We start from the raw sequence: 144,179 nt of genomic DNA, 5'->3' as shown, positions 1-144,179 counted from the left end.
TGTTGGTGTTGTTTGTGTTGGCTTGACCTTGATTGGTATTCGGTGTGTATGTGTTAGTGTCTGGGTTAGCACCTTTGGGGTTCTTTGTAGCTTGAGGATTACCTGATAATGTGAGCACGGACTGCTTATATTTTGGATCATTTGATTCATTGCCTCCTTCATTTCCATTGTTTTTATTTCTGGTCTAGAATCTGGATTTGTCTAAGTTGTTGTTGTTTTGGTTATTGTAATTTGATGAACATGTTCCTTCTTTGAAGAATTTTAGCGTTCCTTTCTTCACACATGCTTCTTCTACTTGAATGTCATTTTCAATCAGTTTAGCGAAAGATGGTATGCATTAGAGCTTGAGCCTATAACTCATCTCACTATTCAAGTTATCGATGAAAATTTCCATTTTCTCCTTCTTAGGAATATCCCGAGGATATCGTGAAACCATACACCGCCAACGTTGAAGGAATACCATGAATGTTTCATTGTTTTTTTGTTTCATATTACAGACATCTAGCATGGTAATAGCATGTTGAATGTTATAAGAATATTGAGTTATGAATTTGTTGACTAGTTCATCAAATGATCTGATAGGAGGTGTGATTTTGGATAACCATTCCATTGTTTGTTCTCCCAAACTTCTTGGGAATAACCTCATCAGATAGGTGTCATCGTGAGCAAATTCAAGACTCATGGTGCAGAATTCTCAGACATGATCACGAGGATCGCTTTTCCCATCGTATTTGTCAAATTTTGGAACGTCTGAGTTTGGAGGAAAAGGGACCACGTGCAATCTTCTGTCAAAAGGATAAGGACAAATTTCATTTAGTGAATACCGTACTGTTGTCCCTTGTTTCATGTCTTGCATTTGTCTTTGTAAAATTTGCATTTGTTGAGTAAGGGCAATCAAAGGCGCATTATTTTGCCGAGGGAAGACTTCTTCCCTTGCATTAATCCTAGGTTGAAATGGTGTATGGAACGGTATGTTTTGCTCGGGGATGTGTTGCTCGGGGATTTTTTTCCCTAGTGTATTTTGTTCCAGTATATTTTGTTCAAGAATATCTTGCTCAGGGTTGCGTGCTTCCCCTTCTCATTGTCGTTCTTGATATTCGTAATGTTGAGATCTTGTTCTAAAAATGTCTGTGTCAAAGTCTTCAGGAAGTTTAACCCCTTTGCTTGTAAGCATGAGTAGGTATTTTTCTTGTCATTTTCCATGAGTCTTTCCACAAGTTTTTGAAATAAAGCACACTCTTGACATTCTTGAAGAAGTTCCTCAGAAATTTTGGTGTCCTCTAGATTCGGATGCTCGAAAGGATTTGATAATCTCCGATTCATGTTGGATTTTGATTGCATTTCGCTTTGTTTGTTTTGTTGAGAGCGAGTAACAACAGGCATCTAGTAGAAGCTTTATGTGATAAAGGGGATAAAATCCTCTTTGATGTGTTGCTCAGGGGTTGGTGGTTCAAATCGGGGTATGTTGTAAGTGATGCACTCGTCGGGAAAGAATGCAGGATTGATCTTTCCTCCACGGTTTATAATTTGACTGAATGCAGATTTTTGACAATATGCCCTAGTATTCAAAGGTTCTTTGTCAAATTCATTGGATTTGTTCTCGATATAGAGCCATACATGATGAAGAAATGTTCGATGAGATTTGAAGAGTTGGCGATTGATGTATAAAAATTTATTTCTTTTGGCAAATTTCAAAAAACTTGGTTGTTGTTTCTTCAACTTAGTATTGCGATAAATATTCTTTCTTCTTAGAATATGAGGATTAGTCATGCATAAGTGATTAATGGTTTCCTTTGAGTTGTTTTGGATTCAGTTTATCTTGTTTTGAAGACTCAAGTTTTACTTTATCAAAGTGAAGGTTTAGATGCCCCCTCACGACAAAGTGTGCCAACTGATATGGATAAGGTTTCCCGATATGGAAACTTGTTTTGACAACCAGAATTTTTTGAACAAGTGTTTTTGGGATAAAATCCATGAGATAAGAAAGGACCTATTTGTCACTTGTGATGATGTTTCCCAATTTAGATAGGATAGATATGTTTATCATGCAACCAGTTTTGGATGTTTGGACAACTTTTGTTTGACTAGAAATTTTCTCTAGAAATAGTTGTCAATACTCTGTTTTTGATATTTTGTTTTGACGAAAATGAAGCTGATGAAAGGAGGCTTCCAAAAATATTTTCAAAATTTTCTAAATTTATCACTGTTTTGCCCCCTATTTTTCTAGTTTTGATCACATGCTAAAACAGAGACCCTATGCGTTACAAAAGTTTCTCAAAGCGTTAAGGAAAATACCCCACGTGCTAAGTTGCCCCAGTCTATGCGCTAGCTAGTTAAGACTATTTAATTTTGCTTTCTGTTTTGCTCAAAAGATCATGCGCTAGTATGGGCCTTCCACATGCTAACTGATAAACCCTATGCGTTAGTGTTTAACTCCTACGCTCTAAGTTGATGCTTCAACGCGCTAGGTTGTTTTCCGGACGTGCTAATTGTTTCTGACTGTTTCTAAATTTTTGTGAAGTGCTACTGTGAATACTTGACGCACTAAGGATAAATTGTGATGCACTAAGGTATGATTGATACGTGCTAAGATGTTTCTCTTAAGCGCTAAACTGCCCTAGTTGGATTTTTCTGTGATTTTGGGTATTTTGTCTTAAGTTTTTAATGTTGATGGATGATTTTATGAAGTAATAAATGCAAACACAGCACAAAATACATAACCATTTTGCCTAATCTAAACAATAAGTGTATATTCTGTGAGGATGTGTTCAAATCCCCAATGTTTCAACAGGTTTGGTTACAAAGAATATACTTCAAAAAGACTCTTTATTCAAGGGTCATAAGTAATACCATAGCCCACTAGTCTCGACACTCCATTAGCTCAAACAGTCGTGTCACCCCCTAGAGGGCGCCCATTTTTTTGCCTTTTGCCAGAAATTAACTCAAAGTGAAATACTTCACAATTGAGTAGTTATCTTGGGAGATTTATGGTGAATAATCTTGGGGGCAGATTCTTCCCCACTCTTGCACTATGATATTTACAAATGTTTGGTTACTGACTTGGCTCAAGGTTTCTATTTCTAAGGTTCATAATCAGGCTTCCTGTTTGGCCGTCAGTGATAAACTCCCTCGGGAGGCTTCCCAACTTTTAGAACAAAGGTTTTACTTATCTCAAGGATACTAAGGGAAGGCTAATCGTTGCGCGCAACCGTTGAAAAGGACTTTCATCACTTTCCACTTTTGATTATAGTGGGTTGGAACACTTGTCGTCAAAGTCATTTCCCACTTAGGTCATTCCCTTCACACCGACCATGAATGGCTTTAAGAGTTTTTCAACCCCTTGGGAAGGCAGGCCTGCTAAAGGATGTAAATGCTTAAATGACTGAAAGCGTAAGAGTAGTCTGGTTTTTTTATCACCTAGTTAAAGGAAGAGCATATACCTTCTAATTTTGAGACAAGGCAAACAAAGTTCTTTTTACCTTTCAAGTCATTGATTTTCTAAGATCTATATGGAGATCTTGCTCCATGAAAACATGGTTTTCCTTTTATTTCCTAAAATCAATGATTATCTAATCTAAGAAAAGAACATGGTCAATAAAGCAAAACTTCGATGTGGTGGTCAACAAAATAAATTGGCAAAAGGGTAAGAACTTCTCTCTTTACTTGAAAAACAAGAATTTTGACAAATGAGGTTTCTTTTACTTTGCAAAAAAATCTAAAATTGATCCTTTTCAACACCAAAGGATGGCAAGGTTATTTTTAAATCTTTTTGCAAAATAAAATAAAAATTTGTCTTGTTCTTTTTAATAACCCAAAAGAAAAATTTTGCTCCTATGAAAGCAAGAAAGATTTTGATTGTAGTTCTTTTTAGGTACCCAAATGAGATGTGAATTCAGTTTTAAGAAAAATTAACAGAAGTCTAAATTTTAACTAACTTATCTAAGTTAGTAAAAACTCTACACTACCTTAATGGTCATAAAATTGAGCTCCTATCTGCAAGAAAATTGTTAGAACCCTGCACAATAACAAGCAAAAGGTTAGACAAATTGTGGACTTCAACAAGTCTAATTCTGCACTCGGTTACAGATTTTAGTTTTGTTTGGTTTTCTGTCTATGATGCGCTACAGAACCAACTATAAGCGCTATAGGATGAGCGAGATGCGCTACTCTGTTTCACGGATGCGCTATTCTATGTCTCCGATGAGCTATTCTGTGTTTCGGAGGTGCTTCTCTGTGTTTCTTCCACGCCAAGAACTAGAAGAAAAAGTTAGCAAACATGGTGCGCTAAATTAAGGACTTGACGCGCTTTAGTATACACCCCACGTGCTAAACAGAATACAGGATGCGCTATAATGTTAGCAAGATGCACTAAAGAATATTCTCCACATGTTGATCCTTGTTTCCTGCGTACCTACAAAAGTGGTTAGATCCAAAAACCGATTTGATATATGGGGTCGGGCCCCACGGTGGGTGCCAGAAATGTATGCGAGAAAAGCGGGTCAATAGAACTTAAAATGTGAAAAATGAAGCTCCAAGAGGCTTACCTACACACCCATAGGACTTCTTGGTGTAAGTTAAGGAGTCATGAAGGATGACTCAGCTTCCCAAGGTTGGTTCTATGGTTCTCTATCTCATAAGGTCCCTCGAACCAATGCCTCTGCTCTCATATCACTGAGCAAAGTGGTTTAGGGATGACAAATGTAAGAACGAGGGATGCTTTGATTGATTTTAACATGAAAATGCAACCTATCTATGCATGATCCTACAAATTAAATGAACTAGATTATAAGATGACAAGATTAGTAGCGATACTATCCTAACATGATATACTAGTTATATAGCTAAGCTATTGATAAAAGAAGCAATCTAAAATGATTATTAGATTAATTCCTATTTGCAAAGAGAGAGACCAAATGTGATAAAATTTGAGCATAAGTATGATACTAAGAGCTTGCATATCTGAAATGGAGGAATGAGAGCTCTATTTATAGCAAAAATAGGGCAATGGATGGCCAAGATTGAAAGAGATAATCAAGGGTTGACTTTGAAAGTTGCTCAATTCATGTTCACAATTTTCACCAATGAAATGGTCACAATCGGAAACATAGAGTTGGTTGAGAGGACATGTAAGAAGCATTAAATGCTTGAGAAGACCTCATGGTTACCTTAGGGGGTAAGGGTTAAGGTTAGGTTAGGATTACCCATTGGATAAAGCTTTTACCCAAAGGATAAACTCTTGTGCAAAGGATTAAGGAATAACCATGGTCAAAGCAATAAATTCTTGATGACACCCTTGGGTTACATGGAGGTTGAGTTTAGAGAAAGTCTTTAATCATGTTGGAGGGTTGAGTTAACCATTAATGGTTTGGAAGACTTTCAAAGTTAAGTTGTTGAAGCCTTTAATGGTTTTCAAAGACTTTGAAGGTTTGAGAAGTGACTTCCCCTTGCTTAGGGATGTGACAATATTTAGGAGATGGGTTAGGCTGATTTAGAAGTGATTAGAAGAGTCTAGAAGGGGGTTAGGGATAGGGTTTAGGAGGCAAGTGAGAGATGTAGGATTTTGCAAGTGGATGGAGAGATAATAGGATTTAATTGAAATAAAGTTAATTTAATTCAATTTGGTTGCAATTTGGGAAATTAAATAAATTAGATTTATTCAATTTAGGGTAAGCTATTTAATTAAATTTGAATTTAATTAAAAAGTGGATAGAAGGGATTTAATTGAATAAATTGATTTATCCCATTAAATGGTAAAAGAGGTTTAGTGAATTTAATTTAAATAAATTGAGTAATTTACTTAATGTAAATAGAGGAATGTGGGTGATTTAATTAAATTGGATTTAATTAAATAGAGGAATGAACATAAAATATTCATTTAGGAATATGGTCATTTTTATATGTCTACAGTAGGTCTATGGAAAACATGGTTATGCGAGGATCTTTTGAGGGACTTCAACCTTCTTCAGGTGATCTTATCTGTTCTCACCAATAGTTTGTGGATGATATCATTGTCATGGAGGAATCAAATATCTCAGAAGCTAGAACCTTGAAGGACACTCTTTGTAAGTTTGCCTCTGCATCTGGTCAGCTCATTAATTGGGTCAAAAGCAAAGTTTTTTTCATCAATACTCCAGAGAGAAGACAACATACAATCAGTAGAATCCTGGAATGTTAGATTGCAGATCTTCCTACCACTTATCTTGGCCTCCCCTTGGGCATTGCACCTCCTGACTCTTTTTGGAGCTCTCTAGTGGACAAGTTTCATTAAAAGCTAGCTGGTTGGAAAGAAGCCCTTTTAAGTCAGGTTGGAAAGCTTCAACTTCTTAAAGCTTCTCTTCAAAGCATACCTATCTATGCCCTAAGCCTTTTTAGAATTCCAGTCAAGTATATTGATGCAATTGAGAAAATTCAAAGAAAATTTCTATGGTCGGGGGTTGAGGATAAGAAAAGATTGTCTCTTGTGGCTTGGGATCAGGTATGTAGACCGAAAAGTAAAGGTGGTCTAGCCTTGAGAAGAATATGGATCTTAAATGAAGCTCTCCTATCTAAACAGGTTTGGAGAATATTCCACTCAGAGAGTGAATGGTGTAAAATCTGACGAAGTAAGTACTCTCTTCTGTCCTCCTCTCTTTCCTCTTTTATCAATTCTGAAATCAGCATTAATGGGTCCCATATCTGGAATCATGCTTCTAAGTGCAGAGATAGCATTGCTAAAGGGGTTCCTTGGAAAGTAGGCAATGGTAGGAAAGTTAATTTTTGGGAAGATCCCTGGCTTTTTGATAAACCTTTGACTGATTTCCTAGAATGGGCCCCTTATGCCTCCTCATGTATTAGAACTTTTGGTCCTTTAGTTGAAGGGTATTGGACTGGTAATAAATGGCAGAACATAGAAAGTATTCACCCAAGGCTTATCAAGCTCAAAAATAATCTATCTTCGGCCTGGTTGAATAAAGAGGAAGACTCCCTCATTTGGAAATATGAACCCAAAGGTAATATCATTGTCTCTTCAATGTATGGTGTTCTCTCCCTCACCGCTTCTAATAATCATTTCTGGTCTAAAGCTTGGTTAAAGGTTCTGGTCCCCAAAATCAACTTTTTCTATTAGACTATTCTTCAAAACAAAATCTTGACCTTAGATAACCTCAAGGGTAGAGGATTTGCCTTTCCTAATAGATGTGCTCTGTGTCTTAAGGAGGAAGAATCAGTGGACCATCTAGCTATCCATTGTTCCTATTATGCTTCTATTTGGGAAAGATTTCTTAAGAGTTTTTGCATTGATTGGGTGTTTACTAACACTATCAGTGAGTTGTTCTACTCCTGGAATTACCATTGGTCTAACTCCTTTTTGAGATCTTTGTGGTAGCTATCTCTCCCTCACATTCTGTGGGGATTATGGAAAGAAAGAAACAATCGTATTTTTAGGGACACTTCTCTTACTCAGGATATTGTGTTCTAGAAAATACAATGGACGATTGTGGAGAACATTGGGATCATTGGGGGTCCCTGCTTTTCAACCAACCCATTAGAATCTCACATTTTAAGTTCCTAGAATTTGAAGTATGCTAGTAGTTCTGACCCCAAGCAAAACAAAAGATTAGAAGCAAGATGGCAAACTCCCCCTCATGGTTGGTTCAAAGTCAATTTTGATGGTGCTGTAAAAGGTAATCTGAGCCCTGTGGGATGTGAAGCTATTCTTAGAGATGACAAAGGTATATGTAAGGAAATGGTTGTTGTTCCAATAGGAAGCCAAACAAACCACAAGGCAAAAGCAATGGCAGCCCTCCAAGGTATTCTCCTCGCAAAAAGATTGAATTACCCCTACATATGGATTGAAGGGGACTCTAACAACATCATCAAATTCCTTAAGGGGACCTCTAATCCCTCATGGTCTATTAATAACATTATAAAGGCCACTAGAGACCTCATTAACACGTTTGAGAAAAGTTACATATCTCACATCTACCGTGAAGCGAATGGTTATGCTGACTGGGCAGCCAATGCGGTGGTCAATTAAGATGAAATGATTACTTGGAAGGGAGAACAAGCCCTCCTAGAGGATGTCAGATTAATCATTTTTAAGGACTGGTACAATAGCACCCCAAAGATCATTAATGTACAAAACAATAATGAAACATATTAAAAGGATTACCTCGATCAATTATAATATTGTCAGCACCATTTATTATAACACTCAATCTATCACTTCCCTCGCTTTCTGGGTAAATTTGGTAGCTCGGAGAAACTCTTTGTCTAAAGCTCTCTACAAGTTTCGACATTCAACTCTGTATAGTGAAAATATGGGCGGAAATAGGCGCCGCTAAGAACCTAGCAGCTATAAGGAATGGAAGGAAAAGGAGGTGGTCTAAAACATTCTGAAGAAGGGAGGGTTTTCAAAATTTATGGAGAGGCTCCATGGATGGGATGCCACAGTCACCAATTTCTTTTGTAAAAACTGGAGAAAGGGCACTTTGAAGATGGGACACCAGTCTGTTTCCGTAGATGAAGAACTTATTGCCCAGGCCATGGGACTCCAAAGGGAAGGAAGCAACTACTACAGAAATAGAAAAGTGAGCAAGGAGGCCATTGAAAGATATTGTGAAACGGAAAAGTAGAAAAAATGCTTGGTGAAGCTAAGTAAAACTTACTATCCCCCTAGGGCTTTTGTTAAACCATGGAGGGAGGTCCTTTTTATTATAATGCGCTATATTACTTTGGATGGTAGATTCACTAAAGTATATGGCTACCATTTTGTTTTGATGAATCATTTTAGGCATGATGATAAGGTTAACATTCCATATTTTTTGTTATGTTCTATGACTGCCACCATTAAAGTCTATAAAGAGAACCCTACGGGTGACACTGCCATGCATCAAGGCTTAATGGTTCTTATTTATGACCACCTCAAGGCTAACCAAATAGCCCGCCCGCAGCCCTTTATTTATGAGTTTGAGGAAGATGGGTCGAACTCTGTTTTTCTTTGGATGAGGGTTCTGACAACGATCCAACAAGCGATTCTGAGGAGAGTATGGATGACTCGGAAGTTCAAGTAGGCAAGAAGAGGAAACATTTGAAAACCAGACCTTCCTCCTCAAAGGGAAAGAAATCTAAAGGCAAAATTCTCCAGATAAGCTCCTCCTCAGAGGAGGAAGTCTATGAAAATTTAGAGAAGGAGAAACCCCAGGGTTCTCTGAAAAAAGAAAACCAAAGCCTATACTCAGACTAGAAATAAACAAAAGAGAAAGGATGAGAATGTGAAGGAGCTGGAGGAACATAAACAGAAAAAGATTTTGGACGTTGATCAGAACTTGGAGGAGGTGACCACTGGAGAAGTTCATAGGGCTAAAAATAAAGCTACTATTGGTGACACCCGAAATAAGGAACATGACAACTCTAGTAAGATAGATCCCCTCTCAAACCCTCCTCTTGAGGGTTTGAAAGGTTTTATGGACACCATGGAATGGTTAATCACCAGTTACAAGAAAGTTGTGGATGACAACAAGAAGCTCAGTCATAGAATCCAGATTCTGGAAACTATCAACACTGGTGAAGGGAAGACTATAGCAGATTATATGGAGGATTTGACAAATACAATTGCTAAAGCTGAAAATATAAGAGACTCCTTCAACCCTAGATTTGAGCAAATTGAGAAAGACTTGCTGGAGAGGAAAGTGAATGCTAATGTTATGGATCAAACTATGTCGGGAGCTATCAGTAAAGTCAGTAAAATTGAGGAATGTCTCAAAATTATCGCAAAGCAAAGCTTAAACATTCTAAAGTTCTCTGCTGGTAATACCAAAACTCTCATCAGCAAATTGGATGAGGAGGACATCCTAGAAATTGACCATGACACTGAAGGTACAAGAGATGTTCAAGGACCCAGAACAAGAACCAGAGGTAAAAAGAAGGAGGAGAAGCCTAATAAGGACCTGGATGAACTCAAAGTTGTTGTGGCCACCTATGACCAGTTGGTGATTAAGGCGGAGGAACTTCTGAAGACTCTTTATCTGTGTAGTGTTTTCTTGGTTTCTATTGTTTTGTTGTTTCTATCTTTTGTTGTTCTTTCTGATTACTGGCCTTTTTGCTAGTTGTTTTGTAAGCAATTTTTTATGGTCTAGATGCTATATGATGATACTTCTTAATCTCCTATGTTAAAGGTTTCGGGTCCTGAAAACCTTTTTTCTTATTAATCAAAACTCAACCTATTGATCTTCTCTAGTATGGAGTTTGGGATATCCAGATGTCTTGAGTAAGTTTTGGTATAAGTTTGTCAGTAATATTGTATAGTTTTGCTGAAAATTTCTCATTTTCAAAGATGTGTTTTTGGTTTCAGTGATTAGAGTTAATTTGATTGAGTATGAGGAGCAGATTATCACGCAAGCCTATCCTCCGGTGTTTCTTAAGCATGTTAGAAGGTTCGATATCCAGTAGAGTAGTAAAACAAGGTTGTCTTCATTATTGGTGGTGTATCGTGTGGACCAGATTCTTTGAGGTGATTCTGGTGGTTATTGGTAAGATCGAGGTAATTGGACTAACTTATGGGAAGCATGTGAACATATGTTTTGGATTCAGAATATGGTTTTCTGAAGATTTGGGCTGACATGAAGCTACACGTTTGATATTTTGAGAAGATGACTTGTGGGAGACCAATTATGTTAGTGCAAATATATAAGAACGAATTGGATAATGTCTTTGAGTGATGATATGATATGTGAGATGATTTTGGGAGCGATTGAGCGCAGTTTCACATGCGCACCTTAAGTTTTGTTGATCCGATAATCAGTAGCAGAGTAGAACAAAGCAGTTATCAGAACAGCACAGCAGATCACTTTGTGCCTAATCGAAACTATCATTTGGCATAGTTAGATGCTTCTCTTTAGTTCATTACTCATTGTAAACTATTTGTATTATCATGTAAGGTAGTGAGCCTTCCTCTGAGTTGTAGCCCTTTTTTAATTAAGCAGTGAGCTTTAGGCAATGTGCCTGAATGCATGTGCATTCCCCTCATGTAATATTGTTCTACTACGGGTTATAGTATAATAATATTGTGGGTTCAAATCCCACCATGGTTTTTCCCTTTCTGAGTTTCCACGTAAAAATATTGGTGTTATGGTTATGAGCTTATTTGCTTTGTGTTTATGCATTTTATTTTCTTACTTGTGCATCTGGTGGATAAAGAATTAGGTTATGAAATTTGATAACTTCATAACATGGATTCACTCCCCCCTCTCAGTGTTCATTGATTCCAACAATTGGTATCAGAGCCTAGTTCCTCTAAAGAAGCCTAACAGCTTGAGGAAGATCTAGAAGATTGAATCAATGGACTCTAGTTTGTAGAGACATCTTAGTGTGGCACTTGAAGATCTTGATGCAACAATGAAGGAAAAGAGTAGCTTGAAAAGAAATCTGAATGGAGCTAAAGACTTCATTAAAACCTTGAAAGAACAATTGAACACTTCTTGGGAAAAGAGAAAGGAGTTGATGGACAAGATGAAGAAAAAAGAAGAACAAAGTATTGACAATCAAATTCTACAAGATAAGACAAATGAATGTGAGAAGTTGGCTAGGGAAAATTCAATATTGAAGAATGAGATGTAATCCATTGTGATGAAGCTAAAAAAGGAGATCGAAGACCGGAAGAAGAATGAAGAAAACCTAACTCAAACAATAAAGGAAAGATCAAATGAATGTAGCAGACTAACCTATGAGAATGACCAATTGAAGCTTGAATTGATGCAAACAAAGAATGATGGGCAAGAACTTGAAAGGTAGATCATAATTCTGAGAGATGACTTGATTACTGCTAATGAATACAAAGAGAAGTTCAAACCCAGTTCAGCCCGGTTGGATGAGATGTTGGAAATTTAGAGACATGGAAAAGATACAAGAGGACTTGGATATAAGAAAGAAGAATCCTCTGGTTCTGGATAGAGAAATGCAAAATCTAATCATCAGTAGAACAAGAAACCTTTGATAAGACAACCTAATGCCTATAAATTTAATGGTAGATCTTTTACTTGCAATAGATTCGGTCATATGGCAAATCAATGTTGAAGTAGGATGAATTATGGGATGATGAATAATGTGATGAATAATGGTCCTACCTTTACCGATCAATGTTTCAAATGCAACAACTTTGGTCACAAGTCAAATATGTGCAGAATGATGAACAATCTCCACAATAAAAGATGTTTTGTATGTGGGATGTTTGGACATATCTCTAACTAATTCGGGATGAGACCAAATCAAATAAATTTTAGGCCTATGCAAAGAAATGTTGTCTTTCATGCTTGCAACAAACATGGACATATTGCAATATTGTTGAAGTAGAAACAATGGTCCAGTGAACAAGAACAAATCAAAGGAGAAAGGCAAAGCAAAGGTAGATGAAATCAAAGATCAGCATAAGAAGATGTGGGTTAAGAAAGAAGATCAAAATGTGCAGAATGCCTCCACACCTGAATTTGGTGATGGAACCTCATTCGGTAACTAGGAATTTTGACTTTAGAGGGAGTTTTTCATGCAGATTAATAGAATCCCCTCTTCAGAGATCTGTACCCAGTTCTGGAAGGTTGCAGAAGATCTCAATCCAGCATGCAAATAATATCCGGAAGATTTCATGGAGATTTGAGACTCTGGAAGGCAATTTCATGAAAAGTAAGATAACTAGAAGCTTTAAGGATGAGCATTTATTACAATTAGAAATTAGGTTAAAAAGGGTATTTCAGTCATTTATTTCTCACACTGCGATTGAAAAGTAAAGGAAGAAGAGCAAGGTGACCAAGTTTGAGCTGAAATAATTGAGCTTTAGGCAATCATTCAAAGATTTCTTGTGTCCAGTTAAGATTGAAAGAGGTATTTATCTATTTGTGAGCAATAATTTCATACCCTAAATTCGTCATGGCGTCTACATCTGGCATTGCAACCCCTTTGATTATGGAAATTTTTTATAGACAAAGGCCCGTTTTCAAAAAGCATCCTTTCAGATATGTTGAAGATGATCCAAAAGGATCATTCTCTTAAGTTCCATACGGTGTTCTTCACAATGAAGATATCAGGGCATACATTCACTGTGATATTGAAGAACTTGGCAATGTGGACATTCTTACACTCTATAACAAGCATATGGCAGATAGTTTGGGAAATCTGAAGCCAAAATACAAGCCTCTTCATGACAAGGGTTTCATAGTTTATCCATTTTTTATTATTTGATGAAGAGGAATGGGTATGGTACATTCTAAGAAGGGTTCATCGTGAGTTCATATGGTTGGACAGACCTCATAAGATTAAAAAATAGGCCATTCAAGAAGCCACATGCTAGAGTATGACCGATGAGATTCCTAGTTCGTGGAAAGTATAGAACACCACTGTGACAGTTGTTACTGGTTCCCAATATGACAACCGATCGATGATAATTAGTGACATAGTTGAGCATGATGTGAGATTTTCCTCAATGGTGATGGGCTACAAGGTTTATCAATCTAGCAAGCAGAACTCTGTCTCTGATACTACCATATTTAGTGCACATCAAATGATCAAGGAGGATAAAAGGTATGATCTTTCTTTAGTACTCCTAAGTGAATTGATGAGAAACTTGAAGAAAATCAAGCAAGATAATAAACATACCTTAAATTTTAGATCCCTTATTGTCTGTTTAGCATAATACTTCATGAATGAGATCCCTAGTATAGGAAAATTCCAATGGGGTTATGACAAACCAGTGGCTATGAAAATTAAGGAAGGATTGTTGGGTATAGGTGACAATGTAATGAGAATATCTGCATTATGGGGTTATTTCAAGAACTTCCAAGACACTATCAAAAACAGAGAGAGAATTCCTGATGCAGGAGCCTCCTCGATTCATGGCAATCTTGCATCAACCAAAAAAAAACATTTTCCTTTATTGTTTTGCTTCTTGTTTATAGTTTCAGTGTTTCTTTATGTGTATCGATTTTGGCTCACTAGAACCTATGGAGCTGGATTCTACTCGAAGACTTGATCATCTTTCTTGCTTCCAAAATGCATCGCATTTGGATCACTTTCTAGCAAGATATCGCTACTGGTTCCCATGACAGTTTCTTGCTACCGGTTGCTCCTTTGTTACCGATTGCCTAAGACCTATTCCGATGATCTACCTGAACCCATTTTGAAGCTTGCGGAGCCTTGGATGTTGATCCCGATGTTTTTGGCATGTGGTCAACCTTCCATGTTTCATCCTTTGGATTTTTCCAAAAGTATCTTAGCGGAAGCCGACCTTGTTGGTTGTACACATTAGGTTTTGTTCTTCGGGCTTTGATCCTTTGGGCCGGCCTATTTTCCTTGGATTGTGTATATATATCAGTGTAATTGAGCATTAAAAGGACAAGAGACAGTAGACAGTGAATAGTAGAAGATAGGAGATGGAACTTAGAAGATAAATCTCTTGATTCAAGGTCTCGGTTGCAACCTATTCTATATGTTCTTGCAGGCCTGTGTGTCAATCTATGTAACTTGGATAATTACCAGTTGATTGTATTAACAATTCATGATATAATTCCATTAGTTCTACATTGCCTCCATCATATCTCTATGTATCCATTGTGTTTACTCTTTTTGACCAGTAGGATAGATCTCTTTGAGGTTTCTCCTTGTCGGTGGCTGCACCAAGTGGTATCAAAGAGAAGTTTCATTCCAGAGGATTGTATGTCCTGAATTTTGTTGTAGGGTGGCAAATTGCAGATTCGACCTGAAAGTGCAGAGGACTAGCGTGAATCGATGGCACGAAGAGGAACTAGGAATGGTGAAGCGCATTGAAATGCAGACCTAGCAATGATGGAAATGTTGCGAGGTATAGCAGCCCGGTTGGAAGCTGTGGAGACAGCACAAAGAAGAGGTTGACATATTGAGGATCTAAGTGAGGATGAGGCAGAAGAAGCCTCGACGGAACAAGAAAACCCACTAGCGGTTGATCCAGGTGAGGAAAGGTTTTTGAGGGTTTTGAGTAGGGATAATACTAAACCCCATTTTACCCCACCGAAATATGATGGAAAGCAGGATTCCGATGAATTGATGGATTGGATCTCAAAAATGGAGAAGTATTTTTATTTTGAAAACACTGTAGAGGAAAGGAAGGTGAAATATGCCTGTACCTGGTTGAAAGGTCATGCATCTCTTTGGTGGGAGAATTTGCAAGTTGATAGACAGAGGAGAGGTAAAGAGAAAATTAATACTTGAGATCGCATGGTTGTGAAGTTGAAATCAAAGTTTATACTGGTTGATTATCAGGTAAACCTGTTCCAGAAGTTGCAGAATTTGAGACAGAAGGAATCTAGTGTGAAGGAGTACACTGAAGTCTTTTATAAGTTGAATATCAAATCTGGACATGTAGATGATGAAGTTAAACAAGTTGCTAGATATTTGAATGGATTGCGGATGTCTATACAAGATGAACTCGGTTTGATCAAATTGGAGAGTGTTGAAGAAGCTTACCAGTATGCCTTAAAAATAGAAGAGAAGTTAAATAAGAGACATGAGCAGAGGCAGAGAGGTAGAGGTGGAAGGTTTACCGAAAGTAGATTTCAAGGAGGAAGAGGATATACCAGAGGAAGAGATACTTGTATAGATCAAAGCAAGGATAAAGAAGTAAGCAGGGAAGGTAATTCATACCAGAAAGATGGTTCATATCAGAAGGATGATAGAAATTTCTACCAAAGAAGAGAACTGGATGGCTATCAGAATGAGAATTTTCGAAAAGATGATAGAAGACAAGATAAGAGAGAATTTAGAGGAACTTGTTTTAAGTGTGGAAGAGAAGGACATCATTCATTTGAATGTAAGAAGACAGAGAGTACCGAAAGAGCAGCAGTGGTGGAAGAAATCCCCATCGGATCAACTAACAAACTAGAAGATGGAGAACTATTGATGATGAGGAGAGTTTTGTGTCATACCGGAGAAGAAGAGGAACCCTTGTAGAGGAGAAAATTGTTCTAGAATAGATGTAAGGTATTCGATAAGTGTTGTAAAGGTGTTATTGATAGTGGTAGTTCAAACAATCTTGTTTTGGAAGAGATGGTGAATAAGTTGAATTTGGAAAGATTGAAACACCCTAAGCCTTATCAGATAGCATGGATTCAGGATGAACACAAGTTGTTAGTAAGTGAGAAATGTTTTGTGAAATTGAAAATTGGGAATTATCATGATAAAGTCTTGTGTGATATTATGCCTATGGATATTTGTCCCCTTTTGTTGGGTAGACCTTGGCAGTTTGATAGACAGGCAATACATGATGGAAGGAAGAACGTACACACCATTGTGGAAAAAGGGATGAAGCAAACCTTGTTACCTTTGGAGGATCCTTTGAAAAGTGAAGTCTGTACGAATGCTAGGATCTATTTGGTGGATGGAAGGAAGTTCCTAGATGGAATGAGACATGAGAATGTGTGTTTTGCCATGATTCCTAGGAAGACTGAGAGACCAGAACCAGAAGTAGAACAACCAGAGGAGATAAAATATTTGTTGAAAGAATATGAAGACATCATTTCAGATAATGTTCCTGATGGATTACCACTGGTAAGAAGTATCAGTCATTGCATGGATTTGATTCTCGAAGCTAGTTTGCCTAACAAAGTTGAACACTGGTTGACACTGACAGAGAATGAGGAGTTGAACCGACAAGTGCAAGAATTGTTGAAGAAAGCTTTGTTCAGAGAAAGTTTGAGTCCCTATACAGTACTAGCAGTATTGGCACCTAAGAAGAATAGAGAATGGAGAATGTGTACTGAATCCAAAGCAATAAACAAGATCACAGTGAAATACCAGTTTCCCTTACCTAGAATGGATGACATAATGGATTGTTTGAGTGGAGCAAGATACTTTACAAAGATAGATTTGAAGAGTGGATATCATCAGATTAGGATCAGAGAATGAGATGAGTGGAAGACAACATTCAAGACAAATGAAGGACGGTATGAATGGTTTGTGATGCCTTTTGGGTTGACTAATGCACCTCGTACTTTCATGAGGATGATGAATGAGGTATTGAAGAAATTCTTGGGTAAGTTTGTTATTGTTTACTTGGATGACATTTTGATTTTCAGTAAGACAAAAGAGGAGCATTTGTTTTATTTGAGACAAGTTTTGCAGAGGTTGAGAGAAGAAAAGTTGTTGATAAACCTCAAAAAGTGTACTTTCATGAAGGAAGAGTTAGTCTATTTGGGATTTGTGATATCTGTCGATGGATTGAAGATGGGCCCTAAGAAAGTGAAAGTAATCGTTGAGTGGCCTACACTGGAAAACATTGGAGAGGTAAGATTATTTCATGGACTAGCTAGTTTCTACTGGAAGTTCATTAGAAATTTTAGTTCAATTTGTAACCCTATGACTAAGACCATGAGAGGAGACAAGAAGGAATTCAGATGGACTACCGAAGCAAATAAAAGTTTTGAGTTATTGAAGAAGAAAGTGACAGAGAAACCTATGTTGGTTTTATCGGATTTCAAAAAAGTATTTCAAGTTGATTGTGATGCAAGTGGAATACCAATAGGAGAAATCTTGAGCCAAGAAGGAAGAGTGGTAGCCTATTTTAGTAAGAAATTGAATGATGCTAGGAGAAGATATTCAGTATATGATTAGGAATTTTATGTCATAATTCAAACCTTGAAGAAGTGGAGACATTACCTGTTGCCTAAGGAGTTTGTGTTGTATACAGATCATCAAGCTTTACAGTATTTGAACAATCAGAGTAAGTTGAATCAAAGACATATGAGATGGGTAGAATTTTTGCAAAGTTACACCTTTGTGTTGAAGCATAGAAGTGAGAAATATAACAAAGTTGTTGATGCATTAAGTAGGAGAAGGAATTTGCTGACAGAGATGAGAATAGTATTAGGTTTTGAAGAATTGAAGACCTTGTATGATGACGACCTGGATTTCGGAGAACCTTGGAAAGCATGTAGAGAACCAATTATGGTAGATAGGAGTAAGTGGTTTGGCTATTTCATGCAGGATGGAATGTTGTTTAGAGGAGTTCAGTTGTGCCTACCTAAGAGTTCTATGAGGGAGAATCTGATTAAGGAGAAACATAGTCGAGGTTTAGCTGGACACTTTGGTATTGACAAATAGTAGCCTTGGTAAGTGAGTAGTACTTTTGGCCCCATATTCATAAGGATGTTAAAAGATATGTGAAGAGTTGTAGAGTTTGTCAAGTTGAAAAAGGTAGTGGTCAGAATGCAGGATTGTATAAACCTTTGATAGTATCGGTTAGACCTTGGGAGGATATAAGCATAGATTTTATACTAGGATTGCCTAAGACACGGAGAGGGAATGATTCAATATTTGTTGTGGTGGATAGATTTTCTAAGATGGCTCATTTCATACCTTGTAAGAAGACATCAAATGCAGTTCATGTGGCAAACCTATTTTTCAAGGAAGTGGTGAGATTGCATGGATTACCTAAAAGCATAGTTTGAGATAGAGACACTAAGTTTGTTGGCTATTTTTTTAGAACACTTTGGAAGAAGATAAAGACGGATTTGAAATTCAGTTCTACTTTTCACCCATAGACTAATGGACAGTCAGAAGTAGTTAACCGGAGCTTAGGAAACCTGTTGAGATGTTTAGTGGGAGATAAAACTGGAAGTTGGGATTTAATCCTTGCATAAGCAGAGTTTGCCTATAACAATTCAGTGAGTAGGAGTACCGGAAAAACACGTTTTGAGATAGTTACCGGAATGCATCCTAGAGGTATATCAAAATTAAGGGATATTAGTAGTGATGACTGGAGAAGTTCAGAAGCAGAGAATTTTGCAAATCACATGGCAGCCTTGCATAGTCAAGTTAAACAACATTTGGAGGACATGAACAGTAAGTATAAGGAAAAGGCAGATGAGAAGAGGAGACATAAGGAATTTGAAGTTGGCGATGAGGTGATGGTATACTTAAGAAAAGAAAGATTCTCGATTGAAACCTATAATAAGTTGCAGATGAAGAAGTTTGGACCTTGTAAGATCTTAAGGAAATTCAGCTCTAGAAATGCATATGAAATGGAGTTAACAGATGGTTTGAGTATTTCATCGGTGTTTAGTATTGTAGACCTTCATCAAGTTCATGAACTAGAATTCAGTGAAGACTGTAGCAGACTGGGAGAAACAGCTGCCCTGGAAGGAACCAGATCAGATTGAAGATATTTTGGATAGTAGGATTGGGCGCAGTACCCGGAGCAGTCAGTATCAAGAGTACTTAGTAAAGTGGAAAGGTAGACCAGCTGAAGATTCATCTTGGATTTCTCAGGCAGAGGTAGACCGCCTTGGTTTTACTTTGACCCCTGCAAAGTGAGAGACTCGCTTTTTTTCAACAACCTCGGACGTCTGATGCAGGAGCATCCTCGGTTCATGGCAATCTTGCATCAACCAAAAGAAAAACATTTTCCTTTGTTGTTTTGCTTCCTGTTTACAGTTTTAGTGTTTCTTTCTGTGTACCGGTTTTGGCTCACTATAACCTATGGAGTTGGATTCTACTCGAAGACTTGATCATCTTTCTTGCTTCCAAACTGCATCGCATTTGGATCACTTTCTGGCAAGATATCGCTACCGGTTCCCATGATAGTTTCTTGCTATCGGTTTCTCCTTTGTTACCAGTTGCCTATGACCTATTATGGTGATCTATCATAACCCATTCTGAATCTTCCAAAGCCTTGGACATTGATCCCGATATTTTTGGCATGTGGTCGACCTTCCATGTTTCATCCTTTGGATTTTTTTGGAAGTCTCTTAGTGGAGGTCGACCTTGTTGGTTGTACATGTTTGGTTTTGTTCTTTGGGCTTTGATCCTTTGGGCTGACCTATTTTCCTTGGATTGTGTATATATATCAGTGTACTTGAGCATTATGAGGATAGTAGACAATAGATAGTAAATAGTAGAAGATAGGAGATGGAACTTAGAAGATAAATCGCTTGATTCAAGGTCCCGAATGCGACCTATTTTGTATGTTCTTGCAAGCCTGTGTGCCAATCTATGTAGCCCGAATAATTATCAATTGATTGTATTAACAATTCATGATATAATTTCATTAGTTTTGCATTGCCTCCATCATATCTTTGTGTATCCGTTGTGTTTACTCTTGTTGACTGGTAGGAATGATCTCTTTGAGGTTTCTCGTTACCGGTGGCTGCACCAATTCCTAAGACCATAGTAGAGAAATATGAGAAGACTATTTCCTGGTTGACAAGGATGAGTGTCACATTGAGGTAGTTGAGCCAAGAACTATGTGGATAATGCCCATGGGGTATGAGGATGATGCTGACACGCTTGATGCATATGCTCAATACATGTTGAGCCAACTGATGGACCAGAAAGAGAAGAGATTTGGAACTTTCTAGGAGAAGGACCTAGACCTGCACAAGAAGTTCACTAGGCCCAGAAGTAAAAGGAAAGTGAGAAAGGAGGTTGAGGAACTTCTTGAGCAAATGGGCATTACCAGAGAAGTAGTGCAAAGAGAAAGAGAAAAATATTCTGGAGGAGGAATATGTGGTGAAGCCACAAGCTAAACCGGCTCCTCCCAAGTAGTCCAAGGCCAAACTAAGAAAAGTTGCACCTACCTCTGCTATAAAGAAGTCAATAACTCCAACTAAGCCTAAACCAGCAGCATCTACTAGTGGAGCTAAGAATAGGAAGAAGGAGAAATCTACAACACAATATGTTGCAGCAGAAGAGGAAACAAAGTCAGATGAAGAGGTGAGGGAAGTAAAGAAGACTGCCACCTATGCAAGGGTAGTCTAGAAACCTACATCTGGTGATGTTCCTCTTGCCAAGAAAGTTAAGTCTCAAGGAGAGACATCTGGAAGGACAAGGGCGGGAAAGAAGAAGTCTGAGATAGATGAAGCCTTGAAGTTTGGTAAGATTGAAGGTTCCTTCACTATTGTCCCTCCATTGCAGAATATTGTAGATACAATAGTTAATGAAGGTAATTTGATAAATCTTTTTGTATATTATGAGAATTCTTATGAGAAAGTTTGGAGAGCTATAGAAGAGGAAGTTGTACACTACATAAATTATTTTAGTAAAGCATTGATTGAATTATCATCCATCATCCCAAAAGAGTTGTATGATATCTTGGATGCCCGGAGACACACAACTAGTGTAGAAGATGAAAGGTTGAAAGAATTTACATTAAGATTTTAGGACTTGCAAAGGAAAACTTCTGGAGAGGGCATAGAGTGAATAAAATAATGTTCGGAAGGGTAGACGAAGTGGTGAAAGATACAAAAGGTATTTTGAGGAAAATTTTGAAAGAAAATAACTATCAAGTTATTTCGGAGAAGGATGACTCCCAACCGAAAGGGCATTCAAGAAAAGACACTTCTCCTCCAGTGATTCATGTATAGACAGAAGTTTCTCAAGATCAACCCACTGTACAAATTGATCTGATTGAACAGGAAACTCTACTTGATGCCATTGATGATCAAGCATTGACCACTCCGGTGAAGCTACGCAGGATCCTCCTAAGATAGAAATAATTGTTGAGATGATAGCTGAGGAGTTAGTTAAAGCAAGTAAGGGTGCAGGAGATGATAAGAAAGGTGAAGAGGATGTAAAAACTAAAGAACCTGTGAAGGAGAAGGATGAAGGGCAAACAAACGAAGCTCTGGAAACCATGACAAAAGCCACTATTCCTGATAAAGGAAAACATATTGTAGTTGAGGATGGTCTTTCTCATGGTTTGGTAGACTTAAGTACTTTGTCCCCTCTTCAAGCACTAAAATTGGTCATCGTTGTGTAGATCAAGGAAAGTGAGGACTTACTCCAGTCCGCATCAAAAGAGAAACAAGTGATATCTTCAGAAACTATAGTTTTGGAGAAAGTTTTTCCTAACCTTAAGAAAATTTCCAATGACTCACCCTCTGGTAAGCTTAAGGATATGTTAAATAAAGTAGAATCTGATTTTGTGTCATTAGAGAAAGCTACAAATATAAAGGTTTTGAATAAGTTCAATGATATGAGGCTTCCAAACTATTTGAAAACAACTAAGACTAATAGGGAAGTTTTTAAGTCTATCATGAAGAGTGTAGAAGATGCATTAGATGAAAGTGGCAAAATATTCAAATCATGTCTCTTTTTGCCCAAGTTTATTGCAATTATTGATAAGCAAATAAGAGATCGTGAAGGGAAACTAGCCAATATTGGTCATTGATTTGCTCCTCATTCGGTTTTTCCAAGTTCCTTAGTAGATCAAATAATGGATCTCACTGAAAAAATAAAGGGCTTGAATAAAAACAAAGAGAAAGTGTTAAGAAGAGTGGGAGAACTAAGAAGTCTGATCACTCTCCAGATGGACACCTTACTTGGATCTCAACAGGATGCAGTCAACACTTTAGGTAAATCGGTGCCATCAGAACTCAAAGGTGTTGAATTTCATGCATACATGTTTAGTGCTCTGTTAAATATTTTAGATTATTTCCTAAGAGGATGGAATGAGTACTTGAAATCCTTGAAGGTCACTTATGCAAACATTTTTAAATTCATGTAAATTATTGCATTCATTTGTACATAAGTGATGGCAGATTCCTACCCTTTTCCATTGATGTCAAAGGGAGTGAGAGTTGAAGGAGAGGGAGCAATGAAAAATGATGTTCATTCTTAGGGGGAGTCATTTGAGTGTACAGATTTCAGATTGTTGGATTGCTTGTAGTTTTTGGAGTTTGGAACACTTATCATTTTTTACAGTGTTGCCATCAATGCCAAAGGGGGAGATTGTTGGCATAAGACACTATTACGGTGATGCTCCTGTAAAGATTGATGATGTCTGGTGCATGATATTTCTTAGGAGTTGTCATTTATGGAAACTCAACCTATACATCTTATATGATATGGAGTTTGGGATATCTGAATGTCTTGAGTAAGTTTTGGTATAAGTCTATCGGTGATACTCAGTGTATAGTTTTGGTGAACACTTCTCATTTCCAGTGATGTGTTTTTGTTTTTAGTGATCTGAGTTAAGTTGATTGAGTACGAGAAGCATATTATCACATAATCATATCCTCTGATGTTGTTTCTTAAGCATGTTAGAAGGTTTGATATCCGATAGAGCAGTAAAATAGGGTTATCTTCATTATTGGTGGTGTATCGTGTGGACCGGATTCTTTCAGGTGATTTTGGTGGTTGTTGGTAAGATTGAAGTAATCGGACCGACTTATGGGAAGAATGTAAACATATATTTTGGATCCAGAATATGGTTTTGTGAAGATTTGAGCTGACCTGAAGTGACACGTTTCATGTTTTGATATTTTGAGAAGCCAACTTGTGGGAGATCAATTTTGTTAATGCGGATATATAAGATCGACTTGGATAATTTATTTGAGTGATGATATGATATGTGAGATGATTTTGGGAGTGACTGAGCGCAGTTTCATGTGCGCACCTTAATTTTTGTTGATCTAGTAATGAGTAGAAGAGCATAATAGAGCAGCTATTAGAAAAGAACAGTAGATCACTTTGTTCCTAACTGAAACTATCATTTGACATAGTTAGATGCTTTTCTTCAGTTCATTACTCATTTTAATCTATGTGTATTAGCCTATAAGGAAGTGAGCCTTCCTCTGGTCCTTTTGTAATTGAGCAGTGAGCTCTAGGCAATGTGTCTGAATGCATGTACATTCCCCTCGTGTAATATTGTTATACTACCGACCATACTATAATAATATTGTGGGTTCAAATCTCACTGTGGTTTTTCCTTTCCGAGTTTCCACGTAAAAATATTGGTGTTATGGTTATGAGCTTATTTTCTTTGTGTTTCTGCATTTTAGTTTCTTAATTATGCATTTAGTGGAAAAGAATCATGTTAACAAATTTGATAACTTCATATTACTGATTCACCCCCTGTCTCAGTGTTCATTGATTCTAGCATCTCCTTCTCTAAAGTAGGTGTAGGGATTTTATATTGTTCTATTATTTGTTCCTCCTTTGTGCCACCTTCATGATATTCTATTAAATCTACAAAGTTGAACACAGGGAAAATGTTGATTCCATCCGGCAACTCTATCTCATATGTGTTCCTTGAATCATGCTTCTTCATAATTTTATAGGGACCAAACTTCTTCATTTTCATCTTATTGTAGTTCCTCACATGAAACCTTTCTTTTCTCAGATGGATCGTCACTTCATCTCCAATATAAAACTCCTTATACCTCTTTTTTTGATCTACCTTAGTCTTATACTACATATTCATCTTGGTAATATACTTCATCATCTCTTCATGTAGATTATTGATGTGCTCTACAAAATATTAAGCTTTGGCACTTGTATTCTTCTCTTGGTCCATTTTCCTTAATTCTAGAGCAGTCCTTGGATAGCCTCCATACACAATTTAGAATGGTGATCTACCCAGTGATCCTATTGATAGAATTTTTGTAAGCAAATTATACCTATGGTAAGATCAAGTCTCATCCCTTGGGTTTATTTCCTACCAAAAATTTTAGTAGGTTACCCAGACTCTTGTTCACCACTTCTATATGTCCATTAGTCTGTGAATGTTTTGCAGAACTAAACTTCAACTCTCTCTTTAATTTCTTCCACAAGGTCCTCCAAAAGTATCCAATGAACTTGGTATCACAATCTGAAACACTACTTTTTGGTAGACCATGTAGTCTTACCACCTCCCTAAAGAATAAATCAGCATCATGGGTCATCTAGAAAGGCATTAAACATGCCAACTTTGAAAACCTATCAACCACCACAAATACTGAATCATTTCCTCTTTGTTTCCTTGGTAAGCTAAGAACAAAATCCATGCTTATATCCTCCCATGGCCTCTCAAGTACAGGTAATGGTCGATATAGCCCTATATTTTGACTTACTCTGTTAGCCATCTAACATACTCTGCAACTTTGCACAAATTTATTCACATCATGTGATAGCTGAGACCAATAATAGTGTTCACTGATAATGGTAATGGTATTATCTCAACCAAAATGTCATGTCATTCCTCCATTGTTCTTCTCCTTTATCAAGTTCTCCCTCATGCAACTCTTAGGAATACACAACTAGCTTTTTCAAACAACATTTCATGTTGGATTATGAAATCCAACCATCTTTTCCTATCCAAAGTAATAGGCTCTTTGAAAGCTTTCCAAGCTTTTGCAAAATTAGGATACAAAGTCTTCAGTTCATTGAACCCAATCACTTCAAACTGCATTTATGTCAATAAAATCTACCTCCTACTTAAGGCATCTACAGCTTTGTTAGACCTTCCACTTGGTAAACCCTCAGGCACATTATCAGACACAATGTCTTGAAACTCATTCAAAAAACCTAAAACTTCTATAGGCACCTCTTTACTCTCTTCTCAATCCAGTCTATGAATTAAAGCATAGCACATACATTCATGTTTTGGGCCTTCCATAAATTCGCTTCCATCAACAAAACACATTCTAGCACTACTACACCTTTTCTTCCACCTCCTTCAAGGGCTTCAACTTATGGTGAACTCCATCCTTTGTTAGGGTAAAGGTATTATCAGAACCATCATGTATAGCATGCCTATCAAACTTCCATGGCCTCCCTAACAGCATGTGAAATGCATCCATAGGTATGATGTCACAAAGTACCTCATCATGGTAACTGCCAATCTTGAACTTTACAAGGCACTACTCATTGACCAAAACTTTGTGGTCCTTCTACAACCAAGCAATCAAATATGGATTTGGATTCCTTTCCCTCTTCAGCCTCAACTTTGTGACCATCTCTTCGAACACCAAATTATTAGTGCTTCCATTGTCAATAATCACATCGCAACACTTTGTTGGCAAGAGACATTGTTTCGAAAGAGATTTTTCTTGAGGATTTTTTAGGGGTTGTCATTGATGGCAACTCAGATCAGATACATCATCTGGTAAATCCAAATTCACTTTATTGGAATTTTTTCTTAAGTCTGGAGGTGGAACATAGTGTTTGGCAGAGTGTGAGTACATTGAGCAAAACTCAATTTTGGGTGCACATTTTTGTTTGTAGTGGAAGAGGTATTCGATCTATTGGTTGGTATTGCTTTGTTTGCAATCCTATCTTTTGGTGTTGATTCTAGTGCAGGTTTGATGATCCGATATCCGGTATTTCAAGAAGAACGAGGTTATTTTGGTATAGTGTGTTATGCAGAATCTCTAGGATGATTTTGTTGATTGGTACTATGCTCGAGGATGTTGTGCCAACTTATTTGAAATGTATTATAAAAAAATTTGGTCCGCATGTGTATCGGTAATCAGATTGAGCTGACTTCTTGTTACACATTTCATATTTTGTGAATATGTTTGAAGCTGACATATTGGCGACCTAATCAAGTGTTGTGGATATATAAGACCGATCTATATAAGCATTTTGGTGATTGATGTGTGTGTGAAGATTGTGTGATTGTCTGTGCACCGTTTCATGTGTGTTATCCTTGGATTGATGCTCCGGTATATGGAGGAGTAGAGCATAATAGAGCAATGTGTTAGAATAGTGGAAGAAGATTTTTTGTGTTTAATCGGAACTGCATTTTGGCATTTATAAATTCTATTCGTCAGTTCATAGAATCATTTATCATTTGTAATCATTTGTAGGACAGTGAGTCCTCCGGGGGTTGTAGCCCTCTATTGTAATTGAGTAGTGAGCTCTAGCCAGTGTGCCTAAATGCATGTGCATTCCCTTGTAATATTATTATACTCATGATCACAGTATTATAATATTGTGGGTCTCAATCCCACTATGGTTTTTCCCTTTCTGGGTTTCCACGTAAAAATTTTGATCCTATAGTTTTGTACTTGTGTGTGTTGAGTTTCTACATTTTACTTTCATTCTTTTGCATCTGGTGGTTTAAGATTCAGTTAAAGAAAGTTATAAATTGTAGAACACTAATTCACCTCCCCTCTCAGTGTTCATTGATTCCAACACACTTATCTTTGCATTTGCATCTGGTGCAAAATAGACTCTTCCTCTGATCTGGTTATTTCTCCTCATTTATAGGGTTTCTCTTGACAATTAGGGCTTCTCCCCTTTCAACATCATCAGAATGCTTAGACCAAGCTTCTTCGTCTGCATGTGCGACTTGTCAATGGTCTTCATTTCTTCTATATGTCCTCCCTTGGTGTTGTGGACATGCGTAGGCTCTATTCCCTTCTTTACCACAATGGAAAGAGGTTCCTCTTAAACCACCTCTCCTAGATCCTTGTCCAGGTCTTCCTCTTCCTCTTCCTCACTGCTCACCATTGTTTTGATCACAGGGGCAATAGAAATTATCACCCTTCTAATTTCAGCTATTACATCTTCCTTTTTTTTAATCCTCATTTTGATCCCCAAAGGATCTTTCGCCACCTCCACCACCTTGACCTTTCTCTTTTTGCTTTCCTTCAAATCTCTTATTCATTTTATCCTCTACTTTCGATGCAAATTGGTATGCATCCTCAATGTTGGCCATTCTGACTAGGCTCGACCCTTCTTGAATACTTGGTCATAACCCATTAAGGTAACAGGCGACTTTCTCCTTGTTGGCCTTTGTGTGGTTTGTTATGATGATCATTTTGTAAAATTCCTCCATATACTCCTTGATAGAATTGCTACTTTTCTTTAATCCTTGCAATTTCTTCAGTAGATTCAATTTGTAGTCCATGGGAATGAATTTATTTTTCAGCTTCTCAACCATCTGATCCCATCTGGTGCTATTTCTCTTTCCTCTCCTATTTCTCTTAAGTTGGACCTCTTTCCACCAAGTATTGGCATGACCATTTAGCTTTGTTTTTGCAAAATTGACCCAATCTGGGTCCTCTATCTCCTCATACTCAAAATACTCCTCCATCTCATTAATCCATTCAATCATCTCTTCCAGGTTTAGATTTCCGAAATAATTGGCAACTTCAATTATGGGTCTCTTCCCGATCTAAAAAATGGCCCTTAATAGTTGAGCTTGATTTTGATCTATTCCTTCCTCTTCTTCCTCCTCAGATGTATCCTCAACCTCTTCATCATCTTCACTTTCTCCTCTCCTCATATCAAACCCTCTTCAAAGCTCCTCTTGCAACACATCAATCTATCTCAAGAGGGCCCTAAAACCCTTGTCTGCCAAAGCATTTCTTCCACCACACATCACTCTTGGAGGCATCTTGACTTCAATCCCATAACCACAAGTCTTGTTGTGAATTACCTCACGTCCAGCGATCTGTCCACATGGTGAGGAATAACCTACTCTAATACCAATTGATGAGGGCAAAATCCGAGACACAAAAAAACACAACAATAGAGACACAAAAGATCTATTCTATTATTATACGAAAACTATTTTCAATATATGCAATTAAAAATAGGAGGAATGAATCCTCACAGGCTGCAGCACATTACAGCCTACAAAACTTTCTGGAAAACCCTTTTCCCACAATCTAAAATTTTCCAACCCAAAAACTATCATCCAAAAACACACTCTCCCAAAACTATTATGAGTTTCCTCAAATGGGTCCTAAATAGCCTCCCCTTTCATTTTGGAGCCAAAATTACAATTTAAAAATTAAAATTTGGTGGTCTAGCACCAAAACATACAATTTGAATTTCAAAATTGAGCCAAATTTGAAAATTGCAAATGTTTTGAAAAAATGGTCCAACTTCTGGCAACCATAACTTTTGAACCAATGATTGGAGTGACGCGTCGTTTGAGGTGTCAAAAATCTCTCTGAGTGAAGAATATCCTAAGTATTTGCTTTGCTGATTCACGCCATTTTGGGGGCCGTTCGAGGCCATTTAGTGCCTCAAATCTGACTTGGGATAATTTTATTAGTTTTTCAAGAAACTAAAACTTGAATAACTTTCAAATTGTTAATGATTTTAACCTGATTCTTTTTCCAAAGTGCTTCTTTTTCCATTCTCAAGCTCCCCACAAATTTTGGGCTCCGTCCACCTTCAAATTAAAACTTTCTAAAAAATAGTAGATTGGCTAGAAAAGGCAGCTAGACAATTCTGAAAGTTGGAATTTCTCATTCGCCCCAATGGGTATCCCTAAAATGCAAAAACATTAAAAGAAAACTAACAAAAGGAAATATTTTTTTGGGTGATGCAAGATTTCCCTCACACCACCGGATGTTCCTACATCAGTATGCAAATCTAAAAATTAAGTTGTCTTAATATAGGAAACCATGAAAATATTCATCTTCTTTGTTATGTCAAAAACCACCACTTTATCATACTTAATAAATCTATCTTAGATGAACATAAAACATCACATAAATGAACTTTATTTCACCATAAGATAGCAGCAATAGCGAAGTATAAATCAACAACACAAGAAGAACATCTCACAACATAGGATTTATATGGAGAAACCCTTTTGAGAAAAAAATCCAACAAGAAGAGAAATCGATGTTTGTATTATCTTCATGAAACAGAGATTACATACAATATTTCTTTCCTTCTCCTCTTCAACCTTCAATCCAATAGCACATACGTACAAAAAATGAGCTCTCATTATGTCTCCATCTCAAAACCTCAATATATAGACTTATGGAGGCCCAAAATACCACTATAGAACATCACTATGGGCCAAAACAAGGTTCCAAAATACCATGGTAAACACCCATATGACCCACAATCTTGGAATCATGAATGTACCTCAAAATAGCCACTTATAGATTCTCTTACAACTATCATAATTCATCTCACCAATTTGGACCAATATAGAAGTCTTGTCATAAATGCACTCATAGTGACTCATGATAGCCTATAGAATTTGTTAAAACTATCATACATAAACCTACAACACCTTACATGTGTCCAACAACTTGAAAATAGAAGATTCCAAATGGTAACCTTAGCTATATTTTCCTTTTCCCAAAGTTCAAATAGTAATTGTAACTTCGTCTTTACATGAGATCTTTTACCACTATTGGTGAAACAGTTTCATCTCTTATGGGTAATTTACAAGTAACATTAGGAAAATAACTAATACAAGGATTTCCAAAGTTGATGTCACCTCAATCCCAACAATTGAGTCCAATTAGGTGATAATTAATGACGCACTAGATTAATTAAATAATTTAAAAAATGTGCAAGGAGCAAAACACTCTCAAAGGTTCGATTTAGTGATAGATGGTGTGCCACAACTCTAGGAGTTGGTATATTTCATGAGTATCTTCATTTATGAATCCTTATTTTCATTTTTTTATAGCACCATTGAAAATTATGTTGACAATCCATGTTTTATGCATAAGATTCTCATAATTCTCTTTTTGTTGGATTTTCAAGTATTTAAAATGTTTTTTTATCATTAGTACATATATGTATATATTGGTTCATTTTATGCATTGTCTTATATGTGTTTTTTGTGGCGTGATTTTCCACATGTGATGTATTGTTCTTGATTGGAATGAGTTATGTTATGTACAAAGGAATGAGTCATGTATCAGTATACACTTGTGTAACTTTATTTTAGATGGAGATATTTTGGATGATCTTTCTATGCATGATTACGGTGATCTTGTTTTTCCAAGTGTCAGGTTTTGTAGATATGTGCTTATTCTATTTTTCAGATGACATGTATAATATGAACGCCTAGATGTTTAAATGGATTTCAGATTAATAGAGATTGTTTTGTAGGTTTTACAAGATAGCTAAAATATGTGGAATGTATATTTGTGGTATGACTAGATTCAGAGTGTTCTAGATGGAGACTTACATGTTTGCATGCTTGATTGGAAGGCTCTTACTAATCTATTGTTAATCCTTTGTGGATTTTTTTAGCAAATTAGATCTAGTGTTGATTAAGGTATTTGAGTTGTGAAAACCCACATGATATGTCAAATTATCTTTGTTATGTAGAATATTATGGTGCATAAAAATCTTTGTTCACTTTTAATGGAGTGTTGGTAATGATGTTGTTCATGATACAATGTATAACTCAGTATCACTTTCAATGGGAGCTTTATGCAGTTACATAATGTGTTCTATCATCTTTGTTTCAATATTTTAGTTCTAAGTTGTTGTTGCAGTACATTGTGAGCCATGGACAATCTTTGATTAGAAGATGGGTGATATTTTGCAATGGGTGTTTGTGTCATGTGGAGCTCTTGGATTCTACCTTTAGATTGCAGTGAAATTTTGACATCTTTAATTTTACTAACAAAGAATGTCTAGCTATATCTTCTTGTTTTGGAGATCGTGATTTTACTAATCCCTTTGGGAGATCTTGGTTGGTTTATATGATCATGTTGAGGCCACAAAGAATCTTTACTTAGGAGATGGTTATCACAATGCCTAGAAATCTTGGTTACACAGTTCAATGGCAACTTTGGCAGTGATGTGGATTTATCATTTGATGATGGATGGTTATCTGAATGTGGTTTGAAGATGGTGACATCTTGGTGCCATAGAAGATTCTTGATTCTTTGGTGAGGTGGTGTTGGTTCTCTTTGGTTTTAAGTATTGATCATTTTCTTGGAGCTTTATTATTTTGCAAGGTTGCATTTGAAGTTGGCATGAATTAATTGGTATATTCTCGTGGAGACTATAGAGAATTGGGTGAAGATATGAGATCTCATATTCTTTTTTGGATCATGTGTTGAGATGGTTACTCCTTGATGAGCAGTTCAACAGAAAGACAGAGGAGCCTACACTTGGTTATAGATGTGAATCCATAATGGATCTAAAGAGAAGATTGTGATCTATTGTAAGCTTTGATTTCTTGGTGTTGTGTACTCATGAAAATATTGTTTCCCACTCTTGGTCTACTCATTAGGTGAATGAACTAAGAGGTATTGCCCGCCTACTTATCAGATGCATTCTTTATTTTTTGTCTTGTTTTATCATGTGAGAAAGTTTTGAATATAGTATTTTTAGGACATATTGCAAAGAAGATACATGGTTTTATGGATTTTCATTATTCTCCTTGTTGTTGGTCTTAAGCTATGGATATAGTTTTGAGGATTTATATAGAAGGTATAGAAAATGGCTTGTGGATTTGGGCATATTCCCTTTATTGTCGGAATGGATGGATGTTTTGAACTACCTTCGGTATGAGAGGTTTACATATATTTTTGACATATTTCAATTTATTTGAATGTTAGATGTTGATACCCTTTCAGATTGGAAATGGTGAAGGAGATCTTACATGACACATCTTGGTACATGTTAGTGTGGAATAAGGATATGGTTTGATTTGTAGGTTCTCTCTCCTTGGTCATGTTCTTCGTCTTGGACATTTGTATTCACATGGTTGAGTGTGAAGAACTTGAGAGAGCTATGGAGACTAATGGTGAGAGAAGTATTGTAGCATAGTTTTGCATATCAATGTTGTTTCCTTGGCACTATGTAATATAAGAGTTAGTCACATCTTCTATGTGAAGTATTATAGATAGAAATTATGTTGATCTATTTTTAGATTTGTCATTACTCGTGCAGTGAGAGTTTCTAGATATATGTCTAATTATCCTCTATGATATCTTAGTTTGTTGATTACTAGTTTGATGACGAGTTTGCATGTTTCATTGAATTTGGATCTATGAGTTATGAAAGTTATGGATTAGATAAACATTTTCTTGTAGTGGGATGACTTGAATGTCGATTGTCTATATCCATGAGATTGTTTCAATGGTGATGTAGACTTTGTTAGTTGGCCTTGTCTATGGTCATTTGTGCATTGATATGTTTCTTTGAGATAGGAGGTTGGATATATAGAGACTTGATTGTAGGTTTAGAGTTGATATGTTGATGGCATAAAGTTTTATCTATGTTGGTATACCTTGGTTTGAGGTATGCTTAGCTTGGATGAATAGAAATTTTTTGTGGATGTTCTCCCAAATGATATGAGTAAGACAACTGCTTAGAGCCTTTGTTATCATTTGAATTTTATGCTTATTTTCATGTAGTGATTGGTGCAGGCTTTAGTGATAGTTGATATGTTTCGCCTTGGCATGTTTATTTTCTTCCATATATGGCATGTGTGGAGGATGTGAGGAGTTTCTTGTTTGATGGTGGTTGTCATGGTTGATTTTGTAGGTATCATGTTAGAGAATGAAAGAATGGTGAAGATTCAAATTGTACATGGATGCCTAAGGGATTGTTTTCCTTTGTTTGTGATTCCTATCAATGTATTTACAATGTAGGATATCAAATGGGAGAATGTTAGGATTAATGTGTCCCCTACCTTGTATCCTATGACATGGTTCCAACATCCTTAGAAAGTGTCTGAAGGCACTTAGGATGTATTGGGAAAATAATTTGTATTGTGTAGTTCTCATTATTATTTGTAATGCATACATAAGAGATGATGGGTTCCACTGGCAATGGTAAAGTGAGTTGTGAACACAATTATTTAATATTATTTTTCCCACTTATGGATTCCTATAATAAAATATTTAATGACTTGAGAAGTGGACAAAAAAGTGACCTTTGGGCTTCTCCAAGTGGGAGCATGGAAGTGGCAACAAGTTTCTCTTGGTGTTTTGTCATTTATTGCATTTAATGTAATGTTTATCTTGCAAGAATGGGCACTAAGTTTGAGGGAAAGTATTGGAGCCAAAATCGATATATTTTCAAGTTCCATGGAGGCATTCCAAGGGTTGTGGTCATGAGGAATAAAGAGGCTTATTTGGGCATCTTTATTGGTGGTTTTGGAGCTCTTCCCATTGTATAAATTCAACCTTTTGGGTGTAGAATTAAGAGATAATAGTTAAATGTAGATTTCTCTACAGGAATGAAGGATAGGTGGGAGGCATAAGGAGGTTGTTCACATGTGCATAGGTGATGCTATGATGGATACAAAGAGGAGAATGGAAGTGATTGTGTTGTTAGCACTCTTATTGTTGATAATGCAAGCTTGTCCTCTCTTATTGGTGTTCTTTCCCACAAGGGTTTCTCCACATAAATCTTATGCTATGCAATGATGTTATTTTTCTTATTTATGCCTTAATTCTACTATCTTATACTAATGTTAATCATTATTTATTGTTGTTATAAGTTCACATAAGATAGGTTGATTAAGCATAATATACAGGCTGAACTTTGGCGTCATATAGAAGGATGTAGTCTTGATTTTCCACATTAAGGAAACTTAATTTTCAGATTTAAATATGAGTTTTAGATTTTCATGTTGTAGCTATCCAAGACTTGTATCTCATCTTCTGATTAGTTTATTGATAGAGATTGATCTTCACAGTCTTTGGTATTGAATCTGCTTATTTCTCCATAGATATTTTAAGGAATATAGAGATCCAAATCAAGGATGAGCACCTTCAACACCAAGGATATCATTTCCAGAATGCATGTGTCCAAGCTAGGAATAATATCCTTATAGAAAATACAAATATTCAAGAAAGGAAGAGGCCATTGTAAATGAAATATCTTGTAACAAGGGTAAAGTGATCTGTATCAAGGATTTATAGCTATCAAAGAGGCAAAAAAGGGGAAGATCCTTGTCTAATGATACATACCTCCACAAAAGGAAGGGGATCTTCAAACAAGGATGCACAAGATTATCAAAAGAAGAGGAGATCCTCAAGCAAGGATGCATGCTTCCCAATAAAAAGGAGAGGGGATCCTCAAGTAAGGATACATGCCTCAAAACAAGTTGCTCATGCCTCCTAGTGTATAGGCGAGGACCACCACACTAGAGACTAATATGTTTCTTACCCTAGAAAAATAATGGTTGGATATGAGATTGTGCCACCATGAATGACAATAAGCCCCTTGATAGAGCTAATAATTTCACATAGTGGGGAGCAACATAATAGAAGGAAGTGTTATTTAGAAGGGATGGGACAAAGGTGCAATCATTGTCATTTGTCATTTGAATGATAATAAAATTGAGAAGTTGTATTTTAATTTTATAGGCCTCACACTCATCAGTGGAATGGCTATGCACTTGATGATACACACAAAAAGAAAGGTTTGTTCAATTATTCTTAGGAAATTTCCTACATTTTCGAGGAGAAAGAGAAAGCAAGTTATATTTAAGGAGAATCAAAAAATATTCTCTTATTTAGATGGAAGGTGAGTAGGAAGCAATCCTTTCTCTTGTGAAGAGAGGTTTGACCAGTCATGAATAATGCATAGAGGCACTATAAAATGGAGGAGGGGATGTAGATAGAGGAGGAGTGATGCAGAGAGTCTTGGAGCTAATCCTATTCACCTTCTTGGTTTACTTGTCTTGCTCAACCCTATAACTCCTCAAGCCCATCAAATGGCACTTGGTAGGGGGTTTTCTATTTAGACCTCCAAGGTCTGATCCACTTTGGCTTGCCTCCAAGGTATAGCCATTGATCTCACACACTCAACTCTTCCTATTGAGGTTGCCACCTCAATCTCTACACACCACTCCTAAGGCTCCAACAACCTCTGCAAAGGATCACAACACACCAACTCGCTCTAGGTGTTCAAAATGCTTTTACATAATGTCTTTGATGTCTTTTAGGGGTTTGAGCACCTTCAAACCCATCTCCAAGGTTTCCTAACCTCTCTTTGTCTCTATCAGTTCCAAATAGACCTAATCCAATTAGCCCTCCTATGCCGGTTTTCAAGGCTTAGTTTACAAACTTTCCACACAAGGCCACAAACAAATAGCAGATTCGAGTACCCTTTTCAGATTTGCATACAATATTGAATAGTTGCATCTGGGTTTTCCGTACACATGTGGGAACCAAAACTGTCCTATTTTCAAGGGTTTAGGCCTACCGGGTAACTCACCAATTTGGTCTTAAAAAGGTTCACCAGTCAAAACTTCTACCAAATATATTCATGGATTCTTCAAGGGAACTAAAAGGGATTTCCAACCATATGTCAACCGATCTTCTATCAATCCACTTGTGCTTTGAAACCACACATCTTCTGTTGTCCTAACTCACCAACTCCTAGTTGTAAGCCTAGGGCATCATTGCACAATCAACACAAAGGCCTGCAAAAACCAAAACACCTACTCTAAACTTATGTAAAGACCCTAACCTAGCATTCCACATGATTACAACTGGTTCCATCAATGAATGCTCAGGTTAGAACCATTTTGCCCTTAAACCCTACTTTGCAAGGGTTTTGCACCTAGTCACAGAGTATGGATTAGATCTTTGCAACTAAACACAATCGGACTTGCTAATCTACCTTGTTGGAAAGAATATTCAAAAAACTCTCACGCCCTGTAATGAGATTCCACTGACAAGTCCGTACGGGACCATACAATGCAATGAAAAAAGGAAAAATTGTCAAAACGGTGAAAAGACAAGATTTCTTCTTGCAACAAAAACTTGCTTTTTCATTCCAGACCCTCTAACCTGTACAATGAATTTTTTTTTGGCTTATATGCCCCTGATTTTGTTGGTTGAACCAACTTTTCAACGCCAACATCCAAAAATGCAACTTTTACAAAATGTTGCTCAACAACTTTTACATTTTTTGTCTCCTGAGATGCAACTTTTCATTCTAGTGCATTACAAGGCTCAAAAGGCCCTCAATGCATTCTAGGAGACTTAAAACAATATATTGCACCCTATTACATCATGACTATGTTCTAGAGTAGTTCACATATGTCCCTCATCAACATTACATCTTATAGGATATCAGCATCCTGAACACAACAAAAGCTTGACAAAAGCTTGGACAACTCAACCATGACTTCCTGGAGTCCCAAATGGTTGGTCCAATTATTTCAACATTAAAGACATAAAAAAAAACTTAAAAACAAAACAAAATTTGCCTGGAGTGATAGGTGCCCTACACCATATTCCCCTAGGACAAAGAACTCAAGTCCCTTGAGTTAAGAGGTCTACAATTTCCACTCCATGATGAAGTATATCTGATTCTCGCATCCACATAGCATTTGATTTAGGTAACCCTGCCCACTTTACAAGATAATGCTTGTAAACTCCTTTCCTTGTCTTCTTTATCACCTTGGTGTCCAAGATACTTTATGTCGTGCTTCTGAAGTGTGATACCTGCAGCTGCAACACAAAACACTCAATAGATCATTACAAGCATGGTTAGCAAATAAAAATCAAATAAAGATGAACCATGACAAAGCGACCTATCGCCTCCTAAGAGATGCGAGTATGGATTTGCTCTTAGATCCGGATAAGCAATCCTAGTGACTTGACTACACCTAGATGGAGGATTTGAAATGATAATGATATACAAAGATGAGATTGATTATGCTAAATTGATCCAAGAGACTAATTAAGCTAATGATATGCATGATTAAGCTATGATGATGATGCAATTAAGCTAGAAAAAAGATTGATTAAGCTACATGATTCAACAATTATACTAGAAAATGATCAAATTAAGCTAATGTAATTGCCTATAACAATAATGCTCAAATGATATGCCTATAGTAACAATGCCTAAATTGATAATGAGATGGGATCATTATTGCTCCAAAATGGGGGATATTTATAGGATTTCCAAGGCCAGGGGTGAGGTGGGAGGAATCAACAGTCAAGATTAAGTCTGAAGATATCAACGATGAAATTGGAGGTTGGATAAGAGGTTGGAGGAAGGGACACTTGTCATCTTTGTGGTGACAAGTGTCAAGGAGCCTTGCTCGTGAGAGGGCAAGTGTCCAAGAAATGAGACATGTGGCCAAAGTGTCATGTGTCTCAAGGGAAGAATATCCACACCATAGGAGGTTAGGATAAGGAAGTTAGAATGTGCAAGATAGGATAAGGTTGGTTAAACCCAAGGTTAGGTGGAAGGGGTTAGGTTAGAGGGATGGTTAGGTTAGGTAGTTAGAAGTTAGGAGGCATGTGGGTAATTTGAATTTAAAAATTCAAATAATAAGAAAAGACTAATTAATTCTCAACAACTCATAAATTGATTTATTTTAATTAATTAGGGGGTTAGAAGAATTGATTGAAATGGGAGGGAAGATTAATTAATTTGAATTAATTAATCAAAGGGGACTAAGAAATGAACTTATTAAATAAATCCTTAGATTTATTAATAAGTAGATGAAAGGGAGAATTTAATCAAATTTGCCTAATGAATTCAATTAAATTAGGAAGGGGGATTAATTAAATAATTGCTTATTTAATTAATTATCTTCAGACCATTTTTTGGTGTATACACTTTCCAACTTGACCGGTTGGCATGGTGGCAAATCTCTCACCCAATCTTCATTAACCTGTGATGACATGTCCAACTGATTTGTTTGTGATTCTCCCTTGTATGGATAGAGATCACATGCATTAAAGATAGGAGAGATACCCAATGTGGGAGGGAGTTCAACCTCATATGCATTCTTTCCATATTTGTGCACCACCTTGAGAGGTCCAATCTTCTTCATCAATAGCTTGGTAGGCTACCCTTTTGGAAGTCTCTCCTTTCTTAGGTATGCTAAGACCAAATCTCCAACCTTAAACTGCACATTCCTCCTTGTTTTATCAACATTCATCTTATACTTCTCAAACTTTTGTTGTAAGGATCGCCTTACCTTATCATGCACTTCTTTGATACCTTCTGCAAAATTCTCCCCTTGTGCACTCTTAGGTGCCATAGAACTAAGATCTTTGAGCTCTAGTATGCCCCTAGGATGAAAGTCATACACTATCTCAAAGGGACTTTTACCTGTGCTTCGGTTAACTGAGTCATTGTATGCATATTCTGCCTGGACGAGTATCAAATCCCAAGTCTGCCCATGTTGTTTAGTAAGGCATCTTAACAGATTACCCAATGATCTGTTGACTACCTCTGTCTGACCATTTGATTGAGGATAATAGGCAGATGAAAAGGATAGTCTTGTGCCCAATTTTCTCCAAAGTGTCCTCCAAAAGTGGCTCAAAAACTTCACATCTCTATCACTAACTATGTCGATTGGAAAACCATGAATTTTGAGTATCTCTTTGAAGAAGAGGCCTACAATGTAGGTGGCATCATTGGTACTCTTGCAAGGTATAAAATGTGCCATTTTGTTGAGCCTATCTACCACTACATACACACTATCAAATCCCCTTGGAGTTCTTGGCAAGCCTAACACAAAATCCATGCTCAAACATTCCCAAGGCCTCTTAGGTATGACCAAAGGTTGCTATAGACCTGCATTACTTGATGAACCCTTTGCGCTTTGACAGATTGCACATTGTTCAAAAAACCTTCTCACTTTTGATTGCAACTTGGGCCAATGGTAAAACCTACTAACTTGCTCCAAAGTTTTATCTATGCCAAAATGACCTCCTAGACCTCCTTGATGCTTTTCCTGGATAATGTTTTGTCTCATAGAACATTGGGGAATGCAAAGGAGATGTCCCTTGAACAGCAAACGCTCTTGTATCATATATTCTGAATAAAAGACATGTGAAGTGTTAGAAAAATCAGTACAAACAGTATATATCTCTTCAAAATCCTTATCATCCTTGTAGAGGCCTTTTAACTCATTCAATCCTACACTTTGCAATTGTATCTCCTGCATAGTCATGACTCTCCTGCTTAATGCATCAGCTACCTTGTTTGCAGTGCCCTTCTTGTTCTTGATAGTGAAGGTGTAGGATTGTAGGTATTCAACCGACTTTAGGTGTCTCTAATTCAACTTCTCTTTCCCATTAAGGAAACTAAGGGCATGGTTGTCAGTGAAAACTACAAATTCTTTGGGCAGCAAGTAATGATGTCACTTCTTCAATGCTTGCACCATGGCATACAACTCCAAGTCATGTGGAGTATATTTGCTTAGCTTCATTCAACTTCTCCGAGAAGAATGTTATAGGATGACCTTCTTCGCTTAAAATTGCCCCTATTGCCCTTTGGCTAGCATCACATTCTATTGTAAACAATTGACTGAAATCAGGCAATCTAAGGGTTGGCAGCTCTTCTATCTTAGCTTTCAACAATTCAAATCCCTTATTGGCTTCCTATGTCCACTTAAAGTGACATTTAATCCCTCCTTCAATGGTGTTGAGGATAGGAGCACAAACATGGCTGAATTTTCTCACAAACTTTCTATAAAAAGATGTCATTCCATGGAAACTCCTAACATCACTTATGCCCCTAGGTGTAGGCCAATTAAGTATTTCTTCTACCTTACTTGGATCCATATTTAAGCAACCTTGTGAAATGACAAAACCAAGGTAAACTAACTCTATTTTCAAAAACTCACATTTTTCAAGGTTGATTTTAAGTTGAGCCTCCTTCAACTTCTTCAAGATCATCTCCACATGCTTAAGGTGTTCCTCCTTGGACCTTCTGAAGATCAAAATATCATCAAGATACACAATAACAAATCTACCAATAAACTCAACTAAGACTTCATTCATGAGCCTTTGAAAGGTACTAGGTGCATTGGTGAGGCCAAATGGCATCACCAACCACTCATATAGGTCTGCATTGGTTCTAAAGGTTGTCTTCCATTCATCACCAGGTCTGATTCTTATCTGATGATAACTAGACTTCAATTCCACCTTTGTGGAGTAGCTTGCTCCACCTAGATTGTCCAGTAGGTCCTCAATCCTTGGCATGGGAAACCGATATCTTATAGTGATCTTATTGATTGCCCTTGAGTCAATGCATATCCTCCATTTTCCTCCTTTTTTAGGCACTAATACAGTAGGAACAGCACATAGACTCAAACTCTTTTTAATAAACCCCTTGTCCAAGAGTTCTTGCATTTGTTTAGCGATCTCTTCACTTTGGCTAGGTGGCATTTTATAAGCAGCTTTGTTAGGCATATTTGCCCCTGGTATCAAGTCTATTTGATGATTTACATCTCTCATTGGAGGCAAAGAATCAGGCATAGCATCTCCTATATCTTCTTCATATTTCTTTAGTAAACCTTGCACCTCTTGAGGCATTTCACTCATTCGATCTGCCTTAGCTTCATCTTTAGGCTTTACCACTGAAGCATAGCCCTGATTACCTTCTTGTTTCAATACTTTAAGGAACTCTTTACCACTCAACAACATAACACTTGACCGTACTTTTTTTTCCTCTTTTGGATTAGGTAATGGATTCATCTGATACTTCTTGCCATTCTTGGTGATGAGATAGTTGTTCTTTTCTCCATCATGACTGGTTCTCACATCATATTGCCATGGATGGCCCAAAAGCAAATGACAAGAATCCATAGGCAATATGTCACATAGTAGTTTGTCCTTGTAGTCACCAATTTCAAAGTCCACCCATGCGTGTTCATCAACTAAGACATGTTGACCCCGGTTGAGCCATGACACCTTATAAGGAGTGAGATGAGGCAATCTTTTCAGTTTGAGTTTATCCACTATTTCAACTGAGACAATATTCTTTGTGGAGCCTGAATCCACAATCACCTTACAAATTTTCTCATGTGACTTACAAGTGGTCCTAAATAAACTTTTCCTCTGTGGTGGCTCTTAAGCTTGGGGTATCTTGAGCATTGTTCTTCTCATCATTAAGTTTTCTCCATCTGTCATTGGCCCTACCTTACTGATTGGAGAGGTCTCACTTTGAGTATCCTCCTCCTGCACTAACTGAGTTCTTCTTTCACCCATTTATGAACTTGATGAACTTGAGGCTTTTCCCGGGCACCTACTCATGGTATGTCCAACTTGATTACAGTGATAACACCTATCGGTGAAGACTGTATTTCCTCTTCCCAAGTTTCCAAACCTACCCCTAAAACTGCTTCTTCCTTTAAAGGATCCTCTATATGATCCTCTTTGTGAGTCCCCACTTCCTTCTTGGTTTTGAGGTTCTTCATTTCTTGAAGCATTTTGCCCTCTACCAAAGGTTCCTCGACCTTTGAAGTTTTTACCACCCCTATGCTTTTGATTTTTCTCACTTCTTCTTTTGATCTTTTCCTCTGCCCTTAATGCCAACTGAAAACACTTATGAACCGTGTTTGGCGTGAGGATGCTTATTTCATCTTCTATGTTTTGCCTAAGTCCATTCATGTACCTGGCCAATTTCTCCACTTCATTCTCTTGCTTCCTAGCCCTCAAACTTAGTTTATGGAATTCCTCAATGTATGCAGTCTCTTGTGGATTTGAACTTCACAATCCCCTGGTAGGAATTGATCCTTAAGCCTTATCTTCATACGCTCCCATGAAGTTATCTTTTTCTTGCCAACTTGTACCCTTTCTTCTTGCATCATGTTCCACCAAACCAATGTTGATCCTCTCAATCTTGACTTGGCCACATTGACTCTTTTCTCCTCTACTACCTCCTTATAATCAAAATGATTATTTAGTGCCTCTATCCAATCTAGTAGCTCCTCTCCATTTAGATTTCCTCCATAGGTGGGTAATCCATCCAAGTTATCTTTGGAGATGGACTTGACTGCATCCAAGAATAGTTTTTGGTCTTGGGGCATTGCTACTGTTGTCTGGTCCTCCTCATCTTCCACTTCCTCATATGTCTCATCTCCCCATTATGTCTTAACCTTCCCCTTCTCCTTCTTAACATCTATGGTTCCTTTACTTCCTTCCTAATCCTTCAATCATTCTAGTATCTATGTCACCATCTATCGGATGGCTTGTGGAGTCATTGCCTTTGGAGGCATTGAACTTGATGTTGATTCCTCACAGTCTGACATACACCAATGTTTCTAAAGGGTGGCTCTGATACCACTCTGATGTAGAGAGTCTTGGAGTTAATCCTATTCACCTTCTTGGTTTACTTGTCTTACTCAACCCTGTAACTCCTCAAGCCCATCCAATGGAACTCGGTAGGGGTTTTGCTAATTAGACCTCCAAGGTCTAATCCACTTTGGCTTGCCTCCAAGGTATAGCCACTGATCTCACACACTCAACTCTTCCTATTGAGGTTGTCACCTCAATCTCTACACACCACTCATAAGGCTCCAACAACCTCTGCAAAGGATCACAACACACCAACTCGCTCTAGGTGTTCAAAATGCCTTTACATAATGTCTTTGATGTCTTTCAGGGGTTTGAGCACCTTCAAACCCATCCCCAAGGTTTCCTAACCTCTCTTTGTCCCTACTGGTTCCAGATAGGCCTAATTCAATTAGCCCTCCTATGACGGTTTTCACGGCTTAGTTTAAAAACTTTCCACACAAAGCCACAAACAAATTGCAAATTCGAGTACCCTTTTCAGAGTTGCATACAATATTGAAGAATTGCATCTGGGTTTTCCGTACACGTGGCAACCAAAACTGTCCTATTAGGCCTACTAGGTTACTCACCAATTTGATCTTAAAAAGGTTCACCAATCAAAACTTCTGCCAAAGCTATTCATGGATTCTTCAAGGGCACTCAAAGGGCTTTCCAACCATATGTCAACTGATCTTCTACCAATCCACTTGTGCTTTGAAACCGCACATCTTTTGTTGTCCTAACTCACCAACTCCTAGTTGTGAGCCTAGGGCATCATGGCACAATCAACTCAAAGGCCTACAAAAACCAAAACACCTACTCTAAAATTATGTATGGACCCTAACCTAGCATTCCACATGATTACAACTGGTGCCATCAATGGATGCTCAGGTTAGAGCCATTTTTCCCTTAAACCCTACTTTGCAAGGGTTTTGCACCTAGTCACACAATATGGATTAGATCCCTGCAACTAAACACAATCATACTTGCTAATCTACCTTGCTGGAAAGAACATTCAACAAACTCTCATGCCCTGCAATGAGATTCCTCTAACAATTTCGTATTGGACCGTACAATGCAATGAAACAAGGAAAAGCTGTCAAAACAGTGAAAAGACAAGATTTCTTCTTGCAACAAAAACTTGCTTTTGCATTCCAGACCTTCTAACCTGTACAATGAATTTGTTTTTGGCTTATATGCCCCTGATTTGGTTGAACCAACTTTTCAATGCCAACATCCAAAAATGCAACTTTTGCAAAATGTTGCTCAGCAACTTTTACATTTTGTCTCCTAAGATGCAACTTTTCATTCTAGTGCATTACAAGGCTCAAAAGGCCCTCAATGCATTCTAGGAGACTTAAAACAATATATTGCACCCTATTACATCATGACTATGTTCTAGAGTAGTTCACCTATGTCCCTCATCAACATTACATCTTCTAGGATATCAGCATCCTGAACACAACAAAAGCTTGACAAAAGCTTGGACAACTCAACCATGACTTCCTGGAGTCCCAAATGGTTGGTCCAATTATTTCAACATTAAAGACACATAAAAAAAACTTAAGAACAAAACAAAATTTGCCTGGAGTGATAGGTGCCCTACACCAAGGAGGCTGGAAATCTAAATGCTTTTTAGAAAAGTGTGATGCAAGTTTCACAAGAGCCTTAACACTTTGTTCCATACACCTCAAACCAACCCCATAATGTGTCTCTAAATAAAATCTAGGATTAATAGTATGATTATCAATTCTTTTGCAAGAATGTAGTTCCTTATTAGGTGTTGAGATGTCCAAATGAGAAGGTTCACTATTAAATTCAATTGGTCCATGCACGCTGAAGTCTAAAGAGACACAATCATCGTCGAGACATGTTAGAAGAAGTATTTCGAAGACATTTAGAAGTAGCTTCAACAAATGAAACACAAAGCTTCTTTGAGGCTTTAGATATAAGGTGTGGTGCTTTGTATTTTCTCATAAATTCTATTGAGCCCTAATTTATCTCTAAGAAAATATTATCAATAGGAGATGGTATGTCTTCTTTAGTTAGATGGAATCATAGTGTCAAGGGAAGATACATATCCTACTTTTTGAGCACCACTGGACAAATTTTTATCATGTATGAATTTTATTTTGCGATGAAGAATAGACGTTTGTTCTTGCATAGCATGAATCCACAATCTACCTAGAAGAAGATTGTGTGTGAGAGTATCAAGCATGACATGGATAATCGTGGGTAAATTCATTGGTCCTACTGTAATAGATCATGTGATTGTACCTAATGACTGTCTACCAACATTATCATTATCAAAGCCACAAATAAAGACATAATCTAGTTAAATGAGAGACCTATACACAACAATCTTAAGTAAAAGGTCTATAATACAAATAATAAGGCCTAATCCATTATCAATTAAAGTATGCCTTATTCCAATTTTGTTAAAGAGATCTATAATCATAAGAGGATCATGTCGCGAGAGCACACTATCTGACTTTGTTGCATGCATACAATCAAACAATGATACTACCTCATTTGATCTCATAGGTGGGACAACTATCTTCTACAAGAATTCTTGGAGCATCCCTTAGTATGTAAGCAAGAATAGTTGGATCTTGTTTATTGTTATGATTGTTACGTGTGAGAAACTAAATTATATGAAATACAAAGGGAGGAAGAACAATTTGATCTTGTTTATTGTTATGAGTGTTATATGTGTGAGCAACTAGATTATAATGAGGTTGTTGTAACACTTGTTGATTAAGTCTACTACCTTGAGTGAGTTGTTTTAAATAGTTTAAGTAATAACCAAGTGATCTATGTGGGTTTTTAATACCTTTGACAACAATCATTGGTTTAGTTTGTGGTTGGAAAATATGAATTGTGTTCACTAGACCTTGGCCAGTATCTTCATTCACCAATGTGTCATCTTTAGAAGGGAGGTCATTGAGAAAAATGCTAGTGATATTACCCCTTTGCACCAATATATCCTCATGAGTAGGATGAATTTTGAAAGATGGGCAAGCATGATCCATCAATCCCTTGTCTCTAGAGGGAGATCATTAGAGTGAATAGAAGGTAAAGTGTCAAAGGAAAGTGCTAATGAAATCATCCTCTTGCATCAAATTATTCCCATTGGAGAGGTGCGTTTTAGGAGAAGAATCAACATCATTCCTCAATGATTCATCCCTAAGAGAGAGATCACAGAGAGGAGAAGTGTTAATAATATCTTCTTGCACCAAAATGTCCTCATTGGTAAAAGAAAATTTGAGAGATGGATAGGGTGATATAAGAGAGGTTAAGGCACCATCACATGCATTAAATTTCTTCATTCTATATCTATTAGGTAAAATACATTGCAAGGACAAGTTAGTCAAAGGTCATCATTTCATTTCTAATTTGACGACATAGAATGGGGTTTGGGGAAGTGCCCCGCTCAAAAAAAATGCACCATGAAAATATTTTAAAATGTCCTCGTTTTGTCTATGATGTCTAATCAATTAATCAACTAATTAAGCATACGGTGAGGTATTCAATGAAATAATTTTTCTTTATAAAATATAAGATATACCACATATGCAATAGAAATGTCTAATTAATGAATCAATGTATCTATCTGGTAAATAAATAAGATTATGTAATGTCCTCATTCGAGATTCTCCTTAATTTAGTCCTGAAACAACAATTCTAACTTAAAGTGATGACCTTTAAGTTTTATAAATATAATTTTATCAAATATGAATATATTTCATTATAATATTCAACTTAAAATTTTAAGGCTAGTTTGGGAAAGTAGTACTTATCTTGATAGATTCTCTTATTTAGATATATGTTTCTATATTGTAATCATCCCCTTAGACCCTAAGACCATCTGATTGATATAAGTGGGGCTAAAATAAAAATCACAACCCATATTCAAAAGACTTTCAGGTGGGTCCCATTCTCTTTAATGGAACTGTTGCTAAAAACACAATAATAATTATTGTGTGGATCCCTCAAAGTCCTTTTTCCTTAATTCTGATATCTCTGTTAGATCAAACACCTCCCACGTGGTATTCCTTCCTTTATAATCTTCTTCCCCATTGCCAGATAATTATACAGAATACTGAATTAATATATACTTTCTGAGTTCTACTTGAGTCCAGTAGAATTATTAAATTTGAGTATTTATTTGGCATATATATCTCCCGTGTCAATATATCATGGTCATGTATGTTATTTCAATCGGCAATGAAGCCCGATAAGTCCTCAACATATTATTATTGACTACTCCACACCATTACATTAATAGCGCTCCAGATTCGACATCAATATCTTAAAGGTTATTCCGACATATGATATTTGTTTCAACAGCTCCCTTTCGAACGAATGCTCTGTTGGTTGTCTACCTAATTAGAGTGTCAGTGCTTCTTTTAATGAATGCTTCTTAGTTGATTTAATGTATGTTTCTGCTACAGATTGCAGCCTAATTTATTGCTTATTATGATAACTGGCTGTGTGGGTATCGACCATATTGATTGTTGTTGCCGCTCTTATCAAACATATGAAAACACCTAGATAGATGATGGAGTTGGTCTTGAGATAATCTCTATTAATATCTCTTCAGGTGGTCATAATGTGAGGAGTTGTATCTCCTCTTCGACTTAACTAATCATAATTCTAAGTTGTTTTGAGAGTATAACTGATGACTTTCATCATATGGAGTATGATCGATATGATCGATATTATTAATTATTCTTCATTTATTATTTCTAATCACAGGCAACCACTGGATCATGCTTTGTTTCTCGTAATACATTAGCTTTGCTAATTGGTATGCATTTTACCCAAGATTACTTAATCCATATTCATTTGCCCGCCAATATATTTCTGAATCGTACTTCTGTCTCGTACACTTGAAGGTCAATACTTTGTATCGCTGCTTTTGATTGAATCAACCCTTTGAATGATCAGCCTATTAATCTGTATATCGGTTTGCCATCTTAATCTTATGAAGTCGCACCATTTCATGGTGAAATCGCGTATTTGTTTAAAGAGATCATTGATCCATGGCGAAAACGCATATTTGTTTGAAGAGATCACTAATCAAATTAGCGCTACTTTGTTACTTGGACTCTGCATTGTCAACTATTAATAACAATTATTGATCCCTGCACAGTGATACAGAGTCTGGACCTGTTCCATTTTATCTTCATCATTAAGCCATAGATTATAAACAATGGTCTTACTAGACCGCACTCCTTTTATCGATAAAGACGGGCGGGGTAGTCTTTTTATTGATTGATTGGGCATGGTCGATGTATAATGTATTCCTTAATACATTGGTCCACATAATGATTGGTTTGCTTTCATAACCATTTCCTGTACTTTCTTCATTAACATATGCATTTCTAATTGCTTCAGTTTCCTCATCAAATCATTTGGTTTCAATTGCATCACTTTATTATAGAGATAATACAAAGAGCTTTCTCAAAATCAACAATATTTTGATGAGGTTCAGTTTGGGGACATCACAGATTAGATCTAAGTAATTAAACATGAATGTAATGCAAATGAATCAGAATAATAAATGTAAGCTATGTTGAGTTCACCAAAATGATAAATGTTGGTGAACTGGCTCTCTATATGCATGTAATGTAAGTACATAAGCAAAAGATTTCATAAATTACTGCAAACATTAACCAATTAAATGCATGTAAATCGGATATGTAAATGCTAATCAGAAGTTATGTAGCACATCGGGCTCACCAAAATGTTATGTATGGAAATGAGATCTTAGCTCATGGATGCAAACTAGGATCTCAAATCTACATAATATATAGCATTGGAAATACATATAGGTTCAACTACAGTTGTAACAGGAGAGTTGAATGCTTGGGTTTATGTTCCTTTGTTGCAACAGATTTGAGATTCTGAAGTGTGTGTGAGAGGACTAGGTTATAAGATAAAAAAAATGATGACTTTAAGCAATTACAGTAAATTATTAAACAAAAACCCAACATAGAAGCTCGGACTTGGAAATAAGACACAAAGGAACATGTAACTGCAAGCTAAGCTTGTAACTACAAACTAAGTTTGAATGCTAGAACTATCATTGTTTGTTATTCACTCCTATAACACTCTTTGCTGTTGGATTTGGACCTACACACAAATATGGGGAAGAATGGTTGTGTTGTATAGGGGCTTGCTTAAGTCAAACTTTGTGTTGGTGTTCCCACCTCCACAATAGATATGATTGGTGAAAAAGAGAGTTTATCCTCAAAAGTACAGAGCCTAAAAAATGAAAAGGCTGGAATGAAATGATTATATCTTAGGTATAAAACCCTCTCATAGAGTTTCACATAAAGGTTGTGATGCGATGCTCTTTAGACAAGTCTTGCAAGTGTTAATGCAATAACATGATAAACATAAATCACAAACATGAAATCATACTTGAATGTAGAGTGTTGTAGTCTCCTACTCATTGTTGATTACTCAGACTTGAAGTACTTGTTCAATTGAATTGTAACTTAGAATCTCTTAGCCCTTTTAAATAATAGAAGATGTGCTTTATATAGGAATCACAGGGCATTTTTGATAAAAATTTGACATAAAACTTTCAAGTACAAAAATGAGACCAAATTTTAAATTATGAAGGCCGACACTAGCAATGTTAGCAATTTTAGGAAATTTTGGCAGGACACCTGTGTTGGATGCATAGGTCCCACCAAAATAGGACCTCTAAAAGAGAGTCGCGTGTTGGGGTTTGTGACATCAAATGCAGTCCTAATTAAAGTGTTTAACAACAATTAAATTGCTAGATTAAGAATTAGATTATAGAGTAGGATAGGGCCCAAGTAGGCTTAAAATGGTCTACGAGAAAACACAGTACAGTAGGGGCCCAACTAGAATTCTTCAATGCATGACACTATAGATGCATACCATTTGCAGATTTTTTGCAAATCTTAAATGAACATATCATAAACCAAGTAGACATTGAAGGATCTAAAAAAATTTTAACTAGATAATTTTTTTATTTCCCCTCGCAATCCCCTCAAGTACCCAAGCATCCCTAAAAAAATTGCACACGCTGAAAAATGTTTCCAGTTTTTGTGTAGAATAGAAGACATGACGAGGACATTTCATGTCCATCCCCATGTCCGCAAATGTCTCCTATAGAAAAAGGGGTCATATTCCACAAGAGAAGCGTTTGCAAAAAGAATAAATTAATATCATTTACTATTTATCTTAGAAACTATTTTTATTTATTTTTAATGCTAGAATTGAGTATCACATGTTTCTCTAAGATTATCCTATAATTCATCTTTCATGTCATTCTTCTATAAATTATTTATAGTATAGTATTATAGTTGTTATGCATTATGCAGCTAAAACCTTGTAGTTCATGTCTTACACTATTCTTATTCGCAGGGTTTGTAGACAACATTTGATATGACCACACTTCTAGAATAGTACCCTTCTAGGATCCTTGCCAAAAATATTAGAGCTAGTTGTACCGACTAACTTACCATTTGAACCCAATCTAGATCGTAGAAAATATTTGAAATAATAACTAATAAGTTGGCCACCATTTGAACCCAATATAGATAGTAAAAAATGTTTGAAATATTTATAAGAATTTCTCCAAGTCAAAGAACTATTACACATAGTAATCAATAGTGCATCTTTAATTGCATAACAATGCAATCCAAACCTAATGAAATAATCTATCAAAATAGTTCAACTCAATGGTCATAATGACCTAAATGATCAAAATTTGCATGCTTCACAATAGTCATCTTATGTTACTATTCTTTTTTGTGTCCACTCATAGGCATGTTCAATGTATCATTTTACCAATTTCCAAGCTTAAACCCATCTTTTGGTAAGCTTTGCACATACAAACAATAATCATTTTACGTCACCAACCATCACGTGAAAGTTGGAGTCATCATTCACCCAACATGCTTGTGTCCAAATTCAAAATTCAAATTTGAGCTCCCAAATCATCAAGGTTTCCAATAGATACTTGAACCGATGTCCACTTTATTTCAAAACTTTGAAAACCCTGATTTCATTTCCCTTGCTCATTCTTCCTCTCCCTTCCAAACTCCTAGTCTTTTTTTAAAGATTTTAACAGTGACTTTTTGTATCACCATCATCTCCATACTTTCCTCCATGATTGAAAAGCTAAGAAATCCCTTGTTGAAGCCCAATTTTGATTTCCATCTCTCCCTCATCTTAGAATCCACAAATCACTCCAAATCCTCTCCTATACTCGCAAGGTTTTCCATTCTAAGATCTCACACAAATCCTCCATTGTTGCAAAAAATCACTTCCCCCTAAATTTGTCATTTTTGCAAATCTCGAACATTTCCTCAACCAACCCCTTGGCTCACTGAACATTTTAATCTCCCTTTCTCCTCCATCGCTCAAGCACACACCACTTTAGTTAGACATCCTCCTAGAGTTAGCTGCAAAACCTTCCAAACACCACAAACACACACTTAGAGATAACACATCTCTAAATTTTTATAAATTGCCAGAGGCTAAAAAGCATCGAATAGGAGACTAACTAGGGCAAATCCCAAAAGCACAAACCTATTTTTCATTTGCCCCAGCTGTTCTACTACAAATATCTCAGTAGTGGAGATTGACATGAAGAATGTACATACACAGATATGATTGGGAAAATAAGGCAAGCAAATTTTGTAAAGTTTGAAAACAATTGGAGTATAGGACACAAGCACCAAACTCCTAGAAATGAAGACCAAACCCCGAGACTTTAAGTGCCCAAAAATTCAAACTATCATAAGCTCTTTGAAATCATTAAATATATTATGCAACCTTGGTAAGTCCATCTATGGCTTCAAATTTCACACCAAACATCTTAAGTTATTAATTACATTTCACAAACCTTAAAGAACTACATCTTAAGTTATTAAATACATCTTTCACAAACAAATTCAAATCAATTTGTAGCTTTTGGCAACTATAACTACTACCGAGAGATAAAAATATGATGCATTGTTATGATGAGTTGACCAATGTCAAATTGTACATGACTAACCGCTCACCTCTTGAAGAATGCATACATTTTGTATGAAGCATAATCTCGGTTACAAGATCCTGTTGAAATGTAGTAAGATCCTCCCTTTAAGAGAGTTCGGAAGTGTACAATGCTGGAATATTTTTGTAGCCAATATTCGAAGTCAAACTTGGAGGGGGAAAGAGGGCAAACATGTGGGTGCTTTTTTTGCCAGCCATAAAACCACGTTTTACTACACAATCCATCCAATTGGATGCGTCTCCTCCCTTCAAAAGGAACATCAAGGGAAGTTGCCATTCGGATAGAGCTTGAATGTAATGTATGAAGTATAAACATCAATCATGTACAGAAAACAATCACAAGATCTATGATTTTACCAAAACGACTTGTATTTGCTTAAGTTTACCTTTTTCTAGAGAGTATAGCCTAGAAAATAATAGTAAGCAGCATGTACTCGCTTAAACATATTCTTTATAGTCCACAAGGGCACTGAAGAATTTGGTAAGTTGTATATGCTCTCCTAGTTCAAGTGAACTAAACATATGGTTAGTCACTGGCATAGACTCGTTGAGCTTTACTAATTTACATGAGTGGACGTCTCCTCACATTCTTTGAGATTTAGAGGGCAACATTGTATTCTAGGATTACAGAAACACGCATCTTTTGTTTTAACATTGTTCTGTCTAATATATGAAGTCACACTGGTATTATCATTCACCGAATTCCACATCCTTACAGTAATAATCAAAGGTATAATATCAACTTTCTGTTCTTCTCAATAACTGATTGTCCTAAATGTTCCACCAAACAGGGGTATACAGTTTAAACATGGTAAAAAATGGACTCTAGACTGGCATCCAAACCTATCCTTGTAATTTAACAAATCCTGCCATGAGTTCCCATACACAGAAAGAAAGAATCATAACTAGCAAAGCAAATTTCTGCACCACATTCGTTCATCATGATCTACCAAACATAGGTTCACCCCAATCAAGAGTCCAAGACCTAACACCAATATATTAACCATGGAGGTGATTGATAGAGGTCTTAACCATACTTAATACATAACTTCTATGTGACAGGATAGAACCCCATCAACCACACTTCAAAGTTTAGGGGATCGAGGTTTCCATAACCATTGTACAAACTTTATCAACCATAAAAATAGAAAACTACTAAGCTGTGAACTTGATCAAATCCAAGCAAGAAAAAAGAATGATAACAATAAGAATCCATAGCTCTGAAAGATAAAACCCTCTAACCTGCCTTCTATATTTGTATGCTTATCTCAGCAGTCCTCAACCATTTTTGAACTACCAAATTATTTTGGATTGTTTATTGTGACTTCCAACGTTTTCACCTTTACAAACCTTCCCCATGTTGGGTTATGATAAAGCCATAACCACTACTAGCAGTTCATTCCACACCACAATAATTTTTAAACTCTATCACAAGTGAAACCAAGCCATTATATGAACTGTCAACAACAAACATTCACGTTCTGACTAATCACTAATCAAAATAACATATCATATCAAGCATCAAGACCCATTAAATTCATAGAAGACAATCTAGAATGTGTCATGCAAACATGAGTGTGTGCTGGCATTTAACATTCTCCTATAGGACTCCATAATCCTCCTCAACTGAAATAGGGCCAATCCGAATGGCAAGTAAGCTGAAGCTCAAAATTCATTTTCCCCATTCCACTCATCCATCTAATTAAGAAAACAAGCAAGACAATAACAGAAAGACCATTATGCATACCAAAGCCATTGCAACTAGTAAAATGAACATGAACGGAAATAAAGAACGAGTCATTTTTTATACTTGATACAAGAATGTATTAATCAAGATCATATACCATATTACCTGCATATGACAATTGACAGGATGGTATGTAAAAAAGTGCACTGAAATGGCTGCCTAAATTAAAACAGGTTGAACCATCCCATTGCCCTAAGAACAAACAAATGGATATTAAAAGACTTTGAAACTTGTAAGTAGTCCAAAACACTTAACCATGCCATGAAGATTCTTTATTGTAGAAAATACTTCGGTCTAAAGAAATTATTTTATTCAAACTCTCCATCAATACAGCCTTTCAACAAACCAACAGCAACAAAATATATCAACTCCTGATGGCTTTTCTTGTCACTTACTTTTGAAACACATAAATTGAAATGCTAGAAGGTTGAAGAGGCTTGGCAAACTTTCAATTAAAATTGCATTCTCCAGTCTTTTAGGAATAGCTTTGACAAGTCTAACTTCGTTGTTCAATGTATGAGCCAGAAATTCCAGAGGTTCCAAGAAGTGTAACCTGACAAACAAAAATTTGCAGCTTCAGTTCATAAAAACAGCATAAACTAGAATAAATAATCAATGAAATACACAAATAACAGAAATCAGCTGAACTTGACAATTTAGTGCATCAACATGAAATTCAGCACCTCATATTAATTCCAATACTAATTAGTGGTATAACTCGAGAAAGATGCCAGAATCCTCCTGACAATAAACTATTGGCAAATTCTATTCACCTTTCCCCACTTGGAATCAAGCCCAGCACATCGCATCTTTATATGAATCATACTTGTGCCTAGCTCATTTTCAACTTTCTTTCTCAAGTAAGTTTCTTCAGGGCCAAAAGCATCCAGGTAATTGCTGTAACGTTTATACGCAGCCTGTAAAGCACCTTGAAGTTCATCTGGTAAAGGTCTCACATTCTGCACAAGAAGCTCCCTTCTGATTAGAATATGATAACATATTTTCATGCTGCACAGGAAAGTTGGAAACAACTCCAGACTAGGATGAATGCTTATCAAATTGCAAGCCACGGTAACTTTACAGAGTATTCTTTGCTGATCTGCCAAACCTTGACGATGATTATGTTCAATTTGTAAACTGTGCACACATTTTCCTAACACATATATGCATTATATTCTAGTTTTGTTTTCATAACATCTGCATGTTTATTACCATAAGCAAACATATTCAAATTTTAATCTTAAAGACGAGTTCTACTTAACATGTAAGAAAATTTAGAAAGATGATACAAACCTCGCCTGTTGACCCACTTATATCATCTATTTCCATTCTCAAGGATTCTAAAACTCCGGAGAAGTGCTCCACGGCCTCTGCAGCACGCCATGCATTGGCCAAAGCTTCTTTTCCAGACTTATCATCTGTCTCTTTTGACAAAGCATCCATAACAATAGAGTTAAGAGAATCTTTAAGCTCACCCCAATCCGAAGCCAATACATTCTTGAGTGCCCTCTTAACATCAGGGTCTGTTACTGGAGGAAATGCACTAATATCAGAACTAAATGCCCGTACAGGAGTCCTGACTGAAATTGGAAACCTGCATTTCATATCTGCAAGGATTATTAGTTCCTTCAATATAGTTTACAGAGATAGTCCGCTACATACCATATCTAATAACTGATTATGAACTTCCTAATTGCAAACAAAAGTCTGGATCAATTGGGCTCCTGACTATAAAGTGATGTAGGCAATAAACATTTACTGAATAATAACTATGCATTCTAATCAAAGTTCTGTAAACAAACTACAGAAGGCTTGCCTCTTAACTTCTTTAGTGAAGCATTAGCAAACACAGTTGCCTTATAGTTGAGAAACTAGCAAGACTTGACTGCAAGCAGTCTGACAAGGAAAAAAACGCATATAAGCCAGAAGTTAGTAATTCTTATTCTGTTCATTGTTGACCTCTATTGCTTTCAGGCTCAGCCTCTCTCTAATTTATCTATATATCATATCGTATCTTCATTCTTAACATCTACTAGAAATACTGAGGACATCTAACCTATGTTGGAATTTGACAAATAAACAATTAGTTTAATCAAAATTTGCAAGGTTTCAAGGCACTTCATTGGTTTTAATATTATAGCAAGAGCCATGAGGGAGAACCATGATGTATATACTCCAGCCCTGAATCAACATGGATGAATAAGGAAAAGAAATAGGCAATAGTCAATAAAATTGTAGGTAAAATTGAATGAGATAAGCTCAAGTAGTAAAGACCTTAGAACTATGATAGAAAAAAGTTGATGTTTAAGACGCATCATGATGTAATAAAATTTGGGTCAAAACTCACATTCAACTTTATGGGTCAGATGATTTTTATTTTTTATTAATACCCCTCAAATAAGATGGTCCTAATCAATTTGTTAGGAAAGGTGTCTCAACATTATTCCTAATGTTAAGAATACAAAAATGTAATTGTCAAGCTATATGGGTTGTTTTTAGCCAAAATAAATATTCCAGTTTGTTTGACATCACTTCTAGGGATGCTTGGTACGCAGATCTTTTTGAGCTCCACAATTTAAAAACAGGGGGCCCAAAGAGCTTCTCAGGGTAAAAGATATGGCATGTGGAAGTTGGGCCTGCCACATTAAAAAGTGTACAAACATTCATAATACATAAAAGAGCTGTAAAAGGGAGTTACACCTGTTGCCCAGCTTATAATGTGTGTCATGGCACATCATCCAGCATCTTTGAACAGAGAGAGTGACGCCAAAATGGAGCACCCAGGTTGATGAATGAATTATCATAAGCACATGGCAGAGGGAAGGAATATGATATTTTAGGTTGTGGACTCATCTTGAAATTTGAGTGTTGGATTTCTAACTAGGGATTTGAGTGCCACCTTTTGGGTGGTTTTAGTTCATGGTTTCCTAATTACCATTTGATGATTTCATATATTGTGTCTCCCCTATATATTAGGTGCTTTAGATAAAGGTTTTGGTAGTAAATTTTGTAAGTGTTGTTATGCTGCCAAAAATACTCTAGATCTCTTGTTGGTGATACTCAAATAAAAGCACAGACTCTACAAGTGTATTGTAACATTTGATTACTAAATAATACATTTTCTTTTGAGTGTATGGTTTTTCTTCCGAAAGGATTTTCTCCATGTAAGTCACTAGGGTATGGTATATTATTTTTAACTTCTCATGTTTATTCCTTTGCAACTATAAGATTAGTTAATTGCTATTTCAAGTGTAGAAGCAATAGTCTGCAAAAAATCGCAATTATACCCAATTAATCTTGAATCCTTGAGCCAACCGATTTATTCCCCAAAAAAATCTTGAATCACAGAAAAATCATAGACCCAATTTTCAATATTTTTTTGCATTTAAATCACGTTAAAATCATGTTAAAAACCAAAAAAAAGGCATAAAAAGTGAAAAAAATCATTGTAAAAACTTGCAAATCCCTAGAAAAACTCGTAAAATTACTAAATTGCTTAGAAATTGGGAATCAGAGTCAATATGGAATCAAGGTTGAAAAAGTTTGTTATTTTGTCCATTTTCAAGGAGTTCATCATTCCCCACACTTACTTGTTCAAACCCACGAGCTCAACGACCCAGCAAAGGCAGAAAGCCCACGATCTCAATGGCTCAGCAAGGGTTTGAACCTTGGTGGCTGCCTCACCAATGGAGTGTTTCTACCACAACACTAAACGTCTGAAGACATACATAATATATATAGATATAAATACTAGGTTGCATGGGTACAGGGGTTCTTGGAGACGTCGGGTACTAGTACTGGTACTGGTACGGCTATTTTTTCAAAATAGGAGACGTGGGTACTTGGAGACGCCAATTTTTTTTTTTAATATAATTTAATTATTTATAGAAAATCTGAAAATCTGATGACATTGGACTTTCAAAACAAGAAATAACATTAAGTATTAACTATTAACTATGAAGTTTAGGATCAAAATGCCATACAATCATTGTGTCATAGTTTCAAACTGATTAGTGATACTGATTACATATTGAAGATAGCTTGATAAACAGCAAGCTGATACGCAAACCAAAAACTGAAAGCAAAAATCAGAAATTTTATATTTATAATCTACTCTTCTTCGCCATGATCATCCATATCAAGGTCATCAGCTATGAGGCTCTCCAAATAGTCATCACTCTCGAATTCGGGTTCCTCTGATGGTAGAATAACAGGGGGTAAATCAGCTAGTCCATCTGCTTTAGCCACTTCATCTACAATGGCTGCAACGTCTCCATCAGGTGAAATTTGATCCCATTTTGCCGAAGGACCCTCATTGTATCCAGGATCTACACGAGAGAGAAGACGAAGTGAGCTATGAATGTACACCAGGTTCTCTGCTTTCTTTGATCCTAATCGGTTCCTCTTCAGTGAATGAATGAACCCATAAGTGCTCCAATTTCTCTCACAAGATGAAGAGCTAGCCACTTGTGAGAGTAATCGTATTGCAAATGATTGCAATTCAGGGGCTTCACTTCCATGATTCCACCACCACTCTATAGGGTCTTTCTTTACTTTCATATCATATATAGCTTCCACAGAAGCAAAATCACCTTGCCCACGTGAAAACTTATTCCATTGAGTCCTCATAACTGAAGCTTCCTCACCTCGGCCATAAATCTTTTTAACCGCAGCCCAAAAGCCCTTCATTACCTCTCTATCCTGATGTGGAGCTCTCTTTTTGGTCACTTCTATATCATACCATTTAGGATTAAGGGCATAGGCAGCACAATGAAGAGGTGTGTTAAGTTTGTTCCACCTTCCATGTAACTTTTCTTCTATCAAAGGATATAGAGAAATATCTTTTGCATCAGTATCTTCTTTACTCTTTCACACATGGAATCTATTGCTTCATAAACCTCTCCCAAACATGTCTTATCTGAATCTGCAAATTTGATCACCTCACATATGGGCTTAATAAAGTCCACAACAAACTTAACATCAGCCCAAAAATGCTCATCAAGGACCATAGCTCACACCTCAACTGCAATATCTGATGTAGATTGTTTCCAAGCTGCCCATGCATCACTAACAACCGTGGAACACAAAGCTCCTTTGACTTCACAAAGGCGGTCAAGAAGAATGAAGTAAGAAGCAAAACGTGTGTCAGTAGGTTTGAGAAGTTCCACCTTGGCAAATTTACGATAAATGGCTTGTGTGTGGTGATGGTTACATATGAACATTTGTATCTTTCTGCCCTTCTCTATGAGATCTAAAATCCATTGGAACTTGCCAATATCATTATTTAATGAATGCACACAACATGGTGTCCAAAATATCTGCCTGTACCTCTTTTGCACCAACATGCCTGCTGCTTTACAAACAGGGGCAGCATCAGTAACAACTTGGACTACATGTGATGCCCCCACCTCCTCAATGCTATCACATAGCTGGCTATGAAGAAATTCTGCATTTTTTTCTTGCCCTGAACAATCTATTGCCTTCAAAAAATAAGGCCCTTTGCTAGATGTTACCATGATATTAAGTAGTGGATGATTCCTAGCATCTGTCCACCCATCCATCACAATACTACATCCTTCTTGAGCCCACACTCTTTTCAATGGTGCAGTTTGTTCCTCTAATCGACTTTTTTCTTTATCAACAAGAGTAGTGCGAAGCTTCTCATACCCAAGTGGTTTATAGCCTACTGGTGCATTATTGATAGCACGAACCATCTCTTCATAGAATGGAGAGCGAGCCACATTGAATGATATTCCATTTGCATAAAAGAATCGTCCAATGGCTGCATCAACTGCTTCTCGTCCTTGCACATCAAACAATCTTCCAATGGGGTTTGCGCTGCCAATGTGTGGTCTTTTGGGAGCCGGTTCAGTTGCTAAACCTCTAGAAGTCACATCCACCTCTGACTCTATATCATGACTGTAAGTTGTAGTAGCTGCCCCTGTTGTTGAAGCATGAGAGCTTCGCATAACAACTTTCCCATCAGCCCTTTCTTGTTCTCTCACAGCATCATATCTTTCACACTCATTTGGACAACCTTCAACACCATTACATGGCAAGTGGAGGAAATGAGCCTTCACCCTCGTGTAGGTACCTTTCCATCCCAAATTACAAAGTTTGCATTTGATAGTGGTTGTTCCACCTGATCCTTTCGGCCCCGGAACACGATCAACATACTTCCATAGTGGGTACAACCCTTGTCTTCCTCCACCCGACATTTTGAATGCTCAATCTGAATAGAAAATTAAAGTTTAAAATTAAAACAAAAGAATAATATGATTATAATTTTTTTTCTTACTGCTCAATGTTCATACTTCATATACTTGAAAATAAAAAATGAAAAAGATTATTATTGCACTAAAAAATGAAAAATATACTGCATCCAATGGCGACTCACATTCACATTCAGTAAAATTGAAAACAAAATTGCACTCACAGTATATTAAGATTGGACATTCATAGTTAATAAATTAATAATATTAACTGTGAATGTTCGATACAGATACAGATACACTCACATTCACAGTATCTAATACATTAATAATTTAATTATTAATATTATAAATATAAATGTAATTGATATAATTAATGATATATTAATAATTTAATAATAAATAATAAATATTAAATATATTATATTATAAAATAAAAATATAAAGTTTAAAAATGGCAAAAACACAGACTATGAAACCAGAAAAATAAAATTCGAAATTTTTTAGCCTATACTGTGAAAAATATAAAATCGACGAAACCCAGCAAAATGCCAAAAATGCAGACGAAACCGACAAAAAACAGTAAAAAATTGAATGTTTTAACGCCGAAATGGAAGGCAAAATGAAAAAAACCTGTTGTTTTTTGTGGTAAACACTAAACCCTCCTGCCTGCAAATCGATGAAACCCGTGGCTGCAAACCGACGAAATATGTTCGCGCGACGCTGCAAACTGACGAAATGTGTTCGCGTGGCTGCAAATAGACGAAAATCTGTTCGCGTTAGGTTTTCTCTGTTTTCTTTGACTTTTTGGCTGTCGTATGTATTATGATGCGCGACTTTTAGGGTTTTTTTTTAGTTTTTTTTTCGCGTTTTTTGATTTATTTATTATTTTCGGCCTGGAGACGTCGCGAGACGCCTTGCCGACTCCCGCCCACGTCTCCTGTAACTGGAAACGCATCCAATGGCGACTCCCACAGGAGATACGCGAACCAGTATCCAGTTCGGGTCTCCAAGGGTCTAGGGTACGTTTCCCTACAACCCAGTATAAATATATGATTTTTATTTTTTATTGATATAGTTATTTTTTGCTCAAACAAAAACATACAATTCATTATGTAAGCAATTTATCCAAAGTGCTCTACGAAATAAATCTAAATGACAACAAACAAGCTTACATAGTTGTAATAAAAGAGCCTCCAACACACGATCATTAAATTTTTTCTCTACCTAATATAGTAGTTGCAAGCTAGGTATTGCCAAAACCAGTGGCTTGCTAATCTGTCTCATAGGCTATTCTTGGCCTCGTGGACGTTAAAATTCGTTTCTTTCTTTCTTTTACTTCAGTTAAACAAATGCCTTTAGTTGAATTCTACCCCATATAAAAGACTTACCAATTGCCATCAGGGAATATAAAGCATTGCAACTATGGAATATGATTTGATAAGCTTTCTCAAATATTGAACTACCCCTAGAAAACTCCTTGCCTCAATCACAATGAGAGTCATGGATCACTTCAAAATGGCTTCCACCTTTACCAAATTCCTAACAATAGTTGGATCTCCATCTGATCAATTTTGATCTCAGCTACTTCATAGACTCACCTAATCTTTAATCTCAAACTTAGACAACTATTTGGTGTAATTTGGTGACTGCCCTTTTAAAAAGTTGAATGAACATTTGCCTATGTAATCAGCAAAATAATATTAACAACAAAAATCTATTTTCTATAATTCATGGGTTAAACTCTATTTTATTTACTCTCTAAATCTCTATGCTATGGAAATGCCATGAAGTTTTTGAAAAAAGTAGTTTGTCTATTTTTCTACAATTTTCTTACGATTTTTAGAATCCAATTTTTCACCCATTTTTTTAAAAAAAACTTATACTTTTGGTTTGCCAATTTTTTCCCCAAACGATTTTTGTTGTTATGATATAAAGCATTGCAATTTTGGAATATGATTTCATAAGTTTTCTGAAATAATGAATTAACCCTACAAAACTCCTTGCCTCAATCACAATGAAATTCTTGGATCACTTCAAAATGGCTTCCACTTTTACTATTTGTCTATTAACTTTTGATCACACTTACTTCATAGACTTAGTCAATATTTGATCTCAGACTTAGACAACTATTTGGTGTATTTGGTGAATCCCTGTTGGTGTACGTTTTATCATTCACCGAACATTAGAATAAAATGTCAAGGACACTCTACCCTCTCTTGAACAAAATCACTACGTATGCCAAGATTGCAAAGAAAGACCACATGGCAACTCCAAGGTTTATATGTGCGAACGAGCGACTTTATGTTGGATAGCTTCCTTGGTTATGTATGCTGAAATACAAGGGGGACTTACGCCTAGCTTGTTCAATTCACAGGGAAGGTATAGACAATGAAGCTCTATCGTTTGGGTCTTGGAAAGAAAACTGAAAAGGAGATAAGGGTTTAGAAGTTCTAATCTATCCCTAAGAATTCAAGAGACGGTATTGACTAGGTGAAACCAATAACCACACTTCACTTCGCCATGCTAGGACAACTACACAAAGTGGGTGCAATCTTCAAGGGGTGTGCTTATGATTTTCACATCATGAATAGCTACAATCAAATTGAACAATATTTATCCAGACAGAAGTTAAGCATCCACGAAGTAAGCTCAGACTAACTTTACACAGTGAACAAAAATCATTTGTTCATCAAAAGTATGAATGGAAGATTCATCATAAATCAATACTAATCAAATCTTGCATTCATCTAACATACATGAAATAAAATCTAAACTATGATGAGGGATAAGAACCATGCAAAATCCAAAACAAGATAAGTAATCACCATCAATTTGAACAATGCATTACTTATTACTTTGGCAGTCGTAAACAGCAATTTACTTATCTCAACATGTTTTGCAACATGCTCCCATGTTTTACAAATGAGGGGCAAGCTCAATTTATACGCTCCTCAATTACAATTTAATGGCCAAGATTGATTTCAAATCAATGGCTGAGATTACAAAATAAAACCCTAATTAGGGTTTGTTACAACTAACTCCCTTTCGACCAATGAGAAAATTACATTTTGGGACACCTGTCCTTCTGCTAAATATAAACCAATAATAAAATAGAAAGTTGTTGCATTGTGAAGTGTGCCTTCTAGAAGCCTTTGCGGATAAATCAGGTTCATTGAACCTGGACATGTTGACTTGGAACAATCTGATTGGTTGGAAGATGACGAGGCGCTACCTCAACGTGTTGGATGTCCTCCTTGATCACTTTGTTCTTTTTCCATGTACTTGCCTTAGAATATCTTTCCTTGCCAACGACTTTGTCCTTTGTGCTTGCTTCCTCCTAGCTTTGATCTTGGATTCCTATTATTCCTTTGAATTCTCCAATTTGTGTCAAGAAATTGTCTCTATTATTCCTTTGAATTCTCCAATTTGTGTCAAGAAATTGTCTAAGTATGGATATTTGCTTGGAATACTCTTCTTGTCACCATCTAATTTTGGTTGGGAGCTTGTCTTTAATTCTTCAGGAGATGAAATCCTTCAAGAAGTTTGCCCTAGTTGCCTCAATGAAATCCTCCAAGAAGTTCGAAATTTCTTTCTATATTTTTGCCAAGTCTAAAGACTTTTCTTTCTTGATGCCTTGAAATTCTTTCAAGTTCCCTAAATTTGGAGAAGAATTCTTCTGTGCCTTTGCCACAATGGTGGACTTTGGAATTTTCTCAGTGAAGTATTGCCCATACTTAGCCAAATTTTGGCTATTCAATTTCATTTTGTGACACCTTCATACGAACCCTCCAACACCTAGCCAAGATTTTGGCCATCTCTATGCTCGAATGAACTTTGCTTGTGCATTTGTCTTCAATTCTGAATTTGGCTTGTGTTAAGTAGGACATACTCCATCCTTGGACAAGGATTTTACTTTTCCTCTTTATTCCTCTTCATTCTTCCTATTTCCTTTCCAACACTTGGTCAAAATTAGACTCTTTTGTTGTGGAAAATTCCACACAGCCATTTTTTTTATTTTCTCATGGCAAATTCCAACACTTGGGGTTGGACTTTGGAAATTCCTTTCCTTGGGTAGGTGAATGTGTTGGCAAAGAGTCTTTAGAAATTCATGTGTGTTCAAAAAATTTCAAGTGTTGAATAAATCTTTGAAACATAATTCTAAGTGTTGGATGAATTTTTGAAATTCTCTCCTAAACTTTTCCGACTTTCCAAACTTGACCAAACCTTCACTTATGGCAGACTTTGCCAAGTGTTATGGCATTTTTCTCAAGTGTCAAGGCAAACTTGATCACATGATAGGCCAAATTGTGCTTTTCTTGAGCAGACTTTACTTTTCCTATGCCATGCTTCTCCTTGGCGAACTTGTTGATGTGCTAGGATATTTCATTTTAGCCTTGGCGGAGTTCATAGTTTTCAAGACAACTTACTTCTCCTTGGCACATGCCATTTTTAACCCTCTCATGTGTTGGGCAGACTTTACACTTGGGCAGACTTCATGCTTGTCAAGACATTTCAACCAAGTGCTGGGCAAACTTTAGCATCGGCAGGCCATGCTTGGGCGAAGTTTAGCAACTTCATGCCACTTCCTTTACTAGCTGGGCAAAATTCATGTGTTGTTGGACATTTTCAATTTAACTTTGGGCAGAGTTGGCCTTTATTTGGCCATGTTTTGACCTTCTTTGCTGCTAGGCAGACCTAGCAGCTGCTTGAACAATGTGCATGGCAGACTTTGAGATGCTTATGCCATTTCCCTTGATTTTTTCCTTGGTGGACTTTATCATTGCTTTGCAAGCTTAGGGCAGACTTTGTAGATGTCTTGCCACTTTCTTACATAGTTGGGCAGACTTTGTTAACCTCGTGCCATTCCCTACCTTGGGCGGACTTTGAGCTCAACATGCCATGGCGGATTTCAGCTTTCTTGTGCCATCTTCATACCATGCTCGCCTTGATTTCTTCTTGGCGGACTTCATAATTGACAAGTCATTGTGCATGTGCTAGGGCGGAGTTTTCTTTTGCATGCCAAAGCATAGCGGACTATGCATATCCCTTGCCATCTCCTCTCCATTCCTTCCAAAGCGGACTTGATGATTGGATAGCCATCTTGACTTCATGGCATGGCGGACTTGATGATAGGTTGGATATTTCTCGAACCTTGCTAAATCCAATGATGGCACACTTTGAACTGGCCTGATACATGAATACTTGGATGAATTTATGTTTGTTTGGAACATCTGGAACAATACCTTGCCTGGAGGTTTTCCCTTGCTTTTTGTACTTGAAGACACAAAATTTTGATTTTGAAGATAGGAATGTTGTTGCCATGACCCGAAGGACCCAATCCTAGGTCAACTTTCGAAAAAGTTGAATAAGGCAAAAAGCAGGCCAAAAAAGTTGCTTCCCGGATTGGTCCCATAGTGCCAAAAAACAAAAAAGCAAGAAAGCAAAAAAGCAAAATCCCACAAAAATAGGAAGGTGTCAGAATTGACCCTAAGCAATTGCGTTTTTCGTCCTTCAGTTCTTCTGAGTGCTTTGATGGTGTCCAAACACTGTTCTGGGCATGATTTCCCTATTTGACCTGGATGAGTTCTCAAAAACTCTAACTCCTCATTGTAAAAAGACTGGTGATTAGCAATTACGACGCCAAGGCAAAAACCTAAAAAGCAAAAACAAGGGGTCCCCATTTGCAATCGAGCGATGTGTGAAAAGGTCACAACACTACCCTCTTAGAAAGTCAACTCAATATTTGCCTATGTAATCAGCAATATGAATATAAACAACAAAAATTATTTTCTACAATTCATGGGTTAAACTCTATTGTATTTGCTCTGTATATCTCTATACTATGGAAATGCCCTTAAGTTATTTAAAAAAATAGTTTTTCTCTTTTTCTACAATTTTTTATGTTTTTTTAGATCCGACTTTTTCCCGATTTTTTGCCGATTTATTTCCAATTTTTTCAAAAAAATCCTATACTTTTGGTTTGCCGATTTTTTCCCCAACCGATTTTGCTACAATGAAAGAACTTTGTGCATGATGGTGAAAGTCATATATCCATACCACTAGCAATTGGCTAATTCTAAGTTTGCCTTTGTGTGGTCAATTGGAATCCTTAAATGAGCTTAACTTCAATTGCTATTCACACTTTGATATGCATTGCCTTGATGGTATCCTTGTTGTTAATAGTGATTTGAACATCATTTTGCTTTCCTTAGAAGATTGCACTAAGCTTTGTGGAGTTGTTGCTTTGCATGTCAAAGCAAGGCTGAGTTTCACCAAAGATTGTCCATCGTTCCTACATTCTTAGGAGTAGCGTAGTTTTCTTGAACCCTGTCTCTTTTGCTCTTTATTTTCCAAGAAAGTAGTTAGAATCTATGTTCTAACAACATCCAAACATTCAACATTCAAGTATCAACGTAAGTTCCCTTGGAGGAACGCCAAATACATCAACCAATTGAGCTATCTACACGTCAAGACATGACTATAGAAACCTTGGAACCATCTTGGTTGATCATTCAATTTAGCATCCAAGAAGATTTTAAACAAGAGAGGACAGAATACTTTTGGTATTTTATTTTGTGTTTGAGGTGTCTAGAAAATACATCAACAAAATTGGCACGACAACAAATGCATGAATGCAAACTCTTGAACAGGTGAATTCAAAGGAAAGAAAGAACACTGGACTATCAATTGGACTTGCAAAAGAAGAGAAGCAGTTCACGCAGCTGGAACCACTTGAGCCTTTTAAAGCCAGATTTGAGATTTGCTAGATCTCTCTTATTCAAAAAATCCAAAAAAAAAGCGAAGCCAAAAAAATCAAAAAATCAGAAAATTCAAAAAAGAAAGGTTTCTCAATGGAGCTGCAACATCGCCAAGAGGAGCAACAAGTTGATAACTTTCAACTTTGGTGGAGACTGAATGCATAACTTTACCCACGCAAATTGTCAAAGTTCGCAATGCCAGGACGGTGTAGAATCCACGAAACAAATGAACATGATGAAATGCATTGCTTGACATTCGTATCAAGGATGGAATCAACAGCACAAGGGAAGATCTTTTTTTGGCATGTCCCCAAGCTGGAGGCAGAATCAAGCAATTTCAGTGTCCCAGAGAGCAATGATCATCTTTCAAGGTTCATAGGGATGATCGAAAACCAGCTTGGTCTTGAAGGTGAAATATGCATAGAGAACACGTTGCTACCATTATGGTGTAGGATTCATAATGCACCTCAATCTGAATTTACTTGTTCCTTATGTAAAGAAATTAACAATCAAATCACATGCCAATTCTGATTGCTGATCCCATCAATGAACGAATGTCTCTTGGATAAAGCTTGGAATGCATACCTTGCAGCTGATGAGTTTAGAAGAACACATGAGCATGGCATGGCTACACCATCCAACAATGAACGAAGCTAGTTGCAAACCGATGACACAAATCAACTTGATGATCAATAGGTTATCCTTGTTTTTGTTTCAGGTCAAAACAAGATACTCCCCTACGAATTTTTGATAAATTCGTCCTCATTTCTCTAAGAGTTAGTTTACGAGGCATTTTTGTTGCCTCATTGATCCTTGAATACTTAGTATTCAATTTTAAGATCTTGTTTTGTTAGTTAAAATTCAAAATTTTAACTTAAAATAAGTTTTTATGTTTTGGTGCAAAATCGGATTTTAACCCGATTTTACACCATCCTAGGCTTCTTTGGTGTGAAGTCGAACCTAAAACCTGATAGTGCACTTGGTTGTCTAAAGCGTAATTCGGACTTGAAGTCGGACTTACACCTCTTTTGGCCTTATGGTGCAAATCGGACTTACAAGTCCGAATTACACTATAATGGAGCACATATTCGCAATTAAAGTTTATGAGTGTTTGATTTTATTCAGGTTTCTTCACCCTTTATTTTTTATTTGAGTCATTTCTTTCTTTCATTGTTGCTTGGAATAATTCACAAGGTGCTAAAGCTCATTTTGCTCAGGCCGAGAGTGTATTTCTCATGATATGGATTCTTCCCTCACGCTTTCGCATTTTACTTTCATGTTTCAACTTTGATTTTATTGCTTTTCTCTGCAGTGGAGGTCGGGATAATAATCTCGATATACACCCAAGATATATTTGGGTGTATATCATTATTATTATCCCGCCATGCTTCTTTGTTGTTATTTTATTTTATTTGATGCCCTCGTTTTTTGTGTGAGCCAGGTTTGTAAACCCAGCACACACCAAAGCCCTAGCTTTGATGTGTGTCGGGTTTACACCCGACCCACACCACAAGTTTTTTCTTAGTGCCCTTCCAATGGTGGATGGCGGGATCGTGATTCTGCCATGCACCGAAGCTTTGCTCTATGGTGCATGTCAGGGCCATAGTCCCGTCAAGCACTTTTCTCTGTGTTTTTTCCTTTCATTGTTTGGTAGGTGCTAGTCGGGTTTGTATCCCCGGCTCGCACCATGATACTTTCCTAGGTGCAAGTTTGGGATACAAACCCGACTAGCACCTTAGACTGTACTTTTTTCCTTAGTGCTCTTCCCATAGATGCATATCAGCTAAGTTACCAGGTTCTTCTAGTTTAGCTCGAGTCTTGGTACTAGTACTGTTCAGGTAATGGTATGGTTCGGGTTCTTCCTGGGTACCTGGGTTCTCTATGGGTCCTTCTGTGAAGAACCCCAATATGTACCTATATGTTGGTTGATCTTCCCCAAGTGCATGTCGGGGTTGTGTTGACGTGTATTTTGTACACCATCATACACAGAATAAAATACCTAAGGGTATCTTATCCTCTCTTGAATAAAGCCTCTAACTGCTGAAGATTCGCATGAAGGATCAGTTAGGATGACTCCAAGGTTCCTTTTGGTAGGGTCTCTACATGTGGATAAGCTCGCCGTGGTATGATGTGATTTGCTGGAATCACAAGGGGACTTACATTGAACTTCCGATCTGCTTTGCTGGACACAGGCTCTTACTAACTTAGATTAAAAAAATGGAAAAAGGATAAGGGCGAAGAGAAAATCTAATCCTAATACTAAGAATGTAGGAGCAATGATTGATCTTTGACAAAACTCTAACTAGATCTTGTTTTGACATCAATGGAACATCTACACAAGACTAGTGCGATCTTCTATGGGAAGCTTTATGATGTTCAAATCATCACCACAGGCATAGATACCATCCAAGTTGATGCATATCAATGAAGAGGCGACAAATCGAAATTGAGCTTAGGCTGAACGATTCCAGTTGACTACGCAAGGCAAGTCTGCAATCAACAAACTGCTAGTAGTATGGATATACGAATTTCACCATCAATCAATCACATTCCCTCCATTCATTTAATCATCTACCATCTAAGATTGAAGACTCAACAAGAAACCATGCAAATTGCAAGAAAAACGACATATTTCACCATTACTTCAATGAAAATGGAGTTTGTTTACAATCAATGGCAACAATTTCTTGCCTTGTCCTCCTATTCTACTCTAATTGCTATTCTATCAACTATATTCTAACTCTTCCAACTATTTACAACTCTCTCTAATCATCCTTTACAAATGAAATGTTTGGGCTTATATAGTGCCCACAATACAATTTGATGGCTTAGATCAATTCAAGATCAATGGCCAAGATTTTACAATGAAAAACCCTAATTAGGGTTTGTTACAACCATTACATAACATTTAATGTTTGACCAATGATAAAATTGTATTGCTTGGACACATGTCCCTTTTAGAAAAATCGACCAATGGATAGCCGGGGTAGGTACATCGGAGTTTGTGCCACCTTCCATGAGTTAAGTACATTGAATCTGGACATGTTGAGGTGGACCACACTGACTGGAGGAGCGATGACTAGGATGCCACCTCATCTGACACTTGTAGCTTGCTAGATATTCAATTTGATGTCGTTGAGAGGCTATCTTTGATTAACTCTTGTTCTAACTCCTTTTGTCCTTGATGTGTAAGATGATGATGTACCTCGCCTTGGAACGTTGGATTGAAAGAGGTCGCCCATGTCTTGGCTTGATCTTCCTGGCGAAGACCGTCCTGGCGAAGACCGTCCTTGATCCGGCTTGATTTTCCTTGAAGAGACCTCCATTTGATGCCTACACAACATTTCAAAATTAGAAACGCGATTTTGCAATACATAACATAAATTAGAGAGCAAATTTTTAGGAAACTTAATGATAAGTCCTTTATTAATCATTTCCTAAAAACGACTCTTGAGCTAGGAATTCAAAATTTCAAAATTCAAAATTAAGGCAATGACGATCAACGTTCAAAATCAAAACAATAAATCCATATCACCATACCTCTTTGAGAGCTTAACTCTAAAATGCAAAATAAATAAAATTGCCTAGGCAAAATTTGAAATAAGATGGTCTTGATGTGATCTTCAAAAGAACGTTCCTCTTATCAACTTCGCTCAAATGGAAACTTCAAGTTCGCACCACCTTGCTTTGAAATAAAATTCGCCCCTTTGAATACAACTTCGCACTTCTCCCTTTGATCGCATTTGAATGATAAAAAGGTGATGTAAAAATGAAATCTTTCACCCTCCCTTTATATGAAATTCGCTCCTCCTTTGCCTTCTCCAAGTCGCATATGAGAGATGATAAATGATGATGTGAAAATGAGGTTTTCAACTTCCCTTTATAAGCGCTTACCATCACAATTACCTTAAGGCCGACTTGGTAAAAAAAATAAGGCAATTTAAATGATTTTTAATAAATAACAAGGCCGACCTTCATAAAACAATAAAATACCAAGCGCTCTATAATATTTAATTAATTTGCCATCGTTTTTTTAAATTAATAAACTTCGATTTTTTTACAAGGCAAAAAAATAATTAATTAATATTTAAATGCTATTTTTAATTAAATTTTCAATCTTATCGAATTTTCTAGCATTTAAATAAATTCACAAATGTTTGTTTAGCGCCAAATTTTGAAGATGAAGGATACGTACCTCATCGCCCTGGTCCCTGACTGAGGGACAGGAGCGATCCATTACCTTGGTCATGATCCTTGCATATTTTACGTCCAAGGTCTTCATTTCTACGTTGAATTTGCCATTTTCCTTGGGATCTTCGAACTTGATTGACTTATCCTTGCGATTGAATGTCCTTTTGTGGTGATATCGCCCTGGTCCCTTGAAGAGGGACAGGAGCGATCCTTATGTCCTGGCTGAAATTGGCAAGTTTTTGATCTTCGTTTTTCGTTCATTGCCTTCCAAAGGACGTCCCTGACCTAGGCTATCTTTGCATTGTCTTGATTTTGTCGGAACAAGGTCAGGAATGGCTCAACTAAGCATTTTCGCTCTGGTCCCTTGGTGAGGGACACGAGCGATTCGCCTTGGTCCCTTGGAGAGGGACAGGAGCGCTTTTCGCTCTGGACCCTTGGAGAAGGACACGAGCGAAATTTGACTTTTCGCACTCTCTATCAGGATAAATTTGATGGAATATAACATTGAAGTATAAGTGACATTTCCTTCTATGTTTCTTCTTTCTTATACTTTAAGTTATATTCCATATATACTTTCAGGATGTTTGAGAGTGGTTTCAGACCTCCAGGAGTTATATTGCAAAATCTAGTTTTTGGAGGTTTTTTTCAGTTTCCAGACTTAGTCAAATTTCAGGATCAGGGCATTCCAGACTTAGCCAAATTTCAGGATCAGGACTTCACTCAAGCCAGACTTGCTACCCTGTTGATCTCCCCGACAGCACTTCAAGTTATATTCATTTGATAAAATATACCTCTTTGGACCTTTTCACATCGTCAAGACGTTAAAATCCTGCAAGGACAAAGCAAAATTGGATTTGTAGCTCCGGTCCTTCACTGAGGGACAGGAGCGATTTTTCCCCTGGAGGCATTTCTGTGTTCATGAAAATCTTCAATTTATATTCAATGGAAAGATCTCGCCTTTCTCCATCACTTCCAATTCGTAATTCATCTTGACCCTGCAGGAATAATAAAATATTTGAAAACGAGCTCCCGTCCTTCACTGAGGGACAGGAGCGATTTTGCTCCTACAGGCCAAAATAACATGATTTTACACAATTTAACACTTCACAAGGCGAAAACAAATCATTAGAGATGCCTAGGATCAAAAATCAAAAAATGTCAAAATTTGGTCAAAAATATTCAATTGGACAAAAATTCACATTTCATCTTCAACACTTAGACAAATTTAAGCTCTGCATTCAAAATTCCAATTGAAAATAGACCATTCTGGCGAATTCATTTCATTCAAAATTTGCATTCTAGAAAAGGAAATTCAAAAAGCTCCCAAAACCGACTGGATTCAAACCAAAACCTTAAAAAGCAAAGCGAAAACGAGCAAAAAACATGGGTCCCCATTTGCAATGGGGCGATGTGTGAAAAAGTCACAACAGGTTGTAAGCCCGATATGCACTCCTTTTGATTTATGACTTTGCCCAAGTGCATATGCACTCCTTTGTGATTTTTTGGTCTTCCTTAAATGCAAATCGGACTTATAAGTCCGATATGCACTTCTTTGCATTTTTCACTAGTTTTAGGTGCTAATCGGACTTATAAGTCCAATTTGCACTGAATGCGCACACTTGCAAATTGAGAATATAAATCAATTTGCACTCAATCAGAGGCTTATGTTGGAAATAAGCCACACCCGGACCAACAATGGACTGGTCCAAGAGGGGCCAGTAGCTCAGTGGTAGAGCACTCTAGCAGCGTATTGAAGGTCCTAGGTTCGAGTCCTAGCTGGTCCATGTCTCAACATGGTATCAAAGCCAGGTCCAGGCTAGGAGCCCCAAGCACACAAGAGGTGTGGCTTAAGGGGGGGTGTTGGTGTTGGAAATAAGCCACACCCGAACCGACGAAGGACAAGTCCAAGAGGGGTCAGTAGCTCAGTGGTAGAGCACTCCAGCAGCGTATGGAAGGTCCTAGGTTCGAGTCCTATCCGATCCATGTCTCAACAGAGGTTGCAACCCCGATATGCACCTATATGTTTATTGATCTTCCCCAAGTGCATGTCGGGGTTGTAAGCCCAATATGCACTCCCTTTGATTTATGACTTTCCCCAAGTGCATATGCACTCCTTTGTGATTTTTTGGTCTTCCTTAAATGCAAATCGGACTTATAAGTCCGATATGCACTTCTTTGCATTTTTCCCAAGTTTTAGGTGCTAATCAAACTTATAAGTCCGATTTGCACTAAATGCACACACTTGCAAATTGAGAATATAAAATCAATTTGCACTCAATCAGAGGCTTTGTTCTATCAATGGGCATTTTGTAATCCTTGGAAGGAGGCTAATTGGCTTAAATATTGTGGTGGTCTTTTCAAATATTATAGTGCAACCATATTCAAATGACGGAGACATTATCGAGCAAAAGAGCAATGAAGGTGAACAAGAAGAAGAAGAATTTGACAAGGAGGGATTTTTACCAAAAATCCCAAGTACTTCCCAATCTCAAGAGACACAGGAAGGTGTTCCTCCTACGTCATGGGATACTACAGGTGCTACTTCAGTTTTAGTTTCTAACACTGTTCCTTTTGGTTCCACTATCTCATATTTATCTCAGGCTCCTGTGATCCATATCATTCCTTCCACAACTACCAGTGAGTCCGCCATTGAAACACCTCATGATAACATTGAAAGTGTTTTTCTTCCTAATCTGTTTGAGGTAACTTCTTCCATGTTGAAAGATTTTGATAAGTTTATATCAAAAACTCAGCTTCCTCCTAAGGTTTTTGTTGCTCAAAATCCACCTGCCATTGTTACCTCCACTCCACCCATAGTTACCACAAGCATTTAGTCTCACCAGTTGGCATCACAAGTGTTAACCGCTAGAGTGGATGATGATACACCTTTGCCACCTTGGCTAGTGTCTAACACTCCCAAGAGAAAAAAGAAAGCCATCTCTCCAAATGACTTTGATTTCAGTCAATTGGTTCCTATTAAGCCCAAGACTTTATCCAAGATAAAAGTAGATAAAGCAAAGAATAAGTATGTAGAAATGGAAATTCTTCCTCCGGCTATAGATTTGGATAAAGTTCAGCCTACAGATTATGTTATCAACAAGATACGTGAAGGAACAGTCGAAGATGCTCAAACTCCTTTTGACAATCTTGTGAGAAGTTATAATGAAGAAAAAGTAAAAAAGGATAAATTGAAAAAACAAGTGGATCAGCTCACTAATGTCTTAATCAAAATAACCAAGTCGTCAAAGGTAATTGAGCCAGTCACCTCATCAGTGGACGAATAGATTATCAAAGAAGCTAGACAAGTCAACTCACATGGGAGATCAATTGGTGAGTGGATGGATAGGTTGCTGAGTCGAGGGACTCATCTTATTAGTTTTGCAGTTGTTTTGATAAATAATCTAGAGGATGTAAAGTCTATGATAGATAAAACTTTGGATCTATTATCAAATGAATTGGAGACATATGTCAAGAACTTTAACTCATGGTTGAAGTTAGAAGATTTCCAATTAGATGTTCTAGTTGACAATAGAGTACTTCCTTCAAGAAACATGTATATTGAACAGAGGGAAGTACTAAAACATCAAAGGAACACTCTGGAGGTACTTATCAAAGATATGAGAAAAGCCCAAAGGGAATGTACAGGGAAGGACATCATCGAGAAGATACCAGCACTTCCTTGCACCTTCCTTGATGAAAACCAAAAGCCTCTTCATGAAGATGCCATTATCAAAGAATTCAGCTTGCTTGTTGGTGAAGAAGTTGATAAACAAGTGTTCTCATTATCTTCCATTGACAAGTTAATAGATATCCAAGTCAATCTAGATGATTTAGCTTGTCTTTTGAAAAAGCAAAAGAAATGCTACGTGAGCCTCGAAGATTCTATCACTCGAGTCAAAGTCATTACGAGCCATAACAAAGGATCCGATGAAGAACAGATGAAGGCAGTTCTACAGAAATTTGAGGAGTTCATGAAACAAGACCAAAATGGAGCGTCTAGCATCACTTAGTAGTTTTCACATTTTAGAAGTTGTAGATGCATTTTTGTAATAAGACTTTGACACCTCAAGTGTCATTTTGTATCTTAAGTTTTTACATCTAGAGTATGCACAAGTTCTAAGTCAAATAGGACTCTTCTTTGATTTAGTCATAGATTTTCTGAGATTGTCTCATCGTACCTCACCTATATATATGAGGTTGCTTCTTATAATTATCTATCTTTAATCTTATGCAACAAAACTCAGATGAAGTGAAGAGAAAATTGAAACTTTGTGTTCATATTGTTGTTTTGCAAATTTGATCAAATAAGAAGAAAGCTTTGGCATTCAGACTTTGTGTTGGATACAATGTGGTTTATGGTGAGAGTGTTCTTACGTCATTCTTGTTATAAATTCTTGTTTTGATTAAGTAAAGGTGTTGTGGAAAGATGTTAAAGAGTAGAATAAGTGTTGATTGTGGACTTTGTGTCATATTTCAGCTCTTGTTAAATTGAATTAGTAATTAGCAAAAAGGTAACATTTTGAAGACTTTGAGCTTCATCTTGTTATTTTGAGGAAAAGTTAAGTGAATTGTAATAAGATAGCATTTCAAAGACTTTGTGCTTCGTTTTGTCATCTTGGTAGAAGGAGATAATAACTTGAAGACTTTGAGCTTCATCTTGTTATTTTGAAGAAAAGATTATCAAAAGTTGTAATAAGATATCAAGATAAAGACTTTGTACTTTACTTTGATTATCTTAATTGACACAAAGGGTTACAGAAGTTAATTAAAGAAAGGTTGATAGGATAATAGTGATTTGTAAGACATTTTTGAGCTTAAGAATTGTTTTCTCGTCCCAGAGAAGCAACGGAGAACTTTGAGCCTTCACGGAAACTTTGCTTCTTTATTTGTATTGTTCATTCACATGCTCTAAGTTGTTTATTTGTAGCTTAGAAATTAGAATAATTATTACTGCTCATGATTGTTAATTCTTTCCTGACAAAAAAGGAAAGAATAACATCTATTCTAAAGAGAGAATAGGATGATGTACTGCCCATGTTTAGACTAGAATTCACAGTTAATTTTGTATTATAAATAGAGAGAGTAATAAGTAAAAGGGGGAGCCTTCCCTTACAATTAGGAGAGATTCAATCTCACACCCTGTGTCTGAAACCACAATTTTGTGAACTTACCCAGTTGACAAAATTTTCAACCAACACAATGTATTGCAGAGGATAACTTTCCATGCCTTGCACCTAAAGAGGTGTATGCTACAATTTCATCCCAAGAAGAAGAATCACAAGAAGATAGTGTAAGTGAGCCGGTTGAAACAAAAGTGGTAGCAAGAGATTATCAAAGTGTTAATCAAGCCTTCACTTGTGAGAAAAGTGATTCATGCCCATTATAGGAGGAGGAATTTTCATTCATGCTACAAAAGGAGATCATTGAGAATGAAATGCAAAAAGTTTCAAGTAGCAGCCTTGAAGGAGAAAACAATCATATTGAGATGTTGAACAAAGAATTGCAAGTTATCACAAGTGAGCCCAAGTATGAAGAACAATTTGAAGGGGCGCTCAAAGATATCATCATCATCATGCTATTTGAGGAGGCACTGGAAGATCTCATGGAGGAAATACAAGAGGAGTCATTGCTGACAGTGTTCCAAGACAAGCGAATTGCTGCAAGAGGCTTGATTCATCATCAACTCTGACCTCCCAAAGCATTATTGGAAGAGTAGCCAGCTGGTAGTATGGTTCAACTTGATGGTCAAGGTGACACTTGTGAAGATCATCAAGAGATTGAGAAAGAAGACATAATGGAAAGCATATGTGACTTGGAGAATCACCGTGATACACAGTTACTTGATGCCTCAATACTCGAACAACGAATTGAGTGTTATGCTATTCAAGATGATGACATCATTGGTGAGCATCCATCCTTACCACAAGAAGGAGAATCAAACAAAGAATTCCATGCCGTTCAAAAAGAAGAATTTCATGCTGTTTGAAAAGATGAATTTTCAGGCATCCTTCAAGATGAACAAATAAAGTCAGGAGAGACAAAGGCACTTCGAGGTGGTGTTTCCATCAATGTCAGAATTTAAGCAACCACTAGAGGAAATTTTTGGAGATCAATTACTCAAAGAGACCCTCGTTTTTGAAGATATGCTCATGGAATTTCACAAGGATGCATGGTTTATGCAATATATGGAACAAACTATATCACCATGGAAGAAAAGAATGTTCATCTATTCGAAGGAGAGCTCAGTTTATTCCAAGAAGAGCTTGCAAGCATGAATCAACATGTTGTCGATGCCCGTGGAATGGTACACCACCAATGGCGACCTCCTAAAGCAGCTGATGATTTCTCTTCTTATGATGTGAAGATGGAGAGCACGCAAGAATCTCTATTGGAGCCCGAAACATGTCAGGTTGTATCTTTCCTTAATCCTAGTTTTGAAAGTTGTTATGATTTTGATTATGGGGAGTTAGGAAAACTACTTGCATATGGATTGATCACAGACCTAAAGAATTACCCCAATTGATCATTTTGACTGAGGTTTTGCCTAAGTTTGAGGGATACATTATAAGAGCTCACTTCTCTGAATTTAAGAACGAGTTTGCAAACAAAACGAATTTGCAAAACTTTGAACTACCACCTTTGCCATGATGTTGCACAACCTGAGAAATTTTGCATAGTCATGTACATAGGTAGCTTCTTTGAGTCGTGTCAAGTCTAGGGGTCTTGTATATAGCTTTAGAATAGGTTTTCCTTCCGGTGATTTAGTTTAGTGGTTTTGAGTGAGCCAAGTAGTTAATTTGCCTTGAATCATTTGACTCAAGATCCTTTGCTAGCTCAAGTAGTTTAGTTATTCGTTTGCCTTAGCTTAGTTTGTTTGCTTTAAGTTTTAGTTTGCTTTGGTTAGTTTAGGTGTCCTAAGTGGGAGCCTTCAGTTGTGAGAAAGACGTTTGTGTTTCCCACATACTAGCAACATTTTGGATCTTATGTTCGGTTCATTTCCTAGATATCTATTTATGAAGTGCTTTTGAATTCGGGGTTGTTCCTCTCCGACTTTATCATTTGGTTAGAGATTCTACTTGACTCGGAAGGAAATCACTTATTGTGTCTCGATACAAACATCTTTCGATTACTATATTTCACACATTAAATAATTGCTCCAAGTCATTGTGGTTTCTTAGGTGAAGTCATGGCTAGTGAAAAATCTAAAATCCTACTTCAGCACCACTATAATCTCAAACCCAAGTGACCTTCATTGCTTACGAGCCAAATTGCAAAGTGTGGAAATATGTGAAAAGAAAGTGGTATCAAAAGACAAAAAAGATGAGAAAGAAAAGAAAAAATCAAGAAAAAGAAAAAATGAATGAAAATAAAATACCAAAATATGTGTCTTTGGGAACATGCTAGTAACTCCATCGAGGCTATGGGTGCCCGGCCGGCAATGAAGCAATATTCCTGAGATTACAGCAGTAACCTCGTCAGGGCTATAGACACTGGCTAGCAACGAGCGAGGCTCTATCCAAGATGCTTATGAAGTATGGATAAACCATGTAGCTAGTCACGATGGATCCAATGAGTCGCAATGTTCTTAGGAGTCGAAATGAATACATTTGCACACACGTGGGTAATCAAAGACTAGGTGCCTTGTCCAATTCAAGATTCTTCTTCCATTTTGAGTTCACTTCCTAGTTACTTGATTGGTTGGGTTGAATTTTCCGGAAATTCTAAGTATGGATGGGGTCTTTGTCTTTGAAATGTTCACACATCGCCCCATTGCAAATGGGGACCCCCACTTTTCGCTTTGCTTAGTGTTTTTCTTGGTAGTTTCTTGATTGTTGACCTTTACTTATGACGGGAGAAGGTTCTGGAGTAGTTAAGGTCAGGTTGCTAGGAGATATCAAAGTTGCTAATATTGTCAAGAGGCAAGAGAGTTGTCACTTTGCAAGCAAAAAGTCTTAGGGATTGAGATGGTGAGAATTAGGGTTTTAGAGTGGCATAGGTTAGATTGAGAAAATCGTCACCGAAGTTGCTCACAATGATAAACAAATGGTGAAGTATCATAGCATTGGGCACATTGGGGTTTTGAGACGAAAATTTGGTTAAGGCAAGATTTTGCTTAAGTGGTGGTCTTGTTATGAGCTTGCTCTCAAAGACCTTGTTATACAAATGAACCTACAAATGCTGCCACCCTAAGTTTGATTTAGGCAAGTTTGTCTATGCAAATAAAGAGTCCTATACTGCCAACCTTGTGCAAATGAAACCTCAAGGGTCGATTTGGCAATAAGAGGTGTTTGTTCAAACAAAGGTAAGACATGCTTTCATCAATTTTGTTTATGCAAACCAACCCAAAAGATCAATTTGACTAGGAACAACAAAGGGATCAAGGCTTGATCAATTAAACTTGGTATGTGAATGAAGCCTTAAAGGCCGGTTCACCTAAAAGGCAACTAAGTGACCAGAAGTTGATTGATCCAACCTACTCATGCAAATGAGGCATTGAAGGTCGATCTGTTTTGGTGAAGTGAGGCAATCAAATTTGATCAATCAAATCATTGTATGCAAATGAAACCCAAAGTGCCACCACATCAAATGAAGGCTATAATGTCGATTGTGCAAAGGGGTGATCAAAGACCAAGTTCATCATACAAATGAATCCATGAAAGCCGAATTGATCATGCAAATTAAAGATGAAACACCGCCCAAGCAAGGTCAATTATATGTGAATAAAGAGTCTAAGGCCAAATTGATGGAATATGCAAATGGATCACTTATGCTTATGCAAATAGAGGGCTTAATGCCGACTAGGCAAAATAGAGTGAATTGTGAGATAAATGCCAATCAAGACCTTGGTTATGCAAATGGAAGCAAGATTACCGCTTGAGCTAGATTAAATCTTGGAAAATGAAAGGTCCTTAACCGATTTGCCATGGCGCAATAAAATGATCAAAAGTTGATAACACAAAGGTGATTATGCAAATGAACACATAAGCACCGAATTGCTTACACATAAGCACCTAATTGCTTAGGTGGAACAAGGCAATCAACATTTGATCAAACCAAAATCACTTTGCAAATGAGAGGTAAAACACCGATATGATTACGAAAATGAAAGGATTAATACTGATTGGATTGTGCAAATGAGTGTTAAAATGCCGCCAGCATGTAATAGTACAAATGAAGATGGAAATACCGACTTGCAAACAAGACCTTGAAGCCAGTCAAAATCACAGATGCAAACCTAATCCACAAATCAGAACTACAGGTTAGAGGATTGATCCTAATTCACAGTCCTTAAACTCAGAGTCAGACCTAGAAGTTAAACCCAGACCTAAGTGACAATAATCAGATCTTAAGAATTGATCAAATCAGTCAAAATCAAATTTGAAAGTCAGACTTTGATCAATAAAATTTGACCTTCAAGGCATCAAAATCAGACCCAAGATAGTCTCTTCGAGGATTAGTAATCATTGAACAAGGGCTGTTTATATATATATATATAGGTTTTCAAGTATTGCTTTTCATTTGTCATTATTCTTTATGGAATTTTCCTTGTTCTTGCAGGTCTGATACAGCATAAAGAAGTCAAGATTTCAATAACTAAAAAGGAGATTACACTTAAACAAGCAAGGGAGAAACAATGTTGTACTCAAGAGTTTCAAAACTTTCATCATATCATGGCGACACGAAGAAGTCAAGACCCCAAAGTATAAAGGAAAGTCGAAAGATCATACAATCATATCAAGGCAAATCAGCATTTTGAGGAATTCATCACATTCAAGGGTTCATCATATCATCCCTATTATTAGGACTTCAAGTTATCAAAAATCAACATCAAAGGTCAAGATGGAGGCAAACAACATCAGTATGAAGGACTTAAGTTCTACAACAAGAGGACATTCAAGGCTAGGATTACAACTTGAAAGGATCTATTCAAAGCCTGCCTCACATCTAACTTACATCATCAAGGTCTCTACTTGATCAAGACATCATCTCGACATAGGAGTCAAGACCTTGGCGCATGAATGAAAGATAACTTAGATGATGAAAGAATGTTTTACAATCTTGAATTCCCTTCGGAAATCCAAGAATCGTAGTCAGTACATTGAGTAGTTAAATCCAACCGGGTGTATCATTCATCAAGATAGAATCATGAATAAGGGAAGACCAACCAAGGTCATCACATAATCTACATCAAACATGATCAAGGAAGGAAATAGTTTCAAAAGAGTTAATCAAAGTTTGGTAGATCATAATGATGCTTCACATCATCATCCCATTGAGCAAGTTGAATAATGTTAAGTATCAAAAGATATTGCTCAACACTTCGTCATGATGACGTATCAAGTCTACAAGCAAACTGAGGTGCCATCCTAGTCAGCAACTCACCCAATCCGAAGGCTCCACGTCAGCATGTCCAAATGCAATGTACCTGACTCATTCAAAAGAGGCACAAACTTTGAGATACCTAACCTCATATTTCATTGGTTCACATTCAATATGGAACACATGTCAAATCAAATGTAATTTTCTCATTGGTCGAAAGGGAGTTGTTGTAACAAACCCTAATTAGGGTTTTCATCTTGTAATCTTGGCCATTGATTTGTGAATCAATCTAAGCCATTCATTGTAAAGAGCTATCTATATAAGGCTCAGTTTTCTCATTTGTAAAGGTTAACATAGGAGTAGTTAAGACAACAAGAGTAGAGTAATAATAGAGTAGTAGATAATAGTTCATAGATAGTAATCAATAGTTAGCAATTAGAATAGAAATTAGATCAGGAGAAGGTAAAGATTGTTGCCAAGACTTTGTTGTAAAGAGCAAATGATTTCGTTGAAGCTATGGTGGATTTAATGTGTTGTTTCAACAAGTTGCATATCTCCACTTCTCATTCATTTTCATGTTGTTTAGATGAATGAAAGAACTTTGTGCATGATCAGTGGTGAAAGTCATATATCCATACCACTAGCAATTTGCTGATTGTAAGTTTGCCTTGTGTGGTCAACTGGAATCCTTCAATGAGCTTAACTGCAATTGCTATTCACACTTTGATATGCATTGCCTTGATGGTATCCTTGTTGTTGATAGTGATTTGAACATCATTTTGCTTTCCTTAGAAGATTGCACAAATCTTTGTGGAGTTGTTGTTTAGCATGTCAAAGCAAGGCTTAGTTGAGTTTCACCAAAGATTGTCCATCGTTCCTACATTCTTAGGAGTAGCATAGTTTTTTTGAAACCTATCTCTTTTGCTCTTTATTTTCCAAGCAAGTAGTTAGAATGATAAATAGAATCTAAGTTCTAGCAACATCCAAACATTCATCATTCAAGTATCAACGTAAGTCCCCTTAGAGGAACAACAAATACATCAAACAATTGAGCTATCTACACGTCAAGACCTGACTATAGAAACCTTGGAGTCATCTTGGTTGATCGTTCAATTTAGCATCCAGGAAGATTTTGATCAAGAGAGGATAGAATACCTTTGGTATTTCATTATGTGTTTGAGGTGTCTAGAAAACACATCAACAAAGGGGAAAGTGAACCCAAAACTAGAAAGAAAAAAAGGTAAGATAGAATGCCTAAATGTTTTGAGAAATTCAGCAACTCCAAAGGTGGGAACAAACCCTAAATGATGATGACCTTGAACTACATTGGTTGGAATGTTAGGGTACTTGAGTCCCCTAACAGGAAATACATTATCAAAAGAGTCTTAAGAGAGTTTGGAAATATTGATATGCTTCTCCTTCATGAGGTGAAAGCAGTGGGCTTCATCCTTGATACCAGCTTAAAGTATATTTGGAAATATTCAATCCAATTCTACACTAATCATGACAAGGGTAGAGGAGGCACTATTGTCTTACTGAATAATAAATGGTCCCAGTTTGTTACTGAGCATGGGGTTTCTCCTTGCAATAGAGCTCTATGGATTATTCTTGAGATTGATAGCAAAAAAGTTGGTATTTGCTCAATATATGCTCCCAATCATTATAGTGGAAGAATTGAACTATGGAAATGGCTCTATAACATTCCTAACATCCCTTGGATTGTTGGAAGGGATTTTAATATAAGAGAAATTAATGAAAATATGTTGGTGGCATGATATGGGGTAGAAAGGTAATGAGAAGTATTTTTGGTTTAAGATGAAGGATAAGCTAAATCTTTTTGACCTATTGGAAGGATTAAAGAAAGATAACAAGGACATATGGTTTACTTGGTGCAGCTTTGTTGTGACGTATTCACACATCGCCCCATTGCAAATGGGGACCCCTACCTTTTGCTTTCTAGGGTTTTCTTTTTAGGTCTTTTAGGTTCTTGTCTATTGACCTTTTGCATTTGGAGGGTCGCCAGGGGGCTCATTAGGGTAGCAGGCTCTGCTTGAGTCAGGTGGATCTCCTCAAGAGGTCAGGTCAATTGAGTGATTAGGGGTAATTTAGATCATTCCTAGGGTGTTTTTTGTGTACTATCTGGTCGCACTTCAAGTTGCTAAATCAAACCTTGGTTGAATGCATAATGCATAATGACCTGTATTTGACTTGGAAGGGAATCATTTTTTGTGTCTTGATGCCGACATCTTTTGATTACTATATCTTTACACATTAATAAACTCCGAGTCATTATGGTTTTCAGGCAAAGCTGTGATTAGTGAAAAATCTAAAATCTTGCTTCAACGCCACCGCAATCTTCAAGCCCTGGTAAGCTTCACTGCTTACAAGCTAAAGGGATTCATGGAATGAAAAGGCAATATCAAAAAGAAAAAATGAGAATGAAAAAAAAAATGAAATGATATGAAATATCAAAAATTGGCTAATGGGAATATGCGACTAACTCCATCGGGGCTATGGACGCCCGGCTGGCAATGGAGCAATGTTCATGAGATTGCGGCAATAACCTCGTCGGGACTATAGACGTCTGAATGGCAGAGAGGCTCTATCCAGGATGCTTATGAAGTTTAGATACACTACGTAGCCAATCACAGGGGAACCTGAAGGTCATAGTTGTCTTGTCGAGGGGAATGAATACACTTGCACACACATGGGTAATCAAAGACTAAGTGTCTTGATCTGGTTAAAGATTGTCCTTCCACTTTGAGTACATTTTCTAATCTCTTGATAAGTTGGGTTGAATTTTCCGAAGGTTCTAAGTGTCGATTGGGTCCTTATCTCTGAAATGTTCAGTAACATTTATTCAAGGTGGCGCTAGATGTTGTGACGTATTCACACATCGCCCCATTGCAAATGGGGACCCCTACCTTTTGCTTTCTAGGGTTTGTTTTTTAGGTCTTTTAGGTTCTTGTCTATTGACCTTTTGCATTTGAAGGGTCACCAGGGGGCTCATTAGGGTAGCAGGCTCTGCTTGAGTCAGGTGGATCTCCTCAAGAGGCCAAGTCAATTGAGTGATTAGGGGTAATTTAGATCATTCCTAGGGTGTTTTTTGTGTACTATCTGGTCGCACTTCAAGTTGCTAAATCAAACCTTGGTTGAATGCATAATGTCCTCCTAGGTCCCATCCCTTACATCAAGGACAGAGCAAATTCGCCTTGAGAAGTCTAGAATGTCATCCTGATCCTCAAATGTCCTAAAATTTGGCTAAGTCTAGAATGTCATCCTGATCCTGAAATTTGACTAAGTCTGGAAAATTGAAGAATCCTCCAAAAACTAGATTTTGCATTATAACTCTTGGAGGTCCGATGCCACTCTCAAACATCCTGACAGTATCTTTGGAATATAACTTAAAGTATAAGTGATGTCACTTATACTTGAATGTTATATTCCATATATGAATCCTGACGGAGAGGCTAAAATGTCAAATTTTGCTCCTGACCCTTCCAAAGGGTCCAGAGTGAAATTTCACAAAGAACCTAAATTCTTCACCTAAATCATTGAATGGTTGAGCAAATTTGCAAGGATATGGAAGGAAATGGATCTAGGATCAAGTCTTAGGAAAAGTCAAGTCAGTTTGAAGGTGAATTGAGCCAAGAATAGGAATTTCGCTCCTGACCCTTCCAAAGGGTCCAGAGCGAATTCCTCTATAAGACACTCTACATTGCCCAAAGCCATGAGCTAATCCATGTCTCAGATATTATTGAAGGCAATTCACTTGTTTAAATGAAGAAAGTTGGGAAATGGAATCAGAAATCAACCCAAAATGCAAATTTCGCTCTTGACCCTTCCAAAGGGTCCAGAGTGAAATTCATATAAGACCCTATTTCTTCACAAAATCTTGAACTAGATGCCAAATTGAGGAGCAAATTCACTTGATCATGATGGAAGGGGGCCTAAGAAGTTATATCCAAGCCAAAGAAAGGAGGAAAAGGGTGAGAAATGAGCCCAACTAAGAATTTCGCTCCTGACTGTTCTGAAGGGTCTAGAGCAAAATTCACATAACCTTCATTTTCTTCCTTGTCATGGCCAACTTTTGGACTTCTAAGGCATGGTTGGAGTGACCTTGAGGTGTTCTAGCCTTCGAAAGAAGGTTTGAGGTGATGAAATGGTGAAAATCAACCTAGAATGGAAATTTCGCTCCTGACCCTTCCACCAGAGCGAAATTCTCCATAAACCTCATTTTCTTCCTTGTTTAGACTAAAAGCCTTGTTCCTTGGACATAGTGGGGGTAAATGGACATGTTCTTGCCTTAGGAAGTGAATGAAAGCATTGAAAAGTGAGGATTTTGTCCAAGATTGGGAATTTCGCTCCTGACCCTTCCAAAGGGTCCAGAACGAAATTCTCCATAAACCTCATTTTCTTCCTTGTTTGGACCAACATCTTAGTTCCTTGGGCATATTTGGAAGTGGATTGACATGTTTTTTGCCTTAGGAAGTGATTAGAAGTGAAGGAGTGAAGGATTTTGTCCTAAATCAAGAATTTTGCCCCTAACCCTTCCAAAGGGTCCAGAGCGAAATTCTTAAGAACACATATTTTCCCCTTGGAGGAGGTCAAATCCTTGGTTTTTATGGTGTGGATGGAAGTGAAGTGATGTGTCCTTTCCTTTTGAGGTAGTTTGGAGTTGAAAAAAATGAAGAAATGAGCTCAAGGCATGAATTTCGCTCTCGACCCCTTCCAAAGGGTCCAGAGCGAAATTCCCAAAATCTCCTTTTTCTCCCAATTTTGTGTCAAGCTAAGTGTGGATCAGGGTGAATTTAGATTGGAGATACCTCTAGGCGTGCCTTTGAATAGCTTGTGACCACCAAATGTGAAGGAATTGAGCTAAAACTTGAATTTCGTTCCTGACCCTTCCAAAGGGTCTAGAGCGAAATTCTCTATAGGTCCTGTCCTTGGCCATGGTTTTTAGCAAAATTCTCCTTTCAAGCCTTTTTGAGGTCAAACAAGTGTTGTCTTCGTGAAAGGGGGATCCAAAAGGGAGAGTCAAAGGAAAGTAAGGTATGAAGAATGAAACTAGGTGAAGGAAAACAAGCAAATCAAACATTTTGCTCCTGACCCTTCCAAAGGGTCCAAAGCGAAATTCCCAAAATCACCTAATTTGCCCATGATTGAGATTAAGAGATGGATTCCCAGGCCTTGGTGGAGAGAAGACTAGTGTATGCTTGCCTTGGAAGGCATTTTGGAGTAGAGAAATGATAGAATTTGTCCTAGAATGTGAATTTCGCTCCTGACCCTTCCAAAGGGTCCAGAGCGAAATTCTTAAAACCTCTACTTTGCTCCAATTTTGCATCAAACCTAAGTGTTGATTGAGATTAAAGGCATCCTTAGACAGGCATTTGAGCAAGTTGTGGTCACAAAATGTGAAGATTTTGTCCTAAAATATGAATTTCGCTCCTGACCCTTCCAAAGGATCCAAAGCGAAATACCTTATAGGTCCAAAGCGAAATCCTCTTTTTTGGTCTTTTGGAGGTCAAATCAATGATGTCTTTAGGAGAAAGTGATTCAAAGGTCAAGAGAAGTTCATGGCAGGGAGATGATAAAATTTGAGCTAAAATGCAAATTTTGCTCCTGACCCTTCCAAAGGGTCCAGAGCGAAATTCTTATAGGGATTGTCCCTAGGGAGGATCTTGAGCAAATTTCATTCTAATGCCTTTTTGTAGCTGATTTAAGGTAGAAAATGCTATGTGAGATAAATATATCATAAGTACTTAATCATCTTTTGGTTTGTTTTGCAAGTGGAAGAAAATCAAGCCAGGACAAGGACAACCTATTCTAAGCCCATCACCATCAAGGACGTCCCAAATGCATAAAGGAGGACTCAAGGTGTTTTGAAGCGTTGGAAGACTTCAAGTGTTCGAGGAGTTGCAAGCTAGCCTCAAGACCTCATTCTACCACATGAAGAAACCACATGATTACAGAGAAGAATGACACTTCAAGGCGAGGTATGCTACTAGAGAAAGAACACTTGACAATGAGGAAGCCTCATCAAGCATATGGGAGTCAAGGAGGTACATCATTCATCGCGTCAAAAGACAAAAAAGAGATCAACCAAGACACAAACGTCAAACAAGGTGGCATCCCAGTCACTTCCTCCAGTCGGATTGTTCCACCTCAAAATGTCTAGATTCAATGTACCTGACTCATCTGGGAAGGCACAAACTTCGATGCACCTACCCCTGCTTCCTATTGGTTCTCAAAATTAAATGTAATTTTCTCATTGGCTAATGAAGTTTGTTATAACAAACCCTAATTAGGGTTTCTATCTTGTAATCCTAGCCATTGATTCTAAGTCAATCAGAGCTGTCAATTTGTAAAGGGCTCTCTATATAAAGCCTTGGCTCCTCATTTGTAATAGTTAATAGTCAAAGAATAGTTAGGAGTTAGCAAAAGAGAGATAGTCAATAATTAGTAGCTCAATAGTAGATAGCATTTTAGAGTAGAGTAGAATGAGAAGGCAAAGATTGTTGTCAAGAGATTGTTGCAAAAGACATGTAAACTTCATTGAAGGAATGGTGAATTCTATGTGTCAATTCTACAATTTGCATGGTCTCTATACTTCTCAAATTAAATTTCATGTTATTAAATGAATGGAAGGAATTTGTATGATCAATGATGAAATTTGTATATCCATACTACACTAGCGGTTTGTTGATTGCAAACTTGCCTTGCCTAGTCAACTGGAATCATTCAATTTAAGCTTAACTTCAATTATCACTTCTTCATCGATATGCATCAACTTGACGGTGTCTATGCTCGTAGCAGTGATCTGAACATCATAAAGCTAACCTTAGAAGATCACACAAACCTTGTGGAGATGATCATAGCATGTCAAAGCAAGACTTAGTTAGAGTTTCATCAAAGGTCATCCATTGCTCCTACATTCTTAGTGTTAGAATTAGATCCTCACGTTCCAGTGATATCCAAAGTAAATCAGACGCTCAGGTCATCAACGTAAGTCCCCTTGTGATTCCAGCAAAAATCACATCATACCGCAAGAGCTTATCCACGCGTAGAGAACCTACAATCAAAACCTTGGAGCTACTCCGATTGATCCTTCTGCAAGATCTTCAGCATTCGGGGAAGCTTTATTCAAGAGAGGATAAGGTACCTTTAGGTATTTTATTCTATATTTGGTCGTGTACAAAAGACACATCAACAAGCTCCCAAAAAGGTTCAAAGAGAATCTATTGTAGGCTTGATCATCACCCTATTGAAGTCAGAATTCAGCTGTGTAATGATGGGCCTGAAATAGTTAAGAAAAATAACAACTCCATGCTTAACACTTCCTTTCTTAATCTTGAGGACTGTAATGATGCCATTTTTACACTTAGAGAGATTAATAGAATCTTGTTGAGGAACTATTCTGCTATTGACAGATGGAACATAAATGTCAGCAGCTGGACTGTCTTCTTCCAAACTATTGGGAAAAAAAGAACCATTGATGGGAGAAGAGAAGAAGATGAACTCCATAACAGACTTTGTTCCTTGGAAAATTCCCTACAAGCAGACCCTTTTAATGAAGGATTGAATGATGAAATGATATTTGTAAAGCATGATCTCAAAGTTATTCAAACTAAGACGACTCAAGGTCTAAAGATTGGATCTAAGCTGAATTGGCTTAACAATGGTGATAAAGGCTCTAGTTTTTCCTTTAGGTACATTAAACAAAGCAACATTGGAGAAAAAGTTGGCTGTGTTTGGGCTGATGGTGTTTACATGAATGACCAGCAGGAAGTCAGGAATCGGTTCTTCTTGTTTTACAAGTCTCTCTTCTCTTTCGAGGGCAATGGTAGTTGTAGACACCTAAAAATGTCTCATTGATCATGTAATAATTATTCCTCTAATTGATTAAATAATCTTTATTATTTAATTAATTTAATTAATCTATTTCTTCTAATTTCATATTTCCTCGTAATCTTACTAATTATTCTATTTTCTATTTCTATCATCATTTAATCATTTTAACCATTTTCTAAATGTTAATTAAATATTTATTATTTAATTAATTATGGTTAATTCCCCAATTTAAATAATCTTTATTATTTAAATAAATTAATTCTCAATTTCTATTTCTTATTCTTTCATCATTTAATCATTTTAATCATTTTCTAAATATTAATTGAATATTTATTATTTAATTAATTATGATTAATTCCCCAATTTAAATAATCTTTATTATTTAAATAAGTTACTAATTATTCAATTTCTATCTCTAATCATCTAATCACTCAACCCTCTTCTAAATATTAATTAAATATTTATCATTTAATTAATTGTGATTTAATCCTTTAATTTAAATTATCTTTATTATTTAATTAAATTCCATTTCTATATAATTAAATAGTTTCTTTAAATTATTTAATTAGCTAATTAATTCGTCAATTCCAAATCCCCAAATTCTAATTTCATTTAATTTCATATTCTTCTAATTTCTTCCAAAATCAATTACATGTGCATGATTTCAAAAACCAAATTGAAAATCAAAGTCAAGTTCTAAATATATTCAAATACTAAATTGAATTAATAAATTCAATTATTTGAATAATATCTCATGCAAAGATTAAATAATAATCTAAATCTAAATGCAAGCACATGCTAAATTAATTAATTAAATCATTTATCTCTCCAACTTCTATTTCCATCTTTCAGTTAGCTTTTTCTAAATTAAGCTCTCTGTGTCATCTTCTTTATTTCCACCAATCATTCTTTTTCTTCCCTCAGTCAGCTTTTTCTCAATCAGTTGACTCAACTAATCTATTCAATCTATTGAGTTTCACTCCTACAATCAGCAATTCAACTATCAATTTTCATTTGAGCTCACCTGAGTTCACACCTCTTGATCATTTTGTTCCACTTTTCAGTCAATCTCATCCAATTTTCTATAAATTGAGCATCCAATCTCCATTTTCAACAATCACGAACTTTGAATCTTTGTGTCACTTGCAGGTTACCAGTGCAATATCTAAGAGCCATCATACCACGAAGAGGAGAAGAGAAATGGAAGTTCTACGCAGTCACGAAATAGGGAGTTTTTATTGATTTGATTTATAATTCTTATTTCTTAATTGCGTTATTCCATTGTATTGTTTGTTAAATTCTGATTAGGATAGGGATTCGTGATTTCCCTTATTTCTAATTGATTACTTTGTTAATAGAAGATGAATTTTGCATCCCACATTTTGGTGAACCCGACGTGAACAGCAGCTAATTAACCTTCTCTGTTTTCTGTGTGATTTTTGTAGGTCGTATGGATTTTTTCATTTTTTGCAGGGTTTGCACGGATTTCAAAGCGGATCTCATAATCACACAATCGCGTTTACAGAATCACGCAATCGCATAGACATACTTATGCATTCATGTAGACACCAATAGGCATTCATAATTTTTAATTTTCTGGTTTGAGTCACGCATTCACTAATATTTTCACGCAATTGACCTCATATTTATGCATTTTGCTAAGTGTCACGCATTCACCCAGACATCATTACGCATTCGCCCACACATAATTACGCATTCATATTTTTTAGTTTTGTAGGTTTCTGGTAAAAGTTTATGCTTTTGATAGGGTTCATTAATTGTCTATTTATTTGTCACGCATTCACACTGTCATTTTTACGCATTCACTTTGTTAGTTTCACGCATTCTCTTTGTCAGAATTACACATTCGTTCTGCCAGGTTCACGCATTCGGTCTGTAAGTATCAGGCATTCGCGCAGGTAGGAAAATGCATTAGCCTATGTCAAAGTTTTTGAGTTTTTGTTTTCTGTTAGTTTGTTTTTTACTACTAATCTTCTGTTTATAGCCTGTGGCGGATTCGCAGAGAGGATTAGATTAGTACTTTTGCATGCACACTTCACACTTCATTTTTAGTGCTTAAAATCAACAATAGTTAAAATTGACATGCATGGATAATCTCACACTTTGTTGTTGGTGCTTAAAATGAACAAGGCTAAAATTGACATGCATGGATAATCTCACACTTCGTTGTTGGTGCTTAAAATGAACATGGGCTAAAATTGACATGCATGTATCTTACACTTGGTTTTTGGTGCTTAAAATCAACAAATGGTTAAAATTGACATGTATGCCTTCATACTTGGATTTGGTTTTTAAAATGAACATGCACATGCGTATCTAACACCTAAATTTGGGCTATAAAACGAACGTGAATCAGGCTGCATTAGATTAAATCCTTTTTTCATTTTCTTAAGGTAAAGAACTTTTTATTGTGTTTGGGGTGGACCTACTGTTGCACTAACTGACTTTCTACCCGCCCTCGGTCTCTTGGGAGAAAGAAGGAAGGTGACAACGACATCCAAATTTCCTTTTATTCTACGTAGTGAAGGGTATCTTTGACTGGAGATTTCATCACCCCACAGAGGTACTTCGAATCGGGATGCGTTGGGGATATCATCTCTCCCAGCGTACTCTCGAGCGGGATTTTCGAGCCGCTATATAAATATACTGGTCAGGCGGCTAGAGTGTTAAGTGAATTCGACATATGTGGGGCCTTCCTTGCAACGATAAGCTCAACTAAAGCCTTAAGTGGCTTGCTCTGAGAATCCGTCGTTCGATCGAGACCCCTCGAAACCTAATACTAAGAACCAATTTAGTTGCCAAAAATCCTACATTCAGTGGTTCCGGGAGTGTGGATCATACCCCATAGATACCCTTCATGTACCTTACACTATGTTACAGGAATCCCTCGGCTAAAAGATCCTCAGACCTTCGGGGTAAGAGAGACTGGCATGCCCGAGAAGTGTGTGCCATGGAGTGGAGCCAGTGCTGCTAGACTCTCTATCTGTTCATTTTGTCTCGGTAGTTCATAAGGGTCTCACTGAATGGTGTCCACTATCCAGCCTAAGATTGTATTCCGTTCTTTTTTATGTATCGTTGTGATAGACCAGTATTGAGTCAGTCCCTTGGGCTATTTTAGCCCCTATCCCACGTATCTCTGAATTTTCCGAGATTGTATAAAAATTGAGTCAGTCAGCTATAAATACTTACCAGCAATTGTTCTCAGATTTGGAAAACTACAAAACATTGTCCTACACACGAAGTTACCGAAAACAAAGTCCATTTTGAAACTGATTCTCAAAAGTCCTTACATACTTGTGATCGTAGGCAGTCCCTTACAGTCTTTTGCATAGTTCCAATCACGTTCTCATTATCATCCTACATCTTTTGCATAGTCCCACTCACGTCCTCATTATCGTCCTACATCTTTTGCATAGTCTCACTTACGTCCTCATTATCGTCCTACGTCCTTGCATAGTCCTCATTATCATCCTCATATACGTCCTTGTCTAGACCTCATATACGTTTGTCTTAGTTCATCATCATTTGCATAATCATCCTAGATAGTCATACCACAAACGTCCAAAACACAATCAGAGGATCAGTCAAACTCAACCTCAACTCAAACAAGTTGGTCAAGTTCAATCAAACACTGTCACATTCAGAGAAATGGAGAAAATATCTTACATGTTGTGATCCTAGGTCCAAACCAAACAAGCAAACATCATGGATTCTAATTATAAATTTCATAGGGAAGGTCGAGGATTCATCCCTTCCATTCCTATTCCATCGCCATCCATAGAAATATTAGCTCAACAAATCAAAACTTTGCAGCAACAAGTGACAAACATGGCTAGTCCTGACAACCATAGGGGCTGGTTAGAAAACATGACGAGAGAAGTGATGGCCACAAGGGAATCAGTATCAGACCAACCTTCTTATTCTTGTGAAACCATTCAAACATGCCAACCTTCATTCTTCAACAAATCCGTTCCTACCTCAGTTCAACCAACATTAGAGTCATGTAAACCTTCTTTTTCTTTCAACCCACTACATCATTCATACCAATCACATCAACCCAACATTCAAAGTACCCCTTTCAACCAAAATCAAACCCCATTCAACCAAATTCCAAATAAAAATTCATATCAACCCAACATTCAAACCTCGTTCAACCAAAATCAAACCCCATTCAACCAAGGTCCAAATCAAAATTCATATCAACCCAACTTTCAAACCTCGTTCAACCAAAATCACACCCATTTCAACCAAAGTCCAAATCAAAATTCATTCAACCAAAATCAAACCTTTTTCAACCAAAATCAAACCTCTTTCACACAAAATCATACTCCTTTCAACCAAAATCAAATCTCTTTCAACCAAATCCCAAATCAACCATATATATCCACCATTTCATCATCCCCTGAAATCACACAAAACCAATCCATGCCATCTCTATCTAATAACACAACCTCCCAAGGGTTATCCATCGTACAAAACCAATCTAATACAAGTCATGATTCAGAGAATCTCATTCGAAATCCTTCTTCATCAGGCCAAAATGTTGAAGAATTCCAAGAATCTCCCATGCATTTTCAAACTCCTTCCCCGTGTCAAGAGGATGATCCAAAAATGAGTCCTGAAACAAATAAAGATCAAGAACAACCACTTCCATCCTACCCAATTTTTGATCAAGATCCCACCGCCCAAGAATCTTATGATGATCCCCTCGCTCTTTTCTATTCCATTCATAATCAAACCCTTCCATCTCAAGAACAAAGTGTCCTTTCAAGTCCCATCCAGCATCCACCTCCTAAACAAGATCAAAACATCCCTTCCATCCTCCCTAATAATCCCTTTACAAACCAAGATCAAATCATACCTTTACCATCATGTCCAAAACAAGATCTCATTATTTCTCCATATCTTCATCAAGGTCCCTCCATCCCTTCATCTCCATGTCATAATCCTCCACGTTCTTCACAAGATTCCCTCTCAAACAAACTTGTCATTTCTCCTAGTCTCTCTCATGATTCCTTTACACAAGTTGTTCATGAACCCCTTATCAATGAAATCACCAATCCAGATTATACTACACAGAACAACTTGTCAACAATTGTTTCATCATCTTGTTCAAGCACAATCATAACACCAGTTAATGAGATCAACACTTGGTTGACTTCATCATCCTCTTCAAGTGCATCAATAAAAACAGGCATAACACCCGCTCATGTCATAACTTCGAAACCAATTTGTCTCATACACCTACACTTGAAAGACCGGGGGCAAGAGAATCTACCACGGTTGGATTGCTTTGAAAATGATAACGCTATAGCTCAATTCATGGGTTCCAAGGCTAGATTTCCCTCTGATGATCCACAAAATTCAAAAACTAAAGAAATCAACATTGGAGATGTTGAACATATACACTTAGTTGAGTCCTTATATCCTATTGGAAAAGACATCTTTATCCGACTTTTCAAACAAAGGCCAATGAACTACCTACACAAATATTATACCTAAAGGCTGGGTCAGTTTAGGTTTTACTTTCCGTATTGCATCTCATTTTATTTTAAACACTGCATCACCTATAGTTTATTTTTTAAATGCATCGCATTCTTAAACTTTTCACATTTTCATATAGAAGCATCAATAAAACAAGGCAAATGTTCGAGTTTATCATTCGTTTGCATCTAAGGAAAACAAGGGCCATTTCCTTTCTTAGATATTCTGACATGAAGTCTTTGAGGTCCTAAAGCCATTCATTCTCAACATTACTCTATGACGACGCTTTACTTGTGGTTGGGTAGCAATTTCACTATTTGAGACTTGTTAACCCACAATCTATCAATTGCTATATCTCACACATTAAAAAAATCTCTAATTCATTCTAGACACCTAGTTGATCATATGACTAGTGAAAAATCTAAAATTCTACTTCAGCGCCGCTGTAATTGTCACACCCAAGTAGGTTTCATTATTTACAAGTCAAGAAAAGAAAAGAAAAAAAGAGAAAAAGAGCTATGCCAAATATACATCTCAAGGCAAAAGAGCAATGATATATAACTGAAATATCATGTATACAAATGTGATAAAAAGCTTGACTATGGGAACACGCAAGTAGCTCCATCAGGGCTATGAACGCCTACTGGCAATGGAGCAATATTTGAGAAATTACAGTCTATAACCTCGTCGGAGCTCTCAAGGCTTGCTGGCAGCGAGGCTCTATTCGGGATGCTTTTGATGTTAGAAAAATCATGTAGCTAGTCATATAGGATGCTAAGGATCTTTAGTGAACATAAGAGCGGGAATTAACGCATTTTGCACACACATGGGCAAAAGAAGATCAAAGTTTCAAGCACCAATGGGGAAGTTTTCCGCGTCTCCATTTGTAAATCCTAGTCACTAAGTGTGTTGAGATGAATGTTCTGAAGGGCCTTAGAGATTGATTGACCGCTTATCTATGAAATGTTTTGCACCTCCAGTTTCAATTGGTATATTACAAATGCACAAACAAATACAGTCAACCTTGTTCGAATAGGAAATGCATCTTCATCTTTCATATTGCATTCACATAGGTCATGCCAAAAATTCATTTGTCTCCACATACATTCTGCAGATCATCATGTCATACAGGTCTCTGCACACTGGGGGCATAACTGAAAAAATCCAAAAATATTAGATAAAGTCCTGAAAAAATCCAAAAAATCAGATAAAGTCCTGAAAAAATCCAAAAAATCAGATAAAGTCCTAAAAAAATATCCAAAAACAATGAAAAACTCAAAATCCACAAAAATCAAAAACCACAAAATCCAACAACATTGAAAGACCAGAAACATTCAAAAACATTCAAATACGATCTTGAAAAAATACCAAAAACATACAAATACGATCCTGAAAAAATCAACCTAAAACATTCAAATATCGATCTACATAATCCAAAAACATCAAAAAAAGCTCTTGGAAAAGAATTAAAAATCGAAAATCAATCAATCAAAAAAACTTGAAATAAAATGTCTTGTGAGAAACAAATATCCTAGCAGATATCCAGCAAACACTTCGCACGAAGTTAACAAAGGATACGACTATCTAGTCAAACATCTGCAATCAACTGATCAAACTGTCTTATCAATCGTATCATATCCATATCCATGTGATCATTATCTTGTCTTAAACAGAAGAGGATACACTCGAAATCAGACAAGTCAGTCTTAAACGGGGTCCGCAACTTTCTAAGATCAGACATTATCAACCATCACATCAAACAACTGACAACGAAGGCACAAGGTCAGTATAGCTACTGAATTTTGTCTCGGTCAGTCTTTAACTTTTATCATTTGGTGACGGATATTGTTCCTATGCTACTCAAGGATGTCCACAAGTGACTAGAGAAGCCATGATGGGCATTATCTTTTTCTTTGTTTGCTCCTTGTCTGCTACGTGTTTGTTTCTACAATGAGATATCTTTACATCTTGGTTCCTTATACCCTAATGTGCTAAGCTTCATTGTTCAATAATAAGGCTCCGTGATGAATATATATTGACGCAATAAAATATGTGACACAGGTTCGTGATTCTTTCAATTTCATTCTCATTATCATATCATATGTTTATTGCTAGTTTACTGATTCTTTTTTCATCATCTCTTTCTAAATCATATTCTATCATCTAACATCAATCTATTTCATTCTAAGGTTCATTCTCTCATATTCTATCTCAATACCATCTTCACATCACCTATCTCTATCTCTAATCAACTAACCATTATTCTATCTTTAATCTCACATTCTTCTTTTTTTCGAGAGATCATTCATGTCTTTAATGCACAAACAATCTCTCGAGGGGGGCATCACACTCTAAGTATCACCGAGGCATACTGGGGCATAATTTTTTTCATTTTCTTTGAAACAATGTCGTTTCGACATTGTCTCAAGAGGGGCAAATGTAGACACCTAAAAATGTCTCATTGATCATGTACTAATTATTCCTCTAATTGATTAAATAATCTTTATTATTTAATTAATTTAATTAATCTATTTCTTCTAATTTCATATTTCCTCATAATCTTACTAATTATTCTATTTTCTATTTCTATCATCATTTAATCATTTTAACCATTTTCTAAATGTTAATTAAATATTTATTATTTAATTAATTATGGTAAATTCTCCAATTTAAATAATCTTTATTATTTAAATAAATTAATTCTCAATTTCTATTTCTTATTCTTTCATTATTTAATCATTTTAATCATTTTCTAAATATTAATTGAATATTTATTATTTAATTGATTATAATTAATTCCCCAATTTAAATAATCTTTATTATTTAAATAAGTTACTAATTATTCAATTTCTATCTCTAATCATCTAATCAGTCAACCCTCTTCTAAATATTAATTAAATATTTATCATTTAATTAATTGTGATTTAATCCTTTAATTTAAATTATCTTTATTATTTAATTAAATTCCATTTCTAAATAATTAAATAGTTTCTTTAAATTATTTAATTAGCTAATTAATTCTTCAATTCTAAATCCCCAAATTCTAATTTCATTTAATTTCATATTCTTCTAATTTCTTCCAAATTCAATTACATGTGCATGATTTCAAAAACCAAATTGAAAATCAAAGTCAATTTCTAAATATATTCAAATACTAAATTGAATTAATAAATTCAATTATTTGAATAATATCTCATGCAAAGATTAAATTAATAATCTAAATCTAAATGCAAGCACATGCTAAATTAATTAATTAAATCATTTATCTCCCCAACTTTTATTTCCATCTTTCAAACCTTTTTCTAAATCAAGCTCTCTGTGTCATCTTCTTTAATTCCACCAATCATTCTTTTTCTTCCCTCAGACGGCTTTTTCTCAATCAGTTGACTCAATTAATCTATTCAATCTATTGAGTTTCACTCCTACAATCAGCAATTCAACTATCAATTTTCATTTGAGCTCGCCTGAGTTCACACCTCTTGATCATTTTGTTCCACCTTTCAATCAATCTCATCCAATTTTCTATAAATTGAGCATCCAATCTCCATTTTCAACAATCACGAACTTTGAATCTTTGTGTCACTTGCAGGTTACCAGCGCAATATCTGAGAGCCATCATACCACAAAGAGGAGAAGAGCAATGGAAGTTCTACGCAGTCACGGAATAGGGAGTTTTTATTGATTTGATTTATAATTCTTATTTCTTAATTGCGTTATTCCATTGTATTGTTTGTTAAATTCTGATTAGGATAGGGATTTGTGATTTCCCTTGTTTCTAATTGATTACTTTGTTAATAGAAGATGAATTTTGCATCCCAGAGTAGTGAATGCAAGGTGGCCAGAAACTGTTGTAAAAGAGTCATTCCAAATAAAATAAGGACTCTGAAATGTTAAGTAAAGACATCTCCAAATTAGTTCCCAGACCCAAATTAGCTCCCATGAGTATTATGGGCTAAGATCATTCAAATTCGTGAAGACTCCCATGGAGACGAATTTGTCAGTAAGATTCACTGCATCGATTGTAAAGAGAGAAGATCAAATCATGCGTGAAGGTCATCATTAATAAAATAAGAGAGACGAAGGGCACATCCATATCAAGAAGATCGATCACCCATGCAAGACAAAAGATGATTGCAAGCAGCAATTAACAATCTCATAAAGATAATCATACGCCACTCTGGAATACGTAGAGCAGCCTCATGCATCCGATAACAATCTTACTTAAAGACGTATTATTCATTTATTATATTAATTATGATAGGAGACGATACGATTAGGATGGGAGGCTTAGTCAATCATATTATCGCTGATCAATCACATATGCAGATTCAAGAATATTGAGTAGACCAAGACTTGTATAATACTAAGCAATATCGGTTTGAGGGAGTAAATGATGATTGATTAAACCATTGGGAATGACAACAGACATATAACCGATGATTAACAACCCTTAATCATGACGTCAATAATAATCAAGTATACCTAATCGATGATTAGAGAGGTCATAAGAATAATCGATATTAGGGACAGCGATTATAATATTATCAATTAGGTTATTAAAAGGGACAAAGTACGGTAACAAAGGCGGCGATTACAAGAACCACTATTATGTCTTAAGGATAGCAGCGATTATGCCAAACCAATGGTCATGAAGAAATCCAATTAGAAGAGAGGTGTCACATCAAATTCCAAAGGATGCCATCCTTTCAGTTTAGGAGATATAAGGACAAATTCAAACACATTCAGTGAGCCATTGATTCAGGGAGATCTTTACTCTTCTATCCATTGTGGATTCACTCAGCTAAGGGAAGTGGCCTTTGGCCTTCAATCGCATAAGGAACACAACCGTAAAACAGAGACAACACCATCTTAAGCTGCAAGTGCATAAGTCTACAACAGGAGCAGCAAAGAATCACCATGGAATGACACCAATACCTATAACCTGCATATGTCTTCAGTAGAGCCAAGGAGGATCATTGCATAAGCCACATAGACATATCAAAGAGGTTACATGTAAGTTTAGAACTATACCTCCTATTGCAGATCGGAATATTATCAACTGGCATAGTTCACAGGATCGTATTGGGCACAACATTATCTTGCCATTCAATCTGTATCCCTTATCAATATAGGTGAAAGGGAATGTTTATTGACATATTGTTCATTTAGTATATATTAATTGTATAAATCAGAGACAGCGAGTGGAATTAATAAGTGTCATTTAGAATATATCTGTCATTATATTTTTTATTATATAAGTCAGAAGCAAGCTCGGATTTGTAAGTCATATTAAGTATAAGGAGTTCGAGTGATTGTCCCGTAACTCTAAGATATCCTAAAAGGGGACATTACAAGTGGTATCAGAGCTCAAACGTGCTTCAGCAAACACGCCCAGGCACTCGTCCTTATTCTGGTATGGATTTCTATACTCATGTACTCTAGGCACTTACGATTTTTTCTGATTAATAATGTTGCTTATACTGGAGACACTATATCGTTCCTTATAAGTATCTGATATGTATATATATATATATATATATGCTCTCCACGATAATACGGGTTCCTGTATGAATTAACCCAGAAATAATTATATTAGTTTTGAGAATGAATAATCAGTTCAATTAATTATTCATTACTGTACAAAATCAATCCACGAATAATAATATTAAATTCTGCATACTAATGAACAGCAGACTCTCTAACTGGTAAATAATAATATACTGGAAAATTTACAATAAACTAAGTAATGACACATTTGAATAATTTGGTAATTGATAGTGATGGATAAAATTGTTTACTGGCAACTAATTAATAAAAAATCAGAATACTGATTAAGACATGAATACTGATAGTAAACTGAACTAAACCCATACCTAAGTCGTAGAGGGAACTGCTGTACAAGGGCACCCTACATGGATACATTAGGTAGGGGGAACTGCTGTATTAAGGCATCGTACATGGTTAAATGGGTAGGGGGAACTGCTGTACAAGGGCACCCTACATGGATACGTTGGGTAGGGGGAACTGCTGTATTAAGGCACCCTACATGATTATATTGGGTAGGGGAAACTGTTATAAGACAGCCTGCATGATTATATTAGGTAGGGGAACTGCTGAATAAGGCACCCTACATGGTTATATTGGATAAGGGGAAACAGTTAATTAGGACACCCCACCAAATCTTGCATCACAGCTCACTATCATAATTTATGATTCTCTCTCTGATACTATTACAAAAATCCCTCTTTATGTTATACATAGTTAATTTTGTATATAGTCATTTATATGATCATTCTTTAATGTAATTTGTAGTATCTTCTAACTTTATTTTTGCAGGTGTTTGACTACAGCAGAGGCTAAGGTATTTTTCTCTTAAACTTCCTTTAATAACTAAGAATTATAATCTAGGATAAACTAGAGTATTTTATAAAAAGGTGGGTAAAATAAATTGGCCCAAGAGATGGTTTTAATCCTGTTTGGACGCTCCTGTTTCTTGTGGATAAAGTAAATTGGCCAAAAGATGGGTTTACGCTCCTACCTCTCCAAGGTAAAATGATAGATTGATTGGCCCAAGACATGGATCTGGTCCTGGTTGGACATTCCTGCTTCTTGTGGACCAAGTGAACTATATCTACATGCGTATAATTGTACCTAATGTATCCATGTGTCTACTTCATGTGTATACTCCTTGTTTAAGTGTATTCTGTTAAATTGGTGGTCAGCACCTCCTTGGGGACTCGTGACATAGCTTAACCACCTCCCGTGGGTCGGGTTAAATCTAGCATTTGTATTGGGCGTTGATAGTTTGAGCTTTTGGCGCAACGGCAAACAATTCCAACAATTGGTATCAGAGCCTTGGGTTATGGGTTTGAGTCTCCCTTCAGTGAGTGTTGAGGGCTCAGTCGGTGCTAAGGGGGAGATTGTTGACTTGGTGGTCAGCACCTCCTTGGGGACTCGTGACATGGCTTAACCGCCTCCTATGGTGTTGTGACCTTTTCACACATTGCCCCATTGCAAACGGGGACCCCCTCTTTCCTACTTTCCACATTGGTTAGTTTAGGGTTTTGGCAGCATAGTGGGCAATTTTGAGTTCCCGTGCCCGAGTCTCGGAATTTTGATCATGCCTATTGTCGTTTAGGGTTTTTGAAGTTATAGGATCAAACACGTAAAGTTGAGATTTTAAATGATCCTAATTTTTGTCCAAGTGTAAGCCTTTTGAGCGTTAACATGTTTTTGAACATCCACGTCAGTAATTTTAAAGTGCTAAGGTGTTTCAAGACCTTTTGGAGTTGTTTTCTCGCTCCTAGGAAGTTATTCAAGTTGATTTTATACTTCATCCTGATAGGTTTCCTTGTGTTTTGCTCAAATTTTTGGTGAATTTGCCTAAGTTCAGATGAGTTTTATTGAGTTTTCAGGTTTCCTAGCGATTTTGAGTAGAAAAATCATCATTTTCTGGATGAAAATCTATATTCTAAGGGTTAAAAGGTCAAACTTCCACACTAGAGGTGTTTTTCCCCTCATATTCCTAACTACCCATGATATTCCCCACTTAAAATCCAGACTGGACATGGATTTCCCTTGGAATCCAGGCATGCCCTGTTTTTCCCCCATTCAGAATCCATACTAGGATCAATTTTCCACCAAATGACTCAAAATTTGACTAAGCGTTGGGATTTTTCCTGACTACCTTCGTTTTTCCACTAGGAGTGTGGATAAGGTTACGGATGACTTTTATGATGATTCCTAACATGGATCGATTTTCCACCAGGACCCTTTTGTGACGAGATTTTGTGGATTTTTACGTAGATAATTATCCCAGACCCTAGGAGAATTTCCACTGGAGATATTTTGATGATTTTTGTGTCTGGATGATTGTCCAGACTGGGGTTGATTTTCCCCCAGGTGGATTTTTGTGCTAAGTGATGAAGTTCAAGTTGGAATTTTAATTCCAGACCCAAATCGATTTTCCCCTAGACCCATTTTTGTGCAAGTTGATGAAATTTATTATAGGAATTTTTATCCCTACTTGGGACGATTTTTCCCCAAAGGGGATATTTAATGATGTTTTAATGATTTTGTTGGGATTTATATCCCAATTAAAATAAATTTAATTGTTTTTATGAAGTGCAAACAATTATTTAAAAATAAAAAAACAATTAATAAATGATTTGCAATGAGCATTTAATGATTTTACCTTCTAGAAGCAAATCCGTTTTTTTTGCCAGGCAAGTATAAGTACAAATTTTTTATCCCACATGGCTTGTGTGGTGAAAGTTCAAGGTGAAGACAAGTTTAAAACGAGGAGGCGAGCATTATTATATTACTATATTTGTCGTGTGTGCTTGCTAAAGCGATTTTTCCTCCAGCTGGCGAATTTTGGTGTGGTGTCAAGATGACACATTGGGTTGAAGATTGTTTTGTTGATCATTTTTCCTCATTTCCAGCCCAAGGCGATTTTTATTGAGACTGCCATTGGAGTGTGTTGAAGCTTCATTTTTCAGACTTTGGCGATTTTTTTGGAGGTGGCGTCATTTTTGGAGGAAGGCGAATTTGTTTTGGAGAGGTTTTACCTCCATTTTTGGTGATTTCTTCCTCCTTGGGTGGTGGTGCCATTGTTGGGAGTTGCTGGTAATTGTTTTCAGACCTGATATATTCACCATTGCTGAAGATTTTCTACCTCCACTATTGGCTGGAAGTTTGATTTTCGGGCTTCACACTTTGTTCCCAGCTGATTTCCACCTAAGGCAATTTTGCCTAGAGGCTGATTGGTGGCGTTTTCAGTCAATTTTCGGAACTTTTCTGAGTTGTTGCAGGTCTGAAACTTCATTGTAGGGTGGATGTCCTCAAAAAAACTCCATTTCCAGCCACTTGTCATTTTTGGCGATCTTGTTTGGAAGGCGTTTTTGATCATTTTCAGGGATTTTTACTACTTTGCAAGGTGCTGGTAAGTCTGAAAAAATTCATTTTCAGGCTTGTCCTCAAAAAATATTCTTTTTACCAGCCATACTTGCATTCCCGAGACTAATTGTTTTCACCATTGAAGTCGATTTTCATCAAGTTTGTGCACATTTGGGTGATTGCAACATGTTTTTAGAAATTGATTTGTGAAGTTGCAGGTTGTCTTCAGATTTGCTGGCAGCCATTGTTGACTTCGAAAGGTGTCTTCAGACATAATTTTGTGTGAAAACATAACCTTTCACACCTTTCCTTAGTCATTGTTTGATCCTGTATACTCCTTTGCGATCTAACTTGAATATAATTTCTAAGTATAAGGAGGTGTTTTTCAGACTTTGGTCTGAAAATTATTGATTTTAATGAATTTCGTGGGGGTTTTATACCCCAACCTTGTCACATTTTGCATTCTATTGTTAAAATCTATTGAATGTGTGGATTATTTTCCTGATTTCCATACCCAAATTTGTCTAAATCATTAGGAAATCAGAATTTCTGTCAAGATTATTTTCCGAAGTTCTAACTTCTAGCTTCGTATAGGTACAATGTCGAAGTCCGGACTCAAGGAAAGAAGAGAACAACAGAAGATAGCTGAGAGTGGATTCGATCTAGAATCCAAGATGTCATCCAGATGGAAGGAAGTTACAGACAAGAACATGCATTTCCTGAACATGAGCCAGATGTGACAGCGTATGTTCGGAATTGGGAGCCAGATTCCTTCCCCAGCTTATGTGAACATTATGAAGAGTGGCATTTATTAGGCTGCTGGATTTCCATAATCCATACAGTGCAGTGAGCTTATCCTGGAGTGTGCACGATGTTATGATCCTCTCTCCCGAATGATCAAGACTCCTAAGGGTGCCATCATTGCCTACCTTGATAAGGATGCAATCGCTGAGGTGTTTGGAATTCCACGAGGGACGGACATGAAAGATATAACTAAGGATGAATATGAAGACCGATATAAGAAGAAGATGGATGCGTGCAAAACCGTAGTGAACAAGGAGTGGATGATCGAGCCTAGGACTCATCATTCCAAGGCTCCCAAGACACTCATGTGCACATACTTCAAAGATGAATATAGTGACTTAGTATTCCTGCTTAACCGAGTGATGGGAATGCCGCAAGGTGTAATATACGATGGATGGATGTTCTATTTCATCCAGGATTGTCTGAAAGGAACATTGATAAATTGGTCTAGAATCATAAGCGACAATCTGGATTTTCAGTTGAGGAATGTGGAACAATCCAAGTCATTTGCCATGACTTCCTATTTGGTGTACCTGCTTGCACGATTTGTTACATACAAGGGATTGATATGCAGAGGTAAAGTCGAAAATGGGCAAGGACAATTCAAGAGTTATGAGTACTATCCATAGCTGAACATGTCTCTAATTGAAGATTATAAGAGAGTGAATGATGTATTCACAATGCACATAACGTGAATGTTGCAAGGTGGAGTCCACAGGAGGTTGTCCAAGGAGGCAACGGAGCTAATAGAGAAATATGGATCGTGATATATACAATTTCCCACTTTCACGTACCTTGGGATTCAAAGATTTCAATCCTATCCTTCTGACAGAGTGATCTTGTTGGAAGTGGTGAGACAGCTTCTAGAGTTTGATTCCATCCAGAAGGAAAAGCACAGAACGGGCATGTCATTTCCTATTTGAGTTGGAAAGACATTGGAGGTTTGCCAATCCGCCTTAGCAACCAACACAGCAAGTGGGGAACTTGCATTCTATCGATTTGCAACATACAAGAGAAGAGAAATTGATCCAGACAAGAAAGTTGGAAGGATCAGAGGAGAAAAGTTCATCCACAAGGTAGACATAGAAGATTATTGGGCCGACCTGATGGACGAGCAAGCAATAAAGAGAAGAATGTGGTCCAGAATGTCAGTGGATTTCATGAGGAAGTGTGGACTTTTCCTCATTCTTAATCAGATAATAGATGATAAGGATCATACGCATCCACAATATGAGAATGAAATAAAGAAGGCGATTCTATTGCCTAATTGGTCGGAACCGAAAGAATAGATTTGAACATATTGATGAGAGAGGTCATGAGTTTCTCCCGAGCATGGGTGGATATTTAGATGAACAGATTAGTTGATATGGGTGTTACCTTCACTTATGAAAAGATCAAACTAGAGGAATCCTCTTCCGAAAATGATTCGAGGACTATCAGTGATATCAGGATTCATGCTGATGAGGAGAGTCAATCTCCCAAGAGAAGGAAGAACACACCAAGAGAAGTCAAGGCTAGAGGGAAGAAGATTAAGGAGGTTAAGAAGAAGAAGCAAAAGACTATCATTCCTTTGCCACCACTCGGTGTCTCATCAATCAAGGAAGTTGAAGTGCCAGAACAAAACAAGGGGACTGAGCAATGTTCCAACACAATGATACTTCCAGAGAATATTCAGGATTTACATGCCATGGCAACATCTGCTCCACCTAATGAGGATGATGATCAGTCGGGATCCCCTATTGTCCTTTTGGAGGTTAGTTTGGGAAAGAATGTATACGATTTGACTAGGGATAATCTTGATGATGATGATGATGATGATGTTATCTCGGCATTGAGAGGGCTTGATCGAGAGATGTGTCTCGATGATGGTATGGAGATGGCCACTATTCCTGATTGGCTGATAAGGAGTATGGAAAAAAGTAAGAAAATGATAGAGGCACAGCCTATTGATGACATCGATGACTACTTAGCTAGAAGCAATAAGCAGAAAGAACCTAAGAGAGTTGAGATTTTGTCACACATAGCTAGAGATGAGACAGGAATGCGGATTGCACAGGTGGTTGTTCCTATTGGAGGTGTGGCAGCGGACATTGCTACTCCATTGGATTTCCAGATTACTTTGGTTGCCCTTGGCCGTACTACAAGAGAGTAGGAATTTCAAGAGGTTGGTGATAACCTCAAGGCAATCAATGTGATTGGATAGAGAGATAGAGAAAAGAGAGAAGTATGAAGAAGAAAATATCAAACTTAGAGAGTACATTGCAGGAATAAGGCGTGAGAATCCCACCCTTATTTCCCCTATTGCAATTGATCATGGACTACATTCACATTATGAGGTGGCGAGAGATACACTCTCGGAGGTGGAAAAATGGATTGAAAATACAAAGAGACGGGCAGATGATTTCCTTACTCAGTTTGTCCAGGCATTTGACAGGACAACAAGGCTAATATTCAGAATACAATATTTGGAGGGAGTTTAGGAAGAATTCCAACCTATTCAAGAGAAGACTATTCCACGCCTCAGAGCTTTGAAGAAGATTCCTAAGTCCACATTGGTCAATGAGAATGTTGTGCACAATGGAGATAGATACGATTTCCAGGCTGTTCATTAGCCATGAAGAAATCAACTTATGAGAGCGCACAACTGAGTTGTGCAGAGATGGAAGGATCAATTCACGATATTCAGTTGAAGATCCTTGCCTCAATTGAGAAGTTATTGGGGGTTGATGTCAATGAGGCCAGTGGTTTACACTTAAAAGAATTAAGAGACAAAATGAAATTCATGTATTTCAATTGGTTGGACTCTTTGAAGAAGAGTCAGATAGATGATTTGGTCTCTTTGTTGATTCATGTTCATAATTCACAGAAGCTCATGCCAGATTGGGAGAACACTTTGGATGCTTGCTTAGATGCTTTGGACGTGATTGATTTACAGTAGGATACCTTGCCCAGCATTTCCATGGAGTTAGATTTTGTATTGGCTAAAGTCTTGGAGTATGCTAGGAGAGAGAGAGATGCAGGACAGAATCTTCTAGAAGATTCCCTATTTGATGACTAGGTGTCTTTCTATTGGGCCACATGTTGGTGGCTCCATTTTTTATGTAAACCATAATTAGGGCAATTCTAGGGTTTTCTTGACATGATCTTGGCCGTTGATTTAGTTTTAATCTTGGCCATCCATTTTGTATGAGACTCTATATATACCTCATTGCCTCTCATTTGTAAGAGACAGTTTTTGTAGAATTGTTGGTATATGCTGCAACTTTTGAATATAAATCATTGTTCGACTTGATGGTAATTTTGTCTTTCAAGTGTTGTTTTGCATTCAAGGTTTTCTCAATTCCTCCAAGTTAGATTAGAATTTTAGATTAAAATTTGCTTTCAATGTTTGTTAGATTGAATGAAAGAATTGTTGAGTATATTTGTGTGGAATCTATGAATCCATACCACTAGCGTCTTGTTGATTGTAAGTGCGCCTTGCATGGTCAACTGGAAATTTATGCAAACTTAACTTCGATTATTACATATCCATTGTTATGCATCAACTTGGATGGTCTCAATGCTTGATGGTAATAGTTTGAAAATCTATGAAGTATGCCCTAGATGATTGCACTAAGCTCGTGTCAAAATCTGTTAGATTTGATTGTGAGACCTTGCCTGGTTTGATTCCACTAAATTTGTTCATCATTTCCTACATTCCTAGGCTTAGAATAGATTTCCTGAACCCTATTCCCTTTTGCCATTTTTTAGTAAGTCTTGAGTCCAGAACTACATTGCAATATCCTAAGTTACCAGCACACCCATTCCATATCATGATAAATGAAGTTAATTCAAAGAATTGTGTAAGTTCCCAAGTGAAAACAACAATTCACATCGACCATTGAGTTACCCACTTGTCAAGACCTGACTGTAGAAACTATTGTCATTTTATGACACCCTTGGTCCATCAGTAAGAACCGATCAGAGATAAGATCCATGGACTAGCACTGCCCCAGTTGATCAAGAGAAAAGCAATGGAATTATGAAGTGTGAAGTGTTGTCTTGTCTGGAGGAAGTCCCTTAGTCCTCAACCCCGGAACTCCGGACCCCGAAGTTCCCAAGTTGCTAAGCCTCCTTCTCTCTTCCTAGGAACTTCGGAACCATGAGGTTTCGAAGTTCCTTTCCTTTGCCTCCTTCTCTCTTTCCCGGAACTCTGAAACCTCGAGGTTCCGAAGTTACTTTCCTTAGCATCCTTCTCTCTTCCCCGACCCCGAAGTTCCGAAGTTCCTTCCTTAATCTTTTTTCCAGTTCCCCGGAACTCCGGAACCTAAAGATTCTGAAGTTCTTTCCTTAGCCTTTTTTCCAATTCCCTGGAACTCCGGAACCCCCAAGTTCCGAAGTTCCTTTCCTTTGCCTTCTTCTCTCTTTCCCGAAACTCCGGAACCCCAAGGTTCCAAAGTTCCTTTCCTTTGCCTCCTCTCTTTCCCAGAACTCCGGAACCCTGAAGTTCCGAAGTTCCATTCCTTAGTCTCCTTTTCTCTCTTTCCCAGAACTCTGGAACCCCCAGGTTCTGACGTTCCTTTCCTTTGCCTCCTTCTCTCTTTCCCAGAACTCCGGAACCCCGAGGTTCCGAAGTTCCTTTCCTTTGCTTCCTTTTCTCTCTTCCCTGGAACTTCGGCTCCGAAGTTCCTTCATTAGTCCCCCCAACTTCGGCAACATGTGCTTCCGAAGTCTTCCCAACTTCCTTCTAGTTTGCAACACTTCTAGATGGTGTGATCAACATGCTCTTTCACTTCTCTTAAAGACTTGTATATTTTGCATTTTTGCAACTGTAAGTTTGGCCATTGGCATTTGAATGAATTGAAATCATCATTCTTGCCTTACTTCAACTTATAAATGTTGTGTATGTGTTCTTACCTTCATTATAAGTGTATGTTTGTGGCTTTCTTTCACATGTATGCTATGTTAACCTATTTTTGGGTGTGAGTTGTGGGAAACCTTCTCCCCTCTTGACATTCAAGCAAGTTCTAACCTCCATACGTGCATTAAGGTCATTCATGCAACTAAAGTTTGTGCATCTCTTGGGTATTTCGGTTGATTCTTTGTGCCATTCGAGTGGGGAGAGAAACATCTCTTATCTTGGTGCATCATCTCCTTTCATTTTAAGCATTTCTCTCTTCCCTTTTCCTCTGCAAGCTATAAGGATAGGCTTTTGAAGTGTTGAGTTGGTTCAACAACTGTACCTGGATTGAGAAGAAAGTCAGCCTTCTCTAGAGATTCAACCCCCTTGTGCAAGGTCCCACACTTTGGGGTTGTTTCCATGTTTCACGAGGTTGTTGAGTTGATGGCTCAGCAAGGGTGCAAGCTTTTGTGACAACAGAAACCTTGGAATCATTTTAGTTGATCTCATCCTTAGCATCTGAGGTGATTTTGTTCAAGAGAGGGTAAATTACTTTGGTATTTTATTCTGAATGTTATGTGCATAAAACACACATCAACAAGTGGGTCGGGTTAAATCTGGCATTTATATCGAGCGTTGACAGTTCAAGCTTTTGGCGCAATGGCAAACGATTCCAACATATTCTGTGTCTTCATGCATTTATGTGTATACTTCATGTTGTTTCATATATTCACATGTATACTTTGTATTTTATTTGGGAAATGACTCACTTTTCTAATGCTTGAGGACAAGCAATCTTGAGTGGGGAGAGCTGTAATGTCCCATTCCCAAAGCCAATTTACTTCCCATGAGCATTACGTGCTAAGATCATTCAAATTTGTGAAGACTCCCATGGAGACGAATTTGTAAGTAAGATTCACTGCATCGATCGTAAAGGGAGAAGATCAAATCATGCTTCAAGGTCATCATTAACAAAATAAGAGAGACGAAGGGCACATCCATATCAAGACGATTAATCACTGTGAGATTTTGCCAAGATCTAGAGACAATGGAAAGCACAAATAAGAGACAAAATAATGATAGGAATAAATTGTATTCTATCAAGATGAAAATACTGATCAACTGGATCATCAATCGTTACATATGATGAATATGAGCCTGCTTATATAGGCAAGGCTATATGGATATATGAGCACACAAACATGACATGTGGCTCAATAAGAAACAAGGGTAGGTAGGAAATAGGTGTGGGTAGGTAGGAGAAACAATATAATAGTCCACATGAGGCGGATCACCCACTGAATGTGGAGTGTAACAACAAGATCAACACCATAAAAGGTGGAAATTCTCCTACACACACTATCCCAATGTGGCACAAACACCCAAGTGTCTCATACTCAGACTACTATGAAATGTATTTCCTAAGTAAACTTAAGTAAGGTATAATAATATCCAAGATGAATAATTATTTACACCAACACCCCCCCTTAAGTGCAACTTAGGGGAATGCACTTAAGTCTACAATGCAACTAAGCAATGCAAGATGGGTCTCGGCTACGAGGCCATGTTAGGTACCCATGTACAAATGCAAATGCATGAAAACCAATGCAAGGAAATCTCTCACAAAGAGGGGAAAGAGAGAAAAACCCAAAGGGAAAAAACCCTCCCCCAAAAGAGAGATGAAAACTAGATACAAAGAACTCTCATAGAAGTATGTGAAGGACAAAACCCCATGTGAGGAAAAGTCCCCCCCCATATGAGAGAAGAAGAAGAGAGAATAGGAAGCCCCCCCTCAATCTGAAATCTACACCAATGATAGAAGCTCGAAGATGAATGAAGAAACTGCTCCATGAACGTCGAACAACATTTATCCCCTTAGGAAGAAACAAAACCAAAGGTGTATCCATGAAGTCTCCCCAACCATGAAGGGAAGATGAAGCAAAAATACTCATGATGAAAGGAACCTCTGAATACTGCTCAAGTGTCCCCATGTCGATGCTGAAAGGTACCCCCTCCAAAGGTGGTAAACTGTGCCACACTGATGAAAAAGGCACTCCAAGATCTAGTGGAGATGAATGTAGAACAATATCCAAAGACTCATATGTCTCCTCAAAAGATAAAGAGACCTCCTCCAAGTGTTGTACAAAAGTATCCACAATCATGTCAACCTCTAAAGATTGATCATGTAGAGAATGCACAAGAGGGTCAGAGTTATCCCTCGCAACAATCAAAGAAGGATCATCTTCATCAAAGAGAAGATGAATGTCATGAATGGTGTCTCCCAAATCTGTAATGTAGGACTCCACAAACAAACCTGCAATGTCTGTCAAGTAGGCATCCCAATCAACTGAAGCTGGAAGACATGAAATATCCTGCTGCATTGAATCATAAGAAGGCCAAACTGTCGCACTAGCTGCATCATCAGGTGCAATAGGTGGTGTGATATCAATAGAAGGAGATGAAATGCAAGGCTCAAGAACGGGGTCACATGTGAGAATCCCCAAGTTCAAATGCCCAAAGTTCTCCTCAGAATCTGAATCATCAACATAGGTAGAATCAACCTCATCAATAGGACCAAAATCTGAAAAAGAGTACAACCGAGATGAATGATCAACCACCCCAATCGCAATGATAGCTCCACTCTCCAAGTCTCTAATGATAACTGAATCAGGTGTGAACTCCACAGTTTTCTTAGTTGCCCCATGTGTGATTTGATAGATGGAAAGAAGATTATGTCAAGTTGGGTACACACAACACATCATTGAAGGAGTTATCCCCAATGGCAATAGATCATTTCCCAATCACATCCATGTATGTATGATTGCCCATCAAAATTTCCGGCATGCGGCAAGGCTCAAATGTAGAAAACATAGACTGCGAAGATGCCATATGATGAGAAGCCCCTGAATCTAGAAGCCATCTCCCTGAATCATGACTTGTAGTAGCACAAAGAGCTTGTCCCTTTCCTTTAATTGTCCCAAAAGAGTGATCCTTTCCTTTATCCTTGGAAGAAGAAGTCAATGTAGACATTCTAGAAGGTAGGTTGATTCTATTCTTCTCAAGAAGATTCTTCAACTCATCAATATCCTTCTTATAACAATGATGTTCATCATGTCCTGACTTCTTGCAATATCCACAAAATAGATTATCCTTATATGATTTCCTCTTAGGTGAGAATGGTGAATCACCTTGTTGTGGAGAGGAAGATTGTGCTCCATCTTGTTGTGGTTTAGACTTAGGTTGCTTTTGATTCTTGTCTTTTCCTTGATTACTTTGATTCCCTTTGTTAGCCACCGAAACTTGTGACTTTGAAGATTTGAGAATCCCCATCGTGGTAAACTTAGATTGCTCAAGCATCAACATCTCCGTGAATGAATCAAATGAGGGAGAAGTGTATGAGGAACCTTGAGCTAACCTATGGGTGTGAAAGCTAGATACAAAGACTGCATACTCTGAAGGAAGCTTGTCCAACAAGTTATAAACCAATTGAGTATCCTTTTTGTCAATTCCACAATCCTTTAGCTTTGCTCTTAACTCGGTTGCTTTTGCGACATAATCTTGGATTGTATCAAAATCCTTGGGATCCAAAGTTGTGAGTTCACTATCAAGCTTGTAGCCCTTAATCTCATCAACTTGACCACACAATTTCTTAAAAATATCCCAAGCCTCTTTAATTGTTGTACACTTATCAATGTGAAAAATGAGGTCATCTAATACATACTTTCTAAGTGTTCCAAGTGCCATAGCATTCTTAGTACACCATTCAATTTGAGCATTAGGATCAGCCTTAGGATCAGGTGGTGCTATAATAGTTTCATTTACATAATGAATGAGTCCTTTTTCCATTAGTTTACTCCATGCCTTAATTTTCCATGATGCATAATTATGAGGAGTTAAAAGTGGAAATTTAGGAGAACCCATAGCACCAAAATGAAAAAATACAACATAGAGAGAGGCACAATCACACAAGACACCCCGCCAAAATACTCAATCAAGAAACCCCCCCCCCCCCAAAATGGTGATTTGGCACTTTATACTTAGTGCATATACAATGGGCCACTTGCAAAACAAGGCAAAGTGGACTTCTGATTTCAATTTACAACTTCTCAAAATGAGATCTAAGAGACTTCAACAAATACTGCTAGTGATCTAAACTGAGATCCAAGCAAAATACAAGTACCAAATATGCCAAGAATGGCCAAATACTGAAAGTACAATTTCTACTCAAAATCACTGCAAACAGATGACAGATTATGAAAGTAGATGAAAAAATATGCACTTTCAATAAAAACGGCACCTGAAAAGGAGTCCATATGAGCCCAAATGAAGCCTCCAAAGTTGTAAAATCCGGGATTTCACGATTTCCGAAAAACCTATATTCGAAAATTAGAAAACCCCTGCACCACTGTACAGATCACGAAATTCTACCCCAAAACAAAAAAAAATTCTCGGAAAAATGAGTCCGAATGAGTGAGATATCGCTATTTGAAAATTGCCTGCAAAATTATAATTTCTGGAAAATTTCCACCGCAGCGTCAAACTTCAAATGCCTTTAGATTTGGCCTCCGAAGTCCGATTTGGATGAAACAAAAGGCAAAACTGACTTTTTTGGTCCTCCTCAATCCAATGGTAACCTCAGATTTGACCCACCAAGCTTCAATAATAACCTGCAATAGAAAACTCCAAAATACACAACCCCAAATAGCATCAAATTTCTCTCAATTGGCAAACCAATGACACTCTAATGGCTCTGATACCATCTGAGATTTTGTCAAGATCTAGAGGCAATGGAAAGCACAAATAAGAGACAAAATAATGATAGGAATAAACTGTATTCTATCAAGATGAAAATACTGATCAACTGGATCATCAATCGTTACATACAATGAATATGAGCCTACTTATATAGGCAAGGCTATATGGATATGTGAGCACACAAACATGACATGTGGCTCAATAAGAAACAAGGGTAGGTAGGAAATAGGTGTGGGTAGGTAGGAGAAACAATATAATAGTCCACATAAGGTGGATCACCCACTAAATGTGGAGTGTAACAAGAAGATCAACACCATAAAAGGTGGAAATTCTCCTACACACACTATCCCAATGTGACACACACTATCCCAATGTGGCACAAACACCCGAGTGTCTCATACCCAAACTACTATGAAATGCATTTCCTTAGTAAACTTAAGTAAGGTGTAATAATATCCAAGATGAATAATTATTTACACCAACAATCACCCATGCAAGACAAAAGATGATTGCAAGCAGCAATTAACAATATCATAAAGAAATCATACACCATTTTGGAATATGTAGAGCAGTCTCATGCATCTGATAACAATCTTACTTAAAGATGTATCATTCATCTATTATATTAATTATGATAGGAGACGATACAAGTAAGATGGGAGACTTAGTCAATCATATTATTGCTGATCAATCACATATGCAGATTCAAGAATATTGAGTAGAGCAAGACTTGTATAATACTAAGCAATATCGGTTTAAGGGAGTAGATGATGATTGATTAAACCATTGAGAATGATAACAGACATATAACCGATGATTAACAACCCTTAATCATGACGTCAATAATAATCAAGTATACCTAATCAATGATTAGAGAGGTCATAAGAATAATCGATATTAGGGACAGCGATTATAATGTTATCAATTAGGTTATTAAAAGGGACAAAGTATGGTAACAAAGGCGGCAATTACAAAAACCATTATTATGTCTTAAAGATAGCAGCGATTATGCCAAACCAATGGTCATGAAGAAATCCGATTAGAAGAGAGGTGTCACATCAAATTCTAAAGGATGCCATCCTTTCGGTTTAGGAGATATAAGGACAAATTCAAACACATTCAATGAGCCATCGATTCAGGGAGATCTTTACTCTTCTATCCATTGTGGATTAACTCAGCTAAGGGAAGTGGCCTTTGGCCTTCGATTGCATAAGGAACACAGCCGTAAAACAGAGACAACACCATCTTAAGCTGCAAGTACATACGTCTACAACAGAAGCAGCAAAGACTCACCATAGAATGACACCAATACCTATAACCTGCATATGTCTTCAGTAGAGCCAAGGAGTATCATTGCATAAGCCACATAGACATATCAAAGAGGGCACATATAACTATCCTATTGCAGATCAGAATATTATCAATTGGCATAGTTCACAGGATCATATTGGGCGCAACGTTATCTTGTCATTCAATCTGTATAATATAGGTGAAAGGGAAAGTTTATTGACATATTGTTCATTTAGCATATATTAATTGTATAAATCAGAGACAGCGAGTGGAATTAATAAGTGTCATTTAGAATATATCTGTCATTATATTTTTAATTATATCAACTTTAATGAATCTATATTTTGGTGGTTTACAAAACTCCTATCAAATCTTAATTTTCTACTATTTTGATGATGCATCATGGAATGTGATCTAAAATGTTTATTTAGAACTAATATACAGTCTAATTCAAAAATTTAGCATCCATTCAAACCCATATTATGAATCCATATTTCCACAAACCATATTAAGTCAACTTTTAAAAATCCAGATTTTGGCTAAACCCATGCCAAAACAACTTTTATGAATCCATATTTTGACAAAACCCATGTCAAGTCAACTTTTATGAATCCATATTTTTCTGGTTTACTAAACCCATCTCTTTGAAAAAGTTAATGTGAATTACTACTCATAAAATATAAATTCCTAAACTTTTCAAAAACATAACATATTTGTGAAAATCACTATATTTTTGCGCATATTTTACCAACAGGAAATGAGCAAGCTTTCCATTTTCCAGTCTTGGACCTAAGAAAAGGACTGTCCTTCAAATCAACAGTACCATCCATAGTAAACCCTTCCTGAGATTCCATACTGCCTCCCTCTGTGACTTCCCTGGTCACCATAATTCCTTCTCTCAATGACTTTTTTTGCATAGAATAATTGTTACAGTTGTTGGAAGCAAGATCAGATTTGCAAGTCATAATAAGTATAAGGAGTTTGAGTGATTGTCCGATAATTCTAAGATACCCTAAAAGGGGACGTTACAGCCAGAAACTGTTGTAAAAGAGTCATTTCAAAGGAAATAATGACTCTGAAATGTTAAGTAAAGACATCTCCAAAAATGAAGTTGTTAGAGCCATTCATACTCTCAAGAATGATAAGTCTCCTGGTGTTGATGGACTACCTGCAGAATTTTATAAAAAGAATAATCACGGGATCAGTGAAGATATCTTGCAGCTCTACTCTAAAGCTATTACTAATGGTTCCTTGAGGAGCAGTATTAATAGAGCCATCATTAGGCTCCTTCCTAAAGATGAAGACAAGTCCTTGATCAAGAATTGGAGGCCCATTATCCTCCTCAATGTTTCATACAAGATCTTAGCTAAGATTTTAGCTTTGAGATTAAATGATATCCTTCCAACACTCATCAATAATACACAAACTAGATTTGCAAAAGGGAGATGTATTCTAGAAAACTTGATAACCAATTGAGAGCGCAATGGAGTGGGCTAAGGTTTCTGAGCAGGAAGTTGGTATGTTCCTTCTAGACTTTGAAAAGGCTTATGATAGAGTTAAATCGTCCTATATCCTTATGGCTCTTGAAGCTTTTAAATTTCCTCAGAGATTTTGCCAAATGGTCAAAACTCTTTTTAGCGATGGAGTTGCTCAGGTTGATGTAAATAGTTCCTTTTCTAAATCCTTTGTTCTTTAGAGATCTATCAGGCAAGGGTGTCCTTTGCCCCTGCTCTATTTGGTATAGCTTCAAATGGCATCTTTTATCTATTAAGAGATACAAGCATTGGTCCCAAGGTTAAAGGAGTGACCCCAATCAAGATGAACTGCTCAATATTCAATTTGTTGATGATACTGAAATGTTTGTGCTTTTGGAAGAAGAGAACTTTGATATTTAAATGAAAAAACTTGATAGTTTTTGCAAAACTCCTGGTGCCAAATTGTTCAATACTAAATCAATGGTTCTTGGTTGGAGAGAAAAGCCTCCTGATTGGTTTAGTAAGCTTTATCTATAGTGGGGAGGCCCCAACAAACAGGTCAGATATTTGGGCATTCCTTTTGTTATCAACCCTTGCCTTAAAGACATATGGAATTGGATAAGGATAAGATTGAAACCAATATTGCTAAATGGAATAGACAATATTTGTCATTGGCTGGGAGACTCCAAATTTGTCAGAAAATACTTTCTTCTTACAGCCTATACAATTCTTCAGTGTGGTTGTTCTGCAAGTATCAAGTTAATGATATCCAGAAGAAAACTAGAGGCTTTCTTTGGTCAAATGGTAGAGGTAAAAAGAAGAGGCATGCTGCGAAGTGGGATTGGTATGGCTTGAGTAAGTTTGAAGATGGCTTAGGTCTTAAAGTTCTAAAGTACCATGGTGTTTCCTTGGCTGTTAAATGGATCCTAAAAGCCTTGGATGGCAATAAACCTTGGAAATTGTTGATAAGGAACGATACTCAAATGGCTTCTCTATTAGAATATTTAATTCTATTTTAGTCACCTATTTTTAGTTCCTTGTTTAATGGTCATTTACCTTTTTTATGTAATTCGCTTTTAAGCTTAATTTAGCGTTTAGCTTTTTGGTAGTTCACTTTATCAATTAGTTCTTTTTATAAAACGTCGTCTTGTAATCTCTATATATACGCTTGTATATCGCTGAATAGATTATTTGATTACTGAATCATTCATTCAATTATTTTTCATGGTATCAGAGCATGGAAATTTAAAAATCTTGGAAAAAAAAATTTATTAAAAATTTTCGAAGTTTTTTTTAATAAGAGATTTTGGCAGGTTGAAAAAAAAAAATCTCTTTCTGGGCGAAAGTTTTGCAGGTTCAAGGGTTCGTATATTTCTGCAGGTCATCTTGAGCACGGATTTCCCCAATGGAAAATCGCAGTTACCAAAAATCACGTTTTTTTGTGATCTGAGCCACGGGATTCTGAGGGTTTTTCCTCCAACCGCGATTATGGGCAACGCATTTTATTTTGTCGCGATTTTCACCCTCTCCACGTCGTTTTTTTCCGCAATTCTCCTGCTAGCTCCTGCAATTTTTATTTTGTTATGCTTTCACTGGATTTCGGTGTGATTTTCTGCGGATTTAAGGTTTTACGGCTAGGGCTTGCTCTGCTTTAGCCTTCTGGGTTTTCTGTCGATTATGACCTAGGGTTTTTTTTTTACCTGTTCAATAGCGCCCTAGGCTTTATAGCACATACAAAGAAAATCGCCTTTTTTTTTATACTTTTTAAAAGAAAAAATCAGATTTTTTTATCTACACGAAATTTATTCTGGGATTTCCAGAATTCTGAGAGCCATTACAGTTTTTTACGTTTGTTTTTATTAAAAAAATCGTCTTTTTTTCTGGTTTTTTTCAAACAAAAAATTAGAGGTATTTTTTTTCTGCAATTTTTTTTCTGATTACTTTTTCAGGGTTCAAACTTGCAGAAAATTTCAATTTTTGGGTTTTTCAGCAAACCTCAAAATTCACGCATTGGGACTTGTGCCTCGAATTCCGCACCAAAGTTTAAATTTTTTTTGCAGCTGCTTCTATTCTGTTTTTTTAAATCAGATTCTTCTGTCTCTTGCTTTCACTCAGTTAACATTGTTCAAACTCGATTTCCGTGATGGCATCTTTGATCAACATCATGTTGGAACACAATCAGAAGTTCAACAGGCACAACTACAACACCTGGAAACAACACATGTTGACCATTTTTTAGTATTGTTGCCTTGATCAGATTGTTTTGGGCAAGGAATCTCGTCCTACAACAGCAGGTAATGATCAAGACAAGCATGATGTGAAGAATCGAGAGGTTGTCATGCTTTTAACTCCCTCAGGTGCCTTCAGGTAAAACAGCTAAAGAGATCCAGGATCTCTTGAAATATCTTCATGAAACGTCCGACAAGAGCCGAGCTTTCTTTCTAAAGAATATGTTGTTTTCTATCATGATGGATGAGAAGTCATCTATCCATGCACATCTTACGAAGATCAAGGACATTCGTAACCAGTTGGAAGCTATAGGCCGAACCATGGTGGAAGAGGATATGGTAGTGATCATGCTGAAAAGCCTTCCCAGATCCTACAAGCACTTCATTGATATGCTCAATATCTCCTCTACTAGTGTTGATCTGAAGTTTCCTGATCTCTGCAACAAGCTTCTACAGCAGGATCGATGGAAGCAACAATTTGGAAGCAGCACTAGTTTGTCCACTAAACAGGCTTTCACAGCCTCAACTTCGCATAAGAACAAGGGTAAAGCTCCGTCCTTCCAACAGAAAGGACAAGGTCAAGGTCAACCTCAGCAGTCTTCGAAGAAGAAGAGCTTACAGTGTTCCTACTGTCATATATATGGCCATTTGGTAGAAGATTGCAGGAAATTGATAGCATCCCAGCATTCCAAACATGGAGGGTCCAAGCAGAAAGACAATTCTGCAACACATCCCGATCTGAAGGAATCTGCCTTCTATGCGTTCATGGCCCAAACCTCATCTGATGATATTCAATCATCAACCTGGTACATTGACTCTGGAGCCTCTCCGCATTTCACACATTGTCGGGATTGTTTACAAAGTACATGCCTTTCACTAATTCAGTAATCTTTGGAGGAGGCGAAGAGTATACTGTTGTCGGCAAGGGCAATGTTTAGATTTCATCTGGTGGGAGGGATTTGATATTCCTCAATGTATACTTTGTACCTGGTATGAAAGCTCAATCTACTGTCATTCAATCAAATTATGCAGCATTCACCACAGCTGGATATCGTCTTCGGGTTGCACAAATGCAGCATTGTTGACAAGGAGACTCGCACTACATTTGCAATTGGCATTGAGGATCAAGGTCTTTATAGACTTGTTGACTCTACTAGTTCTCAAGAGCTCGCCATGGCAGCTAGGAGTACTTCCATCAGCACTCTTTGGCATCAGCAATATGGACACCTAAATGTCCACTATCTCTCTCAAGGTTCGAGAGGATCTAGTTGTAGGATTACCAGAGATTCAAACTCAAAATCATGGAGTTTGTGGAGCGTGTCAAGCTGGAAAGCAGCATAGGACTTCGTTTTCAGATGGAGACGCTTGGAGAGCATCCAAGGTCTTGCAGCTTGTTCATGCGGATATCTGTGATCTCATGAACACTCCATCAGTCACTGGATGCAGGTATTTTGTATTATTTGTTGATGATTTCAGCAGACGCATGTAGGTTTATTTTCTTAAGCAGAAATCAGAGGTGTTCACCATGTTTCAGAAGTTTAAAGCCTTAGTGGAAAAGGAGTCTGGCTGGTCACATAGTCACTCTTCGGTCCGATAATGGAGGGGAAATTTGTTCTACAGAGTTCACCAACTTTTGTGCATCACATGGCATAAAGCATCAGCTTACCACACCTTACACCCCTCAGCAAAATGGTATTGTTGAGCGCAGGAACCGTACAGTCACTGAGATGGCTCAGTCTATGTTGGAGCATAGAAATGTTCCAAAACACTTTTGGGTGGAAGCGGTCGTCACTGCAGTCTACCTTCTGAACTGGTCTCCCACAAAGGTCGTTAAGAAGATGACTCCAGAGGAAGCTTGGTCTGGCAGGAAGCCCAAAATCAGTCATTTGAAAGTTTTTGGCTCTACAATTTATGTTTGGATTCCAGATGCCAAGCGCACCAAACTGGATCCAAAGAGTCACAAATTGATATTCACCGGCTACAATGACAACCAAAAGGCGTATCGGTTGATTGATATAGACACTAATCGCCTCATATTCAGTCGAGATGTAGTATTTGATGAAGAAAGAAGGCCTTTCCAGCCTTCCTCTCCTAATTTGAGCACTGAGGATCAGCCTCCAATGGCTGCAAGTATGGGTGTTCGCCTTCCCTTAGCTCCACCTAATGAGAGGGATAAGGTTGACTCTCCAGTTGTGGGGTCTCCCAAGCATGACATTGCACCACCTGACTTTCCTCAGGACCTTCTGGATCCACATGCAGAGAAGCTTGCTCCAGATATTCCAGGTAATCTTCTTCATCTTGCAGCAGATGTTGGTACTTCTACTCTCAAGCCTAAGTGGTGGGCCAAGTCCATTGATGATCTTCATGATGATGAGCTCATTGAGGGTAGATTAGCTAGATGCAAGAGCAAGCAAAACACGGTTAATTTTTCTCTTATGGCCAGCATTCACAATATTTATGAGCCTCAAACATATACAGAGGCTAAAGGTGTACCTGAGTGGGAAAAGGCTATGGAAGCTGAGCAACATAGTCTTCTAAAAAACATCACTTGGGTATTGTCAAATCTTCCTCCAAGGAAGAAGCCCATTGGCTGCAAATGGGTGTTTAAAGTCAAGTATAAAGCTAATGGAACCCTTGATAAGTACAAGGCTCGGTTAGTTGCAAAAGGGTTTTCACAGAAGGAGGGCATCGACTATGAGGAGACATTTGCTCCCACAGCCAAGATGAGTACCAGTCGGCTTGTCCTCACTCTCTCAGCTCAGTTTGGATGGAAAGTCCATCAAATGGATGTCAAGAGTGCCTTTCTCAATGGTGATTTGCATGAAGAAGTCTACATGACCCAGCCTCCAGGTTTCAAGGTTGTCGGTAAGGAACACCAGGTATGTAGATTAGTCAAAGCACTCTATGACCTCAAACAGGCTCCTCGTGCATGGTATTGATAAGTACTTGATTGATCAAGGCTTTTAGAGGGGTCCTTCAAATCCCAATTTGTATGTCAAACATACTAGTGATGATATTCTATTTCTAGTAATCTATGTTGATGATCTCATCATTATTGGCAGTGCAGCACATTTGATCATGCAGGTCAAAAAGAATTTGTGTAAGCATTTTGATATGACAGATTTGGGACCTCTCTATTATTGTCTCGGTGTAGAGGTTTGGCAGACTAATAGCCACATATCCATTTCTCAATCAAAGTATGCCAAGAGCTTACTGGATAAGTTTCGAATGCAAGATTGCAAACTTGCATCTACACCTATGGAGATAGGGCTGCAATTCTCAGCCCAATCAGATTCACTTGTAATGAATGAGTCTTCATTCAAGCAACTAGTGGGCAGCCTCATCTATCTCACCGCCACTAGACTTGACATCAATTATGCTGTGAGCTATATTTCTTGCTTCATGTCAACCCCAAAAGTTGAACATTGGGTTGCAGCAAAGCGTGTGCTTAGGTATGTTAAGGGCACTCCTGATTTTGGAATTCTATACAGCAGAAACAAAGATCCTAGGCTGGTTGGTTTCACAGACTCAGATTGGGCAGGTTGTGTTGATGATAGAAAGTCAACCTCTAGGTATGTTTTCAGCATGGCTACTGGTGCAGTCACATGGACCAGCAAGAAACAACAAGCAATAGCTCTTTCCTCGACTAAAGCAGAGTATCGGGGAACTGTTAAGACAGCATGTGAGGTGATTTGGCTACGTAGGATGCTTGGAGACATGCAAATGTCCCAACCAGGACCTACTCCCTTGTTTTGTGATAATCAAAGGGTTCTGAAATTAGCCAAAAAAACAGTCTTCCATTAGTGGACAAAGCATGTGGAGCTTCATTGTCATTTCATCCGCCAGCATGTTGAAGATGGATCAGTGATACTGCAGTACATTCCTACAGAAAATCAGACTGCAAATATCCTCACCAAGTCTTTGAGCCCGGCAAAGTTTCTCAAATTTAGAGGGCAGCTTGGTGTGATAGATAGAATGACCATTAAAGGAGGGTATTAGAATATTTAATTCTATTTTAGTCACCTATTTTTAGTTCCTTGTTTAATGGTCATTTACCTTTTTTATGTAATTAGCTTTTAAGCTTAATTTAGCGTTTAGCTTTTTAGTAGTTCACTTTAACGATTAGTTCTTTTTATAGAACGTCGTCTTGTAATCTCTATATATACGTTTGTATATCGTTGAATAGATTATCTGATTATTGAATCATTCCTTCAATTATTTTTCATTCTCCTAAACATGCAAAATTTTGGAAAGGAATTCACATCTATGATTCATCGATTCCTTATTTGATGAATTCTTTGTCACCCCCTTTGGTTCTACTGTGTTCAAAAGTATTTGGAGAGCTTGGGAGCTTGTCAAAAACTAGGTGATTAGCTGTGAATTTTACAATAAAGATGACAATAAAATTTTCTGCTCTAAATCTGTTTGGTGGAATTTGTACTATAAAGAGAAAACTCTTGCATTGCTGCAGGGTTGCTCTTCAAAGCTATGGAACAAAAGAGGCATCAAAGACTCTAATGACATTGTTGAGAATAACCAATTGAGTTCTTGGTCTGATCTGAGCACAGAGTTTGAGCTCCCCATTTCCCATTGGAGAACTTACTCTGTGATTAGGGAAGCCTGTAAGATCCTTCAATTTCCTGTTCAATCTGAAGCTGCTTCAGTTACGATAAATAATGCCAAGTGGTACCATATTAACTCCAAATTGATTTATAACATTTGTGAAGTCCCAAGATGTGATCAGGCATCTCAATGTGTGCTGGAATTTGAATCTCAATCCTAATCATTGCTCTGAAGTTTTTAACCTATTGTGGTCATTTGTCTTGGAACCTAAAAAATCATGCTTATTGCTTCTTTTCAAGAAACTACCCGTTTGTCTCTTCTTCTAACCCCAGTGATAATCTTTGTCCTATCTGCAGGATTCCTGAAAGTATTGATCATGTCATTTTTTCATTTTTCTGCTAGAGAGGTCTGGTCCATGTTCTTTCTCGGGCTGGGTTCTTGAGCGGTTTTAATGGTAACCTATTCAAGCTTGAAATGTTGTTTGATTTTATAGATGGTCTGAATAAAGGCTTGTGTTATCTATTTAAACCCTTTGGCTTCTGTGGAAATCCAAGAACGAGGATTGGTTTCAAGATAAGAAGAGGAGACTTACTGAGTCTTCTAAAAGACTCATCTTCCACCTTATTGTTGTGCAAGTTACCATTACTATGGAGATCTCTAAAGAGAAGTTCCAGGAGCTGATTGAAACTGGGCAGACCGCAGTTAACAGATCTGAAGTTAAGTTAAATATGCCAGACATTGGCCTTTTGCCAAGGAAGGATAAACAATTTGTGCATGATGATGACTTTGTGCTGGAGGTGGTAAGATCTAATGAAGAAATTTCTGAATTTGATCCCCCCATGGTTACCGGGAGACCCGTCTCCTACCCCTGAGACGTGTCTCCAGTACCAGAGACGTCCTTGGAAACTTCCCAACGCATAGGGTGCTTTTGGTTGCCGTATCCTGCTGTCTCCGAAGTCTCACGACCAGAAATTGATGTCTCCCACCAAAAAAATTAGGGCAATACGAGGTAAGAGGCAAAAAAGGAAGGCAAATAAATAAAATAAGCCTGCAGCAAAGCAAAGTCATAGGGAAATAACTAATAAGGAAACCACATCGCAAAAAGACAAAAATCCATGCAAAGTTATAGTGATCGGATCTACTGACAGTGTAGACTTATTGAGAGAGACAAAAATAGTTGTATGACTGATTTCCTATCATTGTAATGGTCTAAAGAGAAATTGCCTTTACTATTTAGCCAGCAATATTGAGTGTGCTCAACACCTATATTGCCTTGCTTTCACTAAACCATTTAGACTGGCTATGGTACCAAGTACCAACAATATAAGCAATTTTAATTTCAATCTTTGTTTAATTTTAAAATCAATGTTAAACATTGGGTTTCTTCCCATAGTGTGTTGGTTAAGTGGTGGTGTTGTTGTTGTGACCACCAACATTCAAACGCCCGCTGGGCCATTGTGATCGCAAGGCTTGTGCCTTCGCTGATCCAATGTGCTCATGAATTCAAGCCTTAGAATTGTTATATGGGGATGAGGTATCTTGTTTGTGACCTCGACGATTCATAGCTCCAGGTCAAAAGCATTTCACATGAAGCCAGAGGGCATGTCATTCCAATGTCATCGGTCACATTAAAAAGCTTACAAGGCATGTTATGATTTTTTTTGGAAATTATTAAATTATATTAAAAGAAAAATTGGCATCTCCAAGTACCCTCGTCTCCTATTTTGAAAATTAGTCATACCTGTACTAGTACCAGTCTCCAAGTACCCCTATCTCCTGGTAACCTTGCAACCCCCTATCGGATGGAACAACCTAGATGTGTATAGTGAAAGTTGCAACTTCTAGGTTTCTTCCGTAGTTTTCTTTTGCGTATGAACTAGAAATCTAACCACCTATTGTACTCTTTTTAGTAATCTATTATCAATTCAAAAAAAAAAAGACAATCAGAAAATAGCCACAACACAACGAATTACGTGGTTCACCATTAAAGGCAACATCCACTGGAAAAGCAAGGTAATATCTTCTATTAACTGTTACAACAAAATATAGAGTCTCTTCTCATCATTTATACAAGTGGTTTTAACTCTCCAAGTATGAAGAGACAGCAAGTAAATGAAGAGGCGGGGAGAAGAGGAAATGTCAAATGACAATTGGACTTCACACATTCAACAGCAGTTAGCAAAATTTATTGAACAAATGAGCATATAGGTGGACTAAAAATTTTATCGAGGACAACTTACTCTGATAGAATTTTATAGAATTTGAAAAATTCACAAATAAAGATTCAAAGGCAGCAAGACAAATTTTAGAAAACTGCTGCTTCGTTCTGAAGCATAATACTCCTATTGAATCTACTCTGAAATTCCCTTGTGTTCTGTTTTCTAACCCTCGCCTCCTCAAAGAGAGCATGTTAAGAATCACCCCTAAATGTTTGAGCATACTTGACCTAGTTGTTCTAATTAAAAGGTCTATTTTGAACGATATGAATGTTTTTGGATCTGACACACACAATCTTTGCTTTCAAGCTGTCTATAATGCACATCTTTTGACCTACATGTTCCACTTCAAAACAAAACTATCAATTCTACCCACAAAAGATGGAAATAAACCACCAAAATTTACTTTACAATAATCCCTATGATTTCAACCCTGAATCAACATCGCTGACTAAGCATAAGAAAAAGACAAAAAAGAAAACTATAAAGTGTAGGGAAAATTGAATAATCCCTGTGATGTATATACCCAAACCTTGAGTCAACATGGCTGATTAAGGAAAAGCAAGAGCTAGTAGGAGAAACAATAGCGTCATAAATTGTACACCTTTATAAGTGTGTCTAATTTCACACTCTCCTAGCACCTATTTTAGTATTTTCCTTTCCTCCAAGCATTATAAGACCTTTATTGTAATTAATTAATATTTAATTCAATATTATGAGGCTTATTCCACTTTATTACATCATCACACTCTTATTTGGGCACTTAATTCTAGGTGTGCCCTTCAATATCCTGATTTATTCTTAATCCTACCCCAATTTCAACTTCCAAGGCACATTTCTCATATCTATACATTATGGTTTGAGCCACAAAGTTGGATTCAGCATTAGAACCTCGTTATCTTTCATTCCCTGAAAGTCGGAAAAATATTGCCAAGACCGAGGCGACCCACCTTCTCAGTCCCGCTCTTTTTTCCTTGAATTTTGAGAGGATAATTTGGCGGTCTTATCTAATTCAAATCCCGCTCCGTGCAAGAATATATCAAATCTAAGTTGGCCTAAAGGTGATTTCAATTATGAAATCCCTCAATAAGGCATCCCTCACAATTCATTTTCATCATCTTATCTTATGCTAACACTATCATCAATTCAAGAGCAATCCAATTCTAGGAGCAGCAAATTACATCAAGGCATCTTCCATTTATGTTTCATCGATGATTTCATAATGGATTTTATGTGATTTATCATGTTATTGCACCAACACATGGAGGACTGATCCTAAGAGCATTGCATCACCTATTGAAAGTATAATCATCTACATTCAAGCATTTCAATTCCAAGTCTTGCCTTTGCCCTCAAAAGGCACACTCTCAATTCCATTTCTATTTCAATTAGGGTTAATTCCAAACTCAGGGTTTGACTTAAGGCAAAACCCTATCCACAACCCTGATTTATCCTTAATCCTAATTTATCCTTAATCCTACCCAAATTTCAACTTCCAAGACGCGTGTTGCATATCTATACATTATGGTTTGAGCCACCAAGTTGGATTCGGCATTAGAACATTCCCTGAAAGTTGGAAAAATATTGCCAGGACCGGGGCGACCCACCTTCTCGGTCCCGCTCTTTTTTCCTTGAATTTCGAGAGGATAATTTGGCGGTCTTATCTAATTCAAATCTATTGTTCCACGGCCATTGGGGACGGAGAGACAGGGGGAGATGGGGACAGGCTTCGGGGTTGGGGGGACTTGGGCCTGGGGGGGGCGAGGCGGGGAGAACGCGTTTCCATGGAACACTGTTCAAATCCTACTCCGTGCAAGAATATATCAAATCTAAGTCAGCCTAAAGGTGATTTCAATTATGAAATCCCTCTATAAGGCATCCCTCTCAATTCATTGTCATCATCTTATCTTATGCTAATATTATCACCAATTCAAGAGCAATTCTCCTTCTTCAAGAGCAGATCTGATTCAAGGAGCAGCAAATTACATCAAGGCATTTTCCATTTATGTTTTATTGATGATTTCATGATAGATTGTATGTGATTTATCAGGTTATTGCATCAACACATGGAGGACTGATCCTAAGAGCATTGCATCTATAATGTCCCCACTTTGAAATAGAATTTAATAATAAATAATAATAAAATTAAAATATTAAAAATTATAATTAAAATATAAAAGAATATAATTAAATATAATTAAATTTAATTAAGTTAATGAATGGTCAAAAGACATAAAATGAAAACTTGTGACTCCCTCAAACATGAGATATAAAAGGAAGAAGAGAACCTCATTCAAGAGGGGGATAATTTAGGGAATCAGAAGTGCAGATCTGATTTAAATAAGAAGTGCAGATCTGATTGTGAAAGGTTGTGTCCCTTTCCAAGGGCAGAAATAATGAAGAGTTGCACTCTTTCAAAGGGTGCTAATGATGAAGAGGTGTACCTCACATTGAGAGATATAAATGAAAGGAATCAAAAGCCTCCAATGACAGCACCATCGATCAGATCAGATCAGAACTGTTATTAAGTTACAGGCAGTAACATCCTTGTTCTTGGTGGTATGCGGATTATGGAAAAGAAAGGAAGAAGCATACACAGCAGAGATTATCGAATCGCAGGATAAATATAAATAACAACCTTAAGATAAAGGAGAAGCATCTTCAATAATCAGCGAACTGGAGGAATCAAGAACAGCAGAACACCAGGACATAAATATACAACAGACTGCTACATTAGGCAAACTGTGAGAAATTAGAAATGCAAAGGACCAGCCAGCATTATAACCATATTATCAGTTAATGCAGATCTGGTATGATCTTCCCTATTCATGACTTTATGGCATAATAGACTATAATTGCAGATCAAATGTCTATTAAGATTATACAATACCTTGTGGCCAATTATATTGGGCATATCATTCTTGGCAATAAACAATGCAATAAGAATTTATTTATAGTTACATAATTATGAATTATATATGTAGTTCTTATTATATCTAGCATAAGGAACAATCAATGATGGACAATTATATGTATTGAGCAAACTACCATGAAATTAATATAAGTACAAGGAGGGAGAAAGGTGATGAGGTCCGCCTCAAGGTAGACCACCTCATGGCAGTTGACCGATGGTCCCATGAGGCCAAGGGGGTGTAGACAGAGTCCACCGCTCTTGGACTTAGAGGGGAAGGACGTTCAGGACACCCTATTGTATCTTTCCAAACACTATCATGGTTGATTATTGAATTAAGGGAATTCTAACCACAAGAGAAGGATAAGGATGGAAGTGATAAAGGGGAATGGTGATAGGATACCTCACTAGGTAGGCCACCTCATGGTAGTTGATTGATGGTCCCCTAAGGCCAAGGGGGCTCTGGCTTTCAATTCGCTCTTGGGCATAGGGTAGAGGGTCTCTTGGACACCTTATAGTTCCTCCTTACTCCCACTTTCTTATGGTTGAGTTTCAATAAGGAATTGGACAAAAACTATGGTTAAGTTAATGTTCCTAACCCTAAGTATAGAGAATTTATGCTTAATTGTCTTTCTTAGAAGATTCATATTATTAATTATATACATTTCAATGGTTTCCTAACCTATTGTAGGATCTCAATCAGGCATGCATCCTATTCCATTTATTGTTTTACATGGAAATGATGATTTTGGCGAAAAATTAGGGTTTTTACTAAAAAAGGACATTACAGCATCACACATTGAAAGTATAATCATCTACATTCAAGCATTTCAATTCCAAGTCTTGCCTCTGCCCTCAAAAGGCACACTCTCAATTCCAATTCTATTTCAATTAGGGCTAATTCCAAACCCGGGATTTGACCTAAGGCAAACCCCTATCCACAACCCTACCATTTTCTGTTTTTGCAAGTACAGCTACATGTATCCAACATAACCAAAAGACTTAGGCAAACCTCAGGAAGTAGGTACAGGTCTGCCGTCGGAAATTGGGCCCAGTTCTCGGGGAATAGAGCACTAGGGTGCCCCTATCTCAAGACCAAGGCAACAGAGTGCCCTGGTCCTCCCAATTCTGCTCCAGATTTCAGAGATATCATCTAGATTGCATCACGATTCAGACTTTCAGACCACAACTCAAAGACCAGGGCATCTGGCACCCTGAACCTGTCAATTCCACTTCATACTTTAACTATAAGTGCACAAGCAGATCCTTCTTTCATTTCTGTGTTTGTTGTCTCAATTCTGTTATTATCTAGTCTGCTATAGTATGTTTGTATTCACTCTCCTTTGTACTTTAACTATAGCATTAAACTCTCTCATACATTACATATCCATTTCCATAGCAGCGAAGCAATACAAACCCTACAAGTATCACTTGACTCTCTTTCACAAGAGTTAGTCAAGTACAATCACTCCTTTAGGTGCTTTCGCATTTCAATGTTGGTGTGAAAGTAGATTTAGGTCCTAATACCACCCGATTCCATTTTCATACTATACAAAAACTAAATTAAAATTTAACAAACGTTAAAAAATCCCTATGATGTATATACCCCAACCCTGAATCAACATGGGCGTCCAATGAAAAGCAAAAATCAATAACCCAAATTAAATAAAGTTGTATGGAAAATTGAATGGCACGAGCTCACGTATTAGAACATTAGAGCTTTGATAAGCAAATTTAATTTAGGAGACTTCATAGAGTATTAAAATCGAGTAAAAAGTTAAACATTTTTTTTGGCTCAATTCAAATGAGCTCAAGTGGCAAAAGAAAAAAAAAATGGGATTCTACAGAAGACTCCCGGGTTGATAACCGTGAGACATTATAAATTCTTGAAATTGGATAAAATACTGCATCCAACTTCCCCAATGGGATCAGTTCAAATGCTAAAAGAAAATAGGCTGATTGTGAAGCCCAAGGTGCGAATCCCACAGAGAACACCTAACAAGTTCTGAAAATCAGAAAAAAATATTATACATGTGACATACACCCAACAGATAGAGGCCAAGTGAAACTCCAACGTTACTCGGAAAGATTTAATTAATAGTAATAAACCAAGAAAATCCTCGACTGTGTCATCTGTTCCAAATGTTAACTTGAAAGGGCAATTTATCAAATCAAAGAATATGGAGCCCGTGTAAACTATGCATACAACCCTTGGTGGCAATTAGGCCGAAGATAACCCAAACATGGAGAATTTACAAGAACAGTAATGTAAAAGGAGATACGATCTACTAACCATGGAAAAAAAAGCGAGATTTCCAGGAGGCATTGAATGCCTGATTGTTTCTTTCCTCCTTTATGCTTATATCTACATTTCCCAGCAGGCCCCCTGATAAACACGGCGACGTTGCTGTAAATCGGCCTTGCGCGATTAACCTCCGTCCCGCCCCTCGCAGCATCCTTCCTTTAGCTGATCCTGAAATAGATCGTGCCCTACGCCTGCTAATAAATTTTAACTTACAGCCAATATTCTCACTCTAAAAGTTGCGCAAACCCCTAATACTTTTAGATCCATTTTAACTGAAAGAAGATTTATTTATTTTTTATTCTATTCATTTTTATTATAACTAGCTTTCTTTACTTTGGTTTTTTGTCTTGGCTATAGAGAAGAAATACGCCTCGGTAACGGTCAAAACAAAAAAAAAAAAAAAAAAAAATCATTTTGTTGCTAATATTTTTAGAAATATTTTTGAAGCTGGTGGTCTTATGAATTTAGTAGTGTAATTCAATTTAAAAATTTAAGCTCAAAAAATTTTGAAAAGTAATGGTCTCATGAAGAACACTGAATAAAAAATTAATAAATAATAAATAAACATCATCTTCTTTTTTTTTCTTAATCTAAATTATTAGCTAATCAACAAGTATGTCATCTTAAAAAGTAGGGGTTGTTATTTTTCAAGAAAAGATTCTAGTCATAGGAACTCTTGTTTCATGAAAATAGATCTCGAAGATCCCCATAAGATCTTACTGTATACACCTAAAAATGGTCTGAAGATAATTAATTGAATAAGCAATTATTTAATTAATCCCCCTCTCCAATTTAATTGAATTCTTTAAATAATTTGATTAAATTCTTCCACTCATCTACTTATTAACAAATCTAAGGATTTATTTAATAGGTTCATTTCAATAGTCCCCTTTGATTAATTAATCCCTCCCCATTTAAAATCATTTCTTCTAATCCCTAATTAATTAAAACAAATCAATTTATGAGTTGTTGAAAGTTAATTAGTCTTTTCTTATTATTTGAATTTTTAAATTCAAATTACCCACATGCCTCTTAACTTCTAACCACCTAACCTAACCATTTCTAAACCTAACCCATTCCATCTAACCCTGGGTTTAATTGAACCTACCTTAGCTTGCACATCCTAACCTCCTTATACTAACCTCCTATGGTGTGGATACTCTCCCCTTGAGACACATGGCATTCTTGGGCCACATGTCCCCTCTCTTGGAAGCCTCTTGACACTTGTCACCATAGAGATGACAAATGTTCTCTTTCATCCAAACTCTTTTCCAACCTCCTCTAATTTCACCATTGATATCTTCAGACTCAATCTTGACCATTGATTCCTGCCACGTCACCCCTGCCCTTGGAAATCCTATAAAAAAAAACCATTTTGGAGCAATAATCATCCCATCTCATTTGCATTTTAGGCATTGTTACTATAGGCATAATATCTCTTAGCATATCATTTGAGCATTGTTATTATAGGCAATTGCATTCTTAGATCTAACTTATTTTCTAGCATAATTGTTGAATCATGTAGCTTAATCATTCTCTTTTCTAGCTTAAATGCATCATTATCATCTTAAATCCTCCATCTAGGTTTAGTCAAGTTACTGAAATTTGTTTATCTAGATCTGAGAGCAAATCTACACTCGCGTTTATTAGGAGGCGATAGATTGATTAGCCGTGGTTTTATCTTTATTTGTTCTAAATTTGCTAACCATGCTTGTAATGATCTATTGAGTGTTTTGTGTTGCAGCTGCAGGTATCACACTTCATAGGCACAACATTTGGAATAGCATTCAATTCAATGAAGATACAAGAAGGACTAGAGATGAAACAAGAAGAGATCCAAATCCTCCTAGAATGTAAAATCATGGTTATGCAAGAACAAATCATGTTGATAATCCTATCACAACTCTCACACAACAACTACAAACACTGCAACACAAATTCAAGATATGCAAAGAGGAAATGTTAGAAGATACTCACTTCAAGAAATTTGTCCTTATCCATTCAATAGAAATCTAAACATGATACCACTTCCTATAGGTTTTGAAACTCCTAGATACAAAAAATATGATGGAAGCACTGACCCTCGAGATCATATACGAGAATTTTGCACAATGAGTGTGGAGTTTGCACATGAGGATACCTACTTAATGAGATTATTTTTTAAAAGCTTAATTGGACTAGCTATGGAATGGTTCTCCAAACTTCCACCTAGAATCAAATCATTCTCAGAATTGGTGGATAAGTTTGTTTCACAATACTCTTACAACATACAACATGAAATAACAATGCTAGACCTATGTAATGACAAACAAAAGAGCGGAGAACCTTTCATGATATTTTTACAATGATGGAGACGGTTAGCTTCACGGTATCCTCGTATAGTGCTAGAGTGCAAAAAAATGGACATTCATCGATAACTTAAATGATCAAATGAGTTATTATTTAAAAATGCAAGGAAATCAAAGTTTTGGAAAAATGATTGATAATGGAATAAGAATGGAGGAAGCCATGATAAAGAAAGGTAAATTGAAAATATACAAAGACGGAGTTCATCCTCCTAACAACACTAATAACAACAACCACAATGATAATCCAAAGTTTTGGAATAGAAATCAAAATATCGTCAACGATGGAATAGTGGATAATAACAATGTGAAACCAAAGCAACTGGTTTTTAATTTATCCACTCACTCAACAGCAGCTCAGCAAAACGATCATCACCAAAAAGCAACTATTAAAAATTTCTTTCGAAGGCAATTTAAAAACATTGGTGAACCCCTTGGATCTGCACTAAAGACACTTCTCGCAAACAAATTGATCATTTTGCCAAAAGAAAGGAACTACGAACCTCCAATAAAACCACCTTGGTGGAATGATAACCATAATTGTGATTTCCATCGAAACAAGGGACATCACACAGATAATTGTCAGCGATTGAAACATGTCATCCAAGATTTGATTGATAACAGAGTAATAACTGTGGATGGACATACAACAAACGAATCTCATACAGCTTTTAAAACTTCGCTTCCAAACTATGAGAAAGGTGAATCATCAACAACAAATAATGGTAAGGGTAAAGCGAAGGTAAACTACACTCATACATATGATAATGTGGTAAATGTGATTGTAGTTAAAGAAGAGCAAAATCAAGAACCTGCTCATATTATCACAAGAAGCAAAGCCAAAGTTGTTTTGTCGGGTCCTACGACAAACACATCATCCACTACCAAACAATACAATCTAGTGGATCAATTGCAGAAAACACCCGCACAAATATCCATCTTAGAACTTTTAAAGCTTTCACGTGCACACAAAGAAATTCTTGAACGAGCATTAGTAGATACAACAGTATCCAAAGATCTTGATATCAATCAATTCCAAACCATGGTGGGACACCTCACAACCCCTCACTTCTTAGCATTCATTGAAGAAGATGACATGTCCTTGCAACATCCCCATAATGCTCCCTTGCATATCGAAGTCATCATTCATAAGACACGAGTTAAACGTGTCCTAATAGATGGAGGAGCTGGTTTAAACATTTGCTCTTTGAGTCTTGTCCGTGCTCTAGGTTATTCAGAAGATGCAGTTGATCCCCGAAAAAAAGATCACCATTAAAGCCTATGATGAAGAAGAACTTTCCTCTAAAGGAATTGTGATGTTACCCATCAAAGTGGGACCTTTGTAGAAAGACATGGCATGCCAAGTTCTAGACTTAGATTTATCATACAACATACTCTTGGGAAGACCTTGGATACATGACATACAAGTTGTTCCATCAACATATCATCAGTGCTTAAAGTTTACGTATAGTGGGCAGGAAATCACGATCTCAGCAGATTCAAATCCATTTCAGTATTGTAGTAATCTTAAACCAATTCAAGAAGTCATTGTTCCTCATAATAGGGATGCATCATCTTTGAACACACAATCCAAGGAACAATCATTTGCCTCTATCTTGTCAAATATGGAAAAACAAATGCAGTTAAAAGATCGAGGGAACAAAGACTATTCAATATCACAATTACCACTTTCTCCTAAATCCTTTGGAAAACCATCAAACTCTAAACAACAACCAATTGTAAAACATCTTCCGATATTTGATGGAGAATTTGTTAGTGTTGGAACCTTATCAGAGGAAACATAAGACAAAGATGTACTACAGTGGGTATACAAGGACAAAGAATTTCAACAAAAGATCAACAATGTTTGCATACCTATAGAAAAGTATGGAAAAGGATTTAACATTCTCAGAAAAATGGGATACACTGGAACAGGTCCTATAGGAAAAAGAAAAGAAGGTATCTCATAACCTATCCAACCTTACACTCAGCAAGCTACAGACAAAACAGGGTTAGGGTATGGACAAGTTACTTTACCAGAAGATACGTCTTTTAGTCAACAACAAGAGGAATATGAAAACAGATAAGAACAACTAGCAATTGAAAGAGAAGAAACATCAACTAAGCAACAAAACAAACAAACACAAAATGGGAAAAGAAACAAGCTTCAAATCAATAAGAAAAACAAACTAAAAGCACCTCTCAAACATCATTAAATCTCAATCAAAACAAGAAATAAGCTAATATAAGTCAAGGAGGCTCATAGCAAGGTTGACAAAGCTCAATCTCAGTCTTGAAGAAGTTGAATATGAAAGAAGAAAAGATATAACAAGAAAAGTTGAAGAAACAAATCAAATACTATATGAACAAAATTGTAGATTGCAGGCTGCAAGTGATATAGATTCTAATGAATGGGAATGGGATTCCTATCACTCTGAAGAATCAGCTAAAGAAAATTGCTTTGAAGAAGATGTAGGAATCGATGTAGTCCACACTTATGCAGGGCAAACATCAGGAACTAACCCACTTGAATCAGAATCACATTCTGCTGACTTGGACTTAATCAAGGACGATCAGGAGTTTCTTATGCAAGGTCATTCTAATGAGGGTAATGTTCTAGACATCAACGTGCATATTAAAAACTTTGATACATCTATCATGACCCTTGATACCCTCGAACCATCCCAACCTGAAAACCCCTTACCTCTACTCCATCCTGAGCTTATTGATTGGGAAAATGAAGGACATATTGCCATTGATACCTTTCCAAATGACCATGCCATATTTGTATATCTTAACACAATCGAACCTGTAACAACTTTCACCAGGAATTTCAACAATGCATCTTCCAGTCAAGTGGGTGCCAAATCTCTTAGTTGCAAAAGTGAAAATAACGAAAAGAATATCAAGTCTAGTGCTGAAAACCATTTCTTGGCAACATTAGATCAGGAAAAAGTAAAAAGAAAGGATGCATATAATGGTGAAAATCTCCTCGAGACGCCGGAAGATGGGAGATTTGACACTTTACCTGAGCACTATCAAGAAAGGTCATCCATTTTGATCGAACCAACAAAGGCAGTTAACATTGGGACAACAGAGCAACCAAAGATTCTACATCTAGCAACTTCTCTGTCTGAGCAAGAAATGCAACAATATATAGAATTCTTCAAACGACGATAAATTAATTTTGCCTGGTCCTATGCAGACATGCTAGGGTTAGATCCAGAGCTTATTATGCATCACTTAAATGTTAGTCCAGAAACCAAACCAGTTAAACAGAAATTATAGAAGATGCATCCTCATATTGCCCTTTTGGTCAAAGCATAACTAAAAAAATTGTTGGATGTCAGATTCATCAGATTTGTTGCATATCCTCAATGGGTATTTAACATCGTTCTTGTTTCAAAACCAGATAAAAGCATCAGAATATGCACAGACTTCAGAGATCTTAATAATGCATGTCCAAAAGATGACTTTCCTTTGCCTAACATCGACATCATTGTAGATTTAACTGTTGGACACTCCATGTTTTCTTTAATGGATGGTTTCTCCGGATACAATCATATCAAAATAGCACCCGAAGATCAAGAAAAGACAGCTTTCACATGTCCATGGGGTACTTTCTGCTGGAACGTCATGCCTTTTGGATTAAAGAACGCAGGTGTTACATATCAAAGAGCTGTGACAACTATATTTCATGACATGGTGCATACATTCATGGAAGACTATGTGGATGGCATATTGGCTAAATCATACAACAGAGAAGAACATATAGGGATACTGAAAAAGATCTTTGATAGGTTAGAATAATACAACCCACAGCTAAACCCTAAGAAATGTGCCTTTGGTGTCACTTCAGGCAAACTATTGGGAAACATTGTTTTAGCTAGAGGTATCAAAGTGGATCCAGCTAAGGTTAAAGCAATCATGGAAATGGCATCTCCCAAGAATATAAATCAACTTAGATCACTCCAAGGAAGACTCCAGTCGATCAGAAGATTTGTTGCTCAACTAGCAGATAAATGTCAACCATTTACTCATGTATTGCACCAAAATGTTCATTTCAAGTGGGACCACCAATGCGAGGACGCATTCAACAAGATCAAGGCATATCGCATGCAACCACCCATCCTAATGTCACCAATTCCAGGAAAACCATTGTTACTTTATGTATCAACCACTAAAGCATCATTAGGAGTTTTGCTTGCACAACAAGATAATAAAGGAAAAGAACGAGCTATCTACTACATCAGCAGAACACTAGTAGGATACGAGATCAACTATTCACCAACAGAAAAAAGCATGCTTGGCAATAGTTTTTTCTTCTAAAAAATGACACTATCTACTATCTCACTCCATTAAGTTGATAGCTAAAATCGATCCATTAAAATATTTACTCAGCAAGGTAACATTAACAGGACGACTAGCAAAATGGATCATGATCCTAAGCGAGTTTGATATTGAGTATGTTGATAGAAAAGCTATAAAAGGACAAGTCATTGCAAACCAACTAGCAGAGGCACCACTTCAAGATGATCATCCTTTACAGATTGAGTTTCTCGATATTGATATCCTAACAGTCACCACATAAACATGGCAATCATACTTTGATGGTTCATATACACAACATGGATCAGGAGTAGGTATTCTATTCATCACACCATAAGATCATATGATTCCAAAAGCATACAAATTAAGCTCTCCATGCACCAACAACACTATAGAATAAGAAACTTTGGTTACAAGTATCAAAATGGCTATAGAATGGAACATTACACAACTTCAAGTCTTTGGAGACTCTTAGCTCATCATCAATCAAATTAATGATGACTATCAAACATGGGATGAAAAATTAATGCCTTATAAAAAGATGGTTGATGATATCAAGAAATACTTTGTAGAAATAACTTTTCAGCAGATTCCAAGGAATGACAACAAAGCAGCAGATGCCATGGCTACACTTGCTTCTCTCCTTCAGACACGAGAAAATCAACAACGTTATGAATTCTTGGTGGAAGAGTTGTTCTACCCTGCTCATAATTGTCCTGATTCCCAAACTATCTATCACCTTGTGGGGCATGATTCATCCCGTTATGGCCAAACTTACATATAAATGAAAGATAACACCTTACCTCCCGACTTATTGAAAAACCAAAAGAGAAAATTTATTCGCCAATCCTCCCATTTTACTCTTGTCGCGGATACCCTGTTTAAACGAGGTCTAAACGGTACTCTTTTAAGATGTCTCAAACAAGAAGAATCTGAGAAGGCCTTACATGAAGTCCATAATGACATTTGTGGCACTCATTCAAGTGGTCTTACCCTTTCGAAAAAACTCATATGCTTGGGCTATTATTGGCCGACTATGGAACAAGATTCTTTTTAGATAGCTAGAACATGCAAACAATGTCAGATCCATGAGAATTTGATTCATGCACTAGCACAAGAACTTCATGCTTTGGCAACATCTTGGCCTTTTTGTCAATGGGGTCTTGATCTAGTAGGAAAGATAAATCCTTCTTCATCTAATGGTCACAAATTCATCCTTGTAGCTACAAAATATTTCACAAAATGGATTGAGATAGTACCTCTCACAAATATCACAGGAAAACAAATTGATGCATTTATCTTGAATTACATCATTTGTCGCTATGGAATACTAATGACCATTATCACTGATAATGGGTGACCGTTCAAGAATCAAGATGTACAAGAGCTATGTGAGAAATTCAAGATCCAACACAGATTCTCCACACCCTACTATCCACGGGGAAATGGACAAGCAGAAGCATCAAACAAAACTATTTTAAAAATCCTCAAAAAGACAGTGAATGATGCTAGAAGAGATTGGCATATTCAATTAAACCCTTCTCTATGGGCCTACCGTACCAGTATCCACACACCAACAGGTGCCACACCTTTCTTTCTTATTTATGGATCAGAAGCAATACTGCCAATAGAAGTAGAGATACCTTCTCTACGAGTATCATTAAAAGGTTTTATCCTAGATGAAGAACAACGAGTATCTAGACTGCAAGAGTTAGAATTAATCCATGAATGAAGACAAAATGCCTTTGATCATTTAAAGGTATATCAACAAAGAATGTGTCGGAGTTATAATCACAGGGTCAAACCACGAGTCTTTCAAGTTGGGGAACTAGTACTAAAAGAAAATCCATGCAACCAAGCAGATCAAGGAAAGAAAGGAAAATTTGAACCAAACTGATTAGGTCTATTTGTGGTTACAACAGTATTTGGATCAGGAGCATATCAACTATCAACATAGGATGGAGATCAGCTCGACGAACCCATCAATAGTATGCATCTGAAGAAATTTTATGTTTGAAAAAGCGGAAAAAAAAAAGAAGTGAAAAAGCAAACAAATAAAAAATAGTGAACAAGCAGAAAAAAAAAAAAAAAAAAAAAAAAAAACAGTGAAAAAGCAAAAAAATTCAAAAAAAAAAAGTGAAAAAGCAGAAAAATTAAAAAACAGTGAACAAGCAAAAAAAATAAAAAAACAGTGAACAAGAAAAAAAATTTAAAAATAGTGAAAAACCTGAAAAAAGAAGAAGAAGTGAAAAAGCAGAAAATCCCGCCCCCAAAAAAAATCAAATATGAGAAAAAGTGCAATAAAAACAGATGGTGAAAACCTGGCAAACAAGCGATATCTGTCTGCTAGCTCTTCCATCTATTAGTTCATGCATATTTCCACTTGCATTAATTTTCCATCATGAAGCCTTTGTACATACGCAGGCATCCCATCTAATCTCTCGTCATGGTTTGGATCATTGAGTATATCATAACGACTTTGTTTCTAGGCTTGGGGCAAAATCCTACACCTAGCTGGGGGCAAAATTCTTGATCGTTTTGAGCTTAATCAAACAGTTAGACAACTCTTATCAAGCAAAAACTAAGACACATCCAACTTTAAACACAAGATCAAATTATCAACCATCAAACTATCACAAAGTCAGTCTAAACGCATGAATGATATCTTTTGAATAATAATTTTAACATGTTTGTTCAACTTTTTTTATATTGATTTTCGCTATCATGATTTATGAGTAACTCCAGAATGTCTTTGACTAGAGGAAACAAGGAAGGAACATGATATTTTTCTTGTCTGTTGTCTGTACATTAATCATTAATATGTGCAAATTTATCTCGGGACATGATCATCAGTGTATCATCGAAGACATTTTTTATTTGCGTACTAAAATGGTTAATACTGCTTGTTTTACGCAAGCAACACTTAGGTCGTCTTGATTCAATTATACCTCGATGCTTGTGCTAACTTTCCATATCAAAAACCAGGAAAGCAGTGCTCAGGTCATCATGGTTTAATTATACCATCGATGTTTGCACTCACTTCACACATTTCAAAAGCTCAATGATGACAAAATCGCAATAATCCAGTGACTGATCCGGTCGTAGCTTTGCATTTCATTTGCATTTGCATTTGCATTTAGCTTGCATTTCATTCTTGCATGGGATCTCACATGCTCATTTTATCCAAGGTTAAATCTATCGCAGGAATCATCAAAGTATCATCATAAGTGTATACGCAATCAGATTAATGACTCATATCTCTCCAGGTATTGTTGACCTAGCGAAAATCTTATGCTATCCCTCTCAACAGAACCAACATCAGCATATCCAAATCTTCCTGCAACTTGATATCAACAAACTGTCAGTTCTTTATCTAATCAACCTTATCAAATTTAATCGATCCTATCATATCTTATACAGGATGTATCTTTTCTGAAACCAAACGTTCTAATGATGTCTTATACAGGATATATCATTCCTGAAACCAGACGCTTTGATCATTTTTGTCTTATACAGGATGTATCATTCTTGAAACTAGAGTGAATCTCGATCTTATCAATCTAACAAATCAATCTTAATCAAGAACCACATCACCATGATTGTAGAACTTGCATTTTCATCAACTACAGTTGCAGAAATCAAATCATTTCTAATCGGGATATCAATTTCGCAAAAAAGATCCAAAAACTCCACAGGTCAATTATCTCAATTGATCTCCCGAGGGGGCATCATTGTATCGGAATTTATCAATCAATAGCTGGGGCATCCTATCAAACCAATATTATCATCAAAATGATATTATTCTTTGAATCAACGCGTCATCACACCTCGCTTCAAAGAGGGGCAAAATGTATACACCTAAAAATGGTCTGAAGATAATTAATTGAATAAGCAATTATTTAATTAATCCCCCTCCCCAATTTAATTGAATTCATTAAACAATTTGATTAAATTCTTCCACTCATCTACTTATTAATAAATCTAAAGGTTCATTTCAATAGTCCCCTTTTATTAATTAATTCAAATTAATTAATCCCTCCCCATTTAAAATCATTTCTTCTAATCCCTAATTAATTAAAACAAATCAATTTATGAGTTGTTGAAAGTTAATTAGTCTTTTCTTATTATTTGAATTTTTAAATTCAAATTACCCACATGCCTCCTAACTTCTAACCACCTAACCTAACCACTTCTAAACCTAACCCATTCCATCTAACCCTGGGTTTAATCAAACCTACCTTAGCTTGCACATCCTAAACTCCTTATCCTAACCTCCTAGGGTGTGGATACTCTCCCCTTGAGACACATGGCATTCTTGGGCCACATGTCCCCTCTCTTGGAAGCCTCTTGACACTTGTCACCATAGAGATGACACATGTTCCCTTTCATCCAACCTCTCTTGGAATTCTCTTGACACTTGTCACCATAGAGATGACAAATGTTCCCTTTCATCCAACCTCTTTTCCAACCTCCTCCAATTTCACCATTGATATCTTCATACTCAATCTTGACCGTTGATTCCTGCCACCTCACGCTTGGCCTTGGAAATCCTATAAATAGACTCCATTTTGGAGCAATAATCATCCCATCTCATTTGCATTTTAGGCATTGTTACTATAGGCATAATATCTCTTAGCATATCCTTTGAGCATTGTTATTATAGGCAATTGCATTCTTAGATCTAGCTTATTTTCTAGCATAATTTTTGAATCATGTAGCTTAATCATTCTCTTTTCTAGCTTAAATGCACCATTATCATCTTAAATCCTCCATCTAGGTGTACAATTCACTGGAATTTGCTTATCCAGATCTGAGAGCAAATCTACACTCGCATTTATTAGGAGGCGATAGATCGATTAGCCATGGTTTTATCTTTATTTGTTCTAAATTTGCTAACATGCTTGTAATGATCTATTAAGTGTTTTGTGTTGCAGCTGCAGCTATCACACTTCACGGGCACGACATTTGCCCTTACTAAATGACCCCTCAAATTGAAAAGACTAATTTAACACCAATGCTCAACTAATCAACACCAAGTACCCACACTTTGTGCCATATCATTTAAGATATATTGTAATATTTTGCTTGAAAAGAAAACAATGACCAAAACATAAAAAGAAAGAACGTATATTGCAAAAGAAGAAAAGATTATGTGGTTCCTTCCTCGCAAGAGTGTGGAATATGGCACTATTTTTATTTTTTATCTAATTAAATTTGCTAACTTAAACTAAAATTATTCAATTTATTAGATGTAGTTATTTATTTATTAATTAATGAGCTATTTGATTAATTAATTTATGTTATATATTTAAGTTTAAAAAATGAGGTTTTGAGCACCTCTACAATGACCGCCATGGATCTCGCATGAACCCTCACAATTCATGCAACAAAATCAATGGCAGGGGTTGAAGGAGATTAACAGGGACAAAGCAAAAAACAATAATTTGGCTACGAGCTCAAATCGTATCCCTCTAGGAGTAAGGAAAAATTGCGTTATGATATACAAACAGAACGAAACCCTAAGAAAAACCAGGAGGGTGGATGGAAGGGGTCAAGGCAGAAAAGACTCCAAGAAGCATTTAGATTCGCTCCAAGGGTAAGGGAAGAGTCTGGAGAGAATTTTAGATTTAAGGAATAGAACATAAACTCATTTTGGAAATCGAGACAATGGGGTAGAGGAGATCGATGGCCCATGAAGGACTCGAGGGTAGGAAGATAGAGGGTGGATTAGACATATATCAAGAATAGTGGAAGAAAAATGATCGTTCTTCTCCCAAATCTCCTTAAATCATCATCAAATATTCGAAAGGAGAAGGCATTTTTTGTCAAATGAAATGGACTTGAGGGCTCACAGGAGGAGATTATGGCATGGTGGAGAGAATCTTTTCCAGGCAAGTTAAGCATTAGACCCCTCCAGAATATGTTTTTTTTCTAATAGAATGCAATGATTCCAATTTGAAAATTGGATTTATTGTATGGTATTCTCATTTTTTTCAAAGGGTCTAGCTTCTATAGGCTTAACTGGAACTTAGGGTTTGACCCTCTTAAACATATCATAGTTAGGAAGCAAATGTGGATTAGTTTGGTGGGTCTACCATCAGAATTATGGTCGACAGAAGCATTGATTAGGATAGGAGATGCTATACACACTTGCTTAGGTATGGATGAGGATTTTCTGAATGGGCAAGCAGGAGATGTTGGCAATCTGTTAGTGGAAGTATATTTGAACTCAGGAATCTACAAAGAATTAGAAATTCTTTTAGAATTCAGTAGATGGAAACAAAGAGTTGAGGTTTTGAAGAACATAAACCCTAGGAAACACATAATGAGAGAAGACACAAAAATAGGATACTCTCTCCCTCCAATAGGGTTTAACAATTTACAAAACAGTAGTGAGGAGGTGAGAGATAAGTGTAGAACACAATGTGCCACTGAGAGGGGGGGGGTGTGAATCATTTCCAAAACTCTTAACCATTTAATCCTAAGAGTGAGTATCGGTTAGCAATGCAAACACTAAGTAAACCTACCAGTGAGAAAAAACAAGACATCACAATGCAACCACACAAAGGCACATCACATGACACTGGTATATACGAGGAAAACCCAAGATGGGAAAAACCTCAGTGGGAAAAGTTGTTGGGGACTACAACTCCAATCCAACCTCAAAATGAAAACACTAGTTACAACATTTAGGGTACCACCCCTACTAATTTAGGGCACCACCCCTACTGATTTAGGACACCAACCCCTACTGATTTATGGGTACCAACCCAAAGGAGTACCAACTCCTGCATCGAGCTCCAACTCAGTGATAATAATACATTATATCAAGATATACAATAGTTGTATCCCAGTTACAAATAAGTTATGTAACCTCTGCAAATAATCTCTCTCTACCGATTTCTCTCCTACTCAACTTTACCGATAGTATTCTCTATCTTCCACTCTACCTCCTCTCAGTCGGTTCACACTCCCCTACTTTACCGATTCACTTCTATCACCTGTCACACTACCTCTTCCTGGTCTGGTCTCTTCTTACTCTCTTCCTCTCTCTTCTTTTCTTGTTGTTGTTGCCT

The 144,179-nt window shown here is 37.0% G+C and overlaps 1 protein-coding gene across 1 annotated transcript; it reads right to left on the bottom strand.

The window, feature by feature from the left end:
- Window positions 1-53,300: 53,300 nt before the first annotated feature.
- LOC131032606 (succinate dehydrogenase subunit 5, mitochondrial) lies at window positions 53,301-130,680 on the bottom strand. The gene is made up of 4 exons (XM_057963622.2): window positions 130,418-130,680; window positions 54,559-54,872; window positions 54,039-54,224; window positions 53,301-53,818 (listed from the first exon to the last, which is right to left on the bottom strand). Exons 1-4 carry the CDS (start codon window positions 130,578-130,580, stop codon window positions 53,762-53,764), a joined length of 720 nt encoding a protein of 239 aa, XP_057819605.2. The 5' UTR covers window positions 130,581-130,680; the 3' UTR covers window positions 53,301-53,761.
- Window positions 130,681-144,179: the final 13,499 nt, after the last annotated feature.

The sequence above is a fragment of the Cryptomeria japonica genome, chromosome 7 (genome assembly GCF_030272615.1).
Source record: "Cryptomeria japonica chromosome 7, Sugi_1.0, whole genome shotgun sequence".
In the NCBI taxonomy this organism is placed as follows: Eukaryota; Viridiplantae; Streptophyta; class Pinopsida; order Cupressales; family Cupressaceae; genus Cryptomeria; species Cryptomeria japonica.
This window is presented reverse-complemented; position numbering and strand designations above follow the sequence as displayed.

Excerpts from the sequence above, each read along its gene's own strand:
- LOC131032606 (XM_057963622.2), bottom strand. The coding sequence starts at position 130,580 with ATGCTGCGAGGGGCGGGACGGAGGTTAATCGCGCAAGGCCGATTTACA. Across the intron at positions 54,873-130,417 it reads ATCTCGCTTTTTTTTCCATG|ATATGAAATGCAGGTTTCCA; the intron begins GTTAGTAGATCG and ends TAATCCTTGCAG. Across the intron at positions 53,819-54,038 it reads TTGATTCCAAGTGGGGAAAG|GTTACACTTCTTGGAACCTC; the intron begins GTGAATAGAATT and ends TTTGTTTGTCAG.